Source organism: Neolamprologus brichardi, chromosome 10, assembly GCF_056152115.1.
Source record: "Neolamprologus brichardi isolate AB-2024 chromosome 10, ASM5615211v1, whole genome shotgun sequence".
Lineage (NCBI taxonomy): Eukaryota > Metazoa > Chordata > Actinopteri > Cichliformes > Cichlidae > Neolamprologus > Neolamprologus brichardi.
The window spans coordinates 3,642,189-3,768,762 of NC_142113.1; the positions used below are offsets into that span (position 1 = coordinate 3,642,189).

Below are 126,574 nucleotides of genomic sequence, written 5' to 3' on the forward strand. Positions count from 1 at the left end.
ACACAATCACTGTTTTCTACCTAAATGCTTTTGTAGAACTACTTGAGGTTAGTATGCTGCCAAGAATAGATGGATCGCACCATCAACCTTCCAAATATTAGACGACCTGCTCTACCTCGTGAGACTCAAGAAGGTGTTTCAGTAGTGGTGTTGCTGTAGGTTTGGGGTGCATTTTGCTGGCATGGTTTTACCCACTTGTTCTGTTGCTGTTAATGATTACAAAGTTTGTCTGCAAAGCCCAGGTTTTGGAAGCCTGATGAAAGCGCACACTTCCAGGAACCAAAGTAATGACACTAAGTGCTCGAATGAGTACAAAGTTAGTGTGAATCCTGTGTTAGGGTCTTTACGGTTAGATGGTGCTTTCCACCTCCGTCAACAAAACATCTAGTGAAAGGATATGTATGTGGAATGGTGATATGGTGGAGAGCACCACTGCCTCACAGCAACAAACTCGCTGGTTTGAATTTTCTGGCTGGGGCTTTTCTGTGTGGCGTTCCAGTGTGCTCCCAGTCTCTGTGTGGATTCTCCCCTCCCATAGTTCAAAGTAGGGCTGCCACAAACGATTATTTTGATAGTCGACTAGTCACCGATTATTTTTGCGATTAGTTGACTAATCAGATCATCATCCATTGGACATAAAACGTACAGCTTACTGCACCAGCAGCATCTGCTCTTATATAACTATCATTAGCTTACAGCTTTAAGTGTTTAAGGTATGTGCTAACTAAAAATAAAGACAAGATGAGAGTTTATTAAATTTTAATGACATTTGCAGATTGTTTCAATGGAGTTCAATCTGCTTGACGTTTATTCAGCTGTGTAAAAACTATAACTTTAATCTCAGCCAAACCGATTTAATCAGGAACCAATAAAATACTTAAAAAAAAGCCAAACAATAACATTTTTAAGTTATCTAAGTGACTTATATATCATGTTTAACCTGAGTAGCAAAAGACGGCGGTGGGTTTGAAAACGATTTGCCGGGAGTCCGGTGTTCTCATGGCTCTAGTGAGCCTTGCCCCCGGCTAGCTATCGAGCTAGTGGGTAACAGACGTCTCCGAAAATGTCGGAGCGCTTTTGAAAATATGTGGTGTGTTGATAAACTGAGCAGATATTTGAGGTTTACACAGATGTATTCTCGTCTAAAAATATGTTAAAAGTTTATTTTGTGACCCAGAAAGAATAATAAGAGTAATATTAAAACTAACTAGCTGCCACCATTGTTGGAAACTGAGCTGGGCTGCGCTACTTCTTCTTCTTCGGGGTTTAACGGCAGCTGGCATCCTTGTACGTGCAGTGCTGCCCTCTTCTGTTTCAGTCCGTTATTACACTCTTAAATCCTACTACTTATTCCTGCATCTTTTGTGATCTTACAAAGCTTCAAACGACGTGTCGACTATTAAATCAGTCGTCGACGATTTTGATAGTCGACGTAATCGTGATTAGTCGACTAATCGTGGCAGCCCTAGTTCAAAGGCATGAAAGTTGTCTTAACTGGTGATTCTAATTTGGCTGTGAGAGTGAATGGTCTGTTTTTCTCTGTTAACCCTGCAATAGATCAGCAGACTGGCCAGGCAACACCCTTGGAATGGCTATAGCCGAACTGTAAGAACATATTTGCCAAATAATTGGAAAAATATGGTTCCTAGAAGTGCTGTAGCTCATATAATTAACACCATGACAAGTTTTATGTACAGCATAATGATCAATCTTCAGTGCTAAACAGCTCCTCTGCCCAAACAGGGGTTACTTAACCATATTACCACTAATATTTCCAAAGAAATGAGCCTCACAGCTTGTTTCAGACACAGGATAAGCTGATGTGGTGTGCCAAGACCCAGCATGGGATATATAAGCAGCGACTGTTGTTGGGATTTGGCACTATATAAATAAAACTGAACTGAACTGAATTAAGAATTGAATTAGTTATGGATGTGTGGCTTGGTACTATAAGGCACTTTGGTAGAGCTGTTCTTCAGTCTCCTTTATAAAGGGCTGCTCTGAGCAGGAGTGTACAGTTAGTTGCCTGCTATAACCTTTGGAGTTCTCTCTGGTTTGCAGTCTGGTCCCAGCAGGTACTGTGTTGATAAGTGTCTACACAGCCATTGCACAAGGCAGTGAACAGTTTAGCTGCACTGGCTTCCTTTTCACATGGTGGTTCAGTGGTTAGCACGCGTCCCTCACAGCAAGAAGGTCCTGTGGGTTCAAGTACACTTGGAAGCTGGGGCCTGTGCTTGTATGGTTTATCTCCCAACATCCAAAGGCATGCAGAAGCTTAGGTTCATTGGTGATGCTGAATTGGTCATAGGAACTAATGACGTCTGTTTCTCTGTGTTAGCCCTGCAATACACTTGTCTGAGGGTACTCTGGCTATTACCCCAAATTATATCGGCAAATACAGGCAGTGAGTGCAAAGAACATTTTTTATTCTTTCTAGCACTCTTTACTTTCACTTAGTGTTGTAGCTTTGCTCTTTTCAGTAGTTGGGTGATGGACCAACAACAGTACAAGCAAGGGTGGCCCACAGACAGATGTACCACATCATTTTTAAACTGCCCCCATTTAGCACCAGATGGACTCTCCAGACAGAGTATGGGTACCAATATGCTACCACTGCTTAACTAGAATTTCCCCATTATACCTGCTGCTACTCCTATTAGGAGCACAACCACTAGAGCAGTGGGTCTCAAACTTTTTACATCATTTCCCACATGGCAGGAGGAAATATTTTCATGAATATTTTCACAAAACAATGACAGAAAAGACTAGCTTCAATGTTATTTGGATAATAAATAGGAGGTTTCTTCCTGTTAAAAGGGAGTTTTTCCTTCCCGCTGTCGCCAAAGTGCTTGCTCATAGAGGGTCATATGATTGTTGAGTTTTTCTCTGTATGTGTTATTCAATTCAATTCAATTCAATTTTATTTATATAGCGCCAAATCACAACAAAAGTAGCCTCAAGCGCTTTATAGATACAGAGAAAAACCCAACAACCATATGACCCCCTATGAGCAAGCACTTTGGCGACAGTGGGAAGGAAAAACTCCCTTTTAACAGGAAGAAACCTCCGGCAGAACCAGGCTCAGGGAAGGGCGGCCATCTGCTGCGACCGGTTGGGGTGAGAGAAGAAAAACAGGATAAAAGACATGCTGTGGAAGAGAGACAGAGATTAATAACAGATATGATTCAATGCAGAGAGGTTATTGTAGGGTCTACCTTACAGTATAAAGCACCTTGAGGCGACTGTCGTTGTGATTTGGTGCTTTATAAATAAAATTGAATTGAATTGAATAAACTCATTCACCATGAATCCTTCATTCAGTTTTGTTTTAAACAAACACCTTTCATTTCAAACAACTATTTGTAACTTTGTATCTGTACCACTTCCTCAAAAAAGCAACAAGTTATGCAGAATGTGAACATTGCCAGACATGGAACAGTGTGAAAAGAAGAGCTAAGTTGTATTAAATTGTAAATGTGTCACAGCTGTGGTAAGCAAATACATTTAAGGGATACCTACAGTAAGATAGCTATCAGCAGTGTTGGGAAGGTTACTTTTAAAATGTATTCCATTACAGAATACAGAATACATGCCCCAAAATGTATTCTGTAATGTATTCCGTTACGTTACTCAATGAGAGTAACGTATTCTGAATACTTTGGATTACTTAATATATTATCATGCTGTTTACAACTACATGAATGTACTATTGCTGTGATTTATTACTGTTACTGAAGGTCCGCGGCTCCAAACAGTAGTAAAGGGACCTCTGACTAATACGGTGGGTTCTGTGTCGGGCTCGTAGCTGAAAACTAGCTTTACTTTGTTGTCTGGGTCAACTTTGCTAGCGAGAGACAGAGAGAGGCGTTGAAAGGCTGCTCCAACGGAACTTATTGTTTCAGAGGAAAACACGAACACGGTGTACAGTCGAGTCTTAATAGCTTACTTACAACTGGGCTCGTCAGGCTCTCTTCTTGGCTGCAGTGGTTATTACTATATTTACATGCTTCCAGCTCCCGTTTTTGCTCAATGACAGCTCGTACTTTTCCTTTTTCTCCCTCCCTCGCTCACAGACACATAACGGGTATGGCAGTCCATTCTCCCTGCAGCACGGACTACACTGCCCATGATGCTACATTCTTTAGAGCTATACCTGTAGCATTCTGCCTGTTAGCTTAGCACAACAACAACAAAAAGGCCTCTCTCACCCAGGAAACACGCAGAGAGAGAGAGCGTCACCCTGTAACCATTGCAACCATAACGCTGCCACCTGGAACAACAGAACGTAGCTGTCAAACAAAACCCAAACAGTCCTGACCCGCTACAATATGAAACAGGGAAGTACCGCCGTGTAATCCATTTATTTCAACAAAGTAACTGTATTCTAAATACCACCTTTTTAAACGGTAACTGTAACGGAATACAGTTACTCATATTTTGTATTTTAAATACGTAACGGCGGTACATGTATTCCGTTACTCCCCAACACTGGCTATCAGTAACAGTAATGACAATAATAACAATCACTAAAAATGTAATAATCTCTGCTAAGATGATGACTCAAGAATAAAATCTAGAAAAAATAAATATTTTAAAGGGCATTTAACTTTGGCTCTTTGTGTTTATATTTTTCTTCTTTTATCACTTTTTCTACTTTTGTTGGCTTTAAATACATTTAATTTAAAAAATTCTTAAAAATGAGACAGAAAAGAAAAAAGATACAAAGGTCAAAGAGCAAACAAAACATGCGTTGGAATAATTAAAATGTTCAACGTTAACAAAACTTCCCCTTTCTGTAACTAATTAAAAGTATTTAGGGACCTTAATGAAAGTCTACGATGGGTGGTCTTAATTAAACTTGTCTCCTGTTATTGAGCTGTTCTTATTATTACAGCCACTTGTCCTTCTGTCTACATTTACATAAGGTTATTGAGTTGTCTGATTGGCCCACACAGTCATAAATGAATTGTCGTTAGAGTACAGCTCTATGCAAGTAAGTCAAACCTTGATGTTATGATGTTTAGGCTTCATTTTCTCTCACCACACAGTAAATATTAAGCCTGTTTGACTTACCTAACCAAACACAACTAATCCATCTTCTTTTGACAGTCAGGGTTCAATTCTTTACCCTTATCATATTTTCTCCTTCAGTAATTGCCTTTTCTTTCCCTTTCTCATGCTCAGAGAGGGGAATTGATTAAATTGTGAGTCTCAGCGGCACAGCAGAGAAAAAAGAAAACCTCAGTCAAAGAAAACTACAGTGAAACCCCAGAGGCCAAATAAGTCGGTTATATGATGTATCTTCGTATGCGACTAATGGCACAACTCCTGCAGTATTCTCATTACAGCTGAATCCTCTCATAGAAGATGCTAATTTCAGAGACACTGTTGAAACCGTGGATGGAAATCTGCATCGCCCCGGAAGACAGAAGCTCACGTCCCATCCTCATTTGACTTCAGCGTGCTGAAGTTCAATCAGTAATGTTAATTTTCTTTCTTGTACCGTGATGAATTGGCTTCAAACAAATGGCTGGAGGCAGCTTATGGAATACAAGAGACTGTAATTGCTGTAATTGCAAGAGACTGTAATTGCAAGGAAAGCCTGTTAAGGCACAAACACAGATTTTATTTACCACGCGGAGCATCTCCCCCTCACGTCTTCACCAGCACTATCCATCAAAACGCTCACCTCCTCCTCAGCTCGCTCCCTGATCGTCTCACGCTTACCTGCCACCTTCTTTTCTTATAGAGGTTTTATAAACCAATTTCCCTGGAAAAAAAAAAATCAATCGTTTAGAGGTGGATTCAGAGAAGAGGAGAAAATGAAATAATTAAGGGAGAAGCCGTGAAAATAGCTGCTGAAATGAGCCTGTCTAATCACTTAACAAGGTGTCGTTTTATATTCCTGAAAGGTGGCCATGTGTCAGGGTACAGATAACCTTTTAAAAGACCAATTTATTTTCACAATTATTTAGACCCACTCTATTAACCAAATTACCAACTTTAAGTGATCCAGCCTCCATGTCCTCCTTAAACTGTTAAGGCTAAGGGCCACACAGCATGCCAATGAGTTTACCTACAAGTAGACATATTGGGAAAATGTCTCACCTTTGACATAAATTAGCCCCAACTTTAAATTAGGTAAGTAAAAGTAACTTTCTCAGTTTGATAAACCAAAAGTGCTATTTTTTCTCTGCCCCACAGATAAAGATTAGTTTAATTATAAGACAATTAAGATATGGCAGGCGGTCTGACATCTGTGAGAGCAAATGATATCACTGAAGTTAATTGAATAAAGTGAAAGTAAATGCCAGCAGCTGACAGCATCTCAAAACCCATTCAGTGAAGGCGTGCATTTATTGACCTTTGAGTAAACAGACAGTGGACTTGGATGAGCTGTCTGCTGAATTCTTCTCACTTTGTTGTAGCATTGGGTCCTTTACAAAATCTACAAGCTGCTGCACACATTACAATATGTTTAAACCACAGAGGGGGAAATTACGGTGTGTTGAAATGAATCGAGCGTCCCCGGCTTGATGTATTCATTCATCACAGGTACTGTTCTTTAAACAGGTGTCGAAAGACAGATTACGTAGTCCCCGAGGGCTCTGCGATTCATGTCTCCTGAAAGGGGATCGAGAGAAATATTTGTATCAGTGGCATTACCCATCTATTCTGCCTGGCAACCTGACTAATGATGTTAGTGGGGACCTGGAGAATTGACATGCATCTTGAAATCTTTGAGGTGAGATGGAGAAATCATCAGACTACATCATTAGTACTTGCTTCATTAGACAATTAAAATGATAAACGTTCTGTTAGAATAACAAAAAAAAACCAATTCCAACATAACAAGAATGAGCAAACAGCACCAATATTAGAACAACACATATATCTTGTTAAGATATTTGCTTTATGTCAAAATATAAACACCACAGGCTTTGAAGTTCAATCAGAGGCTTAACAGCCTCTTTGTAGCAAGTGTAATTGAAGCCAAGTGAACACAGCTCAAGCCAACAGGGACATGGACAAATCAAGGCCTAATGAACAGAGCACAGGCCAACACAGACAAACCGCAGCATGACACCAACACTGAAGCTTGAAGTTTCAGGCCAGATAGCTGAGGTTTTCTCTACTTACTGTGCACTCAGTGAAACCAACTCAGTTCCAGCAGCGTGTTTGGTAAGTCTGCCATAATTAGTTATTTCCCCATCCAAGCCCCTTCGGATCCCTAAAAAAGTGAACACAGAAGCATGACCGAGTTATTAAAAAAGTCTCCGAATATGTTTAACTCCAATAAAATCTTTTCCAATCTTTTTTATGAGAAAGTCAAAGCTCTGTACAAGCATGAAAAAAGGATTCACGAGGATTAACTGGGTTACATGTTAGCAGCAAACTGGCAAGAACACCGACTTCTACAATGATGTGTCGTGTGCTGGTATAGGTTTGTGCTGGACTGCTGTAAGTTTGGATGTGAACATAGATGAGAAACTGAACACCAGGAGGTTTTGGATACACTTCTAACCAGAGATGGGCAGTAACGCGTAATCCGATTACTTTTTTCAAGTAACGAGTAAAGTAAGTGATTACTATTGCAAAAACGGTAATTAGATTACTGTTACTTTCCTGTAGGAACGCTGCGTTACTGCGTTACTAAAACCGTGATTTTTTTGCGAGAATGTCTCATGACAGTGACGTAAGCGAGTGCGACGTTCGTGACAACAGCTGTGTGCAGATCAACAATGGATCATATATCGAGTGCGCGAGAGAGTATGAGCGTGCAGCGTTTAAAGCGTGGAAGTACTGACCTTACTTTGAGTTTGATTCCATAAAAAGTGACAAAAACATTAGCGTCCGTTGTGCGTGGGAAGAAAACTTCTTTTTACAGCGAAAAAAACCCCCTAAACTTCCAAACAAGCACCAAGTGCGCTACGACGTAATGGGAAACTCACAGAGAAACTGCCGTATCCTTCCACTGACCGCTGCGGCACACCTGCACCAGGGTAAACCTCCGCCTACCTCACTCCTGCTTTACAGGTGAAAATAGAGCAAAAGGACCGCTAGTCTTTGACTTTGTTTATTTTCTGCTGTGTTTTACTTGCATCTATTTGAAAGAGTGAGTGTAAACACAAATATATATATATATATATATATATATATATATATATATATATATATATATATATATATATATAATTTAAATATATATATATATATATATATATATATATGTGTGTGTGTGTGTGTGTGTGTGCTGGGGTGTGCTGGAGCGTGCAGAAAATAGGTTTAAATACTAAACAAATTTCTTCCAGTCAGAGAATGTTGCATATAATTACATTTTTGCTTGATGCATAAAGTTAAAAGATTAAAACTAATAAAACAAGTTTTAAAAAGAGACTTTTCCATCTGATTACATTTTGTATGATGAATTATGTAGAAAAAGTAGAATTGGGCTGAACCTATTCAGGTTGTAAATCGTGTTTTTAAAAAGTAACTAAGTAATTAAGTAATTAATTACTTTTGAAAATAAGTAATCAGTAAAGTAATGGGATTACTTTTTTGGGGAAGTAATCAGTAATTACTTACTGATTACCTTTTTCAAGTAACTTGACCAAGACTGCTTCTAACATCATCTTAGCTTTTGTGGAATTCTCTCAAACACAGCAGCTGAGAATTTGTGGATGTCTGTAATAATCATCCACCAGCCTGTGACGGACTATAGTGGTATCATTAGGCTAATAAAAACACAGCAGAGTCTCGTCATAAAGTTTTATGGTGAGACTTGAATGGTTTTCAATAAAAGCACAACTTCACGGAGCTACGCTACTAATCATCTAATCCACAGAGACGAGTGTCGTCAAATAAGAAGAAGAAGACACCAAAAAGCAGAAGAAGGAGGGTTTGGGGTGACCCCGCCCACTCACAAAGGCAGGAATGAATCTGTTGCTGCATGCTTTGACTTATTTGTTATAAAACATCATGATCCTGAGTTTAATCACCATACTCTAATTTAATTGACCCAATGATTCATGTTTTCTGAAGGGCTCATATTGCTGTCGATGACACTGTGCATCTCAGGCTGACCACTGAAAGGTTGTTTTTAGGACGTGCGCTTTTCACTTCAGCAGCTTCAGGTCAGCGCAGTAAAGACTTGGAGCGCCAAGCATGACTGAAAGGTTAATATCAAAGACTGTATATAGACGCTGGACATAACCACTTCACCGACTGGTTGTAAAGTGCTATCTTAAAGTGGATGGTTGTTGATTGTGGTGACCAACAATTTGACTGCAGCCTGATACAGTAACAATTTATCAAGTTACTGGCCTTTGACACCACGTGAGATGTTGGTTTTTTATTTTTTTTTATTTTAGTTGTTTTTAGGTGATTCGATGCTGTTTTATCTTGTTTTTGTTTTAATATAGGGCTGTTTTAATTTTATGTTTTATGTGTTTTATTTATTTATTTTGCTGTTTTCTGTCATTCTATTGTTTTAACTTATTTTCTGTACAGCACTTTGTTCCTGTGCTGGGTATCTTAAAGTGCTTTATAAATAAAATTGGATTGGAAATTGGAAGTAGGCTGATTCAAAACACACCCTGCTTTATTGCTCTTAGACTCCAGTTTGGGAGAATATCGTGAAAAATGAAGAAGGAAAATTAGGAATTAGCACTTCTGCTCTGGCTTCATTGTTCAGACAACGAAGCTGCTTCCACTGTTGGATAACAACAACAACAAGCTAATACAGTGTTGCCTCTGTTAGAAAGCTTTAAGTAAAGAGGAGTGAGGAAGGCAGGGAGAAGGAGATGGGGGAAGACAGCAAGCAAGAGGCCTTGGTTCACAGTGGAACCAAGGCCTCTTGGGTTAGGGTCCCAGGGTAACTTGGTCAGAGCAGAGAGGACTGAATATTCTGTGGACAGCAGAGGCTGCATGTAAAAGGCTGAAAAGGTGACTTCAGCATTTTGGGAATTGTATGGATATGAATGAAACCAAACTGTAATGGCATACAGGACATATGTATCCATGCTGCACTGCTGTGCTTTTATTTGTTTGTTTGTTTGTTTATGTTTTCTTTTTTTGATCATTAAGAGATATCCAGTTTATAACTTTGAGCACAGCATATTTGCCTTCAAACATGGAGAGTTAATCCCAGGACTGATGTACAGATGTTAGAACATGGGCATGCTCTTATACGGTAAGTCTGCACTACCATAACTTGATAGTACAAAGATATTGTACACTTATTGATTGTAATCGAAATAAAACACAAAACACAGTCATAGATCTTTCCCTACTTAAAAAGTACAATCAACCTGTCTTTTAAAAATAAATTTTGGTGAAAACAAACTCCAGTTTTCTACGGAGCCCCGCAGGAGACATGGGAGAAAAAAAAATTAAGACGGACTTTTGCGAGATCTCGCAAAACTAACTCGGGATCTCGCAAAACTTTTGCGAGATCTCGCAAAACTAACTCGGGATCTCGCAAAAGTTTTGCGAGATCTTGCAAAACAAACTCAGGATCTCGCAAAACAAACTCGAGATCTCGCAAAACTTTTGCGAGATCTCGCAAAAGTTTTAGCCGCATTCTTCCGCATTCTCCCGTTAGCTTCGAGCTAACGGGAGGTCAAGACCTACTACAGCCGGGAGGAACACCGCTTTCCCGGCACATCGTGCCTCGACCTCCCGGTCGGCTTCGAGCCAGCATCCGAAGAATGCGGCTAAAACGTTTGCGAGATCTCGCAAAAGTTTTAGCCGCATTCTTCCGCATTCTCCCGTTAGCTCGAAGCTAACGGGAGAATGCGGGAGAATGCGGGAGAATGCGGAAGAATGCGTCAAGACCTACTACAGCCGGGAGGAACACCGCTTTCCCGGCACATCGTGCCTCGACCTCCCGGTCGGCTTCGAGCCAGCGTCCGAAGAATGCGGCTAAAACGTTTGCGAGATCTCGCAAAAGGTTTGCGAGATCCCGAGTTTGTTTTGCAAGATCTCGCAAAACTTTTGCGAGATCCCGAGTTTGTTTTGCGAGATCTCGCTAAAGTTTTGCAAGATCCCGAGTTAGTTTTGCGAGATCTCGCAAAACTTTTGCGAGATCTCGCAAAAGTCCATCTTAATTTTTTTTTCTCCCATGTCCCCTGCGGGGCTCTGTAGTTTTCATCCAACTTTTGTCTATTTTATCATTTTTTGTTAGTTTTTTTTGTTTTTCAAAAACAGATCTACAACTTGTGTGTCCAACAATGGAATGTTGCTTCAAAACATGTTATTTAACACTGTTTATTTAACAAAGTTGCTAAAGTGTTAATCATTTAGAATGCTGAACATACTGTGGCATCATTCATTTTGTTGTATGAGATTGTCATTGGTCAAATAAACAAATCATCTCTTTGAATACAGACAAGAAGCACGAATACAGGAAGCAGAAGCTAACGTTTCGAGACGTTGGTAAATAAACAATGTCAGAGCCACAGTCTTATTTGTGCTGATGTTGCAGCATGTGCGTTTTCAGATTTGTAACTCCGTGAATGTGATGTTCCATTTCTGAAATGCGTTTTTTTTGTCATTCGCATTTTTTCTGGCGCAGCACGTTGAGCTCTCAGGGCCGATGCAGTTTTGTGTTTGATTATTGAATTTTCCCACTGCAGCCATTTCCGTGTAGCCGTTATCGCTGACAGGTATGAGTAACAGATTTCTTATATACTGCAAACAGTTCTGATGTTTGCTGAGAGAGCTCAGCACAGAGATCTAAGGAGTTCCAGTCTGGACACAGAATGTTTTGAAAGATACCCCAGATGTTTTTCATACAGTCTGAGTCCCTCCTTACATTTATGATGCAGTCTTAATTGGAACAGACTGTCCTCAGAGCCGAATGTAAAGACGAATCAATGGCCAAGATGAAGGGAGAAGGCAGAAAGAAGGAAAGAGATAGAAAGTTGTTTACATACTATATGAAAATACATTTCCACCACTGAATAAAGAGAGAACACATTAACACAGCGTGCTCTTCTGTTTGTGTTTATGTGATATGTTAGATCAATAGTAGCAGGAATAGTAAATGTCATTACATTTCCCATTCCCTGCTTATTTCCTGCTGTACATCAACAGAAGACTGGACGCTCTCCTCCATCTCAAAGCAGATAAGCAACTTGTAGTGTACCAGCAAATGATGGGAGGCTGGATTTATTGAAAAGGCAAAGCTGCAAAATTAAAGTCAGAAACTGCATTATAGATAGGCTTTATTTATTTATTTACTTCTTCAAATTCATAAACCAAAGGCCTCGTCTCTTTGACAGATACAGCCCCTCTGATTGCAGGGCTACACACTGCCACCCCCCACTCGCATCTTATTTCCGTGTCTCCGTAGCCTCGATGTCTGCCAAGCAGGTTATGCACAGTGGATCAGGAGATGTGTCATCTCATCAGAGTGACGCCTTTGTGCTCTCCTCGCTCAGCTGCTACAGTCGTGTCTGAGGCATTAGATGTCACCTGTGTTCTCTTTACACCTTTTCTTTTTGAACCAATGATAACAGACCTTTCATTTGTGTTTGATTACTGGAGTGTGCATATACAGTTAGCTCCACAGGTTTTTGGACAGACACATTTTTCTTTTTTTTTCTGTATATCATCATGCTGGGTTTTAAATCAAACAGCCAGTATGTGATTAAAGTGCAGACTTTCAGCTTTATTTAAAGAGTTTGCTACATTTATTGCACAAACTGATGGCTAGTTTTGTGCATAGTGCCCTAAATTCCATGTTGCTGAATCACAAGGCAAGCACTGGACTGGAACCCACAAGGGAAAAGGAAAGTGGGGAGACTCAAACAGATGTGGAGAAGAAGTGAAGGCTGCTGGAATGGTGTGGACCCAGCTGAAGAGAACAGCGCAGACCAGAGTCCGTTGGCGTGGTGGTGTTGCTCCACCAGGAGTCTACAGGAAAATTGATGTGTTGGTAACTATTGTCCTTGATGTAAATATGTAAAAAGATGTGTATGGTGTATGTTTCTGTTCTGTGTCCTGTGTACTGTTTGCTTGTATATGTGTTTTTCTTGCTGCTGTTACAACCAAATTTCCCCTTGTGGGACAATTAAAGGGTTATTCTATTCTATTCTATTCTATTCTAACTACTGAAACCATGAATACACCAGGAAAAGGTTTATTGAAGCCATATTGGTACCTCCTGGCTGTACCTCCTTGCTGTAGCTCAGGAGGTACAGCAGGTCACCTACTGATCGGAAGGTCGGTGGTTCGATCCCTGGCTCCTCCAGTCTGCATGTCAAGTATCCTTGGGCAAGATACTAACCCCAACTTGCTCTCCGATGCATTCATCGGAGTATGAATGTGTGTGAATGTAGTTAGAAAGCACTAAGTGTAGATAAAGTGCTTGTGAGAATGGGTGTGATTGGGTGAATGAGGCATGTTGTATAGAGCGCTTTGAGTACTCCGTGAGAGTAGAAAAGCGCTGTATAAGAATCTGTCCATTTACCATTTATAGAGGAAAGCAGGGGACAACCAGACTTCTTATTGTAACCAATGGAATCGTCCTCTAAAAGCTATTAGAAAGAATCCAGGTGTGAGACACCTGTAGTGCACCTCTTATATACAGTCTGAGTCTTTGCTTCAGTGTGTAAATATTCATTTGATAGAGTGACTTTAATCACTCAACATACAGTTTTTAACCTCTGAAGTATTGCAGCTCATTAGCTTATAGTGTCAGTTCTGTGATGATTATTACAGTTTCAAGCTTTTCTTTCCCTTTGATTTGTATTTTTGCACCTGGGACACTCTTTTTCCTCCAGGAATGCACAAATGGCTTCTTTGTTTATTATTCCAACTCAAACTGTTGGTCATGTAATAGTATTCTGATATCCAGCATGAAATACACTGCTCCAAAAAATAAAATAAAAGGAGGAACACTTTGAAAAAACCACATCAGATCTCAATTTAAAAAAAATGTTGAATATCTATACTGAATTCCAGCAATGAAATTTTGCCAGAATTTCATTAGAGCACCACAAAATGGTACAAATGGCATCCTGGGGGATTTTCTCCCATTACTGAGCATCATTGAGCTCCTGAAGAGTCGGAGGTGCAACCTGCTGGCATCAGATGAACCAAAACATAATTTCCCAGATATGTTCTGTTGGATTTAGGTCATTTGTGGTGAGGGTGAGTCAGTGGTATCCGTTCTTTCATCCTCCAGGAAGTTCCCTAATGCTCTTGGCACATAAGGCCAGGCATTGTCATTCACCCAGAGGAACCCAGGACTCACTAAACCAGCGTTGGGTCTGACAAAGGTTCCAAGGACTTCATCCTGATACCTGCAAAAACTGACATGGTAGGCTAGCTTGCTTAGCCTGTAGAGGTCCGTGGATATGCCTCCCCAGGCCATCACAGACGTAAGACCAAACCAGTGGTGCTGAACAACAGGTTTGCGATTGTTTGGTCAGAGACATTCACACCAGGCAGAGCTCATCCTGAGGACCTGTGCAGCTCTCAGTAACTGTCGGTTTCCTAAAATCTCCTCCATGCTCTTAAGACTGTCCTGGCAATGACACGTATCGCACGATCTGATATCCTCGTGTTGGTGTTGTTCCCAGATCATCATACTAAAGGTTGTTCCAGGATCAACATTGCAAGTGACCAATCAGAATGTTGTGATGTCATACTTTTGCGACTTCGGGAAAAACTGGCGTAAAACAAAAAACTGTACTTAAGCTGCGAGAAACCGCCTTTGTCCGCCGATCACCGGACCCTAACCCTGACCCTAACCCTAACCCTTTAATAAACGCTAAGCAGAATTGATATTGTCCTTGCAACATTGGAATTTCATAAATGCACGAATGGGTTGGTGCGCAAAAGAATAACGTCACAATAATGTGATTGGTCACTTGCAATGTTGAACCTGGAACAACATTTTCATGATGATCTGGGAACAACACCAACACGACGATATCAGATCATCCGACACGTATCAATGTGGCATCCTGGAGGAGTTGGACTCCCTGTGCAGTCTCTGTAAGCTCCAGGTATCGCGTCATGCTACGAGTAGTGACACTGGCCCTCACCAAATGCAAAACCAGATCAATATCCCAGACTTGTTCCTATACTCTGATTGAAAAGTGTTATGAAGTATGCAGTAATTATATATTTTAGCACAACATGAAAACAGATACTTTAGAACAGACTTGTTTAATCTGGCAAAAACTAACAAACAGACTTCTTTGCTGACCTTAAACCTAACTAAAGGTGGACTTCAATGGAATACAATCAACATGTTCTGGTGTCACATTATACAGTCACTTATACTTTATGTATACTCATATTTACACGCACCATTATAAGCAAACTACATGTCCAACATGGCTCTTCAGAGTAATTATTTACTCACATATACACTGTTTTTTTTAATTCTATTTATTTAATTATTTATTTATTTTCCGCCTTTGTTGTATGTTGGTTTCTCTTCTTCTTACTTTAGCACCTTTTTGGTTCAGCTACCCAATTTCGCTGTGCAAGAAACTGCACAATGACAGTAAAAGCTCTAAGTCTCTCTAAGTCTAATTGTTTGCAACGGCGTCAGCAGAGCCATGAATGCTTTAGAAAACGGATGTGAAAGGAAACCATTCAAACACTCCTTTGACAGAACCTGAACTGCAGAGTTTTCTGCCCACATATTGAGCTGTAACATTAAATATGCTGTTTATATCTCATAAGCTGTTGGATCATGAGTCCTTTTTAAAAATAAACCTGAAGCTGTGTGCTTTCTTCCAGCAATAATAAATCCATTCATAACAGATCATTGTCTATAGACGGTTTATTTCTTCGGACACTTTTCTTTATTTTGTTTAACTCAAAACATATTCAGTGCTGTTATTAATTTAACGTATTAAATACTCTAGCACTTGGTTTCTTTCCCTGCCACAGGATAAATCACAGCATCATTGTCTTGTCTCCATCTAGTGTTCAGAAGTGAAACTGCTAACTCCTCCAAACCAGTGAGAAAACACTGCTTAACTTTTTATTTGGTTTTATAATAATAGTAAAGAAGTCTTAGTAATCCAACAGCTTTTTTCTTCTTTGGAACTTTATAAATAAATTATATGTTTCTTCTTTTAAAATGTGTTGTGACAGGACAACAAGTCATTGTATCTGTAGTCAGTGTTGGGAAGGTTACTTTTAAAATGTAAACAGATTACAGAATACATGCCCCATAATGTATTCTGTAACGTATTCCGTTACGTTACTCAATGAGAGTAACGTATTCTGAATACTTTGGATTACTTAATATATTATCATGCTGTTTACAACTACATGAATGTACTATTGCTGTGATTTATTACTGTTACTTAAGGTCCACGGCTCCGAACCGTAGTAAAGGGACCTCTGGCTAATACGTCGGGCTCGTAGCCGAAAACTAGCTTTACTTTGTTGTCTGGGTCAACTTTGCTAGCGAGAGACAGAGAGAGGCGTTGAAAGGCTGCTCCAACGGAACTTATTGTTTTTGGAGGAAAACAGGAACACGGTGTACAGTCGAGTCTTAATAGCTTACTTACAACTGGGCTCGTCAGGCTCTCTTCTTGGCTGCAGTGGTTATTATTATATTTACATGCTTCCAGCTCCCGTTTCTGCTCGATGACAGCTCGTACTTTTCCTTTTTCTCCCTCCCTCGCTCACAGACACATAACGGGTATGGCAGTCCATTCTCCCTGCAGCACGGACTACACTGCCTATGATGCTACATTCTTTAGAGCTATACCTGTAGCATTCTGCCTGTTAGCTTAGCACAACAACAACAAAAAGGCCTCTCTCACCCAGGAAACACGCAGAGAGAGAGCGTCACCCTGTAACCATGGCAACCGTAACGCTGCCGCCTGGAACAACAGAACGTAGCTGTCAAACAAAACCCAAACAGTCCTGACCCGCCACAATATGAAACAGGGAAGTACCGCCGTGTAATCCATTTATTTCAACAAAGTAACTGTATTCTAAATACCACCTTTTTAAACGGTAACTGTAACGGAATACAGTTACTCATATTTTGTATTTTAAATACGTAACGGCGGTACATGTATTCCGTTACTCCCCAACACTGTCTGTAGTGCCGGTCCCAAACCTGGATAAATGGGGAGATTTGCGTCAGAAAGGGCATGTACTCTTTCCCAAATCAAACATGTGGATCATTAATAATTTCCATAGTGGATGTGCTGGGCTCAGGGTAACAATTAAGCGCCTTGAGCAGAATCAGCCCATTTACCATAACTGCAATCAAGTGTTTGGAATAACAATGACTCATTAGTCAGTATATGTTATCATCAGTGGCCAATTTGTTTATTATTAGTAGTACAAAGCAATGTAGACTTTGAATGGAGAAACCAGCCTCTCTCACTTGTCTGCTGTGACTCTCCTTCCTTTGGGCCAATTTTCTCCCGAACCCTTTGCCCTACAGACACCGTTATACACCAAACTGACCGGGACAACAGTGCCTACAAAACAAACGGATGTTTTTCACTCTACCTTCTATGGTTTTTCAGTTATTTTCAAAAATGTCACAACAGAAATCTCTCAAATCCCTCCCTATTTATGTGTATTGGAGAGCTCGAGTGAGGTTAGAGTGAGACAGGCTGAAAACCTTGCAGAAAAAAATTCTCTTTAACCTGCTGCTGTGACCCCCATATTCAAGCTACAGCCTTCATTTTACCCTCAAAATGTAGCTACGCTTGCCTACAGATGTATGCATTTTTAACATGAAGCCATTTGCATCATGTTCTTCTATTCACTCCCTGTTTAATTTCTCAAGCTCCTGACCTCGGTTTAAACACCACACACACCAAAATCCACACATGTGAAGAGCAACTTGTCTGGATGCTCACAGTTTTTAAAGCACATCAATATCGCATTCGGTTCTCATTTTATAAGGCATTTTGTGAGAGGAGTGCAATGCACTTGTCTCACTGGCATGACAGAGAAAGCGCCTCCCTCATTTGAATGTCATTTGTGGATTCGTTGGCCTGTGTCTGGCCATAGTCCCGCTCCCTCCCCCTAACGGTCTGTTCATGCTGTTTGAGATGTTTCAGAATGACCTTCATCAGCTTTGAGTCTATTTATATTAGGCCACTCAAAAACATCTATTTTGTTTTTGTTTCTTTGAGCTATTCAGAGGTGGACTTGTTGGTATGATTCACATGCTGCATAGCGCAGGTGTGCTTGAGCTTCTGGGCTCAATGGGATGTTAGACAGAAGAATTCATGGTTTCATCAATTATGTCCGAAGTTGCCCCAGACCGTCAAAGTACAAAAATCCCTTTCCGATTGCCCCTGACTCTTTCCTTCCCTGTTGGTGGCGCTGTCACTTGGTGTTCGCTCGCTCTGTGGTATAGTATCGCTTCCTGTTCCTGCTCAAACACAGTGGTGTTTCTGAGTAGCTTATTTGCTTAGCTTAATTTGCTTAATTAACAACTTTTAAATACATTCTTTTTTCACAGTATAATCTTCACGTGCTTCATCCGAAGCACACTTTCTGTGTACTCACTACCTAATTTATAGCCAAAGTATTCACTCACTGTCTCTGTACTGTTTCGCTAGCTTAGCTCGTAGCCGACCCGTTAGCACCATGGCTACTTCACCTGTCCCTTCTGCACTTTCTTGCTCATTGTGTCAGATGTTTAGTTACTCCTCGGCCTCCTTTAGCAGTAATGATATCTGTAACAAATGTAGCATATTTGCAGCTCTGGAGGCCAGGATTACTGAACTGGAGACTCGGCTTTGCACCCTGCTATCACCCTTAGCTAGCCAGGCCCCTGTAGCTGGTGCAGCCGAAGATAGCGTAGGCCCCGCTAGCTGTTCCCCGGCAGGCCCCAAGCAGCTGGGGAAAGACGGCTGGGTAACGGTGAGGAGGAAGCATAGTCCTAAACAGAAGCCCCAGGTACACCACCAACCCGTTCATGTGTCTAACCGTTTTTCCCCACTCGGTGACACACCCGCTGGGGGTCAAACTCTGGTAATTGGTGATTCTGTTCTCAGACATGTGAAGCTAGAGACACCGGCAACCATAGTCAATTGTCTTCCAGGGGCCAGAGCAGGCGACATTGAAGGAAATTTAAAACTGCTGGCTAAGGGTAAACGTAAATTCAATAAAATCATAATTCACGTCGGCAGTAATGACACCCGGTTACGCCAATCGGAGGTCACTAAAATCAATATTGAATCGGTGTGCAACTTTGCCAAAACAATGTTGGACTCTGTAGTTTTCTCTGGTCCCCTCCCCAATCAGACCAGGAGTGACATGTTTAGCCGCATGTTCTCCTTAAATTGCTGGCTGTCTGAGTGGTGTCCCAGAAACGATGTGGGTTTCATAGATAATTGGCAAACCTTCTGGAGGAAACCTGGTCTTGTTAGGAGAGATGGCATCCATCCCACTTTGGATGGAGCAGCTCTCATTTCTAGAAATATCGACAAATTTATTAAACCCCTCAAAACATGACTATCCAGAGTTGGGACCAGGAAGCAGAGTTGCAGTCTTACACGCCTCTCTGCAGCTTCTCTCCTCCTGCTACCCCCCCAAAAACCCATCTCCATAGAGACTGTGTCTGCTTCCAAAAAGACAAAAAACAAACTAAAAACCAGCAACAAACAACTTAAACATTTACAAAGAAAGAACAATACAGTATCCACATCTGAACCAAAGAGTAAAACAGTGAAATGTGGATTATTAAATATTAGGTCTCTCTCCTCCAAGTCTCTGTTAGTACATGACTTAATAATTGATCAACAAATTGATTTACTCTGCCTTACAGAAACCTGGTTGCAGCAGGATGATTATGTTAGTTTAAATGAATCAACACCCCCGAGTCATTCTAACTACCAGAAATCTCGAAGCACAGGTCGAGGGGGCGGTTTGGCAGCAATTTTTCACACCAGTCTATTAATTAATGAAAGACCAAGACAGACTGTTAATTCATTTGAAAGCCTGATGCTTAACATTATCCACCCCAGCTGTGAAACTCAGAAACCAGTCTTACTTGTTATCATCTATCGTCCACCTGGGCCTTACACAGAGTTTCTGTCTGATTTCTCAGACTTTATATCTGATTTAGTTCGATTAGATTTAGTTAGTTAGTGAGCTCAGATAAAATAATTATTGTGGGTGATTTTAACATCCATGTTGATGCTAAAAATGACAGCCTCAACATGGCATTTAATCTGTTGTTAGACTCAATTGGTTTCTCTCAAAATGTAAAAGAACCCACCCACCACTTTAATCACACTCTAGATCTTGTTTTAACATATGGCATAGAAACTGAACATTTAACAGTGTTTCCTGAAAACCCTCTCCTGTCTGATCATTTCTTGATAACATTTACATTTACAATAATTGATTATGCAGCAGTGGAGAGTGGACTTTATCAAAGTAGATGTCTTTCTGAAAGCGCTGTAACTAAGTTTAAGAATATAATCCAGCCACTGTTATCATCGTCAATGCCCTGTACCAACACAGAGCAGAGCAGCTATCTGAACGCTACCCCAACAGAGGTCGATTATCTTGTTAATAATTTCACCTCCTCACTACGTACGACTCTGGATACTGTAGCTCCAGTGAAAACTAAGGTCTCTAATCAGAAGTACCTGACCCCGTGGTATAATTCTCAAACACGTAGCCTAAAGCAGATGACTCGTAATCTGGAGAGGAAATGGCGTGTCACAAATTTAGAGGATCATCATTTAGCCTGGAGAAATAGTTTGTTGCTTTATAAGAAAGCCCTCCGCAAAGCCAGAACAGCTTACTACTCATCACTGATTGAAGAAAATAAGAACAACCCCAGGTTTCTCTTCAGCACTGTAGCCAGGCTGACAAAAAGTCAGAGCTCTTTTGAGCCAACCATCCCTTTAACGTTAACTAGTGATGACTTCATGAACTTCTTCACAAATAAAATTTTTATCATTAGAGAAAAAATTACCAATAATCATCCCACAGATGTAATATTATCTACAGCTACTCTTAGTACCATTGGTGTTAAGTTAGACTCTTTTTCTCCAATTAATCTTTCTGAGTTAACTTCAATAATTACTTCCTCCAAACCATCAACGTGTCTTTTAGACCCCATTCCTACAAAACTGCTCAAAGAAGTCCTGCCATTGATTAATTCTTCGATCTTATATATGATCAACCTATCTCTAATAATCGGCTATGTACCACAGGCCTTCAAGGTGGCTGCAGTTAAACCTTTACTCAAAAAGCCATCTCTAGACCCAGCAGTCTTAGCTAATTATAGGCCAATCTCCAACCTTCCTTTCATATCAAAAATCCTTGAAAGAGTAGTTGTCAAACAGCTAACAGATCATCTGCAGAGGAATGGTTTATTTGAAGAGTTTCAGTCAGGTTTCAGAGTTCATCACAGCACAGAAACAGCTTTAGTGAAGGTTACAAATGATCTTCTTATGGCCTCTGACAGTGGACTCATCTCTGTGCTTGTCCTTCTTGACCTTAGTGCAGCATTCGATACTGTTGACCATAATATCCTATTAGAGCGATTAGAACATGCTGTATTACAGATATTGCACTGCAGTGGTTTGTATCATATCTATCTAATAGACTCCAATTTGTGCATGTAAATGGAGAGTCCTCTTCACACACTGAGGTTAATTATGGAGTTCCACAGGGTTCAGTGCTAGGACCAATTCTGTTTACATTATACATGTTTCCCCTAGGCAGCATCATTAGAAGACATAGCATACATTTTCACTGCTATGCAGATGACACCCAGCTCTATCTGTCCATGAAGCCAGATAACACACACCAATTAGTTAAACTGCAGGAATGTCTCAAAGACATAAAGTCTTGGATGGCCACTAACTTTCTGCTTCTTAACTCAGGTCATTGTACTCGGCGCTGAAAAGCTTAGAAATATGGTATCTAACCAGATTCTTACTCTGGATGGCATTACCTTGGCCTCCAGTAACACTGTGAGGAACCTTGGAGTCATTTTTGACCAGGATATGTCCTTCAACGCACATATTAAACAAATATGTAAGACTGCGTTCTTCCATTTGCGCAACATCTCTAAAATTAGAAATATCCTGTCTCAGAGTGACGCTGAAAAACTAGTTCATGCATTTATTACTTCCAGGCTGGACTACTGCAATTCATTATTATCAGGATGTCCAAAAAACTCACTGAAAAGCCTTCAGTTAATCCAAAATGCTGCAGCAAGAGTACTGACAGGGACTAGAAAGAGAGAGCATATTTCTCCTGTTTTGGCTTCCCTTCATTGGCTTCCTGTTAAATCCAGAATTGAATTCAAAATCCTGCTCCTCACATACAAGGTCTTAAATAATCAGGCCCCATCTTATCTTAATGACCTTGTAGTACCATATCACCCTATTAGAGCACTTCGCTCCCGCTCTGCAGGCCTACTTGTTGTTCCTAGAGTATTTAAAAGTAGAATGGGAGGGAGAGCCTTCAGTTTTCAGGCCCCTCTTCTGTGGAACCAGCTTCCAGTTTGGATTCGGGAGACAGACACTATCTCTACTTTTAAGATTAGGCTTAAAACTTTCCTTTTTGCTAAAGCATATAGTTGGGGCTGGACCAGGTGACCCTGAATCCTCCCTTAGTTATGCTGCAATAGATGTAGGCTGCCGGGGGATTCCCATGATGCATTGAGTTTTTCCTTTCCAGTCACCTTTCTCACTCACTATGTGTTAACAGACCTCTCTGCATTGAATCATATCTGTTATTAATCTCTGTCTCTCTTCCACAGCATGTCTTTTATCCTGTCTTCCTTCTCTCACCCCAACCGGTCGCAGCAGATGGCCGCCCCTCCCTGAGCCTGGTTCTGCCGGAGGTTTCTTCCTGTTAAAAGGGAGTTTTTCCTTCCCACTGTCGCCAAAGTGCTTGCTCATAGGGGGTCATATGATTGTTGGGCTTTTCTCTGTATCTATGAAGCGCCTTGAGGCGACATTTGTTGTGATTTGGCGCTATATAAATAAAATTGAATTGAATTGAATTACAACCACCATGTTTGAGATTTGATGTTCTTTTTCTGAAATGCTGATTTTGTTTTCTTTTCTTTTCTTTTGTAAAAGAAAGGCGCCACAAAAAAACAGAGACTTTAAGGCTACGTCCACACGTACACGGGTATTTTTGAAAAAGGAGATTTTCCGTTTCCGTTTTAAAAAATAATCCCGTCCACACGTAAACGCAGAAATGAAGGAAATCGCTGCTAGGAACAGGCCAAAGCAACAGGTGGTGATATATTCCTAACCGTGTAGAAATGTTGGCCAATCAGAAGTCTAGAAGCCTCGGTGGGAAAAAGTAAACAAGGATGTGGCATAGAAGCAGAACCGAGTCGTATGTGTGGAGGGACAGTAACTGTGTGTGTATATGTAAGCATTTAAACACTGCAGAGAGAACAATTAACAGTAACAATATTGTAGAAATTCATTTCACCGAAACAATAACGTGGCGCACAGTGTGACGTCAAAAAAGGCGCACACCTTTGACGCTGCGTTTTCTCCGTTTTTCTCGTCCACACGTAAATGCAAAAACTGAGTTTTCAAAAATATCCACCCTGGCCGGAGTTTTTAAAAAATTTTCAGTGTTTCGTTTTCAGTGACCAAAAACGCTGTCTACGTGTGGACGAAAGGTGCAAACGCATAGAAAAATCTGCGTTTTCAAAAATACCCAGGTACGTGTGGACATAGCCTTGATTGTCTCAGTTTTCATTGCAGGTCTGAGTTCACCTTAATAAACTGAGGAGAAAATAAATTGAGGTTACAGTCTTCCTCAGTTACCTCTTACTGGTTTATTGCTGTTGTGACTGTTTTTGCCTGGTTGTACTGAAACACAATCTGGATTGAAGGATAAGAATGAAACAGATGAATCTATTTCTCCTTAGCACAAGGGGTTAGCAGACTCTCCTCGTGCATTACTGAGCCCAACACCAGAGGTTGAACAAGCCAACTCATCAGAAAGCGTGACCCCCTCCACATCAGCGCTTTCTTTTATAGCCTACCACAACACACAGCAAAGTGCAGACCCTCCAACTGCCCCTCAGATGCCCTTAGCTGAAGTGGTGGGCCCCAGATAATCTGAGCCTTGACTACTTTTGACCTTGCTCAGAACCTCAGATTAATGAGGTCATGACTTTTACAAGTTTTTTACCACACACAAAACTTCTGGTAAACATCCTACATGAGAAGTCTGCAGATAAGATCATGAGTGGACACAGTGAGAGGCCATAACAGCCCTGTGTAAGGTCAGACACCAAGTCATTCATGTTGAAAATAACCTCAGGGCGAGAAAGAAGGAGGAGGAGAAAATGGGGTGGAAAGCTCTACATAGTTGCTCTGACCATGTCCAATGTTTCCAAGCTAGTGTGACTGTATCAAGTTCCTGCCAGAGGAGGAGATGGCTCCAGAGTAGAGCACTATGACCAAGACATCTGTCTCCAGTGTTATCAGAGGGAACATTGTTTGTGCTTCAGACTGCTAGACAGTCTGAAGCACAAGTGTTGATGAGCATGGTGAGGCAGACTGAGTCTGAGGGAAGGCACAGGAGAGATGTGCAGCCTCTCTGACTCAGTCGATGCTCGGGGTCGACGGTATAACAATTAGATCACACAGAGGACACAAGCTATTCCTCTACACTGATGAGAAATGCAGTTTCCATCTCCGCCGAGTGTTAGTGGCGAGTATGTTTACTCTGGACTGGTGAGGTAAATGTTCTGATGTGTTGTTTGGATATGAGATTAGTTTCAACCCCTGAAGGCCTCAGAGTAGTTAAGCCCAAAGAGTTTCAGCCGAACATCAATAGTTTCAGCCCAGATCAGCTGTTATTCATGAGCTGGCAATATACTGGTGTACTTCCAATTGCTTCCCATGATGCACTTCTTCTTCACTCACCTCTTTTCACTCTCTGCAATGACTCATTAGTTATTATTAATCTCTGCCTCTCTTCCACAGTGGCTTTTGTCCCGTGTCCCTCCCCTCATCCCCATCCAATCACAGCAGATGGCCACGCCCCTCCCTGAGCCTGGCTCTGCTGAAGGATTCTTCCTGTTAAAAGGGAGTTTTTCATTCCCACTGTCACCAAGTGCTTGCTCACTGGGGATCATCTGATGGTTGGGCTTTTCTCTGTATTATTGTAGGTGTAGAGTCTTTATCTTACAATATTAGTTCCCTTGACATGATGGTTGTTGTGATTTGGCATTATTTGAATACAACGCAACTGAACTGTAACTGACTTTTGAGGGGGAAAAAACCTCACTGAAAATATTTCTCCAAACTTGGAAGACTGACGGAAATAATTTTTTAAACAATATATAGGGGCAAATTTCAAGTTTTAGTATTTGTTAGTTTAGAAAAAACTGTGGGAGGACTCTTGAACAGAGATGGGCAGTAACGCGTTACTTGCAACGTGTTACTGTAATCCGATTACTTTTTTCAAGTAACGAGTAAAGTAAGGGATTACTATTGCAAAAACGGTAATTAGATTACCGTTACTTTCCCGTAGGAACGCTGCGTTACTGCGTTTCTAAAACCGTGATTTTTTTTGCGAGAATGTCTCATGACAGTGACGTAAGCGAGTGCGACGTTCGTGACAACAGCTGTGTGCAGATCAACAATGGATCATATATCGAGTGCGGGAGAGAGTATGAGCGTGCAGCGTTTAAAGCGAGGAAGTACTGACCTTACTTTGAGTTTGATTCCATAAAAAGTGACAAAAACATTTGTGTCCATTGTGCGTGGGAAGAAAACTTCTTTTTACAGCGAAAAAAACCCCTAAACTTCCAAACAAGCACCGAGTAGCTACGACGTAATGGGAAACTCACAGAGAAACTCGCGGATTCTTCCACTGACCGCTGCGGCACACCTGCACCAGGGTAAACCTCCGCCTACCCCACTCCTGCTTTACAGGTGAAAATAGAGCAACAGGACCGCTAGTCTTTGACTTTATTTATTTTCTGCTGTGTTTTACTTGCATCTATTTGAAAGACTGAGTGTTAACACGCAAAAAATATATATTTTATGTGCTGGAATGTGCAGAAAATAGGTTTAAATATTAAAAAAATTTCTTCCAGTCAGAGAATGGTGCATATAATTAAATGTTTGCTTGATGCATAAAAGGTTAAAACTAATAAAACAAGTTTTAAAAAGAGACTTTTCCATTTGATTACATTTTGTATGATGGATTATGTAGAAAAAGTAGAATTGGGCTGAAAGATCTATCGCTTTATCACCTATTCAGGTTGTAAATCGTGTTTTTAAAAAGTAACTAAGTAACTAAGTAATTAATTACTTTTGAAAATAAGTAATCAGTAAAGTAACAGGATTACTTTTTGGGGGGAAGTAATCAGTAATTAGTTACTGATTACTTTTTTCAAGTAACTTGACCAACATTGCTCTTCAATACCCAAAAAGAACCCACACAGACACGCGGAGACTACGCTAATTTCACACAAAGATGGCGTTAACCACCGTGCCAACAGGTTGCCCAATACCTACACTGACTTTCCTAAATCTTGCCGGCGGCATACACATTCTCTTGTCCTCTGGCACCTTCACTTCCTTCACCTTGCACCGCAGATGTCATAGCGCTGCGTGTGTGTGTGTTGTGTTTGTGTGCGCGCACCTGTTTGTGTTCAGGGAGCAGAGGTGTGCGCAGCATGTAGAGCATCAACATGTAGCTTCTCTCCGAAGGCTGACTCATCCCTATATATCACGCAAACACACCCTCAAGTCTTGGCATCATTTCTTCTGTGTTTGCTTGTTTTCCTTTCCATCAGTCTGGCAGCAGAAGGTATCACGGAGGTGGAGCGGTCTTAAAAAAAGATGCATCACTGACAGGCTCACATGGTGAAGAAGTGAGGTAAATGCACAGGTGAGTCACAAGTAAACATGAAATGCTAACTTGTTATGACGTTTTTTTAAAGTCTGTTGGATTCTGTTGTTTCCCACAAGATGTGTAGCACTAGTCCACAACATGTGGTCACTTATACTGTTTATTCTATGTTTAACTGTTTCATCCACAAACACTTCCTCAGAGTATTCAAACAAACAGAAAACTGACGCTAAACACACAAAACAGAATAGAAGTTGAAAATAAAAACCTACAGTAGGAATAGAAAAAAATCCACACAAAGGTTAAATGGCCTGTATTTGTATACAGTTCATCCACCCATTGGTGGAGGCAGCTACAGTTGTAGCCACAGCTGTCCTGGGGCAGACTGACAGAAGCGAGGCTGCCATATCACACCATCGGCCCCTCTGGCGAAGGTGAAGTGTCTCGCCCAAGGACGCAACGACCGAGACTGTCCGAGCTGGGGCTCGAACCGGCAACCTTCCGATTACAAGACAAACTTCCAACTCTTGAGCCACGATCGCCCGGACAAAAATCACACAAAGTGTTTTTGAGGAGACATTCATGTTGAAGAACAGCAACAGAAGTGCCAGAAACCAAAACATGCAAAGAATTTCACAGCGACAAAGATGCAAATGTTGTGTGTTTTTATCGCATGCGTCATATAATACTGTAGATGTAGATACTGTAGATTTGGTATTAGTCGTTCATGGTTAGCTTGTCACTTCTGCAGCTGTTTCATCAAGTTGTCTCCCCAGAAACACTTGTGTTTTGTCAGGTTTTTGCCCCTCAGCTGTAAAAGACTGATAGGATATTGTCGTCACCCTGCAGTGTGGACACCCAAGTTTGTGAATGCGATAAATCGATAACGAGGCAATGTAATTAGATATTCTTACCATAGATGCATCTACTAAAAATCTTGGACTAGTACAGGTGCTGATACCATTGATATTATCTATTAGAAGGCTGAGGAGCTGCTAGTATTTTATGGGGGATTTTTTGTGAGTTTTGTTGTGGTTTTTTTGTTGTGTGCTTTTGTTACCATTGTCTGTAACAACACAAAAGCTACTAAACTAAACTTTTATGAACACAGACAAAAACAGAACCCATAACAAGATAAAGCATTGACCTTAGCAGAAGATGTGCTGTCCCAGGCTTTGGAAAGTCGTAAATCTATTTCGATTATTGCTCTTTTGAACAGCACTTTTATTTGCCTATGTGGATACTCCGGATCAGTGACAAGCTGTGGTACAGCTCTTGGTAGTCTCTTGAGGACCCAAACCAGTAGGTACCCTGGCAATGAGTTAAGCGAAGATCCACATTTGTGCCAGAAAGGGAGGAGGAAGAGACATGCCGTCATTGAGTGCTATCAGCCACACTCGTCTCTCACTGGTGACTCAAGGTTTTCCAGTGATTCACGTCTGCACAGAAGCTGAACGACATGCTCAAAGTGTTGTGACTCTCCCCCTTTTTCTCACCACCTATATCCTCCTCTTCCTATTATTTCACTCTCCATTCATCTCTTTGTCCACATTCCCTTTCCTTCCTGTCTGCTAATTGTTGCTGCACCACACCATTTATTTCTCCACCGAGCCCACAGTACTTCTCCCCAGGCCACCAATTTTCTGCAGCGTCTCGAGGCTCCTGTTGGGAGACCTCCAGGACGTTCAAAAAAAAAAACAACCCTGAACACACCCAGCTGTACCTCCAGGCCGGTGCAGCCCAAAAGGGGATTTCACCTTGCTGATGACGGGGCACACTCTTCCTTCCTGAACCCATATAAATCTGTCGGTGGGCTTCGTCCTATGGTCTAACATTAAAGCTGTTTTCCATGACATGCTGCTCAGCAGGGGAGGGAAAGCTGTTATTGAAGCTGGTATTGACTAATATAAGCCGGTCTAGGGCGACTTGTGTTTACTATTCACTGTTTCTGATTTCAAAGAAGATCAGCTGACCTCTCAGCGTTTGAACTGAAAGGTACAATATAAGAAGCGAATTCTTTTCAAGAGCCAACGCATACAATTTTCAACCAGCATTGCCTGATTTTTATGTGCTTTTGTTGCTTCGCCATTCTTGCCTTCAACTCGTGTTTTTATTGTGCTGTGAGTAAATAACACGCTGAGTTCTCTCCTCCAAGAAGAATGGCAAGAATGGGCTTGTACGGACGTTTCTCATCTGAGTGAAGGACCTCTGTCATCTCACACTCTGAATGGCAGAGGCTACCAGCCTTAGGCTATAATCAAACACACTCCCACAGGCATGCATGCACACACTGATGCACACACTTAATGCAAGCTTTGTGTTAGTGCAGTGTTGTAGTCCTGGGCACCATGTGCATTTTCTGTTTTCTTATGAAAGGAGCCATAAAAAGAGTCATCGTCTATCATTTTAAACATTTAATTTTCAAGCTTGGAAAAAGCAAAGGAAAAGCAGCGTCTTTACAACACGAACAGACTGTACTTTTTAAAGTCAGAGAATAAATACATTAGCATGTTGAATGTTGACACCAGATCTTAGTCACATTTTCTTTCAGAGCGCTTTGTACTACTTGAAAGCTAGCACGCTGTATGCATAGTTACATAGCACTGTTTTTATGCTAGTCTGTCTGTTTTTATTACCAACACACCCATTTTTATTACCTTACATTTACTAATGCAACTCCAATAATTCATCTTTTGCAGAAGGGCTGAAAAAGGGGACAATTTAGCACAGCAAAAATATAATTATGTGAATTGTCATCTGTAGATCGCAAAACATTCTTTAGAAATAACATTTTCAAATTCCACAATATAACAAAATACTTAACATATGTAACATTCTGCAGTCTAGATTGCCATTGCTCCTTTATTGATCTGTGTTCAGCTTGCAGGACTGCAATCACAGCCTTCCTGTACGTTTCAATAACAGCAACAGTAAGAGCACAAGGTTACTCCCTCAAACCCTTAAAAAGTCCATCGGGGTTCTTCAGTTTTCAGGACTTCACAGTACTCGTGAAGCTTGTTACAGTATATCAGAGCACAGGGGGAAGCTGCTCTCCGGCTCCTGCAGGTAGCTCACCTGCCATGGAAGTCCCAGAGTCGCAGATGGCTCTGCAAAGGTGTCCATGTATCCCTGAGTGCAGGAGGCCCACATCCCCGGCTGGTATCCCAACCCCTCATCCACCTGAGGGTATCTCAGAGGGCTGGGTGGGAGATCACAGGGGGTGCCACAGTGTCTGTGTGAGGCATAAAACTGTCCCTCGGTGGGATAACAAGGGTAGTGTGGTGATGGGGGACATGATGGCACTGTGTTGTCTATGTAAGCATGAGGTCTGTGCATGTGAGGCGCTGGCTGTGGCTGCATCTGTTGAGAGATGGATGCGTGCCAGGGGACGTAGCTCTGATGCTCCGGACAAGGAACTGTTAACCTGGTCTGCTCGAGCCGTGACGCCCCCATCGCTGCCGGTCCCGCTGACGACCTGTTGCACTCACGGTGGGCGCAGGGCTTACTGGGTGGATGAGAGCTCAGGAATACTGAGAGAGCAGAGATGCGGTTGATGGCTCGCTGTAGTGTGGCGATCTTGGACAGCCGTTTGCCACTGAGGTCATGGTTCAGGGCGACACGGAGGGCATTGAACGCCTGGTTGTAGTCCATAATGCGTTTTCGCTCGCGGACGTTAGCGGCCATTCTTCGAGCTTTCGAGCGAACCGGTCGGTTGCGCTTCTTGGTTTGGCCTTCTTCTGCTTCGCTCGGGCTGCTGGTTGAACTCTCGTCTTGGAATGATGGCTTGGGACTTCCTTCATCTTCGCATTGGACCAGACCGCCAAGTTCAAGCTCTTCCTCGGAGAACTCGGAGCTCGCAACGCTGCTGCAGCTCATTGTGTCGGTAGTGCGCGCACCAGACGAGGCAACGTGAAATCTTCCTTCTTGTAGTGCAATTTCAGTGAAAATCCTAGATGTGGTCTGCAAGAGGAGCTGTGAGTGCAGGGTTCCAGCACTCCGTCGCACGCTCGCTGATGTGCCTCGGCTTCTTTTGTGGGGCTGTCGGTGTTTGCTGCTGTGCCGACAGCCCGCGTATTCTCCTGCTCTGAATCCCCTGGTGCTGTGTGATAACTTGTGCCTCGACAAGACAGGTTTACCTGCTTTTTAAAGATCTTGAGGTCACATGGTACACTCACCTGTAAAGAATGATGCACTCTCTCTCCCTCTTCAGGTTTATGGGCACCCTCAAGGCAAATGGCACTGACACATCCTCCTCCTTCTACTCTGACTCTCCCTCACAGGGGAGTTTCAACACTTCATTGTAAAATAAAAGCAAAATGCTGCACTTTGGAAATGCTTCATACCACAGTTATTATAGTTTTCCATTTTCTGATTGTTTTTTTATTTCATTTTGTTTTCAAGGCAGTTTAGTTTAAGTTTTACTGTTTTAAAACGTTTCTACCAGCTTCAGTATTACTTAGACTTTTATGGAGCATATGTCAGATTTAGGAAAATTAGTCCAATAAAAATACACAGAACTTTGTGAGAACAGTTGACTCACAGTCTTGTAGACATGCAGCGTCTCAATAAGCACATCTATCGATGCCTCATCAGACAAACTGTCATGTTAAAAATGTTTTCAAGAGTCTAGTTTTTATTTTTACTTTATTTAATTCGTTCAACATCAACATCTTGGCTCATTTCATTCAGCTGTAATTCACTTTTCTTTAATCACAGGCCTTCGGTCACTCTGTCTTTCACCTTTACGAACAACAGCACGCTCAGTCTGATTGTTCCCCACAATGACTTCTTTCTCTGCCCTGTACAATATGTCATTTTACATTATTTACTAATGAAGGCATATTCATTATTCATTTAAATACATCTTCTATCAAATTAGTCCCACAGATTTTCATGACAAATTGCACATTTACCTGTTATATGCGATTCCCCATGTGTCAAGCCTGGGAAGTAAGCAACCTTCTTATCTACCTTGGGTTAGATTCAAGCTTGCAATTAGCCGTCTCTAGAGTGGCGATTCTCCTTCTCTCTGTATCTCTCTGCTCAGGCTTAAGGGCCATGTAATTTAGAGTAGCTTCCCTGGAACTTGTCCTCATAAATCAGGCCTGGGCAGCACTGGAGGACAAGAGCAGAGCGAGCCTGAGACTTCAAAGACAGAGGGAAAAAAGGGGGCAAATATTTTACAATCAGAACCTGCAATTGGTGCCGGCTTAGGCTATCGATCTTTCAGTCTTTTGCAAGTGGAGATGGGGATCTGTTTAAAGTCAGATGCAATGTTGTAATGCAGTTTAATATTAAAGACGGCAATCTTACTGCAGTTTGCAAAATGATTATAATGTATGATTTATTGTTCGCGGTAATGGACAAAGACAGCGGTTTGTGTCTCGTTTCTGATTCCCTCTTGTTTTTCTTTCCCTGAGTATTTAAATAAAGAACATACATGCTTGTATGTTCAAGGGGGTGGATGCTTGAATACTTGGCATTTCTCATTTTTACGCTGTCTGATTTTAAGCCAGTGTACTAGATACCAAATAAAAGAAAATCCTTTGAAAGAATAGTACTCCATTCCTCCAACACAGTAACAGAGACCTTGGCAATCAGTGCTGAGGAGTACTGCAGATTTCCTGTTTTCCTTTCACTTCTTTCTTTATGTCAGATTTAGAGTGGATGGTAAGGTCATAGTTAAGCTTTGAGCCGAGTAAAGAATAGACTCTAGTAGCAAAACACTGAACTGGAGGTTACTGCGAAGCTCTGAGGTAGCAACCTTTAAAAACATTACACACACAGAAGAAGGACATCTAATTATAGTGCTGTAAAAAAACATTTGCCCCTTCTTGATTTATTTTACTTCAGATTGCCAAATAAATTTTAATATTTGACAAAGATAACGCAAAACGCAGTTTTAGAATGAAAATGTGATTTATTATGGGAAAGAAAGTGACCCAAACTCTTTGCTCCTAAACCCAGTACTGGGTTGTGATATCCTTGGCAGGAGGAATAGAGTCAAGCGTTTATGTGATTATTGGCAGTGACTTTTCATTAGTGAGTCTTTCAGTTTTGGCCCACTCTTTGCAGAATTGTCTTAATTCAGATACACTGGAAGGTTTTTGAGCAGAAAAAAACATTTAAGGTCATGCCAGAGGATATCAATCAGATCCAGACTTTCCAGACTTTGTCACATACAGTCAGGTAGGTTTTGATACATTTTTTCCCCACATAAATTTCCTTTACATAGCCAGGGAACCCCAACAATCAGACGACCCGCCTATGAGAAAGGACTTGGTGATGGTAAGAAGGAAAAACGTCCTTTTAACAGGAAAAAAACAGCGTAACCATGCTCGGGGAGGGGCGGTTGTCTGCCATGGCTGGTTGGAGATTAAGTAAAGGAGAAGAGCGCAGAGGGAAATAGGACAAAAAACATAGAAGGCAGAGATTTTAACATTATTAGTGGTATAATAGTGACAGTGACACATAGTGAGCGGTGGGTGAAGAAGAAACACTGCCCCCAGCAGCTTACCCCTATTGCAGCATAGCTAAGGGATGGTTCAGGGTCACCTGATCCAGCACTAACTATGAGCTTTATCAAAAAGGAAGGTTTAAAATCTAATTCCAGACATGGAGAGAGTTTATGTCTCCCAAATCCAAACTGGGAGCCCGTTCCACAAGTAAGCCGGCAGTCTGAGAGCTAAGAGCTCTACTGGGACACTATGGTACTATGAGGTATTTAATATATGATGGAGCCTGATTATTCAGGACATTTTATGTGAGCAGAAGGATTCCAAATTCAATTCTGGATTTAACGCAGAATCAGTGAACAGAAGCAAATGAGGGAGAAATGTGCTCTGTCTTTCTAGCCCAACCAGTACTCTCACTGGAGCAATATGGATCAACGGAGGGCTTTTTAAGGGACGTTTAGAACAACGTGATGAAAATGAATGACAATAGTCGAGCCTAGAAGTAATAAATGCATGAACTAACTTTTCAGCATTACTCTAAGGATGTTCCTAGTTTTAGAGCTTTTGCAGATATGCACGACTGCAGTACTGCATATTTGTTGAATGTGCACACTGAAGAAAATATCCTGGTCAAAAGGATTCCTCACAGAGGTCAAGGTAATATAATTTAAAATAACTATCTGATCAGACACCATGTTTTTAAAATTTTTAGGGCAAAACACAATAACCTCAGTTTTGTCTTTATTCAGAAGTAGCAACTTAAAATATTAATTAAAATATCATTTAAAACAGTATTTTCTATTCACCTGGGTTACGTTTGGTTCCTATGTTTTTTAACTGAATACATAAACCTACATGTACGGTAAATGGCTTGTATTTGTATAGCACTTTTACTAGTCCCGCCTAGGGACCCCAAAGCGCTTTACATACCCAGTCATCCACACACTGGTGGAGTCAAGCTACAGTTGTAGCCACAGCTGCTCTGGGGCAGACTGACAGAAGTGAGGCTGCCATATTGCACCATCGGCCATTCTGGCCACCACCAGTAGGCGGTAGGTGAAGTGTCTTGCCCAAGGACACACCGACCGAGACTGTCCGAGCCGGGGCTCGAACCGGCAACCTTCCGATTACAAGGCAAACTCCCAACTCTTGAGCCACAATAGCCCCCACAAAACATTTTTAAAAGTCTCAAAAAAACTGTTGAGTCTTTACACCAAACCCATTTTAAGTTAAGTATGTGGAAAATAAGAATGCATTTTCTTTGAGGACTTTAAAGCCAACTTACACAAATACATCCACTACCATCTGTTAAAGGGCTAAATCACTGGTTACTTTGGAATATACATAGATACATGATTGCCAGTTAACAATATAATGTTAAATCTCACGTATCACCACAAATCATTTTAATAACAGGGAAGAAGCATACAGTATGTGCCATCTATCAATGTGAACAGTAATATGGATACAGACGTACTAGGAGCTGTGCAGTACATTACTGTATTACAGACTGTGTTACTTTATAATGTGCCCCACACTGTGACTGTGCAATGCAAAATGTTTTTATGTATATGTCTGTGAAAGTTCTCAGTCATCCAGGTCATCGTAGTCTAAGGAGCTTGGAAAGAAACACGTCTGGACAGCAACTTAAAGAAGTTCAGGTGCTTTTCTTTGTATAGTTTGCAATTCACATGTCCATGCTTCATTAAAAAAAATCCTTCTCACTTGCATGTTTTAACAGCATAGATCTTAAGATTTTTGCACAGCAAACTTGTAACTTTGCAAACTTTTTTCCGCCTTGGTTTGCAATTGACCATTCCTGTGAAGTTATAAAGTAACCACTTAAACCACTGTACTTACCACACCTTTCAAATAACCCTGCATACCTCCATAGCTTAAATGGTTTGAAAAGTGCAGCCCATTGCTGCTCAGCTCCACGAAGCGCACAGGCTTTATCGCAGGCATTGATTTATGGCTTCACAAACATGTCAGATTTACTGCTGTGGTGTAAAGAGCATGAAGACTACAGCCTCGGACTCTCCCCGTCCATTCATTTTTGACAGGTGACAAGACACCAGTAATTATCAGCCACCGAGAATAAATCACAAGATTTTATCACGCAGCTCGCCGTGCCCTTGACAGAATAACAATTTTCAAGCAGGGGGAACCAGTCCAACGCTGCTGAACCTAAGATTTGTAAATCTCTTGCTCAAACCCCCATAATGACTGGTTGTTAGCCGTTTGTTATTAGAGGTCTGTGTGCCAAACATTATAGATGTATATTTCCTAAGGGATAGTTAGGGGTAATAAGTGAGTAAAGTCCAGGCTCGCTAACCTTGGCTTTGCAGTGGTATGTTAATGCATGTTTTTGGTGTCTGCCACAGAATTTTCTCACCTCAATAAAAAGCCTCCTCTCAGATAATAACTTTGTGGTTATCTCGGCCCCTCCGCTATTTCTCACACCACAACTTCTTTCTTTTCTTCATTTGTCTAAAAATCAGTGTGATCAGCTGTATACTGCCAATCTGTGGTCATTCGTGGCAGTAATTTCATTTGCCACACACTAATTAATCCCCTTTATTGCGAAAACGCTGCAATCCTTTGGATTCCTTTCCTTCCACAATTTGGCAAGGAAATATTAGAAATTGGAAACATTAATTTTAAGTAACTGTACCAGAAATACAAGCCTATCAACTTATCCTTTGCAGTAACATCTTATTACACTTTAAACACAAAATAACCAAGTAACATAAGCATATTGTGGGTTTTATTGGTTTTAACAATACATTTTAGATGGGAGGAACATAGCAAAGTAACGTGCACGTGAAGGCTAAGAAGTCAGGTTTTCCAGAAGAACAGCACATTGTAGCAAAGAGATCAATATTATTCACTTCACTTCTCAATAGTTTGAACGTTGTGCAGCTGCACAACATGAAAACCAGCAGCTCACTTTTTTGATTTTTCTGTAGGGGAGACCGGGGATAGTTGTAACATTTTTGACATTTCTGTCTGTAAATTGGAGCTCTTTTAAGGTAGTGGATTAAAAAATGTAATGCAAAGTTTTTACATGTCTCTGCTATTAAATAGTGCAGCTATTTTCTCTGCAGCACAATTACCCATTGCATGGTATGGTCTCAAACACAAAGAGTGAAATGTTACAATTAACCCCATAGTCTGGGTTAGTTGTAACATATCCTGGGGTGAAATGTAACACAATGAAATAAGGGTACAAACAAAACATTAACATGTAATCTTTTTTATTCAACACATGAATGCACTTAGAGCCATTTATGTAGCTATGTGTGTGTGACAGAATGCAGAAATCTAGCTTTTTAACATATGTCAACCCCCCAAAAAAAGACAAATTATGGAATTTTCTGCAACTGAATATTTCATTAATTTTGGTTGGTCTTCCTTGAGTTTGGCCTCACTGGCTGAGTGGGCATTATAACCTACAACTCTTGCACCAATTTTGAACATAACAATGAAGCTGAAAAAATGTAGTTGTGCACCAGCATCGCAATTGCATTACTGTTTATCATGGCTTACCTTGGTGTGGTTTGCAAAGTGCTTCAGAAAGATGAGGAAATCTGTTTCTTGCACCCATCCTGATTTATCTCCACTACCAGTACTTCCTACTGGTCCATCTCTGACACAGTGGTCTGCATAATGTATGTGTGGGAACACAAACAGTGGAGGAATTGTGTTGCCGATGGCATTAACCGCATATACAAAGGTGACCAGTGAACCTCTCTCTGCTGATTTCATATCCCCAACTTGTTTAATATAAGTTAAAGTAATAGTGTGGTAAGTTGTAACATCTGCATTATTGTTACAACTGACCCAGACTCCTATAGCCATGAACTAGCTAACATTACAGCCAACGGCTAAAACATTAGCACTAAAGACCTACACAGAATATATCCCCGTAGACATACAAATAACACAATTTAAGTTTGATGAGTTTAACTGCAAAGCAGATAATGCTATTAGAAATTGAAATAAAGTAGAAAAACTTACTTTTTGGCATACAAATTACTTTTTTTCGTGTTAAATTGTCTGTGTTTGACAAAATGTGCTGATTTTTTACATGCGATAGCAGAACTGAATTGGGCATGCACAGAATGAGTCACATCATTTGAAACTTAGCCCTGAATGGAGAAATTGGAAGTGTTACAACTGACCCACGTTACAACTATCCCCGGTCTCCCCTATATATTTTATATGCCAAATCTTCATTTCAAAGCAACTTGCAACTGGAGCTAAAAAGAAAGTGAGAAATAGTTTTTTTTTAACTAAATTAATTGGTTAACTAATTTTTATATGTATTTATTTATTTATTTATGTGCCGATCAGTATATCTTTGTCATTTTTGCCCCTTGCAAAAGGAGATGATCAGCCTGCTTCTCACAAAGTGAGACCTGACGTCTGTAGTCTGAGCTTCAGCCTGACCTGTGGTATAATCTGTCGGCACACGCTGAAGAAACATACCTGCGTGAAACACACATCCTTTGCTGATGTGATGAGACGGGGGCCTGCGCTAAAGACTTTTTTCAAATATGTTAAAAACAGTAAACCAAATGACACAACAATTGTGAATCACTCTGTCTGAAATTACTGGCAGTTACGTGTGACGGGGTGCGGTAATCCCTTTCAGCATACACGTCTGCTATAAAATCCTAGTCGTCGGGTTGGAACGGGTTCGGGTTCTGCGTATTTCAGCACGCACAGCTCACCAATGAAAGTGTTATTCACTGGATATCTGTCACAGTGTTGGCTATAAATCATAGAGGCATGTTGAAGTTTACTCTGCAACATTAGAGACGTTTCCAGTGGTTTATCTCGCTCTCAAAACTTGAAAGTGTTTTGATTTATGAGGCGGAAAAATAACACTCGTAAAATAGAAGGTTGCTTATCGAGAAGAGTGCGTAGTAACCGGGGTTAATACATGTGTTGTCATCACTTTTTAGTGCAGTTATTCATAACAGCTGAAAAATGAGTAAAAGATCTGAGCAGTTACTTACTTAGTTATCATCGTCCAGATATATACGTGATCAAGTGTTTGGCCTTCCTCTGAGATACGAGCTGCAGCCGATTGAGTTGTTTTTGTTAGAGTCGGGTCAGAAAGGCAGGCTGGTTGCCATGCCAGCACGTGTAATGTTTGGGCCACTAAAAAACATGCACTCTCTAATTTAGCCATAAGCAGAACATTTCTATAACCTTCCCTCAGTGATTTATGTCATGTAACAAAACCTTGCAGATCTGTCAGTACTGATGTCATGACATGTCTAACAGTTTCCTTCGCACAGGAATGTAGGAACACTTCCTCCCCCTTTTCCTTGAATCATGATATGAATCACCGGCCTCGGTGTAAAACACTGATTAAAAAACACAATGCAATGAAATCATTGGATTTTTTTTTTCTGTTAACTTATTTTCATTTGAAAGTCTGCTGCATGTTGAGTTGCTTCTTCGTTGAAACGCACTCTTAAGCGTTTTTGAGCCGAGGAGACTAATTTGCTGTTTTTGCTTTAAGATTTCAGCTGCTCAACAGTACGATACGTTCTTTGTCACATATTTCATATGTGCAAACTGTTGTCAGGTCTGGACCAGGAATCTTTCACTCTTCTGCCATGCTGGTGAAATATCTGCAGTGTTTTGTTTGGCAGGCATTGTCTTGCTGAAAGCCTTACTTCAAAGCCTGCATACGTTGCTCAGCAATAATGGGACCTTGACGGATGTAGAAGTTGTGCAGTACACACAAGTGTGCATTTCCATTATGAATGAATGACTGAACTGTGTGCTAATGCTTACTCTCCTCTTTAGCCTATTAAACACATCGTCCATGATCTCCAGAGTCATTTTCAAATTTGGATATGTCAAAACAAGTGATACTAACCACTTCACCACAGTCCATTATAGTTTTCAGCAGTGTTCCCGAACCCATGCAATGATTTCTACTATTGAATTGTGTCTGTTATTAGTGCAGGCGCCTGGTCTACAGGTCTGGAAATCACAGCAAATTCATCGATTTCTTTATACTGTTTTCAATGAAATAAAGATTTGACCTGACCTGATTTTACCCTTCAGTTTGCTCAGTTTATGTTTTATGCAGCATGCCAACTGCATTTTAAATGGAGCTGTAATACAAATGACATAAATTGTTACAAAAAATGTTACTTTCCAGGGCAGAAGACACTAAACTCTACACTTAACCGTGATTCATGTTCCTAAGTGTTAGTCGTTTTTTTTGCACACAACAAAGATTCCAGGTTTTTAAAAAAGAAAAGAAAAGAAAGAAAAAGCAGCGGCGTATGTTCATAGAGCATTCCTTCTAACAAGAAGTCAGTCATTATGCTGGGTTATCATTATAGGGTCCACTTGGAGTGTTGGAACATGTGGTCAAAGTTAAGAGTCTGAAGGATAGTTCCCACACAACCCACAGCAGTTAAAGTGAGGCTCTCTGACCACAGAGCATTGCTATAGCTAGCGAGTTGAACTTTACAAGACTTGGATAAGAGTTCGCAGAGAGCATCGTTGAATTCACCAGACTGATAGCATGAATCATAATCAACCCAGTGATGAGGGGGCGCAAGCCAGTGTACTTCTACTGCCTGTCCCAAGCAGTGTTGGTCAAGTTACTTGAAAAAAGTAATCAGTTACTAATTACTGATTACTTCCCCAAAAAGTAATCCCGTTACTTTACTGATTACTTAATTTTCAAAAGTAATTAATTACTTAGTTACTTAGTTACTTTTTAAAAACACGATTTACAACCTGAATAGGTGATAAAGCGATAGATCTTTCAGCCCAATTCTACTTTTTCTGCATAATCCATCATACAAAATGTAATCAAATGGAAAAGTCTCTTTTTAAAACTTGTTTTATTAGTTTTAACCTTTTAACTTTATGCATCAAGCAAAAATTTTATTATATGCAACATTCTCTGACTGGAAGAAATTTTTTTAATATTTAAACCTATTTTCTGCACATTCCAGCACATAAAATATATATATATATATTTTTGTGTTAACACTCAATCTTTCAAATAAATGCAAGTAAAACACAGCAGAAAATAAATAACATCAAAGACTAGCGGTCCTTTTGCTCTATTTTCACCTGTAAAGCAGGAGTGGGGTAGGCGGAGGTTTACCCTGGTGCAGGTGTGCCGCAGCGGTCAGTGGAAGAATCCGTGAGTTTCTCTGTGAGTTTCCCATTACGTGGTAGCTACTCGGTGCTTGCTCGGAAGTTTAGGGCTTTTTTTCGCTCACTTACATCACTGTCATGAGACATTCTCGCAAAAAAACACGGTTTTAGTAACGCAGTAACGCAGCGTTCCTACGAGAAAGTAACGGTAATCTAATTACCGTTTTTGCAATAGTAATCCCTTACTTTACTCGTTACTTGAAAAAAGTAATCGGATTACAGTAACGCGTTACTTTTTCACAAGTGACGCGTTATTGCCCATCTCTGGTCCCAAGTCCAGATGAAATGGGAGGGTTGCATCAGATGGGTGAAAAAACTAAAAGCTAAATCAAACATGTGAATCACAAACAATAAGATTTCCATACTGGATTGGGTTAACAATGACTGTTTCTAATGCTGTTGACTATACAGGGTGCCGGAAGAAAACCTGTAGAAGACTGTTGCTTAGAGTTCAGGTAAGAGTTGAGACAGATTGCGGATGGTAAGGAAGAGTTACCAGATGAGATAGAACTGTGGTGGTGACAGAAACAGCCAAAGTGTTTGGTGTATCCTCTGGACAGGGAGAAGAAGACAGAAAAGAAGAGACTTGATGGTGGCATTGGAAGTACAAAAGTATGAAAGTATGCAAAGGAAGAAGTCAACAAAGAACTGAAGAGTTAGGGAAATGAAGAAAGTAGGCAGGAGTGTTAGGATGCTGGGTGTATACCAAAGAGATGAGAGGGCAGAAGAAAAGGTTTATAATGAGTTGTACCAGAATCAGAAAGACCTTTTTTGTCCCCAAGGGGCCATTAAGATACAACAGAGCAGTATGACGTTGAAGATAAGGACAGTGCATAAACAGGCAATAAGAGTGAGATAATAAACACACAGAATATACACTATATATACAGTTTTAAAATTACACAGTTATGCAGTGTTGGGAAGGTTACTTTTAAAATTTATTCCACTACAGATTACAGAATACATGGCCCAAAATGTAATTTGTAACATATTCTGAATACGTTGGATTACTTGATATATTGTCATGCTTTTTAAAACTATGTAATGTACTATTGCTGTGTGATTTATTACTATTACCAAGCTAATATTGTTAGCTGGTGTTAGCTGAGGTGCAGTTAGACTTGATGGATAGCATTAACAACCTGCTAGCTGCAAACAATCATGTGTAGTTCTGAAAGCAGTACCAACTAGATGTTTAAATCTTAATATAAATGAGTAACAGTAGGGTGGACATCAGGTAAGGCTGCACTTTTCGCAGTGATCTCGTATAGAAAACTATTTCTGTGTTAGTAATATGTTTTCTTTCTGTCTACTTTAAGGAACTGCACATGATTATTTGCAGCTAGCAGGTGTAATGCAACCTTCAGTCATTTTAATAAATCACACAGCAATAGTACATTGAAGATACTGAAGTGGCACATAACTCAGGTAGCTGCCACAACTAAAGCAAGGTAGTTACAGTAGTTTCTTTAGGTTAAAGGTGGAGTCTTTCGACGCTGAGAGTAGCTTGGTTGCTTCTTTAAATGTGAAGTGGTGAAGAAATGTGTGCATTGAAAGGATGTGCAGCAGGTTAAAGTGATTAAAGACAGAAATGGAAACAAGGAAATGTAATAACGAGCGAAGTAAAGGGAATGAGAAGATGTGAGAGTACTCACCTCTGATGAAGGAGCTGATGAATGCAAAAAAGAGAGACGACTGTTGGAGGACAGTTAATGAATCAGGAAGTGCAGAGCATCAGTAAGGAGGGAGTGAGAGCAACTATGATGAGGAAGAGAATTGGAAAGATCGCTGGTCCAGATGACCTACCTGTTGAACTATGAAAATGTCTGCGATAGACGAGAGTGGCATTTTTTTTGACCAGACTGTTTCGGAGAGTTGCATATGTGTCTGAGGAATGAAGAATCATAGTGGTATGGCTCATCAATTTAATCAAGTGATAAAGTGTGAAACTACAATAAGTTGTTGAAGCTAGGTTGAGAAGAGAGGTGACGATAAGTGAGCATTACAGATGTGATGTTTGCTTTGATTATAGAGGTCAGACAGAGGTGCACCGTGTCTTCGTGGCTCTAGAGAGAGTATCTGGGTACCAAGAGAGGAACTGTGGTGCTGCCTGAGGAAGTCAGGAGTGGCAGAGCAGTATGTGAGGGTGGTGCAGGACATATATGAGGACAGTGAGGCAGCGGTGAGGTAGGAGTAACAGATGGATTCAAAGTGAGGGTTAGATTACATCAGGGATCTTCTTGGTGATGGTGATGGACAGATGAGGTCAAGTAGGAGTTTGTCAGGAGTTTCCACGGGCTATGATGTTTGCAGATGACACTGTGGTCTACAGTGAGAGTAGAGAGTCTGGAGGTATGCTCTGGAGAGATAAGGAATAAAAGCTGGTCGAAACAAGACGTGATACACTTGAGGTATACAAGAGAGACGAAGAACAGAGGGTAGGTAGGTTGGAGTGGGTGGAGAGAAGTGTCCAGGTGATTTGTGAAAGAGGGTCAACAGCAAGACTGAAAGTTCAGCTTTACAAGATGATAGTGACACCTGCTGTGATGTACGGTTAGGAAACCAGTGGCACTGACAAAAAGACAGGAGGCCAAGCTGGGATTGGCAGAGATGAAGATGATCAGATTGTCACTGGGAGTGAGCAGGATGGACAGGATTAGAAATTAGTACATCAGAGGGACAGCTCAGGTGGAGCAAAGTTAAAGATGGTTTGGACATGTACAGAGGAGGGACGGTGGATGTAGTGAGCAAAAGATGCTGAATATGGAGTAGCTGGGCAGGAGGAAAAGAGAAAGATGTCAGAGGAGGTTCATGGATGTAGTTTAAGAAGACATACAGTAGGGTTGGTGCGACAGAAGAGGATGCTAGAGAGAGCGGCAGATGATCTGTTATGGCAAAGTGAAAATAATTTACATACAAATCTAAAAACAAATGCACAACAGCTGTCTTGTTGGCAGAGATTGTGCTTGTTTAAGAGCAAAGGAAAGTTAGCTAGACCTCCGAGTTTTGTCATTATGTGGTCACTGGTAATTGCAGCCTTGCAGCTCTGCCCTTCACTTCAGCCCAGCAGAGGTCATAACCTTGTCTCACCTCTGGCTGTTAATCACTCAGTGGAAAAAGCTGCTACGTGCACTACAAGTCTCTCTTTTTTCTAATCTTGAAACCTATTTCTTACCAGAAGTTTAAACGTGTTTTTAATGTAAGCAAATGAAACATTTTGGATCTTATAACAATGATTAGATGCTCATTTGAACATTCAAATAGGACTTGCTGTAATTGTCACAAAAATCCACAGTGATGCTAAAATGAAGTGGGAAGAAGTGAGTCACCACGAAGGGATCATTAGTGAAAATGAAGAATAAATACACTTTGACCATATTGTTTTTCTGTGTCACACACATATTTTCTTTGTTTGCAAAACATAAAGTCTCTCCAGTTGTTTCATGAGTTAAATATTAAGTACCATGAATGTGTATATTAGATGTGGAGAGCACTTGTACTTGTCTACATACACCACATCCTTACATTTGACAGGAACAAGAGGTTTAAATGGGGAGGAGTAGGAAGTTATCTCTACATTGATACATTTTTCTGTTTTCTGGTATAAAGTAAATGTCAAAACACAGAACTTTGACTTGTAACAGACTACAGACCAGACAATGTCCCATATATGTTTGATAAATTTACTTTAATATATAAATATCTACATGCGGTCAGGAGCTAAGATCCTTGTCATTGCAGACGCTCCTCTCTTTTATGTTGTTTTGAACACTTCATTCACCCATTAACTTTTAAACAAAGTGTGCCCTCTAGTGGCAAAAAGACTGCACTGAGCATGAAGTCTTAGAATTATAGTTTCGTATCAACAACTGTTTAACAAACTAAAATCACTGCTTTGACCGACTTTACTTTACTTGGAGTTACTCACTAAAAACAGCAACATGTACTAATCTAAATTCTGAAAAGAGAAATTCTCCCACATGTACTTTAAATAAAATAGTTGCTAATTTTATGTCAACTAATCCTGTAATCATCTTGTTTCTTTATGTGGTTTGTGTGCAAAGCTAAATTAACTTAAGCTTTTTAGGTAAATCTAGTGAAGTCACGTCCGGTGTGGCAGACGTGTGGAATTGGAGATAGGACCCAAAATGCGGCAGCTCTGGTGCAGATGAGTGTTTATTTAACAAAAGAAAATACAAACAGCAATGGCGTGGGTGAAGGTGAAACAGGAAAACCTAAACTGGGTAAAACTAACAAAACAAACCAGAACTGAAGATGCAGGGAGGTCCGGGGAAATACATACGGGGATACCGAGGGGAAACAACACAGACGAACCAGCAACGACTAAGACAGAAGACACGACTTAAAAACATTCAGAACAGAGGGAGATTACACACAGGTGGGGGACACAGCTGGGAGTGATTAACGTGAGGAGACTAGGGAGGCAAACTGAAAACACTCACATAAGACGAAGACCTTCACAATAAAACAGGAAACACATACATGCAAAAACACAGACTAGGAAACGCGGACTTAACACAGGAATAGATGGGCAGAACAGAATAACACTAAACAGGAGGAACAACAGAACCAAAATCACACTAATAGAAAACACAAAACGCTGGGTCAAAAGAACCCAGGATCATGACAAGTGAAGTCAAAATGACAATATTTCACTCTAAGATCGAGCAGAGTACAGAAGCAGAAAGTGGCATGAAAAGAAAGACACAAGTAGTCAAACACATAAGGAAAGTACTTGAATAAACATACTCAGTTACATTCTAGCACTTAGGTTTTAAACTGCCTTGAAATTTCTTCCCATTTTTAGATTAAACTCTATCACCTCTGTTTCTACATAGATATACAAACACATTACCTTCCTTAAATGTAAATCAGTGTACAAAGTCTATATCTCCTTTCTTGAAAAGTTGTGTTGCTGAATTTTCTTTCTCCTACACATGAATTAAATGAGCTGATTGACAGTGAAGAAAAAACTTGTTCACTTAATGTTATTTTTTCTTTCTATCCAGCAGCCGTTAAGAACCTTTATAACGCAAGAAACAACATATTTGTACCTGTAATGTAATTAGACAATTTAGTATAGTAACATATTGCAAAGGTTTTTCAAACTCTATAACTGAAAACTGTAATCTTACAGTAAGATGCTAGCGGGCAGAGCATACATGGAACGCCATAACCAAGTGGCATAGTATGCAGGAACACCCTTGATGACTATGGCCTAAGGAAAAAATGGGACACGCCCCCTAGGGTGGATGAGAATGACCAACCTAAGATTCATTGTAGCTTCCAGATACAAACGGACAAACTGGCAAAGGTTAAGCTGAGGAAGAAGAAGGCCCCAGTGATGGGGAGCGATGTCAAGCGACAGCAACATCAGGAAGAAGGAAGACAAGAAGCTTTGCAAATACCAAGGGCTAAGAGAGTAGTTAGAGAAGATGTGGAGAGTGAAGGAAGGTAATCGAAGCACTCTGGGTCTCCCAAACTGGGCAGGTGGTTCCAGCAGATCCCAGCAACGACATCCAAGATCTCTGTCCAGAAGAGTGCCGTCCTAGAAACAGCAAAGATACTGGGCCTCTTGGGCCTCTTGCTTAAAAGACAAACAAAAGACTATTTATTTATATTTTTATATTAGATATTTTCAGGTTCAGACATACGAACACAGTCACATTAACAGCTGATATATTTCAATATATGTCCCAGTTCAGTTTCACTCGATTTCAATAAATGAGACACAAACAGACACTCCCTTTGGAGTTGCGTCAGGAAGGGCATCCTATGTAAATCTCTGCCAAATCAAACATGTAGAGCTACACTGTGGTCAGCAGCTGAAAGTAGTTTATCACTGATGAGGGGAAAGTGGCTCAGATCTGAAGGATGAGTGAAGAGTCAAGTGAGTTTTGTGGTGTAGCAGAGGCAGTGCATTCACTGGCCCATCCGCCTGCAAAAAGCTCTTCTGTCAGCTGGATGCACAAAGTATGCTGTACAGCTGGTCTGTGGGCCACTCTTACCTTTGCTGTTGTTGGTGAGAGCCAACCATAGAGAAGAGCAAAACCTATCACATACAGAGAGCTGAAGTGAAACATTAAAAACAATGAAAAGTGTCTGCTGCAGCGTAACTGGAACATCTGTGCTTTTCATGTTGAACTTTTTTGTTTTGCAGTATTCCCATTCCCAGTGATTGTGAACCAGTCACCATTCATCAGATACGTTCCACAGATGCATAGACGGGATGTTGGAAAACTGCAAGGGAGCCCTCTCCCCCTCTGTCCAACCAGAATTGTTTACACAGGTGGGACACGTTTGCAGGACCATAAAACCAGCTTCACGGGACAAAGTAACAGGTTAAGCGCTGAGCTTTGAGCCATCATAGTTACACACTCTCACAAATATAATAATGTATTTTTTCAGGTAAAATTTAGCATTAAATCTTAGTTAATCAACAAAAAAATGTGCAGTAGTCACTTAATTGGCTCCCACTTCAATTCAAAATTGCCTTTAAAATCCTTTTATTAGATCATACAGCTCTCAGTGGTTTGGTCTCCCAGTACATCTCTGACTTGCTCAGTGTCTAAGACCCAGTCAGACCTCTCAGATCATCAAGTGCAGATCTTTTAATTGTCCCAAGATTAGATGAAATGAGAGTCCAGGTCTTTGGAACAAGCCACCTGCTGACCTGGGGTCAGCTAAAACTGTGTCTACACTCAAAAATAAATGTAACTTTTTATCTCACAGGCCTGCACCCAGTAGCTGAATGTTGTGTGTGTCTGTATAAACGTGTATTTTATTTCTTAGTAAAGTTTTATTTTGCAGTTTTCATTGTAAATTTACATTGTTTTTTTTTAAATATATTCGGTGTTAAGTAACCATATGTAATAAGGTCAGGTACCAGAATACCTGCATTGTCCACGCCTGTCATGCACAAACTGACACTGAGCATCTTCATTAAATCCCAACCCAACAGCAGCTTATTAATGCCAAAATAGGGGTTTCCTCTGGTGCAGCATGTTGGCCCATGGATACAGTTATTTTTGCTGCTGACCTCATTAAATATGTATTTGTAGGAGTTTCCTTTTCAGACCCCTAAACAATACAAGGAGTATACAATGGTGCATGGAGACAACTGAGAGATATTTTACAGTGAGCTGAGTGAGCTTGCAGTGTTTAACATTTTTAGTCAAATTATAGAAATCAGTCCACAATGAACACAAGACCAATCATACAGCTCACACATTACTTTCATGTAGTGTGTTATTCTTCTTCACTCGGAGGTATACAACACTGCTGCACAACACTGGAGCAAGTCTAAATGAATCAGTTAATAGGACTCAAAAATCAGAATTGATATCTCAATCTAATAACTAGGACTGCATAGTATACAGAAAGGAAAAATAGTTCATGTGTAACTTACATGCCTGGGCGGGTCAGGAAATGACGGTATACGTTGTTTTCGTGTTCTTCTCTACACAGCGTACAGGCCAGCTGTTACACCGATTTCAGGTTTAGACAACAGGATGGTTTATAATAAAGCAGCTGCTCCTCTGGTCCAAAATGTGGATGAATCCTGTCTGCACTTAAACCGTCAGATAAAGCTATAACATTACCATTAGTCTAACTGATTAATTAGCAGAATTGTAAAACAATCGCCTCAGAATAAGTGAGGGAGAGACGACATCAAAGTTGGGGGGGGATCGTCAAAGAATGAGAGAAGAAAGTAAACTGATGAAGATGGTCAGGTAGGTGAGTACTAAACACTTTTTTAAGCTGTAATTTTATAATTTATGTAAAGTTTCAAAAAAATTTACAAAAACTTTTTTTTGTTTAATTTAAAGTAAGCCTGCACACTTGCATGTGACTCAGCTCCAACTTGGCAGCATTAAAAAATAATATTCATATAAAATTGTTTTGGTCGCATTATCTGATGAATATTATGGTCTGCTATGTCATACAGACCTTGAATCACTTTTTGTGAGTAAAGTTTTAGCGTTTTAGTAGTCCGTTACTTAGCACTAATTAGCTGTGTTAGGAATGCAGCTTTCTAACTAAGCTAGCTGATAAACTAGCATGTTTTCTTCCATAAAAAGTAACTTACCAAAAACGAATAAATAACTAAAAAACAAAAGCATGATGTTGGCCAAAACACTACATGTGAAAGCTTCAAGGCTTATCTATAATGCTGGGTAATTGTCATGGTGCAGAGTGTGTGTTGAAGTGAGGACCCAAATGCAGATACACTGAAATATGGACTTTGAAGGAAAAGTCCAGCCATTTATTCGCTGATAAAGTCCAAAATACAAGGTAACTAAAATACACCGGGGGCTAATTAGGGGTGTGGAAAGGCCAGGTAACAAGAAACTGGTGAAAGTAATCAGTGATAACAAGACGGGAAGGTAAAATAATCACAAAACACACAATGACTACAGAAATAAAGTTTGGAACTCTATAACTACCTGTCGCATGAAGGAAGTTAAATATAGTCAGTTAAAGAGCTCTCTCTGCCTTGTAAACTTTTTTGTTTTGTTGTATGTTGTTTTTTGTTTTTTAGTTCTTGATACCTGATCAAAATTTTTGACTGTTAGTGTTTATTGTGGTGGACCTCAAATAGTGTTGTGCTTTTTGAAGTGGTGAGACTTTTTGTCTCTCATACAACCTCAACTACTAACCAGAATCATTTTTTTATTCTCAGTTAATCATTGAGGTCTGCAGAGGACAGTTTCGAATGTCCAGACTCTTTTCACTAAGGATGAATTCTTATGTTTACTTATGTGCTTTGTTGTTCTTGTGTTTACTTTTTGTATCACACATCAGTACATCCAGACCTGATATATTAATATATAATATTAATCCCCTCCACGAATCACTACCTTATGTGGTGTCCCTGGGATCCCAGGGACTATGTTTTTTTGTTTTGTTTGTTTTTTTTTTCCTGTCCCGTTTGGCTCTTTTGCCATCAGAATTATTGTCTAAAGGCGAAGAAAGATGCCCAATGGATTTACTTTACCAAATTGACCATCCCAGCTTTGCCGTAATGGTCCATTTGATTCACCTTTTATTGTTTATTTTATTTTAACTTGCTAAATACGGGACAGACTTGACGAGGGGAAAGAAAAGGGAGAAAGAAAGAGGGAAAGAAAATCAGCTGAGAAGAGGGACGGGGGAGAAGGGCAAAAAACAAAAACCAACAGAATAAGCAGAAAAAAAAAATACATATATCGATCACCTGGATCACCTGTTGAGAAAGAAAAAAGAAAACAAGCAGAAGAAAACAAGAGTAATAGAATAAACAACATCACAATGATATATGGGAATATGACAGTAAATACTAAATATTAAACATTATTGTGCAGCACGTAAGATCGACAGCACACAGTGTGCTTTAAGGGTAGGAGCCAAAAAGGGTGTCGTTTGTGTGTGTGATCACCCGTGTGTACAACTGTGAGCATGAACGCGCTTGTTTTTTAAAAGGTTCCTTCATGTAATGATCTGCTAGAGGGTGTGGGGGGGCCACAGCCCCGTCCACCAGGGCATGAAGCAGGTATGGAGGAGATCAAAACTCCAGACATCCAGAGGCCCCCAGAACACAAGAGACCAAGGAAGACCAACAGAGGGGCAGCCACTGTCCCAGAAAGAGCTGAGGAGAGTCCCAGATGAGGGGTCACTCAGCAGCCGCGGAGCAGAAGCCAGGGGGGGTTTCCAGTGACGTGCCCGTGAGCTCCGCCCGCAGCCAGCTGCGCCTGAGTGACCGAGCCCCAGGCCGAGAGGCCGGGGGCACCCCACCTCCGAAGTGGCCTGAGAGAGCCCCAGGCTCCAGGCCCCGATAAGCAGCCGCCAAGGAGTGAGCCGGTGTGTACCTGGACGCCCATCCCCGGACACAAAGAACCACCAACGCACCGATGTCTGAGGGAGTCCACCCCCGGCAGGGGAAGTAGTGGGGGGAGATAGGCCTCCAAACCTTGGAGGGCCTGAGATGTCCCCAGAGAGGTGGCGTCTCATACCCAACCTGACATATAGACACAGACATACAGGCACACACAGATACAAACATCCATTCCCACCCTCATGCTCTCATATGCACTTACTCCACACTCAACTAACGTGGCCTGTATTTGTATAGCGCTTTACTAGTCCCTAAGGACCCCAAAGCGCTTCACATCCAGTCATCCACCCATTCACACACTGGTGATGGTAAGCTACACTGTAGCCACAGCCACCCTGGGGCGCACTGACAGAGGCGAGGCTGCCGGACACTGGCGCCACCGGGCCCTCTGACCACCACCAGTAGGTGGCAACGGGTGAAGTGTCCTGCCCAAGGGCACAACGACCGAGACTGTCCAAATGGGGCTTGAACCGGCAACCTTCCGATTATGAAGCAAACTCCTAACTCTTGAGCCACGATCACCCCCTGACTAGATATAGTCGGGCTCACCTCAAACATGGCTTGGGCTCTGGAACCATTCTCCTGGAGAGGGGCTGGTCTCAGTCTGGAGTTCCCCTTGGTGAGAGGCTGGGGTGGGTATCCTAGGATCCCCTCGGCTTGCTGCCTGTACGTTGGGGTTTCTCCTGGTGAACGAGAGGGTTTGTTCCCTGCGCCTTCGGGTCGGGGAACGGGTCGGGGAACGGGTCCTGACTGTCATCTGCGCTTAGTGGTGGTTCAGAGTACCCAGCCTTTTTGGAGTCCCTGGGTGGGGTGCTTGAGGGTGCTCCACCTGGGGACTCTATTGTCCTACTCTGAGACTTCAATGCTCATGTGGGCAACGACAGTGAGACCTGGAGGGGCGTGATTGGGAGGAACGGCCTGCCTGATCTGAACCTGAGCTGTGTTTTGTTGTTGGACTTCTGTGCAAACCACCGTTTGTCCATAACAAACACCATGTTCAAACATAAGAGTGTCCATAAGTGCATGTGACACCAGGACACCCTAGGCCGCAAGTCTAGTAATTGTATCACCAGACCTGCAGCCATATGTTCCGGAGACTCATGTAAAGAGAGGGGCTGAGCTGTCAACTGACCACCACCTGGTGGTGAGTTGGATCAGGTGGTGGAGGAGGATACTGGACAGACCTGGCGCACCCAAATGTATAGTGAGGGTGCTCTGGGAACGCGTGGCAGAGGCCCCAGTCCGCAAGATCTTCAACAGCATTCAGAGGGAGAGAGAGGACATTGAGTCCGAATGGACCATGTTCTACACCTCCATTGCCGAAGCCACTGCACTGAGCTGCGGCTGCAAGGTGGTTGGTGCCTGTCGTGGTGGTAACCCACAAACGAAATGGTGCCCACCAGGCTGAAGAAGGAGGCCGATCAAGCTTAGTTAGCCTGTAGGAGTTCGGAGGCTGCTGATAGCTACTGTTAGGCCAGGATGTTGTAGGGCTGTGTTGGTTGACATGCCTCTGTAGTGTTGCGTGGAGATCAGGGGCGGTACCTCTGGATTGGCAAACCGGGATGGTAGTTCCTATCTTTAAGAAAGTGGACCTGAGGGTGTGTTCCAACTATAGGGGGATCACACTCCTCATCCTCCCTGTGAAAGTCTATGCCTGACGAGTTCCTGCCCCAAGTGGAGGAGTTCAAGTACCTCAGGGTCTTGTTCACGAGTGACGGGAGAAGGGAGATCGACAGAAGGATTGGTGCTGCTGCTGCAGTGATGCGGTCGCTGTACCGGCCCGTCGTGGTAAAGAGAGAGCTGAGTGTAAAAGTGAATCTCTCAATTTATCGGTCGATCTACGTCCCTACCCTCACATAGGGTCATGAGTCCGGAAGGTGGTTGCTGCCTGTCGTGGTGGTTACCCTCAAACCAAATGGTGGACACCAGAGGTGAAGGGAGCCACCAGGTTGAAGAAGGAGGCCTATCGGGCTTAGTTAGCCTGTAGGAGTTTGGAGGCCGCTGATAGGTACTGTCAGGCCAAGAGGGGCTCAGAGCTGAGCTGCTGTTCCTCCACATCAAAAGGAGCCAGTTAAGGTGATTCAGGCATCTGATAAGGATGCCCCCTGGGTGCCTTTTGGGTGAGATGTTCCAGATACCTCCCACTGAGAGGCGGCCTCGGGGCAGACCCAGGACACGCTGCTAAGGCTACTGCCCCCGCGACCTGGCCCCGGATAAGTGCAAGAAGATGGATGGATAAACCCTATGGGGGTGTCCCCAAGAGGGTCATGGACCCCCTATTGATCCTCTACCTAATCACACAAGTCAAGGTGTGAAAATGGGTATGGGCCACAATCAGCCAAGGTTTCGGGTGAACCCATTGTGAAACCTAGCCCCACCCTATTATGTGATTTACTGAGGTCAAATGGCCAAGGATTATGAGTGGACGTTAAGTCGTCTGGGAAGGCTCTCAAAACTGGATTATAGATGGCAGACAGTTGGTGTCGTAAGCAGTGTTGGGGAGTAACGGAATACATGTACCGGCATTACGTATTTAAAATACAAAATATGAGTAACTGTATTCTGTTACAGTTACCGTTTAAAAGGTGGTATTCAGAATACAGTTATTTTGTTGAAATAAATGGATTACACGGCGGTCTTTTCCTGTTTCATATGTTAGGCAATGACATCTCTATTTTTGGTAATTCCACGCTGGTGGAAACCCAAACAAAACACGCATTAAGAGGCTCTAATGCCTGTGTCTCAATCTCGCGGCCCATGTCACCCCTACTTGCAGCCCGCATAATGACGTGAAGAAATTATTTTTTTTTAATTATTCACAAAAATGATTTAATATGAAGGCAATCGGCAGAGTGTTACAGGCATAGCCCTAAAGAATGTAGCCTCATAGGCAGTGTAGTCCGTGCTGCAGGGAGAATGGACTGCCATACCAGCTCTGTGTGTGTGAGCGCGAGGAAGGGAGAAAAAGGAGAGTGGAAAGTAGTTGTCACCACCTCTAATTTTTCATGTGTGTGAGCAAACACACAAACTCCCTGAGCGGTCCCTTGGACCACTATGACCAACATTAGACGTGTGCACTGTGGTCACGCCAGCATCGAATCCATCCAAGTTACATGGTTTATTAAAATAATCAAATTACAGCATTTACATTTATGTTAGATGCTTTAGCCCACTTACAATGAAAATGTAAATAAAATCTTGTTCATGACCTGTGTAGTATGTTAACACTATTGGAAGTAAAAATAACTTGAACTCCAATTTTAAAAACACAACTTTTTTTTTTTTTTTTTAATAAAGCTCTGACTTGTATTATGAGTCTGAGTCTGTGGTCTGGGAGAGAGTCTGTAACTCTCTGTCTGCAAAATACAGTATATAATGACCAATGTTGGGCAATTTAATTATATAGTTACTTCTTCAAAAAAGTAAGTTTTGCAAACAAAGTTTTTTTGCAGCTGTTTACCTAAAATGCAGCCAAGGCGTTTTTTAAATAAACATTTCAAACTATTTACAGAACAATAAGCTGTTCTGCATCAAATTTGATGCCACACAAATTATTTGTGCCACTCCAAAAATAATTTCTGTCCACTATGAGATAAAGGAGAACAACAGCCTGATACCTGCAGGCCTGACAACAGGAGATGTATCACTGCTGTAACACCTGTAACATTCAGCAGTCGCCTCATTGTTCGGACACACACAACAAAACTGTTGACTAACTACACACTAACTACACAAGATTTGTGCTAAACGTCACAAATCTCTCACATCTCAAAACACCGCCGTCACTCCTAAAACTTCCCCCTTTCCTAAACAACTTGCCATATCGTTTTTTTGATTGGTGGACATGGTACTTTTTTTCGACCAATAGGAAAGGCTGGGTTTTTTGGTTTTGTTTTTGCTCACTAGTGATGGGATTTCTGGCTCTTTTTAGAGAACCGGCTCTTCAGGTTGTTTTGTTGCTTTAATTAATTTATTATTAACAACAATCTAAAATTATGCACAAAAGGGATTACTAATGTAAAAAAAAAAAGTGGTTTTATTTATATATGTTTATATATAAATATATACAGTGGCCCTTAGAGACAAAGCACGTACAAACTCCAAAACACATTTCTAGCGTTAACTGAACTTCCAAAACAGAGCTACTAGATCACTTAAATTACACAATTGAAAGCATAAGTGTATTGTTTGTGTATTTATACACAAGCACTCATATATATTCAAATAATTTAAAATAAAATGTTCATTTGCCTGTTACTACCACACACCAAATCTGGTCGTTGGTACTTCCTGGCCTGTGTAGCCACTAGGTAACAAAAGCTCAGCACTACGCCCTAGCATCCTGGAGCACTTCTGTTGTGTTTTGTACGTGCTATGGAGTTTTTGCGTGTTTCGTGCTTTGTTTCTTGTGGCCACCGTAAATATACTTTTATTTATTCACTCCTCGTAAAATGTAATAAATAAATCATATAATACAAAAAACAACTATTTACATTTCAACTTTTAACTATTTAAATGCCTTTGTTTACATAAAACCTCTTTCTGGAACAAATGGTAAGCATTTTAAATTGTTATCCAATATAATAAATATATTATCAAGAGCAGTTTGTCAAAATTTGTCAAGGCTAATTGGCAGGTGGACTCAAGCACAGGACTCTCAGAGATCACAGTTCAGTGCGTTTATTTACAATAAGAAAATATATTTACAATAATCAGAGTGGAAAAGGGGGAATGGTTCCAGGGGGTTCCAGGGAGGAAGGGAATCCACACATCCAGTATTTACAGATTACACTTTCTCAGTTCACTGTTAGGTAGGGATGGGAATTGATAAGATTTTCACGATTCCGATTCCATTTTCGATTCTGTTTAACAATTCGATTCTTTATCGATTCTCCTATCGTATTCTTATTTTTTAAAAAGGAGAACACTAAGGTCGATTAGCTTAGAACTTTGTTTTATATCTTCTCTTTGAACAAGATAGGAATTTAGGAGTAACATGGCCTTACAAAAACCCAACAGTGAGATCTTAAGAGATCCACAACCTACGGCTCTTTGATAGGGTGTCACGGTGTAAAATATTAATAAAATAAATATTCTTCTGTAGCAATAACAAAGTATAACATAAATTATTCTGTAGCAATTACACAAAAGTGTCCAATTAAACACATTCACTTACCGAATCTTATCTACTGTGGCAAATGGGTTTAAGCCTTTTACCACAAACTTAGTCACTGCTCGGTGACGTTCGTCTATCCTGGCCTGAAAGGAGACACTACCAATAGACTGCAGCAAGAACTGCCAGCATCTGAGCCAGACTCTGTCTGTCTCTGTCATCATGGTCATCTAAATGCAATGCAAAGTAATGGCAGGTTTTGTAATAAGGCAGATCGCCTTAACATAATATGCACTGTTAGTTGATTATTTACCTGCCGTATTAACGGGAGAGGACGTGCAAACGTTACCGCTGCTGCTGGGTTGAGATTCACTAGTCCGGAGCGGAATTAAAAACACAACATTCACTTAAGGTTATCTTCTGTTTCCTCCCTTTAATGAAATATCTACTTTGCAAGTATTGCAAGTTGCCCTGTTGTCATCTGTTCTCGTAAATTATAACCAAACTTTTGAGCGTTTGTGCCGCTTAGGCACCATGTTTCCTGCCAGGTAAATGACGCTACGCAACTTGGTGACGTCATTCGAGGCCACTGGAATCGATAGGGGAATTGTGTGCAAAAATGGCAAACAATTCAATTTAATTGAAACAGTAGGGACCCGGTCCCTAATCATGAGGAACAGGTGGTTGGTTAGCGCAGATGTGAAGAAGAACCCATGATGAGTCCCGCTCTCGAACACAGAGACAAACAAACAAGTCCAGAAGGACTGAAGGACCATGACAAACTTAGGTTACTCATGTTGGTTTGCTTGTGATCGTTTGCAATAACATTAGTTCTTACTTCTTGGCTAATGCTAACTGAATGCTCAGTCAATGTAACTGGTCAGTTGCAGCAACAATGTTACAATGGTGTCGGAACAACACCAACACAGGGATATCAGATCGTGCACCTTCCTTAAACTGTTTTTTTAAAGATACAAAACTGCCTATTGTTCCTGTTAGAGGATGGGATTTTTGAACAATTTTGTGATATTCAGAGTATTGTAATAACATACTGAATATTGTGATTTATCAGCTTTTTTAATGGCAAATTTATTTTGCAGCAAAATGAGATTGTCAAGCATATCAACACTGCTACTAAAACCTGCCATATATGTTGCCAGGAGTCAGTCTGCTATCAGTCTGATATCTGTCTGCAATTAAATGGGGTCAAGTTGGCAATTACATGCAATGTGTTTCAGATAATACAGCAATTAGCTGTGATAAATCACCAAATGTTGCTTAAATGTTGCTGTCTGCATAGACAGAAGTTCACATTTAATTATTACCAGTTAGCAGTCAGTTAGATTAAGTTCTGCGACTAGTGCTCATTGACAAAACCTCATTCAGACTGTTGATTGTTGGCAATCTGTCTGGATTTATAAATTAGACTGTAGTTATTTACAAACATTCAACAATTCGATTGCAGTCATATTGCCATGCAAAATACTGCGATACTATGCTGTATCGATTTTTTCCCTTGCAGACTTTTTCATAATCATTATGTCAGCCCTCTTTGATATTTGATATCAAAGACATGCGACCTAATCCAAAATGGGTTAAAGTTTTAAATTCTTGAATTCAAATTCACTACATCACCAGCTGTTAGTACACTTAGAACAATAGTCTAACTTATTCATGTTCTATAATGCTGCAAATCTTAACAACAGTAAGGTTTGTAAATGCAAGTTTCACAAGTAAAGTACTTCTAATTTTGTGTGGTCTGCTGAAATATGATGAAGTTGGCTTCATTGGTTCGTTGGTTCTTGTCCTCATATACTGTGTTGTAGTATTTATTAGTTATGAAATATTCCCGGTCAGTTGGTTCAAGAAAATGAAGACAATCCATTGAACTAAACACAAAAACAAAATGCCAGCAGAACCACAGAACTTGGTAGATCGGGGCAGTGCTCCAGTTCAGCCTCCACTCATGAAACTTTAAATGCCACTGAATGCCACGGTGATTCGGTCGGACAAAAATGGTATCTTTAAATAACATTAAAAAGAAATCTAATGCTGCAGCAAAGATGAACTGTAATTGTGATAGCATGTAGCTATCTATAATTCAGAGCTGGGGCTGTGATATTAACTTAAGAACCCTTTGCATTTAAATGACATATTTGCAGGGGAAGTTTTGCATGTAGGTGCTCTTGCAGATAGTAAATGAACAGTGATGGGAATCAGTCAGCTGCACCGTGGACCATGTGTGCATGCGTCTTCCTTTCCTCTCATTCAGCTGTTTTAAAACGACACCTCCCCCCTCCTTCCCAAACCCTGCTCCCGCTCCGAGTGCAGTCATTTCTAGTGCAGAGAAATGTCCCTGGTGACACAGAGGGATGACGCAGGCTCTCTCTTCTTTCTGTTTCACCTCTCCCCCCCACTAACATCATCTTTTTCCTCTTTTGACTCGCTCTCCCATGCTTTTTTTTTTTTTTTTTTGCTCTGGCGCTCCCTCTTTCTCCATTTCCTCTCACTGTCTCCCTTTCCTCCTCCCTCTCCTCCTCCCTCTCTCTCGTTCTGGCTCTCTCTCCCTCTCTCTCTCTGCTCCGGCACTGCAGTGCTGATTGTGATTGCACAGACACTCACACACACACACACACTCATTCACGCACGCACACACACAGAAGCGTAGCTGAGAGGCAAGGACTGCAGCAGCATGCACCAACCACGGCTGAGCTGTTCAGGGACTTGAGGAAGGAGAAGTGAGGAGAGAAAATAGTGGACTATCTCACACCAGCCTGCGTGTGCATCTTTGCAGCGGTAGGAACGATGCGTTTCAAGAGCGGACACCTTATGTTATCCGGCCTCCTCTGCACTGCCTCTGCATCCCATTCACCCTGCTCCTCCCACTCCAACTCTTCCTCCTCCTTGTGTCTACAGCATCATTAGACAGGACTACAGATTGACCGGGACTGGCGAGTGGTGGATGGTCAGGTTTTGCCCCGGCTGAAGGATTCTGCTATGCTACACACACATCACTGATGGTTGGATTGTAACTGACATTTGGAGCTAGACGATAACACGCGACCTGCGAGGAATCTTGGATGTGCGTGTCATTCTTTACCAGTGTTGTAATTGGCGCATTTCTTCTTTTTAGCCGGTTGTTTTTGCCATCTCTGAGACTGGCTAGCAGGCACTGCAGCATCAGGACCGCAACACCATGAATTGGTAGGGCATGAGGACCCAGGGGCAACCCGAAGGAAGGGCTTGAGTGTTTCCATTGCTACCATTGCTGCTGAGGTGCTTATCTTGATTTTTTTTCCCAGAAAAGTGTGCCTGGTGGGGGCTGGGGTGGGTGGTGACAGCACAGGTACCTAGGCCCCTGCAGAGCAGAGCGGGTGGCTCTTGCGTAGAGGAGGTAGGCAGGACGTCCTGTGGAAAAGGGGGGAAGAAGGGCTGGCTCGAGCATTGGGCTCCTGATAGTGGCTATTTTTGTCTCCTCTAGTTCAGTGATTGGGACAGCGGGTGGAAGAGAAGATGCTTATGGCCCGAGACACAGCGCGGGATGAAGCTCAAAAGCTACACAGGAAGTGGCTGAAGCACCAGGCCTTTATGGCAGAACTGGCCCGCAATAAAGAATGGCTGGCCAAGATAGAACAGGTGAGTGGAGGTGATTGAGAGCTGTTTGTGGAGAAGTGGGGGAGGGATGGGGAGGTCAAAGAGGCAGAGCACGTGAGCCAAAGAGAGCACGTGACAAAGAAACAGTGTTGATGGTGGGTGTGGTGGCAGTAAAATCGAATAGGTGAAAGTGGGTGACATGTCATCACTCAGCTTGGGGACATCCTGAATTACAGTGTCAAGGTTACATTGCTACAGTAGCTGTGCTGTTTTCAGATTCACAGGTGGTGTGATCCCTGTGGTTCTTTTGCCTCTTGATGCAGACATTTGACCAGCCTGCTCAGTTATGGAGGTTACAGTGAATCATACAGAGGACATTTAAACATGTGCAGCAGTTATGGACACACATGCAGAAAGTGCAGACACTGTAACTTCCTTGTATGTACTAATTTTATGTGACACGAGTGATACAGGGTCAGTTCACATCATTTTTTTTGTTCTGCTTTCCCATAATGCTTTGCTTTCCTGAAATCCTGACAGAGCAACATCCCATCCATACACAATGTTTTTCAGCTTAGATGGGCTCTAGGCCTGCATTGAAATCTGCTGGTTTAAATCATTATATGTGACATTTTAAATGTTAGTAGTAAATACAAAAAAAGTTTAAATAAATTGTAGTTTTGCACATATTTTGGATACACTTTTTGTCTTGAGTGCAGTATAACACTGTTTGATACGTAAATTATTTTATTGACTCTGACTCCATATGCACTGTGCATGTGTAGTGATGTCATTTAATGCATTCAGATTGATGACGATCCACAAACACTGTGAACTGGTTGAATCAGGCAGTAGTTTGTCCCTCAAGCATCATATGAACATTAGCAAAATGTCATCCAGAAACTACTGCAGTCTTCTAAGGGCTCCATTTTAAGTACTTTAATCACTATTTTTTCCATATTCTGAAAAAAAGGGAAGGTTAATGAGCGGATTTCTCATTTCTTATCATACAAAAAACATCATTACTTTGTCTCTTATTGTGTAACGGGTGTTCTGGCAGCAATGTTTTTGACTCTTTGATGTCCACAGCAGATGAGTTGCTTCTATCAGATTATGTGAATATATTCATCTGCAGTAGAAAGAAAGAAATAAGAGAAATTCAGACATTTACATTTAAATATGTTTAAGTCATTAATTTTTATTGAATGCATAAAGAAATTAATTGCTTTTAAATTATTAGAGCTTTTTTGTAGGATATATTGAATTATTAGATATTCATAGGGTGACAGTGTAACTAATTGTAAGCACAACCCTTGCAGACAAATCTTACAATGGTATAATGAGGAAATCCTCATTAGCCATCTTGGTTGTCCATGTGTGAAATGCATTTTAAGGTTCATTGTGCAATAGTCTAGACCCTCAGACTGAGACAGACACCTTAGCGTAGTTCAATAACGATGCAAACTAACAAAAACATAGTAAGACTTACATTTCTAGTAATCAGGCTTTTTGGAGATGTTGTTGATGCTGTGGACCAGGGATAGTTGGAGAATCCAAGCAGCCACACTCACTTGTGTTCTCATGAGGGTTATGTACTGTGGTGTAGAAGTGCAGGACACTATTTTTTCTGATATTACCAATTGAGCAGTGAACTACTGTAAAAATGTATTTCTGCAAAAAGACTCAACTAATGTCGCAACACAACTCAAACAACCTAATGTTGTCAAATAGATACAACTTAGGAGTCGTTGTGGTATCTCTTTATTAGAAAGAAATTTGGTTAACAGATTAGAAGACAGACGTTGGCAGCTACTGAGATCTCCCCAAAGAAACCCTGTGTTGGACCTTTTGCTCTGTCAAATCTGTTTTGACCTTCACATTTACCTTTTTGGTTTGTATATTGTTCTGCCAAAACTGTACAGTCAATCTTGACTTAGTGGGTTTAACTCAGTGTCTCTAGCTAACAGCGAATGGTTCCAGCTTCTGAAATGCAAACACCTTTCTGCCACACCTCTCAATCTTTGAATTCGGGTGTTTTCAGTCCCATTTCCACAGCTGGAAGCACTTTGGCGACAATGGGAAGGAAAAACTCTCTTTTAACAGGAAGAAACCTCCGGCAGAACCAAGTTCGGGGAGGGGCGGGGCCATCTGCCGCGAGCGGTTGCGGTGAGAGAAGGAAATTAGGAACCACATTTAATAACTCAGCCACAGAGCAGCAGACCATGAAGTTGCCAACTCTTTGCTGACTCAGAGCCCCAAATCAGTGCTGGCGTTAACATCAACACAAAAACTGTGTGCCGAGAGTTTCTATGGCAGAGCAGCACCTGTAGGTGTAATCCATAGATACACACACAACAATTATTTGTATTTGTGCAGAAAACTTTGTAAACCTGTTAAAATTTAATGTCTCCTTTAATAACAACATTTGTCATATTTGGTGATATCTAGTACACATAGTTTTGATAACTAAGGTGAGTTTTTTAATCAATCTTTATGTATTCAAATGTGTTATTTATTAGTGTAATGTCATTTGGCATCTACACTGATAAATGATACAATAATAACACAATATATGTGTTGTGGTACTGCAGTAACTAGAATATAAATATTGTTTTAAAAACAGCACTGAGGCAGTTAAAGGATTAGCCTGGACATGTCTCAGGACCTGCCACTGCAATGTTTTTGTTCATTTTTAATCGTGAGCTGCTTTACACAAGCTGGAGGTAGAACATAAAGCGAGACAGTTAAAACAGGAAAATCTTGAACCATTTTTGATCAGCTTACATTGCAGTTAAATTATATATTTCGTCCACCACTGGGATAGAAAACTGTTACATTAGAATGAAGGAATACACTTGATGTTCTGCCAACAGACTTTATATAAGGATGGATATAATTATTAAGGCACAAGCACTGGTATACAATGTCCCTTTCTGAAGTCTTAATTTTAGCATTTTGGCTGTTGCCATCTTGTTTCTGTTGGAGCCAACAAGGGGCCATATTTGGACGAGAGGCATACACGAACATTTGGTCTTCTTATTTGTATCTTTAATAAGACTAGTTTTTTGTACCATGTAGCTTATTTTTGCTGTTAAGTTGAGTGTTTTTAACATAAGAATCGAAGGGGGTTGACTCATTTTTGGAGTCGGCTTCAAGTGGTTATTTAAAGAACTGCAGTTTATTAGCCTTGTAGATTGTTGCTTGGTTCTGCCTGTAATGTGAATCCACTTTTACCTCTAAAATGAAAACAGAATGAAATAGGATACTGCTTTTCTTCCAAATCAGTGCATTTGTTTTTAACCTTTCGTGCCAAACAGCAGAAAAACTGAAAGGACTGACACAGAGCGCAGAAGATGGCTACTCCATAAAAACTGTCTAACATGTGCTAACTGCCTTGATTTCCTGTGTTCCTGACAGTGACAGTTTAATCTACCTCTTAATCTACCCCAATGCTATCTCTGTCATTACCTGAGAGACACAGAAAAAAGATGTTGCTGTGCTGGGACCTGAGAACTCTGCGTCCTTTTGGAAGGGTTCCTGTATCAGGCCTTACCTCTGTTCTCTCACATCACTTAATCAGCAGAGCCACAAAGATCCATGTCGGCTCATATATGTGGGGGAACTGTGGGTGTTTCTCTCTTACAGTGGGTGGAATGCTAGCTGACCTTGTGCTTTGCCTTGCTGTGGGCTCAGGGGTCAGTGGATTGTAAACAAACGCTGTGGAAGTAACAAGCTGGAGAACATAGATCACTGAACGGACACAAATTACCCAACAAATTGGTTATCCGTGTTTTGCTCAAGGTTGGTACCCAGTATATTTTTGCAGTGAGTTGAGATGAACATAGATTTGTTTATATGTCATATTCACAGACAGTGGACATTGATAATATACAGGTATTTCCAGCAGCTCCCCTTTTTTAACAATTGAGATCTAACAGGGGAAACAAAACTAAAATAGCCTGGTACCTCACCGTGCCTGCTTCAGACATCTTAACATAAGTGATGGATCAATTTCATGTGCCTGCTTTACGTTCAAGCTCCTTCGATTGTTTAATCCAACATGGCGTGCTCAGACACAATGCTGTTTTTATTAGTACGGCAAGTCAGAAGTACCAATAGTGTCCTTATCTTGTCTGTGGCTGCTATTTTCAGGTATTGTGCACCTGTTGGGAACTGGATTCGGTGACAGATTACAGATTTTTAATGATACATGATGAAAGACTGTTTCCCACTGTGTGGACAGTAAGCTTTCTGACTGTAACAGGGGTATAAGCTACTATTCATCATTCATTGGTACACTGAAAAAATCCATGTTGGATTTACTTAATTCGATAGTGGACATTGGTTGCACACAACTGTTTTGCTTTGGCAGAAACTTAAACAACTGAGTTAAATCAACACAACTTATTCATATTCAGTAAACCTGTGCATTTTGTGTTGATAAAACGCAATTGAAACCTGTTTAGATGAAGTAAGGTGAGCTCTTGGAATATTTTAATCCTTCGCAATTTTGACATTTTATCTCAACACTATTCAATAACTTTTAGCCCAGTACTACTTGGTCACTTAAATACTACATGTTGTCTTCATATTACATAAAGTTCAACAAAGTTTAGAGTGTGGTTAACATGAATGGATCTATTGAACGACTACCATCCTTCTATCTTTATCTGGGTTGCAGGAGGGGCTGGGGCATAACCCAGAAGTGATAGGGTAAGAGGCAGGGTACATCCTGGACAGCTTAGCAGTCTATCACATAGAGACAAACAACCATTTGCACTTATACAGGTAATTTAGAATCCAATTAACCTAACCCTAATTCTAACGACTGCATGACTTTTAACTGTGGGAGGAAACCAGAATACCCAGAGAGAAACCAGTGCAAACTAGCCAGATTGTGGATTTGATCCCAGGCTCTTCTTCCTGTGAGCCAACAGCGTAACCACCGTGCACCTGCTGCTTTAAAAAAAAGCAGGAAAGCTATGATTTCAAGGCTTGATGCAGAATTTTCTGTGCATTTTTGTCCTTGACAGGTTAAACCACAATAAATAGCAATAGCATACACGTGGTGTGTGTGTAGTTGTCTGCCTCTTATAACTCCAGTGATTTTCCTGCAGTTTGAAATCTCTTGCGATCTTGTGAATTTCTTACTAGATTATATCATGTTATCTCAACAAGAACAAATTAAGTTGTTGAATTTCATACAGATCCTACATGATTTAATTACATTCAAGACAGAAACATGAAATTTTTGTGTTCAATTTACAAGGTAGACTTTTTTAATGTGACAGCCACCCAAGAGGCGCCTTCCTCAAACCACGATCCAATGCGCGTGAGACTGAAATCCTGTGCGGTGTCGTGAGATTTAACATTGCTATATTATTGACTTACTTCACTCGAACATGATACGGACAATTTAATCTACCCTCTCTGCATATCATGTAGTTTCTACACTATATGGTTACACTTAACTTTAAAGCATGAGGCAATTGTGTTAAATACACACAAGATGCTTACATCAATCCAAGAGATGGCCAATCCCTTTTTTTCAGTGTAGGATCAGTTTAATGCTCATTTTGAGTCAAAGTTGTTGATAATAAGAACATTTAAGTACTTTGCTTGAAATTGTCATAGCAACACTCAACAACAAAAATCATAATTTAAAGAGCAGGTTCAACAGGAGTTTTGTGGAGATCATGGGAAATACTGTTTTTTGTTTGGACCATCCATTAATTATATAAATAAATTTGGAATAATTTCATGAAGAGTTGGCTTTTTAACCTTAGCATAGATATTGTTATCTTATTTTGTTACTTACTTAACATATAAAGTAGTGGTGCTGATATATCATTGTGGCAGTGGCATGTGACAACTTGCCCCAGCTCCCAAACAGACATACAAAAACATCTTCCACGACAATTTAAGTTGGATCAGATTCAAGCATACCATTTGTGCTGCCTGCCTTTCTGCAGTCCTTCCTCGCTGAAGAATTGTAAAGTGTTATTACTTATCTAGACAAATAAATATCTAGTATTTTATTAACAAATTGTACCCTATTGGCTGACAGCGACAATGGGTGGAAGAATTGCCTTCAATGCTTGTTGCCTCCTGGGAGCACGAGGCAGGTCTGGGCCCGCGCTGGAGAGTCGGCGCAGAGTTGGGTGCTGTGTTGCCTGGGATTACTGGTCACGTGCTCTATGTTGTGTGTGTAAGGTCGGGGGGCAGGTTCATTCCACTGCAGGGCAACCTGCCACTGCATGTGGCGAATAAAATTTGAACTTGAACTTGAATTTCTCAAACAATCTATTTAGGAAAAGAAGCAATAAAAGATCACGACAACACCTCAGCAGTGTCGGGGAGTAACGGAATACATGTACTGGCATTACGTATTTAAAAGACAAAATATGAGTAACTGTATTCCATTACAGTTACTTTGTTGAAATAAATGGATTACATTCTTTTCCTGTTTCACATGTTAGGCTGTGCCCTCTCTATTATTGGTAATTCCACGCTGGTGGAAACGCATCGAAACTCGAATGTCTGTGTCTCAGGTGACATGTGTCTCGTGGCCCATGTCACCTCTACTTGCGTCCCGCATAATGACGTGAAGAAATATTGTTTAAAATTATTATTCAAAAAATTATTTAATATGAAGGCAATATGAGCAGAGTGTTACAGGCATAGCCCTATACCCGTTATGTGCAAATAAAAAAGGAGAGTTGAAAAGTACGAGTTGTCACGGACAGTGCCTGACGAGCCCAGTTGTAAGTAAGTCGTTAAGACTCGACTGTACGTTCGTGTTTTCCTCCGAAACATTAAGTTCCGTTGGAGCAGCCTTTCATGCCTCTCTCTGTCTCTCGCTAGCAAAGTTGACCCAGACAACAAAGTAAAGCTAGTTTTCGGTTACGACACAAAACCCGACGTATTAGCCAGAGGTCCCTTTACTACGGTTTGGAGCCGCGGACCTGTTTTATATTTGCGCGGAATAGTTTTCTATACGAGATCACTGCAAAAAGTGCAGCCTTACCTAATCTCCACCCTACAGTTACTCATTTATATTAAGATTTAAACATCTAGTTGGTGTTGGTATGGTGAATAACCTTCAGTAATAGTAATAAATCACAGCAATAGTACAGTCATGTAGTTGTAAAAAGCATAATAATATATTAAGTAATCCAAAGTATTCAGAATACGTTACTCTCATTGAGTAACGTAACCGAATATGTTACAAAATACATTTTGGGGCATGTAATCTGTAATCTGTGGTGGAATACATTTTTAAAAGTAGCCTTCATCACTGCACCTCTGTACACATAAAACTGTGTTATTGGAAAACTGTGCATAAAATATCAAAAGTAAAAATAATTATTCTGCAGAAAAATGCTCCCCATCAGTGTTAAATGGAATACTGCTGCATATTTTAACTATTAATTAATTTGATATTTTTTTAACTATGTTATATTCTTAATCATCATCATCATATCCTGTAAATCGTTTTTGTGGTTGGACCATATATCTCTAAAAAAGTTGTTAATTAGCTCAGAAGCAGGTGATTTAAAAATAAAAGTGCATTAAGATATATTAATAACAAAAGAAAATCTGCTAATTAACAAGCTCGAGCAGTTTGTGACATGGTTTACTGTCAATATCTACAGGTGGATTAACGAAAAATGAAGGTGGCGTGTTGGCAAAACAGCTGGTTAACCGCTTTACATTCAGTCAAGTGATTTCTCATAAATGTTAATCTGACAGTGCTGCTGTGCCTGCACTGATTACCTTGCCTGTTTTTAGGCCAGATGCCTTTCCTTCTTCATTATCATCAGAAGTGTCTTAGCTAATGTACTAAAGGAATTGTTCATCTCAGTCTTTACACGTGTTGGTCGAAGTGGTTAGCAAGAAGAAACTCATCTGTTACGATGCTAAGTAACAGAAGCTTGTTTACTTGCTAATGCTAGTTCTGTTTCAGCAAAAAAAGTGCTGGTCATAGCTGATTTCAGAGCAGTGGAAACAGCTTCCAACTCATGATGATCTCCCATCAGTTTACCATGAAAGACTAGAGGTTTATCCAAAGTGCATCTGCAAACCACCAGAAAAGAGCTCATCTTACCCAGCTCATGTCACTGTTAAGGAGACTGACATGCCTGTGAAACAGAGACAGCCGCAGTTTCCTATGAGCACAACACAAGCCAAGTGCCGAGCTTTCCAACTGCAGCCATGAGATGGCAGTAATGTAAAGAATGGATCTAAACAGGGCAGAAGTTTTATGAAAGCACTGCCTGACGAGAAAGGAGAGACTGCAATACTTTCTTTTTAAATAATGTCTAATTTTAGATTTGACAAGTAAATACTGCTTGTCCTGATTGCCCTGAAGGAAGGCTGCAGACCAAGAAGCATTTTATCCAAATCAAGAGTTAAACAATATGTCATACGCATTTATTTAATAGCACAGTGTTCAATAACCAAATGTCAAGACTGTTTACTGACAGCTGGGCGGTCAAGTAGGTCTCATGCTGTGCTACAATTTCAATTTTTAACTGGGTGCCTATTCTGCTTTTCAGTAGAAACTATGTGGCCAAAATGTTTCTGTCACTGCTAAAAACACCTGTTACCACTGAGTAACATGGTATCTTTGACAGTTTTGGTTATTTAGCTCTGTGAGATAGTTATATGAGGCCCTCCCACAGTGACAGCCTAGCACAGAAGCAGCAAGTCTAGAAATTAAGCTAAGGTGTAATTTAAAAAAGAAAAAGACAAAACAAAACAACAAACACATGTCCTCTATTGGTCACAAGTTATTTTTGTCATCCTCCATCTGTTTTTACTGTTCTTGAATGTAGCAACAGAGTCCCTTCCAGCTTGTAATGTTTTTTTGGCAAGCTAGGATCACCCAACATCCTGTTTGGCCTTATACTTTTGTAAATATGCAAATATTAGATTTTCATTTTTCACAGATGTTTGTGTGTTTCTGTCTTCTCTTTGCTCAATGATATTTGAAAAAATTATATGCTTCCCAGCACTATTGCATACTAGTATTTACTTTAGTATAGTCTTCATTAGCCTTAACACAACTCCACTTTTACTGCTATCTTAGCATTTTTAATGAATTCGTTCATTTTTTTAATCACATTTCAGTTTGACAGGTTCAACATAGCCATGCTTCTTGTTTCCTCAAAACCCAGTCAGAGATGACTGGGATCACATTGGTGGTTATCAATATTCCTTGTTAAGCTAGGCTTCAGACTCTGCTAACTTAATCTATTTATTTTACTACTCATTGTGCACTCAGCTTTGCTGTTTTAGGGCTCTACAAACTATAAACTTGCTACAAATAATTATCAAAAACTACTAAGTCTATTGAGAATAACACTGTTACATGGCATAATGGAGAAGATTTGGAATAGCATACATTTTTGGTTGCTGGCTGAATATTCTTACTAATAAACAGCCTCCTAAAATCCATCCATTTACATATTGTTTTTAGGGCTACATGGGGGCTTCCTTAGGGATTATTAAAGTATTAATATTATTCTTAAAGTATTCTGATTCTGATTGAGCCTAAATGAGCCTTGACAGGTCACCAGTGTATATTTCAGACAGACACACACTCACAATCTGCTAAATCTAAAGACCCAGTGTAAACCAATTAAGAATCATCAGTTACCTTCAACAGCTTGTCTGAACTGCATGAGGAGCCAGACTACTTGGAGAGAACCTGTGCAGGCAAAAGGGAGAACTTACAAACTCCATGCAGAAGACACACCGAGTCAAACAGGCGGTTTAAACTTAATCTTAGTCTTTTATCAGTTGCATTTCAACCAAAGTAAAACACTCTTGGCTTACAGAGTTTGCACCGCATGGTATTATTCAGTGGTATTACCAACATACACCTCGATGAATGTATTTCCAGGATAAAAGTAGGTGCAAATGTGGTACTTATAGATTATTTTAAATTGAAACTCTGAATGGAACATCAGGGATTTTCCAGATGAGGTTGTGTTTTTAGCATAAGCCAATGAAAGCTCATCAAACTGACTGTATTGATTGGTTATTTTATGTGATAAAAAGCCTACCAATAGGCACTAATTCGTTTTCTGGCTTCTGTTCTGTTTGCTCGCTATTTGTAAAATAGATTTGAGAGGCATGTATAATCTTGTGTCAACCCTACAGGCTCTTTACACTTTTATATCTGTACTACACTGGTTCATTTGATCCAAGTCAAAGGCTTGCACATGCAGGGAGCCTGTTTGGCTCTGTGGGTGAGCTGGTGACCATATGCCACACAAATGGAGTGCAGCAGCCTGGGTTCGGGTTTAACGCGTGGCCCTTTTCTGCATGTCTTCCTCTTGTTTATCTCCCTGTTTTCCCACCTGGTCAACATGGCCAAGCTTTCTTTGCTTTACCTGATTCACAAAACCTAAAAGTGGCTCAAAGCCATGCTTTTAAACCAGGCTTGCTGCCTCAGGATTTGTGCACTGTCACATATACAGTGAGTGGGCATTTGACATGTCATTTCACTCATCCTTTGCACAGAATTGACAGATTGAATGTTGTCTGCTGCACTGAGTGAAATCGTTAGAGCAATCGATGAGAAAGTTGAATAAAGAACATGAAAAAAAAAATGGTAAAAGGCGATAAGAGTTTTGTGCCTGCAATTACATCAGTTAGTGGTGTTGCAAAAGAACCATTAATCTTCTGAATTATTGAGTTAATATATTTATTTTATGGCTTGTGACTGCTGTTCACCAGTCCATTACAGATCTGAAACTTGAAACATATTTAGACATTTAGGACTTCTCAGTCCATTCCTCTGTGGCATTTTCCATGGCAATCACTTCTGTCTGTTGCCAGATTAAGGTGAAACTAATATTATTTATGTTCTTTGTCACAAGTAACCTACTAATAGACTAGTTAGCTATAGTTATACATTAAGAAAACATACAGTTTGCATGTTGTAAATTTACCGCATGGCTTTCTTCCTCCTCAGGTATGAAGCATATGAACCGACAGAAAACAGCAAAAATCCTGAACATAAACAGCTCCAGACGAGGTTGTGTGTTCAGCACAAGTTACTATGGTGATCTTGCTAGATTAAAAGAAATCACATATATGACAAAGACAATTCTGGCTTTAGGGTCAACCTGAGCTAGTAACGTGTTCTTTTAGTACATCCATCAAACTGCTTTGTGTTAGCAACTCTAACTCTTTTACGGATACAGAGCTCACTTATTCTTATTATACACCTTTTTAGTTTGTATGGATACACATGTTCTATACATGCACAGCATTGCATTGCTTTCCAAAGGAAGACATGATCTTCTTTGCCCAATATTTGGACAAATTATTGCACATTTTTCTGTGTATTTGTGCAAACACAAATATTCAGATTAACTCAATCATTCTTCATATTGTATTCTCTAGCAAGATTTCTCCATATGGAAACACCACTAGCCCCTTTAACTAAGTAATCATCCAAGTCTTGACCTTTTTTCTAATTGTTTACCTATTTTAGAGGTCAAGGGCGTCAAATCCAATTTCACAAATGGCAACAGTGGAAAGTGAAAATCACATTAAAGCCCATCTCAGCCTCGCCTCTCAAACTTTATCTCAAAAGCCACTGAGCCATCAGTCTGATGTATTCAGACTTGTCCATCCTGGTCACTCGCAGTGAAAATCTTAACATCTTCCACTCTGCCACCTCCAGTCTTTTAGTCAGTGCCACCATCTCCGAACCATACATCAGAGGAAGTCACACTGCCATCTTGTACCACATTAAAGGCTCAGCATATATCATTTCTTAATACATGTCCCATATGCTTATATAAGACTGAATAAAACTACTTAAGGGGCATTTACCCCGCCCCTCCCTGAGCCTGGTTCTGCCGGAGGTTTCTTCCTGTTAAAAGGGAGTTTTTCCTTCCCACTGTCGCCAAAGTGCTTGCTCATAGGGGGTCATATGATTGTTGCTTTTCTCTCTGTATGTGTTATTGTAGGGTCTACCTTACAATATAAAGTGATTTGAGGCAACTGTTGTTGTGATTTGGTGCTATATAAATAAAACTGAATTGAATTGAATAGTGATGATTTGCCACACCATTAACAGTTAATAATGTAATCTCAAATTAAGCGCTTGAATTCAGTGAATTTAAGCGCTTGTAGGGTCTGCCTTGAGGTGACTGTTGAACAGAATAACAAATCTTTGTTTTTGTTCTCGCATATGTTTCTTCTAGTCTTACATAATCTGTTTTACTGGTCTGAACGTGACATGTGGACTCTACAGTGGGTAGACTGGCCAAAATTCATGCACTTTTTAACCACAATTGTACAATAAGTAATTTTTTAAAGATTTATTAGCGGCAGGTGTTCAGCAGATAATAGTCCAAGTTGCAGAGCAGAAGAGTGTATTCACACCTACAGTGCATCGATCTGTGCGGTGTGAATACACTGTTGTTTTTGCAAGTGGAATGAAACAAGCTCTTTAATCCCACCCACTTTTGAATTATGCTGCATCAGCTTTAAATGGAAGCCTGCAGAATTTGGCAACACAATGCTGCCATAATAGCGTGATTTATTTGTGGTAGCCATTAAAATATGGTACTATGTCAGCTACGATGGCCTCCAAAAATTCACTTCACAGATACCCTTTGGATCTGACTGTGCCTGGGCTGTATGCACCATAAACCTTTGATTCTTCCTCTTCTCGATTCCCTTCTTCCTTTAGTCTGCCTTTTCTCATCTCCTTTGTCCACCCCCTCTCTGATTTCTTCTCCTTCTGCCTCACTCTGTGTGTCAGTAAAGCCAAGAGAAAAGAGAGTGAGAAAGACCTGCTTTCTGCTGGCTCTGCATTATGAGAGGGAGAGCGAGGGATGTGAGCGAGTGAGCGCTAGCAGCAGTTTAGCAGACTGTGCCAAAAGAAGGAATGCAGCACTGCATTATGAAAGCCATAGGATATAGGTCCAAATGAGATAAATGAGAGAAGCAGGATTTAGAAGATGCACCCCACCATACACATGGCTGATGTGATAATAGGACGGAAGTAAATAAGCAATGCATCATCCAGAGCGAGCCAGAACAGGACGTTTCCTTGAAAAGTGCAGCATTTTCTGGTGCTTCAAATCACGAAGGAGTACCTTGTCATAGAAGGAAAACGCCTCCTACTCCCCTAAGTCTCACTGTAGTTGGAGACTGGTAATTATCTATTCTAGGGAAGAACTGACACAAAGGGAAGCACCACAAGCTTTGATCTCATCAAATCTCCTCATCCACATCGTGTCATGAACAGAGCTCAAAGATTTAGGGGAGAGAAGAGGAGTATGAGCGAAGGGTTTATCAGACTTGCCATATACCATTTTTAGGTCAGCCCAAGGCCAAACTTTGCTCCGTACACCTGCCTCTCAGCAAGCGGGGGGCTGCAGCCTTGGCGTGGAGCTCTGTCGTGCTGAGCTATTTTGGGGACAAAACCGAATTTAGCCACTCACTTTCTATCTGTTGTTCTCCCAGCTCCTTCCTGAAATACAAGAATGCATACAGACATGGGGAAAGGATCTATAGGTTTGTGGCTTAGTGTGTTTATTCAATTCAAAATATTCATTTGGTGAAATGAATCAATAAAAGGTTCATGAAAAAAAGGACGTTGATTTACGATACATGTCGAGTCTTAAAAAGTGGTTGACAGGCGACTGAGGCAACTGTTGTCGTGATTTGGTGACGCATAAATAAAATTGAACTGAATTGAATTGACAGTTGTTTGCAGCATCGTGCAACTTATAGATTTCTAGTAGCAAGCAAGGCGATCTGCAGGAGCCTTCCATTGAAGCAAAGCCTGACATTAAAGGAGTGCAAGAGCGAGAAGCAACAAAATCACTCAGCCAGGAAGTGACAGTGCCACACATAATGTAATTTTAATAAAACAGTTTCACGACTGTGCACCATTCTCTAAAAACCTACCCTAACATTTGCACTTTCTTTCTGCAGGAAGGTCAGGAGCTGATCCAGGAGAAACCTGAGCTCCGATCAGTGGTGCAGCAGAAGCTGGAGGAGATTAGGGAGTGCTGGTCTGACCTGGAGACCACGACCAAGGCCAAGGCCCGCCAGCTCTTTGAAAATAACAAACCCGAGCCGGCAGTGAAGAGCTACTCAGACCTCGACAACCAGCTCTCCCACCTGGAGCAGCAGCCCCCCCAGCTGGAACAGGCGCACCACCTGCCAACCTTCAATGAACAGCTCCAGAAATTTCAGGCAAGTCCCAAGGCCCTCCTCGAGGTCTGAACATGTCTCTTAAACCAGCGCAACATAAAACTCAACCAAATGTTTTTAACATATCAAGAAAGCTGTAATTAATTATTATTGGTTAACACCACCTTGGATGTAGGTGCATATTTCCACTGACGTGTGGAGCCTTCTTGTATAGTTTGGCTTAAATTGCAACATTTTTCTGTTTAGTTGAAAATTTTCAATAAATAGCCCACAGCGGCCCTTGTAGCGGCCTGCTCTCAAACATGGGGTTCAGAGGCATTAAAAATGCACCTGTTATATAACCCTGAAATGTTCTGTTAGGGAAACAGCTGACGTGCTGTGTTTGTCCATCCTTCATATGGTTGTAACATGACCTTTCCTTTCTATCCGGTGAAGGCTATGGAGTCTCAGATAGGGGACTTTTACAAGGATGTGGGAGAGCTTGGAAGCTTGCAGGGGCTCTGCCTACCCCAGCGAGGGCTGATGGCAGGTGACAAGGAGGTCGGCGAGCAGTCAGGCGAAGTGGAGACCCGTATAGTCCGCCTCATCGAGCCCCTGAAGGAGCGACGCCGCATCCTGCTGGCTTCCAAAGAGATGCATCAAGTCGCCCAGGACCTGGAAGATGAGATAGTGAGTCGTCCGAGTCCCTCCTCTTCTTCTTTCATATATTTTGTCTTAAATTTAAACGCTGCTTATAAAATGTGCCAGTATGGTTGTTACAATATCATCACACATAATTGCTTTTTCATATTCAGAATTTGCAAAGTAAATATATCACGTCTTTGCCATCGCTTCCGTGTTTGGTCTACGGTTGATCGTAAACGTGCCTTCTGAAATATTTAATAACCCCACTGTGGTTGTTTGGCAGCTGTGGATTCAGGAGAGGCTTCCTTTAGCTACTTGTAAGGATTATGGAAACAACCTCCAGAGCGTACAGCAGTATATCAAAAAGAACCAGGTAAGTCAGGGATGACTTTTGGCCATGGTCAGCTGAAATGTAATCCACATTCTGATAAGACTGAGAACTTTCTCATCGGTTCTGTAGGCACTCCAGAGGGAGCTGACAGGGCGGCGGGCTCGTATTGAGGAGGTTCTTGATCGGGCAGCAATCATTGCTTCACTGAGAACTCCTGAGGTGGAATTTGTACGTGAGGGGGCGGGACATGTACGCCAGCTGTGGGAGGTGCTGCAGCTGGAGACGGAGAGGAGGTCTGTGTTGCTGGAAGCTGCGCTACAGTCTCATCAGTACTACAGCGAAGCAGCTAAAGTGGAATCCTGGCTGTCAGGACAGAAGCTCAACCTGGCCAGCGAAGAAAAAGGCACAGTATGTACCCCTGTAATATTCACACTGCTCTTTACTGCCATAGGTTATCATCAAAGTGATCGTGGTGTTTTATTTTTCAGGATGAGGCGAGCACGCTACAACTTCTGAAGACCCACCTGGCTCTGGAGCAAACCGTGGAGACATACGCAGAGACCGTAGGCATGTTATCTCAGCAATGCCAACATCTACTAGAACTAGGACACCCAGACAGGTGTGCCATAATCCCTGCAGATTATCCTAAATTTGTTTTGCACATTCCAAGTACTAAAGTTTAATGGAAAATTGTTTTGAAATTGTAATTGTATTCCTTTGATTTGTCTTAACTTTCAACAGTGAGCAGATCACCAAGCAGCAGTCCCACATAGACCGCCTCTATGTGTCTCTGAAGGACATGGTGGAACACAGAAAGACCAAGCTGGAGCAGCAGTACTGGCTGTACCAGCTCAACAAGGAAGTAGAGGAGTTAGAGAAGTGGATCACTGAGCGTGAGGCAGTAGCCAGTTCCACTGATCTAGGCCAGGACCTCGAGGATGTCACGGTCAGTATATCTGCGAGGTTTTAGCATCTAGTCAAACAACAGGAACATATGAGGTGTTCTAGTCTCAGTCAATTCTGAGCCCAAACTGTGAACCGTGGCAAGGAAATTTCATGACTGCACAGGTGGCATCCTAATACAGTACCACACCATTCTTTCTCAAATGTTTGTAGAAGCATGCTGCATGCCTGGTTGCTTAATCTTATACACCTGTGGCCATGACAGTTATTGGAACACCAGAATTCAATGATTTGGATGGGTGGGTGAATACTTATATAGTGTATACCATAAAGGAGACAACTTTGATCTCTCTTGGCTGACGACAACATGTTTGTTCCACCAACAGCCATGGCCATAGCTAGGATCATGTGCTTGAATTGGGAGGGGTAAGAAAGCAAACTCAGTGGACTTCAATCTGCAATATACTGACATCTTGTGGTGAAAACTTTACACCGTGTAACTTTTTTTTTTTGAGATTGGAAAATTAATCAGCACAACAGCACCACCCACCTGTTTTTCATGTGTTCTTTCTGTCTGTCAGCTAATCAAAGAAAAGTTGTTTTAAATGGGGTGAACTGCAGGGGGCACTGTGAACTGCAGGGGGCACCGTGACCTGCAGGGGGCACCGTGACCTGCGAGGGTTCACTGGAAGTGGTGCAAGAATATTTGGTCCAGTTTTAATCAGCTGCTCAGTCACTAAACAAATTTATTTAACAAACATCTTTTGCATTGATACAATACACCTGACTTTCCTTTAACGTGCATTGGAGACATTTTTGACGAGGAACTTTTTTGTCAGGACAGGAGAAAGCATTCTGTATTTGCAGGGTGGAAATCATCCACCGTGTTAAATTACATTACATTTATGAGAATACAGGATGATTCATGTTTGTGTGAGTCTCTGTAGCGTTGCGTTGTTTATTTGCGTTGCAGGTCCTTCAGGAGAGGTTCACCAAGTTTGCATCAGAAACCAACAGCATTGGCCAGCAGCGCATGGAGCAAGTGAACAAAATGGTGAACGAGATGATAGACTGTGGCCACTCAGACGCGGCCACTATTGCTGAGTGGAAAGACGGACTGAATGAGTCGTGGGCTGACCTGCTGGAGCTGATGGAGACCCGCAGACAAATGCTAGCAGCATCGCACCAGCTGCACAAGTTTTTCACCGACTGCAAGGAGGTAGGGTCACATCCGATTATCAGACAGTGACTCAGGTGTGCCCTGTTCTTCCTCAACATTACAGGTAGACTGTCTGGGCGTGAGTTGCAGCATCTATTTTTAAAGCACTCATGATGACAGCGTTGTCCTGTGTTGTAGGTCTTGGCTCAGATCGCAGGGAAGATGAAGCAGCTGCCAGAAGTGAGGGCGTGCCAAGCCAACATTACCAATCCAGCCACCCTGCAGAGACTCATGCACTCTTTTGAGCATGCCCTTCAACTGCTAGTTGCACAGGCAAGTGATATACTCACCAAACTTATGTTTGTCACAAAATAGATTATACGTCATAGACAAAGCAAACTTTGACTAAAAACTAAGGCTAATCTTTTATTAATTAAACAGAGTGACGCATGTCTTTATGCAGGTGAGGCAGCTGCAGGAGAATGCTGCCCAGCTGAGGACCATCTATGCTGGTGAGAAGGCTGAGGCTATTATGGTCAAGGAACAAGAAGTGATGGATGCATGGAAGGAGCTGCTGAGCTCTTGTGAGGCCAGTCGTGTCCAAGTGACTTCAGTAACTGATAAGGTCCAGTTCTTCTCAGTGGTGCGTGAAAACCTAATGTGGATGGAAGGAATCATGGGCCAGATAGGATGGGATGAGCCAAGGTAAGGTAGCATATGCTTGTTAAGGTATGGCTATCCTTTATTGCAGTTTGGAAAAGATGAATTAGAGCTTTAGAGAGTGCATTTTTGCCTGCAGGTTTCTGTGGTCTTATATGGTCATTGAAGACAAAATGTTAATATTGTCTTCTGTGCCGCTTTGACCTAATTTCATTTCACACCTGCTACACCGTTTGTTTTTGTTTTTTGTTGGGGGGGTTCTCAGGTTGACACTCTAATCACTGCCTTTATTTGTCATGTTCCCAACCAGTACCACCGTCCAACTTGCAGTATTTTCATATTTGGCCTGAAATCTTCCAGCAGATGTCCACATATCAGCATATGCATGAACATACAGCACTATGGGAGCCACAAAGATGGCGAAACATATGCACATGTAGTGTGTTTTGATGCAGCTAACATTTTTATGCCTCTACAAAAATTGAGCCTTCCTCAACTTTTGATCCCCACCATCCTTTCTTCTCATCACTTGCAGCGCCATCTTTTGGCACAAGCCCTTGAAAATCTTCTTTTTTTCATGTCTGGCTATAAGATTGTGTGCTCCTTGTCGTCGTCTTCTTCTTCTTCTTCTTCTTCTTCTTTTTCTTCTTCCTCTTCTTCTTCTTCCTCTTCTTCTTCTTCTTCTTCTTCCTCTTCCTCTTCTTCTTCTTCTTCGTCCTCTTCTTCTTCGTCCTCTTCTTCTTCTTCTTTGTCCTCTTCTTCTTCTTCGTCCTCTTCTTCTTCGTCCTCTTCTTCTTCTTCTTCTTCGTCCTCGTCCTCTTCTTCTTCTTTGTCCTCTTCTTCGTCCTCTTCTTCTTCTTCTTCTTCGTCCTCTTCTTCTTCTTCGTCCTCTTCTTCTTTGTCTTCTTCTTCTTCTTTGTCCTCTTCTTCTTCTTCTTCTTCATCTTCTTCTTCATCTTCTTCATCTTCTTCTTCTTCTTCGTCCTCTTCTTCTTCTTCTTCTCCTTCGTCCTCTTCTTCTTCTTCCTTTTCTTCTTCTTTCTTCTTTCTGTCTGCTAGTTTTTTTAATATTAACTTTGACACCCAAATGTTTTCACTCAATCCATAGAGAATGTTTGGTGCAGGGTACGAATGTTTTCACACTCGTCCAGGTAATAAATGAAGGCTGGTGTGATAAAGCCTGACAGTATTGTGTCCCTCCGTCCGGATCAGAGGTTTTTCTGAATTTGTTTGTAAAGTAAAAACAAATTCCAGTGTGATATAATATGCTGATATAATATTGGTCAATCACTGATTTTTGTGTGAATCTTTTGCTCTTTGACAGATTTGCAAACTATTGCTGCCAATACAATCACATCACTAATACTGCTAAATAAGGAGACTAATATGGCTGCTAAACAACTGTTTAAGAAGTACAACTGTCAGGTTTCCTTTTTAAAAATATTTTGTGAGGGGTTTAATGTAACCAGAAAAAACTGATCTGTGTTCCTCAGAGATCTGATAGCTCTGGAGGGAATGATGAGACAACACCAGGAGCTGAAAGCCAAAATAGATGGACGCAGCAAGACCATACAGCAGTGTGCAGATCTCGGCAAGATCCTGATTGCTGCTGGCAACCCTGCTTCAGAGGAGGTCTGACAAAAAAAATATTCACACTGTTAATATAAGAATACATAAAAATCACACAATTACTTTATGTAGTAATGAAACCAACCTGCCTGTCGCCACAGATAAAAGAGAAGTTGGACAGTCTTCTGACTAAGCAGAAGGATCTTGTTGAAAAATGGGACAAACACCAGGAACGGCTGCAGCGCAGTGAGTAAATAGAATACTTAATAGATGAATACTTAACAAAACACTCTGTTAAATGTTAAATGGGCCTAAACTATAAATGTTTTTCCCTTTCATGCCACTATGTGCATTTAATATATCATGAATCATGTATGAATCTTACTGTTCTTTTCTGGTTGAGCTGACATTGCAGATTCACTCTCAACACAAGTTAACCAAAAAGACTGAAATCCAAGCTGTAACATAAATGATAAAATTCCCTCATAATACATACACAAACATGTAAATAACAGATTCTACTGAGTATGCATTAAGCATGTAGTGAGTTGGTAATAGTGTGGCTGGTCTTCTGTCACTTCCAGAGCAAGAAAAATTCCAGTTTGCTCAGGAGACAGTAAAAGCAGAAGCCTGGCTAAAGGCCAAGGAGCCGCTGATCACTACCAGGCATCAAGAGGGAGGAGTAGCCCAAGCCCAAACTGATGAGGTTGAGCAGCTCATCCTTCGCCACGAGGCCTTCCGCAAGGCTGCTGTAACCTGGAAAGAACGCTTCAGCTCCCTGCGCCAGCTTTCTGCTGTAAGCTTGACTGTAGATAAATAATGAATCAGTTTGTCGGAGTCACAGTTTTTTTTTTTAAAGTGACTACGTGTTGTGTTTGCTTAGCAGGCATGGGCGCATACCATGAGTTTGCATCATCACAGGCTTTAATCTGTCTCGTGACATTAAGTGCATGTGGTGTACCCTAATCCCACTGCACCCAATCTGCCTTCCGCGCTACATTGCTTAGTGTTTTGTCTGGCATATGTTTGAAATGAACAAATCGCTAGCTTTACCTGCATTTTTTGGAACCATCGCATAAAATGTGGCATTAATCAAGTTTATGTGGTGCTATTAGTTATGTAGCTAACTCTCTCTCTAGGCTGAGAAGAAAAAAGAGGAGGAGAAAAGGACCCCACTCTCCAGCCGAAGGATGTTCCCATTATCTTGCCTGACTCCCAGTGTTCCCTCAACCAGTGCTACCTCTTCTTTCCTAAGGCAGACGGTACAGGCCCAAATTGAACCGAAGCCCTTGCAGCCCAGTTTGGATCTGGGTGCCACCTCTGCAAGCCAGAGACTGTCTTCAGCACTGGCCGGCTATAGTCCAGTTATAAATGGATCAGGCTACCACGGACTGGATCAGGGCAGCGGGAAGTTGATGGGTACTTCTTACCTTGGGATGAACCACCAGGCAGCCGGAGGTGGGAGTGACTCTGGTTTCTCAGCACTGACCTCTCAGAGTGGTGGAGTAGACACCTCCACCTATCTCGGTTTGAACCATCAAACTGCTTGTAGCGCAGAAAGCTCTGGGTACTTTGGACTAACTACTGGGAGCATGGCTGGGATGCAGAATCATCTGGGCAGTGGCAGGTTAGGAAGTTCAGGTAACCTAGCTCAGCAGCCAGGCAGTGGAGGTATGGGAAGCCCAGGCTTTCTGTCTCAGCAGAATATGGGCAGTTCTGGATATCTGGCGCATCCGCAAAACATAGGGACTTCCGGATATTTGGGACAGCAGCCAAATTTAGGGAGTTCAGGATATTTGGCACAACCGTCCAACATGGGGAGCTCTGGGTATTTGGCACAACAGCCCAATATGGGAAGTTCTGGGTTTTTGGCACAGCAGTCTAATATGGGGAGTTCTGGATACCTGGCACAGAATTATCAGAGCGCTGGCGGATTGGGTAGCTCAGGCTATCTGGCACAAAATCATTACAGCAGTGGAAGCCTGGGCAGCTCTGGATATCTGGCACAGAGTGGTGGCATCATGGACCCTAAAATGGCATATGCATGGCAGCACCTGAAAGCTGACTTCATGCAGCCTAGAATCAACCACATCCACAAGGCTGTAAACCCTCTTCTCGAAGCCAGCCGAGTGCAGCGTGAACAGTTTGGCGACATCCCGATGGCAGACATGATGGGGCCAGAGTCAGGGCTGGAGCTCCTCCATGGCCGCCTCCAGAGAGATCCCCGTGGCAGCCGCTCTGACCCTCAGATGGACCATCTGAGGAGAGAAAGGGAGTACAAGCTGGGCAGACAGACCTCCAGCGAACAGGAAATTCAAGCGAGGCTGAATGAGCTGCCGCTGATTGTGCGGCAAGAGCGTTACCGGAGGCGCCTGGAGAGGCAGTCGTCTAGTGAACAGGAGGGGAGCGGCAAGCAGAGGCTGCAGAGGCAGGACTCGAGTGACCTGGAGGGCTCTGCTAAGGAGGGCTCTGACAAACGCTCAGGGTATGTGAATGAGTGGTTTCTTTACAGTTTGCCCAGTCAGCACAGTCCAGCATGATCGTTATCATTTGGAGGTTACGTAACGATTGTGTTTGCTGTGTGGGTGACTCATGTTTGCTGTCCATCCAGGGAGAAGAGAAATACCATGGCAGAGATTGTAGAGCAGGTCCAGGAGAGAGAGGCAGCACATGTGAGTTTACATACTGCACACCCCAGTATTGTGGTGTCACTTTAGTTTAAATTATGTATAGATGCAATATTCTCTCTTTTGTTATTGGGTTTTTCAGGCACGAGGAGAGCCTTATCGACCTCCTAGCAGCCTCTCAGCACCCGTGACCCGCTTTGATGGACGTCCTCGCGCCCGAGACCGTCCCAAACCAAGGAGAAGGCCCCGTCCAAAAGAGCCCGAGGAGACTCGACGATCCCGCTCAGCCCCGGCAACTGGAGCCCCAACAACACCCCAGCCGCCTTCACACACTGCCCACAACGAAGGTTCCCTCTACCGGAAAAAGGCCACCAGCGCTGACCTTGAAGCTCAGCAGAGAAGCCCAAACAGGTAAAGAAGTCATGAACAAAAGACAAACACCACCCCAGTAATAACAACTGCCTCATTAAAGGTCTGATCAAAAATTTGCAAACTATGGAAAACTGTGCAAACCAGGTCAAATAGCTTATGGTTTCAGCCAGCAGGGTATTACTTTTGTGTTTGCGAAAAGAAAGCAGGTTGTCTAGAAGCAACCTTCACGCTCACTGTCGTTACTATCTTTGACCAGAGTGAGCTGATTGTCTTCATTGAAGACTAATTTATTAAACTGACCTCAGTCGGATCCAGCTATCATGCTATCAATGCTATCAATGTTAGCATGTGTCATGAACTTTGAAGAAACCATCGACGGTTAGCTTTCAGTCCTTGTCAGTCACACTATATACGTGATATGACACAGAGCGACAGTATAGTTAGATCTATATGTTTTTGCACAGTTAAATATTTTTGCCTCCAAAACCAGCAGAAAAGGATTTTCCAAAGATTCATTTGCATGTTTGATTCAAGTGGTTTATCTCGGTTAACGGCATATTTGATTTGGGAAAACAGAGAGCTTGACAGGTCGATTGCAAATTTTCATTGATTTTTATTAGTTATTCTAAAATTTAAATGTGTATTGTTTGAAGCAGAAATAACTGATGCGACCCAACCTATCTGCAGAAATGCATTACAAATCTGTTTGATGTCTCATTGTGATTTTCCAGCAAGTCCTGGGTGAACGTATATTGTGTGCTGAAAGATGGACAGCTGATCTTCTATAAGGATGCCAGGAACCACAACACAACATACAACGGAGAGCCTCCTGTTGACCTTAGTAGCTGCTCGTTTGATCCGTCGATGGGATACAAGAAGAAGAAAAATGTCTTCATCCTTCAGTAAGAATTATTCATATTATTATGGCAAATTTTATTGCCAGTAACTGTGATTTCAAATTGTGGTTTTACTGAGTTTATATTGAAAAGTGTAATATGTCTTTAAAGGTTATTGCCTATTAAAAGATTTTAAATTATTGATTAACCACGTGGCTATAAAATACATGCAAATGCATAAAAACTGACAAGTCCCTATTGATTTTCTGTGCAACAGAGTGAACGATGGAAACTACTTCGTGTTTCATGCAAAAGATGAGGTAAGATACATTTGTAACTTGGTAAGGTCAATTAACTTACTGGTGTTAATATGTTAGAACGTAAAGACATGGAGCATTCTGATCAGTCAGTGCATTATCAAACTCGTGAAAAGACCAAGATCATCAATAAATGCATTTGCTGCTCATTGTTCTCCAAAAACAATTTGGATTAAAGTAATAATCTACAGCATTGCACCGGCTGGCTCCTTCCTTCATTATCTTGAACATTACCTTAAACATGGGCACTGATTCCACTCAAATCTGCACAGGTCGCCCTGCTACCAGACTCAAAATATGCCAAACAAATCAACTATTTACTCCAGTTTCAATAACATTTGTTTAAAAATACACTGTCAAGCTGTTTTAGGAAATCGCTTTTCAGGTAAATACTATATAAAGTATTGGCCAGAAATTTACATACACTCACCTTGGGCATTATTGGCATGGTCATTTTGGGCTTTTAATTGTTTCAGGGTGAAACGATTATACAGCATATGTCTTTAATGACATTAAAAGGCAAAAACTGGGAGCACAAGTTTGAATTCTTGAAATTGTCAAAATAATACATATAAGCTCACTTTAAACCTTTTAATAAGTGGTGCTAAAGGCTCTTCAATGTCTTAACTTGATAGGTCAAGGCCCTGTTAACTTCTTGTTAGTGATCATGACTGGTTGGTAGTTTCTCTTTACCAGCATAAAAAGGCATCACTCACTGGATTGACCGATACTTGCAACAAAGGGAACATCCAAGGAACATGATAAATATCTAAAAATGAGGATTAAAGATTTACACAAGCATTTCTAAACAACAGCACATTCCAAGATCATCAGTTTAAACAATTGTAGATAAATAGAGTAATTCAGATGTGTCACCACTGGTCTAATAGGGTTCTGACCAAAAAAGATGCCCCTGCTCCAAAATCACCATCTTTAAACTCAACACCCGCTGACCTCAACCATCATGAAAATGTATGGACTGGGCTTAAAAGCAGGGCCAGAAAACCAACCAGTTTGAATGAATTCTACCAAACCTGACAAGAGTTGTCAAATGCCCAACCACAGTTCTGCTGGAAGCTTGTTGCTTGTTGATGGCGATCAAAACCCATCTGGTGTCACTGCAGCTTGCTAAGAGATATTTCACCAAATAGTAGCAGGGGTGTATTTGAGCCTGTATTTAGCATTCTGGATCTTCTCATCAAAGATGTTTGTCATCTGTGAACCTAGTTGTTGTTTTTAAAGTCAATGAAGATGTTTAAAAGATGTTTTAAAATCATAAAAAGTCCAACATTACCATAACATTTATACCCATGATGAGTCTATGTAAACATCTGGCCACATGTGTATGTGATATGTTACTATTGACAAGAGGGTACTGAAGATCTAGAACAATATCTAGAACAATGTTGGTTTTGGTTTGTTAATGGAACTTCACAGATAACAGAATGACGTTTCTTTAACGTGTATCCAACACATTTTCACACATTTTGATTATAATATTACCAGTTTTACCACTAAAATCACACAAGGACAGCATAGAGGAGCATGTTGAGTAAGAGAATGATATTACACAAATGCACCAGTGAATGACACAGGAAATCATTCCTTTTTTTTCTTTTCTTTTCTTTTCTTCTTTTTTTCTCTTTTTTTCCTTTTTTTCTCTTTTTCTTTTCTTTTTTCCTTTTTTTTTCTTCCTTTTTTTTTTCTTCTTTTTTTTCTTCTTTTTTTTTCTTTCTTTTTTTTTTCTGGGAAACACAGGCAGGAAATCATTCCTGCCTGTGGTTATCTCCTTGTACAACTCCTCCATCTAATACACAGTACACAGTGCAATAGTTACACCCTTTTGCACACGCTCTGTAGTGAAAATAACAAATAACAAAGTTTTACAGGTTAGAGTAAAATGTCAGTCATGTATATCTAACCTCTGTAATATTCTGGAAATTTATAATTGAGCTATTTGTATATATATGAGCTATTCCTTATATTTTGTAAACTTTGTAATTATATTGTGTTATTTAATTAGTTCAGTCTGTTACTGTTGCTGTCTTGAAGCCACTGCAGCCACATAATTTCATTAGGGAGTGTAGTATTCAGTGTAGTATTTATGTCAGCAGTATGAATTAAAGGGTAGGTTGCAGCCAGGTCCTGCTAATCAAATGTGTTAATAGATTAATAGATCTTAAGCAAGTGTGAACAGCTCTATATATACTGACGTTTTGACTGTCTGTGAAGGTTCTCAGTCATCCAGGTCATTGTAGTCAAAGGAGCTTGCAAACAAAAGCGTCTGGACTTCTTTAAGTTGCTTGAAGACGTTTCACCTCTCATCCGAGAAGCTTCTTCAGTTCTAAGGTCAAATGGTGGGGAGTCCCAGATGGTTTGAAAGAGGAGTGAAAGAAGCCATCTATGTCCACTGTGAGCGACCATCTTTGAACAGAGGCGGTGGTTTACGACACCAACTCTCTGCCACCTATAATCCAGTTTTGAGATCCCTCCCCAGACGCCTTAACGCCACTCACATCCTGGGCCATCTGACCTCAGGAATTCGCATGATAAGGTGGGGCCAGGTTTCACAAGGAGCTCACCCGAAACCCTGGCTGATTGGGACCCACACCCAGTTTCACACCTTGGCTCATGCGATTAGAGGATCATCAGGGGGTCCTTTTGTCCCTCTGTGGGGGGAAACTCCCACTAGGTTTATATCTGGGACTCTCCACCATTTGACCTTAGAACTGAAGAAGCTTCTCGGATGAGAGGTGAAACGTCTTCAAGCAACCAGACGCTTTTCTTTGCAAGCTCCTTTGACGACGTTTTGACTGTTTGGACCATTCAAGTACATGTTAACACAAAAAGGGAAAGACATCAGCAATGATCTTAGTGAAATAATTACTGGTGACCATCATTCTTGGAATGGTTATGAAGCCATTTCCAAATGTTTTGAAGTTGTTTTGCAGTGATGTGATGTGAACACTTTGAGTTGAGTCGTATCCAAAAATATTCTAGAGTCAAATATGAGCTTATGTGTCCAACCACTAAAGCCCGACTCAAATAGGGTCATGCAACAGGACAATGATCCCAGCAGCAGCAGGAAACAATCCTCTACAACAATGGCAGAGAATGATAGATAGATAGATAGATAGATAGATAGATAGATAGATAGATAGATAGATAGATAGATAGATAGATAGATAGATAGATAGATAGATAGATAGATAGATAGATAAAATACTTCATTTTACATTCTTGCAGTACTTGGCATGTACAGGACCTAAATACTTCTTCTACTCTTGGTTCTGTCTTTATAGTTTGAACTCTTTCCACTTAGTAATTGATGGGTTCGGTTTGTGTGAATGAGGTGCGGCACAAAGCCACAAACCACTGATGTAATAAGAAGAGGTGCAACCTTCAGTCAAAGGCAAATTTGATTACATTGTTTCCCACCTGAAGACACTTTATTCAAATAAAGAAAATGTAGCGTTTCAGCTGGATGGTTTGCATATATCTGCTGCAGGCTCAGATTTGGATGCGTAAAAATGCGATGTGTAAATCCCAAACCACACAATGAATCAAATGCAAAGAGGAAAAAGCATTATATGATGAGCAGACTCCTTATATAAGCTCTCTGTCTGATCCTTGTCTCTGTAGGAGGACCTAAAGGCATGGACTTCCACTATCACCACCTGTATAGCTGAGCACGAGGCCCTGGGCAAGTGGGATAAGCCAGGCACCTCATCTATGGATCCTGACCGCTCCGAGAGGAAGGAGAAGTCGGAGGGAGATGCAGACGCCAGGTCAGAGAGGTCCGAGCTTGTAGAGGGGGAGGAGAGGTCTGAGAAGGAGAGATCAGAGAAAGGCGACGGCTCTGAGAAGTTAGACACATCTGAAATTGCTGACAAGCTGGAGGGTGGGGCGGGGGGCTCCAGCACGTCTGGAAAGAGCAAATGAGAAGCCCTTTTTTGTTTTACTGCTACTCACTGACAAACAGCATAGGAGGCAGGGATGGATGGAGAGCATGTGCAGTTAGGTTTGCAGGTCCTCGGTCACACAGCTGGAACACACCGAGGCCACGGTCCTTTGATTGACTATTGTAACTGTGACAGACTAATCTCTCAGCCTCTCCCCCTTCACCCAGGAAATACATCAGTGCTTGCGGTGGGCCACCTGCTGGTAGATAGGAGGCCGGCCGGGTGGACAAACAAGCAGACAGACTCCAACAAATGGTCCCAAGAATTAGTCACTGTCACTTCCTATTGTTGATCGTTTAATCTCTCGGATTCACAGCATCTTTGTTTATGTATCTTTGACTGATAATGTAATGCTCTGTCTATCTAGACAAACCTGAGAAGTGGCGAATGAAATGTTTCTCAATAGTAAAAAAAAAGAAAAATGTTTTTGAAGCAATATACTTTTTTATGTTTCCTCTTTGTCGGTGAGAGAAATGGGGGAAAGGAAATAAGAAGTAATGTAGAAGCAGCTGTAAATTCTCTCATTTTTTGGTCACCTCCACGTAAGCTTACTCCAGGCAGTTGTGCACCTTAAACACTCGACACATCTGTATACTAATCATAGTGACATTTAATCCCAACACATGGCTAGCTTTGACTCATGTTAATATAACGGAATGCTTGTGTTACCGACTGACTTCACTGGTGTCACTTCCACAGTTCTTTTCTTTTCACTTCTTCTGATTCTCATTATGATTTATCTGTAACGATCCGTGTCCAGAGAAGAGCATCCCTTCAAATTCTGATCCATCACCCCCGAGGCATGTTCAAAGCGGCAACGCTCAAAGTAACACTAAGCCTGAGACGATGCCTTTGTGTACATGACAAAAAATCAGAACATTGCATGAAATAGTCTTAGTGCACCTGTTAAACTTGCCTTTATTTCTGTGTTCTTGGCATAAATCAGGCAGCACTGAAATCGCAATAATCTAATGTGAGCGGGTGGGTGGGTTGTATTTGCTGTCATAGACGACTTCTCCAAATCCAGAGGGTTGTTTGAAAAAGCAGAGTTGTGTTCTCTCTGCGGTAAGCATGAGAGGAAGAAGCCAAATGGCCCTGCTGCTGTTTGTACTGTATCACTGCTATTTCTTTTCCACAGAATGTACTGATTTCAGGTACCCCCCCCCCCCCCCCCCCTCCCCATAATGTCAAAACCTGAGCAGGTGTGTGAGAGACGAGACCTCTCTGTGCCCTTTGTCCTTCGTTTGACCTTCAAAGCAATTGGAATCTATTTGTCAAAGACGAGTTACATGTAAGTCATGAAGTGTATAGACCTATCTTTGTATGTATACCAATAAAACCTGTGCTCTAATAAAACCATACTCTGAATCGGTAAAAATTAAAACATTTGTATTAATCCACAAATAAAATCAGTCATCACTCAAATATATTAATGTTTATTACATTTAAATACAAATTATGCAAATTAGGAGTCACTATTAATTATCACAGTGTATATACAAGTACACCAGTATCTAGATGTATTAAATACGTTGTACTGGGGAAGAGCGGCAGGTGTACTGTAGGTATGCTTGTTGTATTTTTATATGCATATATTTATTATATCAGACTGAAGAGTTGCCCCGTGTAATATTCGCTGATTGAGTAGCCAGTGTTACTGTGGGAGGTGTGCTCAGTTTATGGATTACACACACAACAGGATCAACTAGCCTGGGCAGTTCACTACCTGCTGCTCAGGGAATAAAAGTATTTTGTCATCACAGTGATTATTTTGTTTTATAAAATAGTGCTCGTTTGTCGTATACGTGAGTTATTTTTCCACACATAGGTCCAAATAGTCTTTACAGTGCTTATTTTGGAGCTAATGAGAAACTGCGAATCTCCTGAAATTTGTGCCGTGAGAATGACTCGCAACACAACGTTTTTCCATACTGTCGAATTGCACTTCTTCAGTTGTGTAAAATGACTTCTTAACAGTCTTCCTTTCTGAAAACACCAAAAGTCCACTTTCACATTACAAGATTGCGAACAGAGAAGTTTTGCTACAATGTGAATGTTCTTTTGTTTTTTTATTTGTCACACACTGTTTGCTTTTACATAAGTGCCATGTCATGAAATCTGCTGGAACGGCGGGAAACAGTTGGTCCTTTAATCATGAATAATGTTTTGTTTTGACCTGACACTCGTCTGCCGTTGCAATACATATTCTCAGTCATCGAATTAGATGCTTTGGTATTTTCATGTGGCTGTGATTGTTCTGATTCGTGGCAGATACTTAGCCTGCCTTACCATGTGCATTTGAAATGTTTGCTTCCCATTACTTTTATGAAACACATAAGGGGGAGGGGGGGTGGGGGGCGTATTTTCCACTATGTTACAGCAGTCAACGAACTAAATAGGCAGCATAAACGTGACTGAAGAGAAAAAAAATGTGCAAAAATCTGTTTCCTTCATTGATTGATGGTCTTACATGTGTGTATGTCTTTGTTACCTTACATTAAAACTTGCTGCTATGACATTAAATAAACCTCCAAACTTGCTGATGCAAAACTTGACGTGGAATTGATGTGGACACACGCATACCTGCACACACCCACTGACGCCACACACTGATTTCAACTGCAAGATAAACGAGTGGTTTATTACCGTCTTTCTTCTCAGAGTTGAGCTGAAAAGCCAGAGCATTATCGTCACAAGGTAGCAGCAGCAGTAACAACTTCATATTCTCCACGCTGAAGCCTTCTAAGGTTGTGTAACAAATGTGGTGGTTGTAATTTGCATATAACAGTAACATACAATAAAGTATTTATGGATTATGTAAACATGGCCGAAACCTTCATTAAACATAGGGTTAGTCTTTGAGTGTACTGCGCTCCTCGTGGGAATGAGCTGCAGGAGCCTTCATACTGACACTTTGCTGCAAGAAGGAATCGTTGCTGAAGGGCTGCAGACTGTATCCATACTGAGAAGTCATCCAAATGCTTTACATCTCCTTCTGTACACACAGTAACCAGAGTACCAACAACAACAACAAAAGATGTATACTGTATTCTTGGCTTTTTCTTAGAGCAACCAACTAAAGTTCTCCTATCCAAGCAGCATACGGTGCATCAAAAAAAATGGACAGATGTAAATAATTAATGCGAGTAAAAATAAAGGTTTGTGCAATTTTTTGGGGCACTCAAGTGCAGCCCTGTGCACGGTGAGAAAGAGCAGCAGTGATGCAGGATCTGTTCTAAAGACATCCATGTACACAGTGCGGCACAAAATCTGCACAATTCGATGTATATTTGAAGAATGTAAAGCTACATCTGCCAGTATGTATCTGTGGAAATATGAAATGTGGTTTTGTCTCATAAAATCTGTTCATCCCTTCATTTTGCTATTGTCTTTTTTCCCCCTCTGTAGGTGTGAACACATTTTTCATAGATCTTCACGGCGCATTCGTATGTTCCCGATAATCTTTTCTGGAATTCTGACGCAGATTTGATGATTGCTTTCAAAAATAAATCCTGGACCTCTTCTTGTTCTAAGATACTTGATACGTATTGACTCTGTTTGATAAATTGCACTAAAACAATGCATCTTTTCTCTTATATATTATTACAATGCAATTGTATTTTAAACCAAAACAAGGCTGCAGACACTGTTTCAGGTAGTCTAGTTTCACCAGCGAACATGCCCTCTGTGACATTATAGTCTAGGAATGAGGAGTGGTTAAATTAAATGGATCTTGACCTTTGCTCCACTCCTTCCTCTTCGGTCTGTACCTGGGTGATATACAGCCTGTGACAGGCAGCCTTCAGGCCTTGGACACACATTCATACTGAAGGGGGACATAATGGAAATACAAAATCTCTCTCTCTCTCTCTCTCTCTCTCTCTCTCTCTCTCTCTCTCTCTCTATATATATATATATATATATATATATATATATATATATATATATATATCTGCTGAAAGAGCCCTACATCGATCATTTTAACTGTGATGTACCAGCAGGGCTTTGGCCAGTCATGGCCCAGTATGGAGTTTATATAATCTGAATGTTGGACCTGAGGCCCCAAAAATTGAGACATGTTATATGTTTGATTATTTTTTGTTTACTTTAGAAATAAAAATGCATATTCGGTTATTTTTAAAACTCAATAAAGGATATTTTGAGATTTTTAAGCTTGTTTATCTGACTTTTTAAAATAATATTAGGCATAAGCTACTTTTTCTGTGTGTTACCACAGCTCTGTAAACAATCCAGATGAAGTGTATTTTACAATTATATATAATATTTTCTCAAAAGTGTTCTTCTAAAAAGGTGAACTCTACAATCCGGCGCTGACGGCCTCACGTCATCTATTCATTACCTATCACGGCTGGGGAGGGGGCGTGGCCTCGCTTTGCTAAGACGAACGCAGTTTAGCCAGCTAGCGAGTTAGCTTCCTGGAAATGGCCAGCTGGGGGAAAGTTACCGCTCTCCTGAGGGGTGTCTTGAGGAGCCCTCGATCTCTGAAAACCTTCGCACAGTACCGTACTGTCGGTCGCGGCATTGTGGCCTCTGTAATTGGCACCGGGGTTGTCTGTTATTACGGGTATCATGTAAACAACAGGACTCTGCCCTTCGCCGTTTATGCTAAGGAAGAAAAAGTAAGTGAACACTTCAGAAAGTTTCTGTCGTCAAAATTCACCGCAAACGGACAGTACCGCTCATATGCCTGTCTGTGTTCATTTAAAGTACGATGTTTCGTAATTACAAGTACAAGCGACACAATAATGTTAGTTGGATATCTACAAAAAGACCGTCCAAATTCATAGTGTCAATTAGTGCCCCCTAGCGGTGCTCACTGAAACTGTTTGTACTGTGTACTTTGTACACAGTGAATCTGTTCGTCTGACTTATTAGATATAATTTAATAAAATAAATTTTTAACTAACCACTCATTTGTCCATTTAATCATTAAACATATAAAGGGAGCTGCTGTCGAACATGTGTTCTGTAGCTTACATTGGTGTTTGTGCTCCTTGTGCTGTTGCAGGAAGATGCAGCTCCCCAGATGTCTGCAAGGAAAATCCGCTTCATCCAGTTTGCCTCAGTCGTCCATGAAGAGGAGCCCTACATGACCCCCAGAGACTTCCTGTTCTCTGTGATGCTGGAGAAAGTTGATCGTAAGCAGCTCATACAGCGTACAACATGTCAAACAGCTCAAAGCCTTCCATAATCTACATCCCTGTTCTTAACTAAATATATATAGGATGTAATTTGCCAGGTCAAATGGTAGATTTCCCTTTGCTAAATACTTTTTCATCCCCACTATGTATCATGTATGTCAAAGAACAGTGCCCTTATTTTGGAGCCTTATTGACTATCACCACAAGTCAGATACCAGAAACTGGACCGTCTGTGGTTGGATCCCCAGCTCCTTTATTCCTCATAGTGAATCTTTCTAATGCAAATATAGTGAAACTTAAACTGCTCATGTTTAGTGTGTTTAACTGATAAAAAAATGCAGTGTGTGTGTGGGGATGGGTGAGTGTGGCCTATGGTGTTCAGTGCTTTCATGTGTCAGTAAGACTGGACTAGACCATCTGTATGTAACCAAACCCAGACAGACCTCCCAAACATTTCACATCAGTGTGGCCGTGCAGCAGTATGAGAAGACTGAGTGCAGTTCTGACTGGGAAGAGGAACCTCCATGTTCCCACAAAGCAAAACAGAGTAGTTTGTTGTGTACATGGAACAACTTCACGTGTGCGGCTTGCCTCGTGCCTGTTATTGAATAATTTTGTGCTGTTCTGTTATCAACACATCTTCTCTGGTTTTTGCAGGAAAGCTGAAAAAGAAAAATTTAACCAAGCAGGTACATTAACTTCCTAGCAGTGTGTAACCTGCACATGCACACTTTTCTTTAGGCTAATGGTTCGTTTTATCCCGGCAGGATGTGAACGGTATGCTGGTGGCTGCCTCTAAAGCTCGTGCTGGTAATGATCTCTTCAGAAACTTGGGGGACAAAGGTAAGTTCTCAAAGGGGACTGCAATGCCATACCTTTTAATTGTCAGGTGGATCATCTGTTTAAATCCTCCCCCCAATTTCTCTATTCACTATAACACCAGAATGATCACCAGCTCCTTTCATAATTTTTTAAAGGTGTTGTTGAGCAGTAGTTCTCCAGGTTTTTCAGAAGTCTTTCAAAGGTTTTCTTTGAACATTGGCTGCTTTTGTCAGTCATTTTCAGTCCAGGGCTCGTAGCTGATAATTTTTTTTTTTTTTCATATTTTTATTGAGAGACAAGTGTACATTAGTTTACAATGACAATACAATCTGTTCCCCTCACATATTTTTCAGTTTTTCTTACATGAACAGATACGATAATACACACACACAGGCACACCCACACACACGCTTAAATAAAATTGAAAAAACAAACAAACAAAACAAAACCTAAGAAGAAACCCAAAACAAACACAAACAACAAACCCCAAAACACACACACAAAAAAAAAAAAGGGGGGGGGGGGGGGGGGAGAGATATGATATTAATCAGCTGGTAGAGCGTTTAATGACTTGCAATAGTTTACGAAGGGGTCCCAGATACGATAAAATACTCTGTATTTGCCCTTCGCCACAAGGCCTATCTTTTGCAATTTAAGAAATGACATCACATCTCTAAACCAAAAAGAAACTGAAGGTGGCTTTGAAGATTTCCAAAGGAGTAAGATGCAACGTCTAGCCAAAAGTGATGTAAAGGCTGATATTTTGAAGTGTGTAGGGTCGGTTAGACCAGTGTTGACTGGAAGCCCAAAAACAGCTAGAAAAGGGTCGTAGCTGATCATTTTTAGAGAAACGTTTTTACCCTCAGCTGTAAAAGAGTGATGGGGCATTGTCAGTGAGTTTGTGAATGCAATAACTCAAGAACAAGGCGTAGGATTTCAAAATTGATGCATCTATTAAAAACCTGAGGAGTTTTGGAGGATGCATGTCAGCCGTGGTGTTCATTTCACTGACTTTTTTTCCTGATGACAACGGGACGATAACTAGATAGAAATGAATGCACGGTGATAAAATGTGTTGACGCTTTCGTCTATGATTAAAAACGAGATGTAAATGTTCTGGAGAGACGAGATCCAATCAGAAGTAATCTCGGGCATTAAGGTTACAATGTGTACAAACTCTGGTTTCGTCTTATGTTCTGCATTTGCTTGCGTGTTTGCACGTTTCAGTAAATGGCCTATTTCCCATTTTTCTTGCAAAATATAAAGAAAATGAGAGGTCCGCTTTAACCTGTCAGCAGACCATCAACAATCCACCTTTTCATGTTTAATGATAATCCTCTTTGTCAGTGTGTCCCCCTGTTTGTTATCTGAAATGCAGCACAGTGTATTTTATCTCTCACAGGTTTGATATCCTACACAGAGTATCTGTTCCTGCTGTCCATCCTGACCAGTAAGTCTCTCCAATAGTCCAAGCTCTTACTGGAGATATTGTGCTGACTGGTTCACTCCATTCTGGACTGTTTATTTCTGATACTCTTTGTCTACATAACTGCCCTACATTGTTATTGCAGAGCCGCGCACTGGATTTGATATAGCCTTCAAAATGCTCGACATTGATGGCAACGAGCAAGTGGACAAAAAGGAGTTTTTGAAAGTAAGATCTGTGATGTGTTAGGATCTGTTGACAATAAAAGCAGAAGTAGATTATACCAGATCATAATGAAGCAGCAAATTCATGGGTGGACTTATTATGCAGGAATATTTGTTCTAAATATCTGTGTGCACTTAATTTCAAACTGTCGCCACTTTTAACGCTTCCTCATGTGCTACAAATCCTGCAGTTGTAAGTATGAACCAAGGCACCACGTGAAGGTGAGGGAGAGCTGTAGCTGCTCGAGTCTTGTGTTTTATGTCGCTGCTTGAGTTTAGCGGGTTTATTTAAAGTCACCTGACATTTTTTTTTCTTTGACTTTTTCAACCAGACAGAGAAGATTTGTGTAGCACAGCTTAGAACAATGTTAGACTTGGGCTTTTGTTTTAGACTGCATGTTGGCACGTCCTTCACCTTGTTATAGTTTCATGTCATGACTTGGTGAACAAGCCTAAGGCATTTAGTGAAAAGTAGAAGTGCATGGATTCTCATCTGCTCTGGTTTCTATCATGTGATTACATGAAAGCCACATCTCTAACTTGATAAGTGAACTGTACCACAGCTTTATATTTGTTTGGACTTGTCTTGTGACTGTTGTAAAGAGAAACCCCTTTTCAAATATGCTGTTTTTTATTTGTTTGTTTGTTGTATTGCCTGTTTGATAATGTAGGATGTTGCTCACACTTGAACAGCCAAACATTTTCAGTACAACTAGTTATTTTGATTAACTGGTTAACTAAAATGTAATTTATTTCTTCTTTTTGTTGCTGAAGCTCAAGAAAATCATGGGAAAAACTAAACTGCGAGCCCCAATAGATACTACAGAGGTGAGTGTTCATTGGGTGATGGGCTAGTTGAAAACATACAGGCTGATAACACTGGCCAAGGACCAGAAAGAATCATCTGTTTTCAAAAGTTTGCAGTAAATTTTAAAATGCATGGTTGATTTTACACTTTTACATGCAGAACTTATAATTTTCACAAGTGCTCAATGTGTTTCCCTCTGGATGAACAATATTCAAACACGTCCCATGCGTTTGCAAGCACGTACAGCTATGTGATACTCACAAATCCTGTCGTTCCAACAGTGCGTGCTTCCATTCTCACCAAAACACTTTGAAATCAGATGACTCTTCTTGACACACTTTGTATATTACTCTAATTCTACCTCAAATATTAGCATGTTTTGTTTTGGGGGGTTTTCATCAGTATTATGGTGTCATTTCTGCCACTTCACTTTGAATGTTAACACACATGATGTTGTTGAACACTGTCTGCATGTTACCCAGAAAACCACAGAAGAAGGAGAAGGTGTGAACACAACACTACAGGCCTACTTCTTTGGAAGGAAAGGGGACAACAAGTTGCAGTATAAGGACTTCCGCCGGTAGGGATACCCCCTAATAATCACAGTCATGTACTACAGAGCACATGACATTTTCTTTTTCATAAGTAGCCGCTCTGTATACAAATTTTACAATGTAACATTTCTGTCTTTTTCAAAATCTCAGATATTGTGAATATTTGAATCTCACCTGTAAGGGATGTAGACACTAGAGATGGACCGATCCGATATTACGTATCGGTATCGGTCCGATACTGACCCAAATTACTGGATCGGATATTGGTGAGAAATAAAAAATGTAATCCGATCCATTAAATATCAAAAAAAGCACCTCACAAAACTTGCTACACGGCGTAACTCGGCTCATAATCGTAGCAGTCGGAGCAGTATGCATCACGTGATAGAGCGGCTGTGTGTATTTGTAGCCTAGCTACAAAACCAGCATTTCATCTCCGAGGAAGTTTTCCCAGAGAGAAGTAAAGCAAGTGTGTAAGTTCATCTCTGAAAGTTTGTAAAGCATTCCCACGTTAAGCTTAACAACAGACATATGGAGCGACTGCCTCTTCTTGCTGCTACTTCAATCGTGAAACTGATCAGCTGATCGGCTTTTCTGTCGCGAGTCCGTCTCTCTTGTTTGTTTTTGGCCCAGTTCTCACCAGAAAGAGGAAACCAGCGGCTGAACAACAGCAGCACTATTAAGCTTGATAAGCTGTTGTTAGAATTTATTTATTATTACTTTCTACACCAGGATCTTTTCCTACGTAGCTGACGGCTGGTAACTGTGCAGGGGCGGATCTAGCAAAGTTTAGCCAGGGGGGCCGATAGGGCATGAACAGGGAAAAGGAGGCACAAAGACATACTTTTCTTTCTTATTCTCATTTAAAATGTCGAGCTTTTAATAAATAATTATCTGACTCTTACACCCAAAGTTTTAATCTGATGTAAAATATATAGAAGTCCATTACTGTATATAGTAACTGTTAAGTCTAATATACCCTAGTAAGCTATAGTACGTTTTCCTTTGGGAAGATACCATCTGTGCAGTCTGCAATTCTGTTGAAGGAAGATGTTGAATCTATTTAATTATTCTTGAAAAATAATTTATTTCTGTGCATTTTTCACCCTGCATCAAATTAAATTTGATTACATTGATTAAGCATCATGAGCTGGAGGGTGGTTCCCTATTTTTTTTTTTTTTTTTTGCTTGCAACCCTATTAGTTAGGTTGCTTAATATTTCTGCTAAGTACTCTTTAAAATACCAGAATAGGGAGGATGGAGCAGGTTTAAGTTCTATGAAATATTTTGGGCGCAGTGTATTTTTTACATACAGGTATAACAGAATAGCTTTAGTGTTGTTATTTATTTAAACTTGAGTATAAACTTACACAAAATGCAGCAAGATATTAAAAAACATTTTATTGATTAAAAAACACACTATATCGGATTCATATCGGTATCGGCAGATATCCAAATTTATGATATCGGTATCTGTATCGGACATAAAAAAGTGGTATCGTGCCATCTCTAGTAGACACTCCCTAAATCCTTTGCATGTAGAAATACTGTTTGAACATGTCGTTAGGCAAAGGCAAGGAAAAGAACAGTAAAGCTCATATTAGGCTTGAACTGCTTTCTTAAAAAAAAGGAGAGAGAGAGAAACTTAAGTTCTCCACGTGTTTCAGGAGCACACATTCTTTCTGCCTAATTTTACTCATCCAGCCAAACGAGTGTTGAGCTCATACCGTAGCGAGATAGTCGTCATCTTTCCATCTATTCGCAGTTCATAAGAATTTTTGCTTCTGCAGTAGCTTTTGATCAGATTTTAGTGACACGTGCTAACAGTGATTACCTCATGGGTCGTCATTCAAACTGGGGTCAAGATCATATTTGTCATTTTCATAGTACAACTCTAATGCATACTACTTAAACTGACCAAATTCTAACTTCTGAACAATATTCAGTGGTTAACAGAAGATTCTTAATCCAGCTACCCATCTTCTTCCACTTACTAAGATTCTTCATGGTGATAAATCTTATGTGTTAACCTCCTAGGACATTTTGAGTTGTCTAAATCAGCGGTCCCCAACCTTTTTTGACCCACGAACCAGCTTAATGTCAGACAATATTTTCACGGACCAGCCTTTAAGGTGTCACGGATAAATCCAACAAAATAAAATGATACGACTGAGACAAAAACTGTGGTATTTTGTAAATATAATAATAAACGTGAATTCACTGTGTAACTTTATGAGCAGCGTCCTCCTGAAATGTGCCAACATCGAGAGTAACATCCTCATCTCTGCCCCTTAATGCTCTCTGGTCGCTATGGTGACGCGTAAATATTTCTTTCAAAATAAGACACACAGCTCCAACACGGGAAAAGACCCAGGGAAACAAAGTTAACGATAAAAAACACTGAAAACGGAACCGAGTATCACACAGTGGATAAAACAAATGATGGTGGCTTTGCCATTGGAGCGGATAACATGTATACTGAAAAGGAAATTGGATGTTTTTGAGAAGGTGTGGAGACCATTTGTGAATTTTGTAGAAGGATTTGTATTATCTGAGGAGGACGAGGACTGAGGGCAATGACATTTGATTTGGGATAATGACAAATTTAGGCCTTTAATGGAGTGATAAATCTGACGACTTTTTTGTTTTCTTTTTGCTGTCTGAGAGGAGTGTATGTTCATGTAGTATTTAGAATGTTGGACCGTTTGCAAGTCATTAAAATGTAAAAAATAATAAAGATATTGTTGGGGGAAAAAAACACTGAAAACCATAAATTGCACACCCGAGCCTCAACTCTCGCAGCCCAGTACCAAGTCTGTCTGGACTTTTCTGGCATGTTGTCATGTTACTTCTGACTAACTCAGATACTTTTATATGGTTGTGAAATACAGCCAACCAAATGACCAAAAACATCTACACTTCACACATTACAATCACCTGTGAATTTTGATTAATTATGAGCCAGATGTGCTACTAAGCCACTGATGCTCTGATATAAATCTGTGTGTTTTGTGGGGTTTTCCCTGTTGACCTTTTCAGTTTCTCTTTACTTGACCGGTCCACTGTGACTCCACTGTAGTCTGTGCTTTGAGTGGTCCATAAGTAGAAAGGTGCTGTGACAGGCCAGCCAATCCCTAATGGAATAAGGATGTAGCAATTATGATTACCTAACTTTATGTAGCTGTATTTGAGGCTGAGGATACCAGAAGACCTCACTGTGCTGAATTTGTCTTTACTTTATCACTCCACTGTTACTTTTTGTGGAATTTCACCTTTTTATATAGTTGTTTTCTTTTCTTTTTTTCCTTTCATTTGAATATAAAAATGTTGGACTTCACTGTGTCGCTGGCAAACCCCAGCAGGAGAACCCTGGTGGGTCTCAAAGATGAGATTTTGTGTAATTAGTCTCTGTTGTTCAGGTTCATGGAGGACCTACAGGCTGAAGTCCAGGAGATGGAGTTTCTTCAGTTTTCCAAAGGTATGGATACCATGCGGAGGGAAGACTTTGCAGAATGGCTGCTACACTACACCAACGAAGAAGACAATGAAGTCTACTGGGAAAACATGAGGAAGAAGATACCTGCGGGTCAGGTACAAGCACTCTTCCTCCACTCGGTGCCGTCAGAATAGGATTTGTTGTGGCCTAAAAGTCAGCTGTCATGTTTTCTTTTCTAGAGTATCTCATTCGATGAGTTCAAAGCCTTCTGCCTGTTCACCAACAACCTGGAGGATTTTGCCTTCTCAATGAAAATGGTCACAGAAGCCAACCGTCCTGTGGGCATGGGTACGGTTTCTGTCGGTTAGATCAGTCTGTAGTTTTCTTCCAATCTTCCAGGCATAGATTTTTTTTTTTTTCTTCTCCCTACAGCCCAGTTCGAGCGAGCTGTGACGATCGCCACAGGCCACGAACTGTCCGAGAACGTGCTGGACACCGTGTTTAAGCTTTTTGACATAGATGGAGACAACTGCCTGAGCCACAAGGAGTTCCTTGGTGTGATGAATGACCGAGTACTGCGGGGTCTAAAGGTACTCTCTCCATCTTCACTGACTTTTCTACTTTGTCACCATGTTTAAGTGAAGTGAATGCCTCTCTCACCTCCATGTGTTAAATATAAAACTGTAAAAGCCTGATGTGTGGGTACAGATATAAGACACTCCTCTAACTGTAGTGTAGATCACACTGAAGTACACAAACACTAAGGCACATCGTTAACTCGTGTCATCCATGTGCAACGTTGTCTATCACTACGTTTAAAAGAACTACTTACTTACACAAGTTTATTTAAAAAGGGCACATGAACATATTAGACTGGACTTTTGTTTAAGGAGTGAAGTGACGCTGACGTATCTGTGCAGCCATAAGAAGAAGTGTTTGAATTCTCTGAATACTAACCAAGGAGCTTCAGTGCTTACTTGCCGCCCCAGAATTTATAGGGACAAATCATCCGACCATTCCTGGAAACGATCAACTAAAACAATAGTGGCATACATCTGCAAACGTTCATTAGAAGCATAACCTGCTAAAATGTTTTGAATTTTCAGCAGCAGTCTGTTAACTCCACTGTCGAACTCTGAACGTCTGTAACTGTAACTGTAAGAAAATCTGATTCTCGTCCAGTTGCTGCTTCGCATGAAAAACGTAGATTTACAAGCTTCCTGAATCCAGAGGATGAGCTATGTTACTGATCAGATTACGTTCAGGCTTCTGTAAAATTCAGTTAGTAAGCTTCATTTTCTATTGCTGTTTTAAGGATCATCATTAATCATTTTTTTACTTTTATTGAGCTGGCCATAAATCTACTGAATAAAGCATCGTGTGAAATGGTGCTTAAGTCCATTAACTGCAGGATCTGCTTTCAAAATATTCTGGCTTCACTGTTGCACAGACAGCCGAGGAGACGGTGGAGCATTCCAGCTCTTCTGGCCAGCCTAGGTCAACTTTTATTTTTAGCATTAACTAAGAGTTGTATTTATTTCCCTTAAATAAACTGATTCTTATAATGAATAGCACTCTATACAACATGTCACATTTACACAAGCACTGTCTTCTATGCTTTTAAGTGCTTACTAACTACCATTCACACACTGATGGATGCCTAAGGATATTTGACACAGATTGGGGGAGCCAGGGATCGAACCTCCAGCCTCCCGATCAGTAGAGGACCTGCTCTATCTCCTGAGCTACATCCACCCCTTAATTAGCTAACCAAAGCGAGTTAAAGTAGTGGGCACACTGCTCAACGTGTCATGTATTTACATCCTAATTGGTGTCCCTGGGATTACATGTACTGTAGAAACAACTGTCATCATTTGACTTTAATCGTGGCAAAAATACAAATTGTTTATTAGCAATAGATATTTCACATATCACTCCTAGGCTGCATGCTAATGCTCGTCTCCCAGTACCGTTGGTGTGATGCACAGTGTCTTGCCCTCAGGTGCAGCCTCAAAATGGCATCTCTGGCTACTGGAAGTGTGTGAAGCGGGAGACCCTGAAGGCAGCCCAGGAGGCCCTGGTAGACGGCGGGTGTCCCATCTGAAGCACTGATGTGCACCGTGATCATGCTCACCACTTCTGTCTTTCCTTCAGTTGTATGAATGAAATGAATAACCGCATGTAAATGAATATAGGTTTATACCACTATCACTAAACACATTGTGGTTTGATATTAAAGCTCTTTGGGTTTGCTTGTGGTGTTTACAATATTACATATAATTGTTTGGTCGAGCATTTTATATCCTGTATGGCTGATCGCTATTAAACATGCACTTAAGGAGCAGGACTGCAGTCAACATTTCCTGTAAAAGTGACTTATTCATGAAAGTGAGAATCCTGGTTGCACTGAACAGTGTAACAGATTAGAGGATACACACATTTCTCATTTTCTGTGTACACTAGTCAGAGTGATTTATTCTCATGGACACGAATGCAAATTTTTACCAGTGTCAAGAAGCTGGCTTGGTTTTTACATGTACTTTTATTTTTACTCCTGAGCATTAATGTGGTTACCAGAGATCAGTCATGTGAGTCAATAGTGGGTAAACAGCAGTCTGGCATAAATCACTTCCTAGATGACAGACATGTGTAATCTGTCTAATGTCACATTCTCAACATGCTAAATAGCAGCAACTATTTATTTGTTGTGACTGCTCATGCTGTTGTTTACCGGTGACTCACCAAAGCATTTTACAGCTGAGTGCGCACATCTCGAAATGAATATCGGGCCTCGCACTTTCAACAGTAACAGAGCTGCTATTTACTTAAATTCTGGAGTAACCAGCGGGGTGAAGTTAATGGTTTAGCTATGTTGAGCTTAAACTCCGTTTTGTGTCACATAAATGGCTTTTTTATCTGGCTAAATCAGCATGGTGTTATGTTTGGAGCTTCCATGTGAAATGGGTTGAAAGCCAATATTACAGTATGTATTAAGCACAATATAGATCGTCTGCTGGAAAATGTTTTATATACGCAAATTGTTGTACCTAACTAAAACCACTCAATAAAGCATAAACTATGCATTCCATTGTCATGGGAATGCGCATGTATTAATTTGGAGATTCAGAAAACATGTTTTGTTTATATATATATATATACATATACTTCACTACTTTAATATTAAAATGTATACAATTTAAAGTTCCAGAACTCCAGCTGTCACCTTAGAAACGAACAGCACCAAAGAGCACACTTGGCAATTACAATTATTAGCTTAAATGGAAATGTTTTACCGCATCTATGCACTGAACTACCAGCAGTGTTTTAGTTTTTATATTCTTTATAGATTTTAAACAACCACTGTATTATTGGCTGATAATGTCTCTGTCACTCAGCGATCATTTTGCGGGGAAGAACAATCACGTGGTACGTAAAACACCCCCTTTTCTATGTGTGTGCCCACAGAGCAGGAAGCAGAAAGCACAGCCCAACAGATAATACCACCATTGTGGTACCCAAAAGCCTGGACGTGTTGAGTTTTATTCGTAGTACACCCCTCAGGCTGTTCGTACTACTGCAGCCAGGTCACCTTAGTGCATGTAAATATACGTTGTTCAGTGTGTTTACAACCCTGCTAATAGTGGTTTGTGGGAAAGATTCTAATCATGCCGGGGAGCTGGTGTGGGATTTTCCTTTTTTTCTGTCTAAAATATCTAATAAAGTTTTATATAAATGCACAACTGAGGCTTCCAAGGGTCATTAGTAGAAAAGCAGCAAAGTGACTAAGTTTTAACTACATTGTCATTTATTGTAGAATTGACCTGTTAAGATCACATGAGTATGTGGGTTAACCATTGAAGATTGTGATGCTAATAATTTTACCATACATAGAATTTAAAAAGTAAATAGACAAAACAAGCTTACTTGCATGATAGAAGAACTAATTAGTGACTGATGCCAGGGTTATCAGTGAATACAGCATACACAGCTACAATACAATAAAATTACATTGAGCATGAAGCCATCTTTGGTCTTCTCATCACTATAAACAAATACATAGAAATTTGTATTGTATCAAAAATAGAAATTACATAGCCATATTGAAAGAAAATTCACATTTTTGACACACAATATAAAGAGAATAACAAGTGACGTATTGTAAGGTTTACATTTTTCTCCCCTTGGCTTTAAGGACCCAATGGTTTTAACATTTTTTGAACATTCGTTTTTAAAGAATTGCATCATTCTGTCAAACCATGTAAAAAGTATCCTGCATCTGTGTCAGACAGGATGCAAAAAACAACAACAAAAAAAAGATCAGATTGTCATTGTTAGGGGAAAAAACAAAACACAAAAGGAAAAAAGAAAAAAAAAAGTGTGCTTTTAATCCTGGGCTTTTTGAAATGAGGCCTCTACCACACTAGGAAAAAAAATAAATAGACTTTTTTTTTTTTTTTTTTTTTTTTTTAAAGGATGGAGAGAGATTGGGTCAAGACTTGATTCGATCACGATGAGCCCCGATGCGCAGACGTTTCCCTCCTCTCGTGAGTGAGTCTTGTCTCGAGTTACCGGTCTTTGTGTAGTGGTCCTCCTGGGCTTCAGAGTTATTTGGCTCTTGGAGGCACACATGATGAACTACAGCCAAAGTGGACCTCTGCTTGAGATTATAGGTAAGTGCTTTCACTGTGTTTTAATCCACTGTGGAAAAAGAAGAAAGCCATGTAAGAATATCAAACAGCAGAGTGACACAGGGATTCTTTGTCCCACAGCTCAGACCTGATATTGAGATGCATCCAATACATACAGGTAACTCCACATTCAAAAATATTCTCCTCACACAGTAACATCAAGAAGATATGACATCATTCTAAAAGAGAACAAAGAGGCTAAAAACATTACAAGGCTCATGTAGATGAATTTTTAAGAAACACAAAGTTGTGCCCCCACAGAGCCCTGCTCACAGCATCATGGAGTCAGTCTGGGATTACATGAAATCTCCAACGAGACATCAGGTTGTCTAATGCCAAACATACACTAACACTGAAATCTGGTGCCTTCTAACATCTAAAGACAACTTATCAGAAGTCAAAAGTTTTAGTCATGTATTATTCCATCACTTTTGATTCTATCTGAGCTCTGGCCAAATCATATGAGCACCTCAGACCTGATGATGGGAGTGTGCCACAACTTCAGCAAAACTATCAAGTCGTCATGAGGAGATTTCAGCCATTTCTAACACTGAAATCACTAGTGTAGCAGTTTACACATTTGCTTAGTTCAATTCCAGCCAGAGACACAAATACATTTTCGGGTTGCATGTGGCACAGTGACCCCTCGTGACAAGGAAGAGTTGAGAGTAACTCAACAGTGTCACTGAAATCATCAGAGAAATTGGCTGGGCAAAGCTAGCACCTACAAATTATTTTTTTCCCCAAATACAAGATAACAAGATACTTTAATTTCTAGAACAGTGTTGAAGAAATATTAACACACAAGTTGTTTAACAAATGTTTATATATAACATTTGTTAAACAATTTGGGCTGCAGTTACCCTATTTAATAAAAGCACATGTGAAACCATATGCCTGCACTTGTCTGCCATTTTTATTTATTTTTAACTGCTTTTGATAGTTGCTTTAACACTCACTGATAAAGTTCTGCTATAAAACAAAGAGGTCTGCTCCTCTCAGGTTTTTCTTACCATTCACTGCCAAAAGGATGGAGGGTCAAGGGTCGTTCTCCTTCTTTACTGTCACATCTCCTTCTCCAGCTAGGATGGTTGAGATCTCACCCTGCATGAAGGCCCAAGGCACAGTGGATCCGGCCAGGGGGCAGCGCTCTCCGCTGGGGCAGTAAACCTCTCCTCCTTGACCTTGGCTGCGGATGAACCCTCGGGTGCAGGGGAAGCAGAACTTGTGGTGCGGGACTGAGGGACACTGGACAAAGTGAGTGTCCTCCAGGCGCTCTCTGCAGAGGGTGCAGCAAAGCAGGGTGCCTGGGGTGCTACTTGTAGACTCCCCAGTGTTTGTGTTGTTACTTTGTCCTCCAGTGCTCAGACCCTGCCCTACAGCTGCCTGAGAGACTGAGGTGGAGGGAGTCGAGGGGCTGCTGCTCGTGGGGCGCCCAGCTGAGGAGGAGTGGGCTGTGGACATACTGGGGCTCTCTCTGGCCATGTGACTGGAACTCAGGCCATCTGCCACTCCCATAAGTGCTGAGATGGGTGAAGGCTGGTTGTGTAGACGAGGTGGGCCCTCTTGAGGTACGGCCATGCCAGGAAGAGGTTCCATGCCTGAGTACGTGCCCCGGGGCCAGGGCTCCCTCACAGGGTGTTCGGCCCTTCCCTCACTCTCTCCGTTCTCAGAGCCTGGAGAAGCCTTTCGGCGCCTGGTTGTGCCCTTGGCTGGTCCGGGGCGTCCAGGAGCTGCCAAAGACAGCACTGGGTCAGGCTGTGGCAGAACCTCTGGGATTGGAGGCTCTTTAAACATACGCACACCATCATTCAACAGCTCAGACAGCCCACGCCAGTCTCCGGTGCCTTGCCGTTTCTCATATTCCACGTAGCGCAGCCCAGAGTTTACTGCCTTACCAGCATCTTTGGCGGAGTCACGGAACATCTGCCTGACCAGATCTGGAACTCCTGAGTAGATCATTCCAGAGCCAGAGGGATACTCCGCGAACACCCTCAGCTCAAACTCTGCAGTAGCGCTAGCATCAAAGGCCAGAACACGCCCCATCAGATTATGGTCTTTCCTGAAGCGCACATTGAAGGGGACACAGCTGCTGAGAGCTACCAGCACATCCCGAACTGCTTTGGGGCGGTTAGGCCAGCCTTCCACTCTACTACGAGCCACCTCATTCAGTTCAGCCATTACTTCACTGTTCCTCCACACTGCCGGATCTATGCCCACTAGAGTAGAAGTGCTAGGTCCCATACCCAGGGACACAGCCTGTCTTCTGCCACTGTCGCTTATTATGGGGCCAGCTGAGACGGCAATAGGAGCGGCCCCAGCTCTCGTGCTTGTTAATGGGGTTAAAATCCCATGAGAAGCTGTTGCTACTAGCCCCTGAGCTATCAAGGCATGGGGTATGGTGTTATGAAGACTAGAAACTACCCCAGGCATAGCCCGACGAGTGTTCGGGCTCTGTCGGCTGCCCTCTGACAAAGCTACATCTTCAGCTCTGTGCAGACCATTGGGGAGGCGAGAAGAAGCCCCATACTCACCCCTCCCCCGGTCTACACGCTCTCCGTGATGCCGCCCCGCTTCAAGGGGCCCAGCAGAGCTGGGTTTGCCCTGCTGTGGACCGGGGGACCTGCCGTCTAAAACTCCGTGAGTGCTCTTCAGCTGCCTGGCAGTTTCAATGAGGAGTTCTATCCGGTCTGCGCCGTCGTAGTTGACACAACCCCGGCATACAGCTTCGCTGAACTCCCACAGCATAGCCCAAGGCATCTTGGGCAGGTCGCAGAGGTAGCACCATTGCCGTCTCGAGGAAGACTGCGAGGCGGAGGACATGTTGTTTACAGGCCCTCGACCAAACTTTCTTCGGAGGCCTACACGTTACGGACTACGTTTTTCAGCGATTCTTCAGTCCTCCGACACCATTCGCCACATACCGCGAATTTTACAACAGAAAATAACAAAAAACTAAGTTCAAAATCCGAGTACTGGCGGTAACATTTAAAACTTAACGACGTCTTCTTTCTCGTTTGTTCGTGTCAGCCTGTGTGGAAGGAAGTAAAATGTTATAAGACACCGGAAACACCTACGCGGCCAGGGCTCAGAGCACTATGGGAGACGTAGTTTCTCTTTAAAGCCATTGTTTCTTATTTTCTAGATTTTTAATATTGAATTTCTTTTGAGCAACAAAGTAATCAGACCACATAGAAACGGAACAGTTGTAAACAATTATTAAAGGGAAAAATTCAGAGGGACTACTTTACTGGCGACAAGATACATAAGTAGCGGAGACGCTGACGCTAGTCGGACACGTTTTTCTGTGAAACCTCAGTTTAACTGGAGCTGGTTTGTTTTGGGATGGGAGACAGAAAACATGGCTTGTGTTGCGGTTACTTTGATTAACAGAGGACAGCCAGTCTTGGTGCTGTAATGCTGGAGACATATGAGAAATATTATCTAATTACACACACATATATATATATAAAATATATATAGATAGATATAGATATAGATATTACTCCACTTCCTGCACACACGTGACAGTTTTCAAACTCAGCTTCACTGGGATGATGAGAGGTCACATAGCGAAAATCTCCAGTGGGAACGATGTACTTTGCATTGTTTCGTCTCTCTCACAGTGGTAACAGGGAAACTGATTCTTCTACAACATATTTTTATTTTTTTTAATAGGAGAATAACTCTGGAGAATAATCTTATAAGGACAATAGAAATAGGTTTGCATTGAACAAATCGCAGGGTATATTTTTCTGTACCTATTTCTTGAGATGTATAAAAAGTTACAATAATGAATGTTCATATTATCTATGCTCAAAGTTCAAAAAGTATGTCAGTAAATAAGGCCTTGTGAGCTGAAAGCTGATTGTTTTTTCTGTTGTCAGTGAGAGTGGATATTCCTATATGGTCTCAGGTACACAGCTCTGAGTAGCAACTTTGCCCACCTGCAGGGCAGATATGACAGGCAGTAAGAAAGATGCACTAGGTTCCTTCAACCTAGCTGTCTGAGGGAACATTACAGGAAGTCATTCCTTCCCACCACTATCAGACTCTTTAATCATCCACTTGGGTCAGGTCCACACACACAAAACAGGATTAATCCAATTTATACCCATATAAATATATCTCTTCATTTTATACAAGTGCTTGTATATTTGATGTTATGACAACTATCCCCTCCCTACAATCCCGAGCCAGCTGAAGCAGATCTCTCCCTGCCAGGTGTTTCTTCCAGTTAAAAGGGATTTCTTCCTTCCCAGTATCATCAAGTGCTTGGCTACAAGAAATAGTCTGATTGTTGTAGTTTTCTCTATAATATTGTAGGGTATTTGACTTAGAGTCATCTCAAGGTGCTTTACACTGTAAGTTTGAACTGGAGCAATATGAATAAAACTGATTTGACAGAATGCATTTTATTTTCAAGAATGGATTTGAAGAAATAATACAACACAATCTCTGATTATGTGACACTGGTTAAATTATTAGCAACATTATGGTTACTGTTGGCTTTATTTAATAACCAAAAGACAGAAGGTGGCGGGCGATCAAACGTAGTGTTGTGAACATACAAAATAAACAAGTTGAAGAACATGGTAAAAGTAAAATAAATTATTTTTAAAAATTATAATTTAAGTAACATTTTCTAAAGCACGTTAATCCTAATTATTGTCAACACAGCTTTAATGGTACGTGAAACAGAACTGCAGTATACTCTATCCAGAGACAGAAAACATTACAAATGGTTTCAAGGAAGATTTAGTTGGCATGGTGTGTAGTCGAGAAACACAGCTTCAGTGTATAAGGGTAAGGCCCACCTAGAATATAGAAGCCAGAAGAAAACTTTCATCATAAAATGTAGAAAATGTCATTAAGGGTTCAAATGTACAACACACCAAGAACCACGTTGGCTTGTTGATCTACATGTTAAATACTTACTAGGGTTTTTCATCTGATAATGGTTCATCATAGCTAGTGCTTCCATGGCATCATTGATGGATTCCCACTCAAGCAGGCCAGATGAACTGCGCTCACCTGTCAAATCACATGATATTACCATGCTGAATAACACTTCTGTATTAAAAAGCACAACAGCACAACCAAATAATGAGATAATAACTTTAGTGACAACACATTACTCACTCTTTCCAGTGAAAAGTTTCACACTTGTGGGCCTCTTGATTCCAAGTTCATCACAGACCTGAGCACAGAAACGCGTTTCAGTGAAAATGTGAGATGGATGCAGTGTTGCCAACTCCTCAGCAAGGAAAATCGCTATTGGCTGTCCTAAGAGTCGCTATAAGTCGCTAAATGACATCATTGCATAATATGCATAATTGGTCCTACCGATGTAATTGTAACAGACGTTGTAGGAGAGGGAAGAGACATAAAGTGAGTTTAAAAAAAAAAAAACACCCTAAAAAAATAATTCCAACCCTCCTCCTTTATCCGGATTTGGGACCTGCAAAAGTGACCCGAAATAGGCACTATGGTGGAGTTACTGTTTTGGTGTGTGTGTGTCTTTTTAACTAGTTTTAAACCTTTTGATCCACAAAAAGTAACAGTAAAAGAACATTTTCATAGGGGAATATCTCCTACTCTGACATCAGCTCGGGGCGACTGCTGCGTGAGGACTACCTGACGCTTGTGAGCATTTTCACACGGGCGAGGTGCCCATGGCAGCACCCGCTGCTTGTTGAGAGTAAGAGTGATACGTGCTTTCACGTGAAAAAGTCGTCATAAGTCTCCAATAACACCAGAAAAAGTCACTAGATTTGTCGCTAGTCGCTTTTTAGGAAAAAAAAGTCGCTAAGGGGTCTGAAAACTCGCTAAGTTGGCAACACTAACACCGGATGGATGCTTTTGGCCATCACAGATAGCAACCTTTGTTGCTTTTTTTTTTTTTTTACCTGATTAAAGATCTCAGCAGAGATGTCGGGTTGTGCATTAAAGAAGTGTAAGACGTTGCTCGGATGCTGGATTCGGTTTTTAGCCGCCTGCTCTGGTGAGGTGAAGCGGTTGTTGCGTGATCCGTGGAAATCTTTAAAGCTGCTTGTGTTGTCCTCTAACTGGTAGCACTGTCCTGGCACAATAGCCTGTTGCTTGGACACACTGAAAGAAATAAGGCCAGAGGTCTTGCATCTGTTGTTTTTTTTTAAGGGAGAAATTTATCTCTAAAAGTCTGTGCTGATGTTTCTAAATTGTTTCAGAGAGCTGTTCTTACCAAACATTGAGTTTCTGTCCAAAAAGGAAGTTGTTGTTCAGATGAGTAATGGCCCTGTCCACAGAGTAACAGTCTCCCATCTCCACCATTGCTGCTCCAGGTTTACTCTTCATGAACTTGACCTGAAAGAAAAATAGACCAAAACAATATTACCCAGCAGTACACACAGTATTTAAACATGAACTTTTTATGATGACTTTTGTGCCGACACCTCCTTGCAATGGGACTTTACCTTTCAAAACAAACAAAAAAGACCTTCAGATTGTCTGAAGGATGGACTTGTCTTTCCCCCACTTCCAGCATCAACAGTGAGCTACACCATCACATAGTAGCTTAGAAATGGAGCCCACTAACATCAACAACCAACAGGCTTTTTTTTTTTTGCTATTGTTAGCAATGTTAGCAATCAAGCACAAAAAGACTAGCCCGCTGGCTGGCTTTGGATAACAAGCAATCTGTCCCTCTTAGCCGGTAAGGTGTTACCTACCATTAGAGAAATTAAAGCTTTATCCAAAAAAGATCATCTTGGAAAACTGGAATTTGGCCCTCAGTGGAAAAAACAAAAAACACTGGCAGCATTCAGTGCTACCTCTCAGCCTCCTAGCAGATACAGCTAGAAGGATATATCAGTTTATATATCAGTTTCAAAATTCTGCATCGCCTTGTTCTCAAGTGATCATATTCAAAAAATGTTTCAAGATTAGTACACGACCAAAATGGCTGACACGTTAGTATCGCGTGCTAAGCGGTCACGTGTCTGCAAATCTTCTTCGCGCCCCTTTCAGTTGTTGGAAAGATGGCAAAATATTATAAATGTCCTTCACTTATGGGGTCTAACAGCAAAACAATGACTTGATGCTTGAGTCAGCTTTCACTTACCCTCTCTACATTGCCATATAGGCAAAAGATGTTGAAGACCTTGTCAGCATTGATCTTAGAGGGCTCCAGGCCATATACCATAAGAACTGGAGAGTCAGCGTGAGGACCGTACTCGGGCGGTGGCGGTCCATATCCAGGACCGTAGCGCTGGTTACCCCGACCACGCCCACCCATGCCTGGCCCCATGCGATGGGGAGGAGGGGGGCCATAGCTGTCATCGTTGTAGCTATGATAACCTCCCTGTGGTCCACCTTAAGATGGGAAAAAAACCCAAAACAAACAAGCAAAACAAGCAAAAAAAAAAAACATAATTGTAACAGATTTTGAGCAGTGTCCATTTTTCTACATGTCACACTAATTTGATTATGCGATGTTTACCATAATCAGGTGGGTGATCGCCCAGAAGAGCAGGCTGCCTCTGCCGTTTGTTAGGATTGGCATTGGGATCTATAATAGATTAAAAAAAGAGTTGCCCATCAAACCGCTTCTTTACCACGTGTCTCAAAGGTACCTTGCATGGGCTACAACATGCTAAGGGACATGTTTGTGAATGGCATGCAACTGAAGGGCCTGAAATCTTTAAAAAGTGTTCAAACAGTCTGCAGGTTTTACAGGTGACATAATGGAGATTTTCTTTTTCCACAGTGACTTTGAAAGATAGCGTTCAAATTTTAAAGTCTTACATCTGCCATTCTACTACAAGCGCACACACCTTGTGAATTGTTCCAATTGCCTTCACCATCAGCATCTGTGCAGGTACACATGACACACGTCAAATCCAATAAAACATCATGAAAAAAAAGTAGCAATCTGGCAACACTGTATAAACACATTCCATCACATGCTCAGTTGTTTGGAATAGAGACATTAAAACAGAAAATCAAAGAGTAAAATACGCAATGTGCTAAGAGCAGCACCTGCTGTTTTATTGAAAACTATTTGAATATCAGTATACATTTATTACAAGCCAGGACACAGATATAACATGAGGAGTGAAAAAACATCAAGCACTGAAACTAATAACATGGTGAAAAATTAAACCAGCGACTTCGGCTGATTTAACTTCAGCAAAAAGTACGAACAGATTTATTTTTGTTCAAAGAAGGCTTTTCTTCAGCTCAGTTCACCAAAACTCAGTAAATTAAACTCTTAAACCAGTATCTGTTTAGCAGGCACCTTTTCTGTAAGGTTAGGGTAGAACTTCTTTACTCCCTATGCAATTACTTATCTAAACCATCAAGTTCTCAGTAATAATTTTGTCACTATGTGCACATCATCTGTGGTAAACAATCATTTCCGCCACCTGTTTGTTTATTTACAGGCTGCAAATGAAGGTCTTCATGTGGAACCTCTATTTAAAATGCTTTCAATGGTGCATTTAAACCTAAACATCAGAACATCTGGCACGGCACCATAATCCTAGTGTCAAGGACAGTTTCACAATCACAGTGTTGGCCATGTTGGACAGCTACATTGGCCTGACAGAAATATTAAAACTAGCAATGCGAGTTGAGAAATCTGGAAGGAGTCACCAGATGTCAAGTCTTATTTTCCAAAAATATAAGCATCAATCTCTCTCTCTCTCTCTCTATTTGATTTTTTAAAAGAAAGAAAAGAAAAACTTGGTTCCATTACATCCTTACAAACCATCTGCCATGTTGTTGTGTCATTATGCATGATAACCAAATTTCACATATATATAAATAAAAAAAAGAAGTAGGGATGCAACGATACCAATTTTTTCAAACCGATACGATACCGATACTTGGATCTGAGTACTTGCCGATACAGAGTACAAAAACCGATACTTCTACCACACACACACATACAAATGCAATGAATTGGAAGACAGGTTTTATTTTATTCTCTGCCAATAATAAACGGGAATTTCATATCGCAGCTCGAGTATGCTGAGAAGAATCCTATGTTTTCCACGACTGGCTTCGGCTGGTCATCCAGAGCGATAAAATGAGTCGAGCCTCTGTTATTTTAACTGCCCGTGGATTTTCTCTTGACATTTTTCATCGCTTTTCCAAAACCTGAGTTAAAGTTGGCTGTTCCACACTGCTGACATTTTGTTTAGCCTAGCTACAGCAGCCTCCAGTTTCTCTTTTTTTATCTGGAGCTGCCAGTCTCACTCGCCTAACCCTGTGCCTGTTTAGTGCGGGATGCCCCCCTAGTGGCCAATCTAAAAAACTACAACAAAAATGACAAGCCACCCTCTGATTAATGAAATAAGTTAGTATCGGTTCATGGTATCGGTTAACTTTTACGAGTATGAGTACACACACATCTTACAGTATCGGCCCCGATACCAGTATCGGTATCGGTGCATCCCTAAAAAGAAGTTAAAGATCTGCCTTGTGACTCACATTTGAAATTTTTATCTCATACTACATACTAAAATGCTTTCAAATCGACTGGACTTTGTGAAGTTTTGTGAATACTTAACCTCTCATCCAAAATACAACTCTACACACACACAGGTCAAGATCAAATATTCTTTACAACTGCTCGGTTCATGTGTCGTACTGCAGCAACCTATAATTGTACTCTTTAAAATGAATTACGTGACTATTACATAAAAGACATCTCCATCTCCCAATTTATATCAACAGTATGCGATTTCTCCCCACAATACTTTTGAACTGTTAACCATGAAGTTAGATTATTCATTTATTTCAGTACTTACAGCACCATACATGGAGCATGGGACACAGTGAGAAGAAAGGGGGCAGTCTTCAGCAAGGATGCTACTCTCCAATCTCTGACTCCAGCCTCAACTCATTCTCCGTCTTCTTGTCTTTTCTTTCTTCTTTCCTTCCTTCCTTGCATCTCCACCACCAGAGAGAAAAGTACTTCCATGCGTCCATGTTGGGTTTTGACTTGCTGCCGCTCTGTTTTTGGAAATTGTGCTATTAGAGGCTCATTTCCAGCTTACCGTGCTCTAAAGCAGGACATATGCACCGATTGAGTGGGCTGTCAGTCCACAGACACACTGAGCCAAACCTGCATCACACGGGAGGCGTTAGAGGCATCACTATGGTCCAGTGCAAAAAAAAAAAAAAAAAAGGAAAAATGAAAACAATGCAGAAACAACACAAGAATAGCACAAAGAGGAGGGGGGAATGGGAAGGAAGGTACAGGAAAAAAAACAAACAAACAAAAAAAAAAAAAAACAGAACACCAGAGTCCATAAATGCAGAAAGCTTTGGGAAAGATCTGTAATCTGTTTGCCTCTGTGCTTGTATGCTTGATAGGTGTCTGATGCTTGTGTCTTCATGGGCCCCCCCATGGATATTTCTTCTTGTGTAAAAATGGCACTCACTTGATGTCGTTTATTTGGTTTAATAGCTGTCAGCCACTTGCAAAGCTTGACAATAAGTCACTAGAAATATGATGTGCTGTCATAGCAGTTCAGCTGTATGTTGCCTTGGATATTCGGATCGCTGTGTTGTCATGTGGTGTTCGGCACAGGAAGGTAGAGATGAGGAGTATTAGCATGGCCTCTTTTTTGTATACCGCCCCCATATGTGGTGTCATCTGTTCCCTGGTCAGGCTGAGTGTGTCTGAAAACTCCTTTGTTGCTTCCTGTGGTTGTGTTAGGGTAAGCACATCCCAACAGTTGGGAGGTGTGGTCGCTATGGCCACACAGCTGACCCGCACCCTCATCATCAATGTGTTGTGTCAAAGTGGGGACTCCTCGGAGCTCTGCAGATGGCATGTACTGTAGTGGTAAAGTTTTGGTAGTAGATGCTTATCAATCTACAACATCAGTCTGTAGTGGATATGCGGGGTGTCTGTTCGCATGGCCTTCGAGTATTTCTGTCCCTCAATCTGAAAATGGTGGCTACTGCCCACCATCAAAAATGAAATGGATTCCCATGTCAGGTGGTGGTGATGAGCTTGGAATAAGGGAGTAGCGAGTTGAGGTTGTGTTCCAGTATTTGATGCCCCACTGTGTCCGACGTACAGTATGCCATAAAGCAGATTTACATTAGTTGTGGTTGCTGTTGTGCTGTAGCTGTAGAAGCCGTTGTGTCTGCTTAGAGGTTGAGGTAAGCCTGTATGATTCTGCACCGTGAGGACACAAGGAGTACCTCTAGGTCGTAAGGCAGTGCAAGCTATGCGATATCAAGAACTTTCTTACGAGGACATGATGTCAAAAACCTGGATGAAACTTGCAATGTACATGTTGTGGTTCTGGCTGTGTGTCAGACAAGTAACTACACCTTTTACAGTGTCTAGTGAAAAATATAAATTCTCCATCAGACAACTGCACCAAAGTAAAGCATGTGCCTGTGATCAGGTTTTAAAAAACAAACAAAAGAACAACAAATGAACAAACAGCAGCAGTAGGGTCTTTGTGATCAAGGTGAATTGTCTTTTTCCAGCTACCGTGACATCTGAACAGCAAAGAGTATTAAACTGGTCACAGACTTGGCAGTGCAGCAACACTCATGTTTAAGCATGAAAAATCTTATATAATTACCCAAAAAGGTAGCCATTTTCATTCTACACCAATTTTGCTAGAGCTGGTCCTAACATTTCGTCAATACTCAAGGTACGCAAAACACATTAGGAACACTGAACTTTGGAGCTTATTTGATTTATTTCATGAAATGCTAATTATCTTGGGTTCCACCAAGATTATAACACATGAAATCTGCATTTAACCCATCTTTAAGCTCACATCACTTTCCATATTGTTAACTTTCACTTTGTTTTTTTTGTTAAAAGTGATCATATACTTGACATGTGTGAAAACCATTCATCGAAAATTAATAAAAAAAATTAAGTCTCACACTATGACACTAGGACTGTTCGATATCACGATATGAAAACGTCTATCGTTTCATTTTACGCTATCGTTTGTTTCGTGGTGTCACAAAATAAACTGTTTATGGCGATATTTTTTCATCGTTTTGATGGTCACTGTAGAACTTCTTAAAGTTCTCTCTTTCTCTACACTACGGATGGACATGCGACTGTTTTTATGCGTTGTCGTTAGCAACAACAACAACGGTAAAACCATCGCATGGCTCCGCCGTCCGCTTGCTTATTTTCTACATAAACCTTTCACAATAAAGCCGAAGATCCTGTTGAGATTTTTCAAAATACAGTGAATCACGTGAAATAGTATGCAGAGTGTTTACGGATGAGAAGCTAAAAAGAGCCGTCAGGTGCTAAAAAAACAAACCTTACAACAGGCTTTTCCCTGCAGCACGCCGTGTAATAAATACTCAAAGAAAAATTGCGTCCGTCTTGATGCATTCTCAATCATCCAGGAAAATAAATCTCCAAAAGTTGATTTTGTTCATCTGGACGTAGCGTATTCTGGGAGAAACGTTTCGTCACTCATCCAAGTGACTTCTTCAGTCTCAGCTGACTGCAGGTTTCCCCAATCTTTTAAACAGTACAATGACTGAAACCAACCCACTAAAGGATAATTTTATCCACTGAAGGATAAAATTGTTTATAAGATTGGGGAAACCTGCAGTCAGCTGAGACTGAAGAAGTCACTTGGATGAGTGACGAAACGTTTCTCCCAGAATACGCTACGTCCAGATGAACAGAATCAAAAATTGCGTCCGTTTCAACTTCTGTAACACTCGACTCCAGCTACACGACGCCGAGCTGAAAACACTTCACGCAAGTCGAGTTGAGCGAGATTCACAGAATTGACAGAAAATGTAATATTTTTGTGATAAATATCGTTGTTGCCGCGATAAATGCTTAATGAGATTTTGGTCATATCGCACAGCCCTATATGACACATACTGTCTCTGCTGTCAATGCTAACACCCAACAACCTTCCAGCCTGCAAAGTCTGGCCAACATTTGAAACCCATCATCACATGCCTTCTACAGGTCCAACAAGGACACTCAGTTGGAAAGCAGGAAGCCTGATTTAATTGTGACAAAATCTCCACTATGTTTTCAAGGTTAACTGGTGTAACAGCCTCTGCTGTGTTCACTGGATTACAGTTGGCAGAGATGTGAGATTGTGCAGCTGTGACATGCTCTACAGGGAATGTGAACCTATGTGAAGAATGGTGTGCCTGCTTATGCTGCTGTGATTAGTGCGATGGGCTTTTCACATGCATGAACCTATAATTAATATCAGCTGCCCTGGAGGTTGCTCCTCATGCCCTTACATTGTGCCTGCTGTGTGGCGAGAAAATGCACGAAGACTGTGAAGGCATCGCAGGAATACTGCCTCTGACAGGGCTGAGCTGCATGGTCAAAGAAACCATTCGTCTGTGATCAAAGGCAATACCCCTGGAGGCAGAGAACCCTAACCATCCCATACAATGCCATGAGAGGAAAAGAGAAAGAAAAAAAAAGAGGGAGGGACAGGCAGGGGCTACACGTTACCTTGGCCACTCAGGTTGGGATTTGTGTAGTCCCATGTGTCCTGGTCATTCTTGAAGACATTGAGGCGCGCTGGCTATAGAAAGGATGGCAAGATGAAAATGATTTTCTTCTCACAAGCACCCGATATTAACAGTCGAGCTACAAAAGGTGGTTAGACACTTACCTTGGCATATTCAATCTTTAGGGTGCAACAGCCAGAGTAGATGTCTGCCCCGTTAAGAGAGGCTTTAGCCCTCTGGGCACTTTGGACCGAATCAAATGTGGAAGCAGTGAGTTAAGGGGAGGTCCGACTGCATAAAGGTTTAAATGCTCATGTAGGAACATACTGATGTTTCTGAGTGGGAGTAGTAAAAAAGAACATGATCTAAAAGGATATTCGACCATGGCCTGAACACCGTTTTTTCTGAAGATGACAATCCTCTGTACAGGGCCACAGTTGTTACAAATAGTGTAGAGGACATCCTGTAGGGTTACACACACAGATTGATACATCACTATCGTGAGAATACTTTATGTGACAACATACATTTTCACCTTTAAAACACAAACACACAGTGCTTTGAAAGCTCTTACCCAAACTCAAAGAACTAGATTTTTTAAACAACATCAAAGGGGAAAAGATACTGATGATAGTAGTGACGAGTATTGTAGAGACCAGCAAAGATAAGCAGTGAAGCAGGACCAGATGTATGAGACAAAACTCATACAGGTATTTTTAGGGTGGATAAGAACATACGACATATATCAGTATTTAATGAGATGTATAAGGAATAGATCACAGCAGTTGTGCTGTGATCGAGTACTTTCATTAGAGCAGCTGGAATCATATAAAATAATATAATTGGAAAATACATTTCAGGAACGTTAATATAACTATTTCACATATCTCTTTCTGATGTTTGTTTTTTTTAAACATTACAATACAAACTGTTTTCACTAAGCTGGGGATAGTTAATATTCTTTAAGATGGAATGATGTGAAGTTCTGATTGGGTCTGTAGGATACAGGCAAGGAAACTAACCAGCACAGCTACCATATACAGCTGTAGACTGGTCAGCAGCGACCATGAGGCAACATCTAGAGCAGAAACATTACATTAATGCAAGGTTAACTGCATTAGTTAATAAATAAAGAAATATTTTTATAATTTTACAGCCCTGATTTCCATTACTTTAGGTCATGAAATTGGACTTTTCCACTGTGTGCTTCTTGTAACATTTTCAATGATTTCGGCTCCAGCTCATCCAGGAGAGAAGGACAACAGTTACCTAAGCAAAAACCTGTAGTGATCCCATATGTGTCAGGAGTATCAGAACAGCTGAAACGCATTTTTTCTAAACACCGCATCTCTGTGGCTTTCAAACCCCAAAACACGCCGTGCCAAAAATTAGTCCACCCCAAGGATCAGGTCCCCCGACACAAATATAGTAACATAGTGTACGCTGTTAAATACCAAGACGATTGCCATGATTTATACATCAGGGAAAACAAACAATCTCTGGCGGAGCGGATGGCACAACACAGAAGAGCTACCTCGTCAGGCCAGGACTCTGCAGTCTATTTACATCTACAGGCCAGTGGACACTCTTTCAATGATGAGGATGTACACATCCTGGACAGGGAGGAACGCTGGTTTGAGTCAAGGAGGCCATTTACATGAAAAGGGAAAAACCATCTCTGAATCGAGGAGAGGGTCTAAGGGTACATCTATCACCATCTTACAATGCTGTGATTGCAGCCATTTACCACCTTTGTGAATGGGACTCATGGCCATTGATCAATGGTTGTTAATCAATGAGCTTGATCAGTGGTTGCTGATCAATGGTCATGAGAATTTGCATATTAATAATCAAGGAACTGACCTCACAGCCCATTGTTCCTTCATTGGTGATAGTTTCAGTCATTATGCAAATGTACTGTTTATAAGATTGGGGAAACCTGCAGTCAGCTGACACTGAAGAAGTCACTTGGATGAGGGACGAAACGTTTCTCCCGCTGAAAACATTGCGTCCAGATGAACACAATCAACTTTTGGGGATTTTCAATGGATTATCTGCCTAGCATTATCAGATACCTGATATCTAACAATGAATTCACTGAATGATCTGTGGGAATATACAGTAATAAATTATAAGAAGATGTTTTTACATTACCGTGGTAATGGGATAGATGGGGTTTATAATTGTGAGCAGCAGAACATTGTTGACGCTCCGAGTGTCATCCGAGTCTCCTGGTCGGGAAATCTTCTGACTAGTTGAGTAGTTGATGAAGGCAGGGTGACCTGCAATGTAAACCTGGTTCTCTGCTGCATAAGTAACAGCATTGCAGGAGCCGTTCATGTCCTCATACTCCACCAGGGCCTGCCGCTTCTTGGGCATCATAACCACAAAACTAGACATTAAGCAAGAGAAAGATTTATAGTTCCCACACTGAACCATGTTTAATGAATAAAGGCACAATCAGCCAATTAATTTTAAAACTACACAACTTGAATTTAGTTACAAGCAAACTTACTTTGCCCATAACTTATCAAACCTAAACTAGTGTTATAAATTGAGTTAGGGAATATGAAATTAACAAGAACCAACATTAAATCAGCTCAATACCTTTTTTTTTGTTAGTTGTTAATATTCTGTGGAACATACGGGAGTGTATGGTTGACATCAGACATGTTCACCAATCTCAGTCCACTGAATGCAACAAACACGATAGAGAAGCTTCATTTTAAGTGTGTTCAGCTTTTACCTGATGGTGCCAAACTCTTGCAGGGCTTCCACCAGGTCAGCCTCCATGACACCGTCCACCAAACCCCTGATATGCACCACCGGGGAGGGGAGCGGTTTGTGAGGGTCATCGTAGCTCTCCTATTTTTTTTTAATTTAAAAAAAAAAAAAAGGAAACGCAAGATAATGTTTGCTGAGACATAAACAACACAAAAACAACCAATCTGTGTCAATCAGCCCTTTAACAATAACTGCACTGGGGATTTGCGTTAGAAACTTACAACGTTAAACTGCAACAGAGTTTTTTTGCAACACTGAAACTAAAACGTGTCTTCTATCTGTACACACAGTGAAACTGCGTGTCATTAAACAGCTATTTCATATTACACAATAAACATGCAATTACTGTTGTTTAAACGAAATCTGACCATACCATTGGCTTGTTTGGTTTGGCTAGCTAGTTAGCTACTTAATTTTGGCTAGCGGTGAGACAAGCACTACTTTTGCTACAAAGTATATTTGTTTCTTAGATAAACAAAACTAGCCCATTTAAGCACACTAAAACACCAACTACCGGAGTCAGAAGGAAACACTTACCGTTGTCATTCCTCCGTCTTCAGTTTTCTGTCTTTTTGTTGCTCTGCCACCTTCTCCGTAGTATCGGCCCGCAGAAGCAGCCATGTTGTCCTGTCCCCTGTGCCGGCCTATTGCTGCATTCCAGATACGTGGGAAAAAACGGGATGGTATTTCCATAACCATCGGCAACGGCTCTATTTTTAATAAACCACTTTAGACTTCCATGGTGTAAGACCGGAGACTTCCTTTTCCCATAAAAAGTTATATTTTATTCTGCATGTGAGACGATGATTCGAATGACTAAACATTTTTCTGTGAATGTCCGTTCGACATTTAAAAAAAATGTCGTTTCGACTAATGTGCTATGAAGCTTCTTTTTCCCATGATGACCTTTGAATGCAACAACAAAGTGGCTCGCGCTTAGCGTGTTCCTATTGGTCACTTTTGCCTGTCAATCATTAATGTCATGACAGGAGGTGGAGTTTATCCCTTTGTTCATGTTTTAGAACCAATGATTGTATGAAAAACGCTTTAATTTAGTTTGATTTTAATCTACAATCAAAAAACAGTGAAAAACAGAACATTTAGAAACTTGAGCCTAAAAAGTTGTAATTTCACATCACTTCTTGCTTCCAGCACATATTTAATATTATGAAATAATGGTGATTGAACAAGAGCAAGACCAGAAAGAGAAGAAGAATTTTATCTGTCTGATTGTCTCCATCAAATAGATATTCTATTATACAAGGGGGCACTGGCAACCCCCCAAATTTGCTGCCTACCCACCAGTGGCCCCTCCTGCCAAATCAAATCAAATCACTTTTATTGTCACGTCACATTACTGGTACACTGGTACAGCACATGAGAGTGAGATTCTTGTGTGCAAGCTTCACAAGCAACAGTGGTGTGCAAAAATACAAGAAACATAAGAAACAAGCCAAATATAAGGGCAGGAATGCCTAACACACTATGCCTAAAATAGGCATAGTGTTGAAGTTCCGGTAAGTGAGAGTGAGGTGCCAATGAAGTGTCACTGTTCAGCAGTCTGGTGGCCTGATGGAAAAAGCTGTCCCTCAGTCTCCTAGTTTGGGACCAGATACTGCAGTACCTCCATCAGGCAGATGGAGGTAGTTTGAACAGTTTATGACTGGGGTGGGTGGAGTCTTTGATCATCCTTGCACCGCTTCCTGTAGATGTCCTGGAGGGAGGAAAGCTCACCTCCAATTATCCTTTCAGCACACCGCACCACTCGCTGGAGAGCTTTGCGGTTGTAAGCGGTGCTGTTGCCATACCACGCGGTGATGCATCCAGTGAGGATGCTCTCAATGGCACCGCGGTAGAAGGTCCTGAGGATGCGGCGGGGCTCATGCCGAATCTCTTCAGTCTCCTGAGAAAGAGTCACTTCACTGTTTTGATGTTTGAACTGACCATGTCAGATCCTCCACCACATGTACATACACCTAGGAAACGGAAGCTGCTCACTCTCTCAACAGCAGCACCGTTGGAGCACCAGTGTTCATTATGAAGGGGGATGAGGTGATGCTGCCCAGTCTGACCACTTAGTGTCTGTCAGACAGGAAGTTGAGGATCCAGCTGCAGAGAGAGCTGCTCAGTCCTAGATCCTGCAGTTTCCTTCAAGGGAACGATGGTATTGAATGCTGAGCTCTAATCTACAAACAGCATTCTCACATATGTGTCTCTCTTCTCCAGGTGCGAGAGGGCAGTATGTAGTGTCGGGGCTATGGCGTCATCAGATTTGGTCTATTTGGGATGTTTTCACCTGTGGTCTTGGGCCAATATTAGTGTAAGCATCTATCTAAATAATCGATCACATGTTCAGTACTAGAAGTTCCAGATGTGTGAATATTGTAGCCACTGTTGAAAGTTCAGCAACAGTAAACCGTGTTGTGAAATGGAGACATTTATCTGAGCTACAGGACTCACATTCTCTGCTTTTACATACAAAGATGCCCTAAGGGAAAAAACACAATACTCTAAGTCCAGCAGCAACATTTAAATTCGGCACATTAATGAAAAAATTAATAGAAATAATGAGCAATTATAAAATGTATTAGTGGAAGGGTGAAATTTGCCCTTTTCACCAGTTAAGGTCTTGGATTGGGAATGAAAAGATGTGTGAATTGAAAAGAGCGTTTCCTTCATTAATATCTCTGAAAGTAACGTCCTCATCAGAAAAACAGAGACAGCAAAATAAAGTGAGTGAAGGAGCATAACAAAATAAAAATAAAAAATGCAATTAGAATTAGAATTGTACTGCAGCAAACCACACCACGTTAATGTTATGGGAGGAAACCGAACCATATCATTCATGGAAATATGCATCCATGGAGCGTATTCAGCCAATCACTGTGAAAACATCAGATTTAGCTGTAATATTACTGTTATGTATTATTCATAACGTGCGTCCACTAAGACCATGAAAATGGATCTTTGCTAATCGCATGTATCATACTTATGGCACGTATTTGTAATTATAAAACACTTGTGTGGATACAGTGTTGCCTAATTGTCTTAATATTCATTTATTCTGACTCAAAATGGTCAGCAATGAAGGAGCTGTGAGTTTTGGAAGCTGGGGAGCTTAATCTATGACTGATAATATTCCACTGTGCAAAGTGTGCTTTCAGTGCATTGGCAGCATTCTCTGGATTATTGATTATTGTAATCAGATGCTTGAGAGTGAGTATTAAAGTACTTACTGTTTTCCTTTCAGATTTAAAGTGTGTGATTTGCATAGGTTGGCTCAGGGTGATGCTTTCTTTTTACAACCAGGACAGGAGAGAGAACAGGAGGAGAGCGCAGAGCTGATTAAGAGTGCAGCAGACTGATGGGACACCAGGAGAGCAGGAAAGGGGAAGAAGAGGAGAACAGATAAGACAGAGATGACACAGTTTAATTATAACACAGTAAAAGCAGAAGCTGTGAGACAGTTTGTTTACTATCAAATATACTAAACATCTTTAAAAAGGTATTTTTATCAAGTGAAAATCCAAACAATTACAGGGCTGGGCTAAGCTGCCAGTGTTTCAAGAGCGACGCCCCCTGATGACATCAATCCAAACGTTACTCTAAATGATGGTGCCTGTAACTGTCCTCTGCCTACAAAACCATGGGTTTAATTAGAAACATTAGAAAATAAAACAACAGGGTTTTTTTTTCTATTTCCAAAATGATACAATCTGTGTTTCACAGGGCAGTGTCTCCGGCACTCCTGGAACAGCTCAGAGTGGACATCAGCCAAATCTGTTCAGACAACCCAACTGCTCTCAGCGCGTCACACCCAGAGAACACAGTCATAACTGCCCTGCCTCCAACACCACACTCTTCAGCCACCAGGAGGAGCCTCCTGACCTTCACTGCACATTCAAAGTTGTCACCATATGCTCCTTCTGTGCAGATGGGTTTAGGGAGATGCTCACACAGAATGCTAACTGGGGGTTTATTATAGTAACTGAGGACTCCATGGGTTGACCCTGGGGTGAATTTGATGAGACGTCCAGTCCTGGGAAGATTGGCAACTCTCTTAAATAATTTTCACTTGTGAATAATCTTAATAATAATGATGGACTTCGAACTGTCCATGTAACCATTGCCAAACTGATGGGCAGCAACTAAGATTATTGATGAAGATTAATCAAGTGTATCTGATTAACAGCACTTAGGTGTTATTTACTCTCTTCTTCTTATAAAAGTAGCAAGGATGCACTTCCAAATGCTTCTTTGTTCTGCTTTAGTTCTTGACAAATGAATAATGACTTGGTGTGATATATATTATGTCTTGTTATGTCTGAGGTTTTATTAGAATTTTAGGGCCTGCTGAATACCATATGATTTTAGTAGAAATCAAACAGGGTGTGAAACACCAAGTACAGTTTCCACCGGAGAATTTTGAGAATTAAACACTTATTTGCTCATTTCTGGCAATTTTTCTACCAATATCTACCAGCTTATGGTAGATATGTCCTTATTACTGACCTGGAAGATAATTCTATGAAAATCTCAGGCATTCTGTATTTGCTTTGAAAATATTATTTCCACTTTTGTCATTTCATAATATCACTCACACAGACACACAAGAAAATATGATTTATTCTTCTGTCTTTTTTATGTTTATCTGGTTACAGATGTGAGAAACAAATCAGCTTAAATGTGCACGTTTCACCTATTAATTAAAACTTCTCACATCAGATGGATGTGCATTAAATATCTGAGGCTGTTGTTGAGCTACGGATAAAATGTACAATTTTGCACACTGTTCTCGTGGCACTCACAGACTGCACGAAACATTACTGTGGTTCCTTGCCTGCAGGCTACACAATGAGAACCCTTGCATTGGATCATCGCAAGTAAGATTTTGTTGCAGCAATAATGTAACTCTCAACAGGAGTCCAGTGTTTAGGACAGTTACAAGACAGAAAAATAAAGATATACAGTAACAAGATAAACACATTTCCTTTAGTGTAAAATATTTAAATAAATAAAGTAAACACATACCATGCAATCCACTATCAAATCCCAACAACAGTTTCCTCAGGGTGCTGATTAATTTAAGTATTGCTAATAGCAGCTTGGAAGTCATCTCAAAACAGCCTCATGCATTTATACGGTCAGTTCAGCAGGTGGTCGGTGCATCAATGTTTGGGTATTCCAGTATCCTTGGGCAGTTTTCCTTGAGTGCACGTGTGTTATAGCGGGTCTGAACAATTCAAGAGCTTGACAATACAAGACACCAACCACACTGAATGTTGCGCTGCACAAGGTTGCTGTGCATACAAGTGGAGTTGCATGTGCTGTCCAACTTAGTAGATGGTGCCGTTCAGTCATGGCTATATGTTTTGAAACATTATATAGACATATGTTCATCCATTATAAATACATAGGAGCAGGTGCTGATCCCATTTTTTTTGTATGTGGCTAAATACTGAACATATGGCCAGTAAGAAATTGCACACGTTTGCATGCTGTGGAAGCAAATTTTAACATTTAAGATATGAAGGACCATACCTTTATTATCTGAAAAAAAGAGTCCCTTCACCAAAGAAGTGAAAACGTGAAGGAAAGACAGAGCGTGATCTGGATAAAACATCATCCTCTTCCTGGAGTCAGGGCTCTAAGACATGAAAACGGTTTAAATATGGTTTTATTCTCGACATCACAATTATCACTTATTATCAGCAGTTGAAGACAGCTGAGAACAAGTCAGCTAAACAACAACAGCTGGTTATAAGCTAACATTAAGCCAGTGGGCTAATGTTGTACTCAAGTGTCCTAAAAATCAAACTTTCCCTCTGAACAGCTTGATCACATTTTCACGTGTTTATCTCTCCTGTCTTTTCTCGCCCCAAACCCCTCGCTGCAGATGGATTCCCCTCCCTGAGCCTAGTCCTGCCAGATGCTTCTTCCTGGGGAGTTATTCTTTCCCATGTTTGATCCACTTCAAAGGAAGTTTCACCGTTGCTGGCTAACAGCAGTAAAAAAAAAGCAGCACTTACCAACAGGAAAGTTCAGGATATCCTTAAAAACTCACGCCAGTATCGCAGTCATCAGTCAGAAGTGACTCGCACTGACTCACGTGTTCTGCACCGTCTTGAATCGCAGGTTGTAACTTGTGAATGATGCAGTGAGGAAAACGAGAGTCAGATAAAGGTTGGCCTTTTTACACCTTTTTCTGCACCATCACTTGCAAAGCCAATGAAGCGTGCACCTAGTTTCATCTGATACACCTGCCATAACTGCAGGATACAGCGAGCAGCAGCCCCTGTGCATAAGTGCAGTTAACAAGTTGTAAACAATCAGGAAAACGTCTGATGCACAGAATGAATACTTCTATGATTTTTTTGTGAGTCTCCTGATGCTGTGAAGTTTAGATGCGATTTTTACTGTTGTTTGTGGTGTGGACTGCTTGAGAAAAAAATCTTCATGTTTGGCTAAAGTTAATCGCAGCACATCACAAACATCTGCTCATCTGGGCTTGTTTTACAGTCCCAGGACCTGGGTACCTTGGGTAACAGT

The 126,574-nt window shown here is 41.1% G+C and overlaps 5 protein-coding genes across 6 annotated transcripts; 2 read left to right on the forward strand and 3 right to left on the reverse strand.

Annotated features, from left to right (window-relative positions):
- Window positions 1–29,320: 29,320 nt before the first annotated feature.
- On the reverse strand, window positions 29,321–30,930 carry bhlha9 (basic helix-loop-helix family, member a9). The gene has a single exon (XM_006807249.3). It carries the CDS (start codon window positions 30,700–30,702, stop codon window positions 29,845–29,847), a length of 858 nt encoding a protein of 285 aa, XP_006807312.1. The 5' UTR covers window positions 30,703–30,930; the 3' UTR covers window positions 29,321–29,844.
- Window positions 30,931–58,006: 27,076 nt separating this feature from the next.
- sptbn4a (spectrin, beta, non-erythrocytic 4a) lies at window positions 58,007–90,062 on the forward strand. Of its 2 annotated transcripts, none has more exons than XM_006807232.3 (20): window positions 58,007–58,889; window positions 58,977–59,131; window positions 73,061–73,324; window positions 73,718–73,951; window positions 74,190–74,279; window positions 74,367–74,645; window positions 74,726–74,856; window positions 74,979–75,183; window positions 76,114–76,359; window positions 76,498–76,632; window positions 76,763–77,004; window positions 78,453–78,591; window positions 78,690–78,774; window positions 79,113–79,324; window positions 79,668–81,013; window positions 81,140–81,200; window positions 81,298–81,566; window positions 82,259–82,429; window positions 82,641–82,683; window positions 86,323–90,062. In XM_006807232.3, the coding sequence occupies exons 2-20, from the start codon at window positions 59,009–59,011 to the stop codon at window positions 86,620–86,622; spliced, it is 4,575 nt and encodes a 1,524-aa protein (XP_006807295.1). In that variant the 5' UTR covers window positions 58,007–58,889; window positions 58,977–59,008; the 3' UTR covers window positions 86,623–90,062. The 2 variants fall into 2 exon arrangements, with proteins under 2 accessions (XP_006807295.1, XP_006807294.1); XM_006807231.3 differs by having other exon boundaries at window positions 58,007–58,771.
- Window positions 90,063–91,032: 970 nt separating this feature from the next.
- micu2 (mitochondrial calcium uptake 2) lies at window positions 91,033–102,188 on the forward strand. The gene is made up of 12 exons (XM_087847081.1): window positions 91,033–91,282; window positions 91,672–91,801; window positions 92,462–92,493; window positions 92,572–92,647; window positions 94,029–94,076; window positions 94,198–94,280; window positions 95,051–95,104; window positions 95,567–95,664; window positions 99,058–99,229; window positions 99,314–99,422; window positions 99,507–99,664; window positions 101,077–102,188. The coding sequence occupies exons 1-12, from the start codon at window positions 91,085–91,087 to the stop codon at window positions 101,176–101,178; spliced, it is 1,260 nt and encodes a 419-aa protein (XP_087703207.1). The 5' UTR covers window positions 91,033–91,084; the 3' UTR covers window positions 101,179–102,188.
- A 669-nt stretch (window positions 102,189–102,857) lies between these two features.
- Window positions 102,858–106,828, reverse strand: LOC102787617 (interferon regulatory factor 2-binding protein 1-like). The gene is made up of 2 exons (XM_006807230.3): window positions 104,776–106,828; window positions 102,858–103,772 (listed from the first exon to the last, which is right to left on the reverse strand). The coding sequence occupies exon 1, from the start codon at window positions 106,583–106,585 to the stop codon at window positions 104,801–104,803; it is 1,785 nt and encodes a 594-aa protein (XP_006807293.1). The 5' UTR covers window positions 106,586–106,828; the 3' UTR covers window positions 102,858–103,772; window positions 104,776–104,800.
- Window positions 106,829–108,161: 1,333 nt separating this feature from the next.
- hnrnpl (heterogeneous nuclear ribonucleoprotein L) lies at window positions 108,162–120,739 on the reverse strand. The gene is made up of 14 exons (XM_087847083.1): window positions 120,563–120,739; window positions 119,988–120,106; window positions 119,396–119,633; window positions 117,617–117,704; window positions 117,406–117,500; window positions 117,243–117,315; window positions 111,577–111,612; window positions 111,243–111,311; window positions 110,865–111,115; window positions 109,986–110,107; window positions 109,672–109,873; window positions 108,905–108,962; window positions 108,701–108,796; window positions 108,162–108,579 (listed from the first exon to the last, which is right to left on the reverse strand). The coding sequence occupies exons 1-14, from the start codon at window positions 120,722–120,724 to the stop codon at window positions 108,521–108,523; spliced, it is 1,668 nt and encodes a 555-aa protein (XP_087703209.1). The 5' UTR covers window positions 120,725–120,739; the 3' UTR covers window positions 108,162–108,520.
- Window positions 120,740–126,574: the final 5,835 nt, after the last annotated feature.

Coding starts and splice junctions, on each gene's coding strand:
- bhlha9 (XM_006807249.3), bottom strand. CDS start 30,702: ATGAGCTGCAGCAGCGTTGCGAGCTCCGAGTTCTCCGAGGAAGAGCTT.
- sptbn4a (XM_006807232.3), top strand. CDS start 59,009: ATGCTTATGGCCCGAGACACAGCGCGGGATGAAGCTCAAAAGCTACAC. Junction 76,633..76,762: donor TTCAACTGCTAGTTGCACAG/GCAAGTGATATA, acceptor GTCTTTATGCAG/GTGAGGCAGCTGCAGGAGAA. Junction 82,430..82,640: donor AAAAATGTCTTCATCCTTCA/GTAAGAATTATT, acceptor TCTGTGCAACAG/AGTGAACGATGGAAACTACT.
- micu2 (XM_087847081.1), top strand. CDS start 91,085: ATGGCCAGCTGGGGGAAAGTTACCGCTCTCCTGAGGGGTGTCTTGAGG. Junction 94,077..94,197: donor CCTGCTGTCCATCCTGACCA/GTAAGTCTCTCC, acceptor TTGTTATTGCAG/AGCCGCGCACTGGATTTGAT. Junction 99,423..99,506: donor CAACCGTCCTGTGGGCATGG/GTACGGTTTCTG, acceptor TTCTCCCTACAG/CCCAGTTCGAGCGAGCTGTG.
- LOC102787617 (XM_006807230.3), bottom strand. CDS start 106,585: ATGTCCTCCGCCTCGCAGTCTTCCTCGAGACGGCAATGGTGCTACCTC.
- hnrnpl (XM_087847083.1), bottom strand. CDS start 120,724: ATGGTTATGGAAATACCATCCCGTTTTTTCCCACGTATCTGGAATGCA. Junction 120,107..120,562: donor AAGACGGAGGAATGACAACG/GTAAGTGTTTCC, acceptor AAAAAAAAATAG/GAGAGCTACGATGACCCTCA. Junction 117,501..117,616: donor TGTTCAGGCCATGGTCGAAT/ATCCTTTTAGAT, acceptor CTGCTTCCACAT/TTGATTCGGTCCAAAGTGCC.